The 144179-nt window shown below is 31.8% G+C and overlaps 5 protein-coding genes and 2 long non-coding RNA genes across 7 annotated transcripts; 6 read left to right on the top strand and 1 right to left on the bottom strand.

Annotated features, from left to right (window-relative positions):
* Positions 1-6810: 6810 nt before the first annotated feature.
* On the top strand, positions 6811-10628 carry LOC145970649 (uncharacterized). Its single transcript, XM_083097520.1, has 4 exons — positions 6811-8664; positions 8718-9156; positions 9238-9369; positions 10066-10628. Exons 1-4 carry the CDS (start codon positions 6811-6813, stop codon positions 10626-10628), a joined length of 2988 nt encoding a protein of 995 aa, XP_082953646.1.
* A 6901-nt stretch (positions 10629-17529) lies between these two features.
* Positions 17530-32591, top strand: LOC145970586 (aminopeptidase N-like). Its single transcript, XM_083097469.1, has 13 exons — positions 17530-17668; positions 17800-18289; positions 19375-19827; positions 21678-21858; positions 23609-23747; positions 24616-24697; positions 25102-25364; positions 25747-26027; positions 27711-27901; positions 28105-28443; positions 28528-28597; positions 29592-29702; positions 32322-32591. Exons 2-13 carry the CDS (start codon positions 17823-17825, stop codon positions 32460-32462), a joined length of 2718 nt encoding a protein of 905 aa, XP_082953595.1. The 5' UTR covers positions 17530-17668; positions 17800-17822; the 3' UTR covers positions 32463-32591.
* A 9850-nt stretch (positions 32592-42441) lies between these two features.
* Positions 42442-43442, bottom strand: LOC145970650 (uncharacterized). The gene is made up of 2 exons (XM_083097522.1): positions 43435-43442; positions 42442-43336 (listed from the first exon to the last, which is right to left on the bottom strand). Exons 1-2 carry the CDS (start codon positions 43440-43442, stop codon positions 42442-42444), a joined length of 903 nt encoding a protein of 300 aa, XP_082953648.1.
* A 5966-nt stretch (positions 43443-49408) lies between these two features.
* LOC145970651 (uncharacterized) lies at positions 49409-52771 on the top strand. The gene is made up of 3 exons (XM_083097523.1): positions 49409-49537; positions 51967-52162; positions 52557-52771. Exons 1-3 carry the CDS (start codon positions 49424-49426, stop codon positions 52769-52771), a joined length of 525 nt encoding a protein of 174 aa, XP_082953649.1. The 5' UTR covers positions 49409-49423.
* Positions 52772-60892: 8121 nt separating this feature from the next.
* On the top strand, positions 60893-61600 carry LOC145970007 (uncharacterized). The gene is made up of 3 exons (XR_014438291.1): positions 60893-61200; positions 61285-61354; positions 61528-61600. It is a non-coding gene; the product is annotated as an uncharacterized LOC145970007 (long non-coding RNA).
* An 8626-nt stretch (positions 61601-70226) lies between these two features.
* LOC145969880 (aminopeptidase N-like) lies at positions 70227-85938 on the top strand. Its single transcript, XM_083096178.1, has 13 exons — positions 70227-70310; positions 70442-70925; positions 71611-72063; positions 74859-75039; positions 76768-76906; positions 77771-77852; positions 78303-78574; positions 79894-80174; positions 80977-81167; positions 81371-81709; positions 81794-81863; positions 82842-82952; positions 85628-85938. The coding sequence occupies exons 2-13, from the start codon at positions 70465-70467 to the stop codon at positions 85766-85768; spliced, it is 2721 nt and encodes a 906-aa protein (XP_082952304.1). The 5' UTR covers positions 70227-70310; positions 70442-70464; the 3' UTR covers positions 85769-85938.
* Positions 85939-86704: 766 nt separating this feature from the next.
* LOC145969932 (uncharacterized) lies at positions 86705-87869 on the top strand. The gene is made up of 3 exons (XR_014438267.1): positions 86705-86878; positions 87555-87693; positions 87785-87869. It is a non-coding gene; the product is annotated as an uncharacterized LOC145969932 (long non-coding RNA).
* The last annotated feature ends 56310 nt before the right edge of the window (positions 87870-144179 follow it).

Genomic DNA, 144179 nt, shown 5'->3' on the forward strand with positions numbered 1-144179 from the left:
AAACTTGGTTTTGATTTCATTTACCGTGCGATATAAAGTTAATGTGAAATGTGTTATATAATATAATTATAATATATCTATGTTTAATAGAATATCCATCAAGATGTCTCTTTTTTAAAAAATAGGTCTATTAAAGCATAAATATGTGGAAATTCTAAACAATCTGAAATCCCCTGAAGAAAACCTTATAAAGGTAAAAAAATACGCCAAATACATAAAAAAAATCAATAAATCTAAAAGAGTGATAAAAATAAAATATTTAAAAACCGATATGAGATCAATACTATTAGCCAAGTACAAACAACAAGCAACGGTTAAAACCTTCGGAAAATTGCTCACAGTTATGACCTTAATAAGATATGTCAAAATCAAAGTAGTCGGTAATGAATCCTAAACGGTAGTTTTACCGTCTTCTTTTTCGAATTTCTCCGCTCCTAGTCGTTTCCGCAAAAAATCCTTTATGATGTGAATGTGTTCTGTTATAGTCTTCAAATGTTGGAAGTTTCATCAAATTCGGAGGTAGGGGCTATTCGGAAGTCTTACCTCGTTTTCGAGATAGATTAGATTTTACCCCCAAGAGGTTTTTGAAAATTGTTATGCGATAAATTAATCTCTCACACGTATACACACACATATACACATATCACACGTATGCACACACATGTACATAAATGGTTTTGTTTCTTAAAACATTTTTGCACACTAAAGCGAATAATCATGCGCGGTATGAACGCAGCTTGAGGGACAAAATCGCTTTGAATGTGTGCGTGCGAAGATACGTTCATGAGTCTGAACCTTATTATGAAGGAAAATGAAAAATGTCACAATTCTGACATGCGATTATCATTTCTCGGGATTGACTGCACCGAATTTATTCAAACTGGTCACAATCGAAAGCTTGTATTCACATTATATAAGAAAAATGCCGTTAGATTTTTAATTACGGCTTTAGTTTCTGAAATATTTCAATCGAAAGTTTATGTGACGTCATTTAATGTTAAATTCCGGATAAGCTACTTGGTAGCGCAGCGTCGAGAACAGTGACTCTCAATGCTCGGATCCAATTTTTTATCAGTTTTTTATGTACTTGGCGTCGCGACGCTACCGCGTCGCTTGATAGACGGAAGTCTTATTTCGTCACGGTCACAATCGTGCTGAAAAGTTATGTAACATTTCCGTTTAACGGAAATTAAATTAACGTTTAATTTAAATTTACTTGGAGTTAATGATATTTATCGCTTCTAATTAGATTTTTTTGCTGGTATAATTTTATTAATAATTCTGATTAATATTCATCTTTACTTCCCCAATACTGATTTTGATCTTGACATGTGTTGTCAACATCATGTCCCTGAGTAATATGCAAAATAAAATGCGTTTTAATTTCTTAGGGTTTTAATTATATTGGGTACGATTTTAATTATCCTGCAATGATATTCGATTCGTTTGTATTATAAGAATACTGCATGATTACAGATTTTCTTATCGCTCTACAAATCTGACATTAAATTGTACTATTAATCATGCAAATGAGAGAAAGTTATATTTTAATACGTAGATTAATATATTTTGTTGATATTATAAAAACAAGCTGAATTCTGAATCATTAATATAGTAACTCAATAACTATAAAATTACATTTAAATATTTATTTACTTATTTTAACATCTCTTAAGTTTTTTATTGTATTAATAATGTATATCAATATATGTATATTAGTATTGCATTAATTATTACTTGCTAATACACATAAATTAATATATGTATATTAATGTGTAATATATATGTGATTTAATAGTGGATAATATTACAGTATAGATTATAATTTTAGTATAATGTAAAATAATTACGAATGTTGTATGTAATAAAATATTATATGTGTAATTAATATTATAAAATACTGTACATATAATTAATATTTAAATATATTTGTATATAAATATTAACAAATTAGTGCGTTATATTAACATATGTTATTAATATTTTAAATCCTATAAAAAGTATTCTTTACCTAGATAGCACAAGGATATCCATTGTACATCCAGTGAACATTCGCTTGTGGACATTTGGACATACAAATAAAGTCCAAGTAAGGTCCGCCGGACATTCTATGGATGTTCATAAGATGTACGTTTGTCACAACTTTGTACGTATACAGAATGTCCGCTATATACCTAATTTTGGACTTATTACAGACTGATTTTGGATATAATTTTTAGTTATAAATTTTAATTAGAAAAACAACAACTAATTAGGTAATTTTTTAAATCTATTTATTTATTTTTTGCGTTACAAAATATTTATCGCAAAAGAATATTTAACAAATTATTTAAAACAAAATATACATTATTTTAATTATAAGCTTTTTAGTATATAAACTTTTGGTATATAAACTTTTTAATGTATAAACTATATTATATTATATTATATTTACCTATATTATATTATCTTAATCATATTTCATTTAGTCTGTACGATTATTCTGTTCTCTCTGCAATTTTTTTTCACTTGCGTCATATCTTTCTTTAGTTCTTCGTAGCCATTTTTGTGTAGACTCTTCCAAATCTTTTCTAGTAAAGGACGCATTGTATGCTTCTCCTGCAGCTGAAACATAAAAATATATGTCGAGCAATAATAAAAATGTTTTTAAATCAATAAGTTTTAGAGATTTTCGCCTTATTATTGCGTTTTGAATTGTGCACCATTTCATAAACATTGTGTTTATTAAAATGACTTGCAAGCTTTCTAATATACGTATATTCTACACAATATCAGAGAGATTATCAGATTTGATGAAGTAAACTATATAATCTTTATAAAACGTCAATAAATAAAATAAATAATTTGATGAAGTAAACTATATAATCTTTATAAAACGTCAATAAATAAAGAAGCAAACTCAATATCTAGAAAAATGGAACAAGAAGAAAACTTTTAATTTTTAAATTATTTAGACATTATTTATTACTTACCCATTAACATTTTCGCTAATTTCAATTCATGAAATTTTTTTTCTGCTTCTTCCCAAACCAACTGTATTTTTTACCCAGGTTATTACTTAAAAGTTGGTTCAAATTTCGTTTTACTAATTCATACGAGTTTTTACCACCAATACGCGATGCTTGTACTATCTGCAATATATTTATGTTAACTTTTATATTATCTTATAATTTTAATTCTTAATTATATATAAGAGTTTTAGGTAAAATGTATACGTGTGTGTGCACGCGTGTGCGTATACATGTGCGTATGTATGTGTATGTGTGTGTGATTTATTTTGAATACTATTTTAATTTTTTAAGTACCTAAAAGATTACAGTATTCAATATAAAGCAATAGATTACCGATATTTCAAAATTAGCTTGATTTTGTAAATATTGTTCTACTTCTTCTAGTTGTTCTTCCGTTTCTAATTGGAGCGTGAAAGAAGAAAATATTGATTCTTGTCTTTGAATGCCGTTAGCTTGATTTAATCCTGTATTTTACAAGTCTCGTATGTCTTCGCATGTTTTACCATAATTGCGCCTTGAAATAATTCTGTTGGCGAATTATTTTTTTAAAATATATTTCTGAAAAAACAATCATTATAAATAATTTTATATAACACATATACACGATGAGCTAAAGATAAAATGTATACCATTTTTACTTTGCATTTCAACGTGTGCTGGACAAACTTTACAAGTACATTTTGTTGAATCAATTAATTGAAAATTATTATTTTCTTTTCCTCGATCAACAAAATTATCTTTGAAATAATCCTTCTGTGTAGCACGCAGCTGTTTGCCTGTAATTTTCCATAGTTTTGTAAAATAATTAGTAGAAAATATTGTGAATTTGTGTGTGCGTGTGCGTGCGTACGTGTGTGTGTGTGTGTGTGTGTGTGTGTGTGTGTGTGTGTGTGTGTGTGTGTGTGTGTGTGTGTGTGTGTGACAACATTATTTAAACATAATATCGCATCACTTTAATTGTAGTTAACAATTTGTTAATAATTGAATACCTGTTATACAATAGGGTTTTCTCATAATCAGAGACGGACTATTTTGAAAAGCATCTTCAGGATAGGATTCTGTCGTATTATTTCTTGTGTCAGGCGTTACCGCAACTTCTTTACCATCGATTTTATTATTTTTTCTTAACTTGTAATTGTCTATATAAACATTTAAATATTTAAATTATAGAAATTAAAATAACAGAACGTAAAACATTTGTTTGGAAATAACGAAAAATGCTTGGAAAAAAAGCATGTATGTATAGAGTATTTAGTATCTTTTAATATTATAATATCGTAATAGTGCAACGCATGTGGAATGGCAATCATTTAAACTTTTATCTTTTGTACATATATCACTTTGTAATTAACTATTAATTGTTAATAATTGAACATACCATATATATGATTAGGCTTTTTCATAATTAGAAACGGACTATTTTGAGAAGACTCTTCAGGATAGGATTCTGTAAACGTGTTATTTCCTGCGTCATCTGTCACCTCTTCATCATCAATTTCATTATTTTTCCTTGGCTTGTAATTGTCTATATAAACATTTAAATATTTAAATTAGAACGTTAAATATTTGTTTGGAAATAACAAAAAATGGAAAAAGAGGATATATATGTGTTACGGCATAATATAAGCGTCGTGCACGACTGCGATATATATACATATAAGAACAAAAAACAAAAATAAAACGAATTTTGCGACCCGAATGATCCCCAGGCGTCGTCGCGATCCGAGTCATCAGCTCGAGACGTCATCGCGACTCAGAATCACTTCGAGACGTCGTCGCGAAGAAAGCGAATAAAATATAATAAAATATAATAATACGAATCTAGCGACCCGAGTGATTCCCAGGCGTCGTCGCGATCCGAGTCATCAGCTCGAGACGTCATCGCGACTCAGAATCACTTCCAGATGTCGTCGAGGAGAAAGTGAAGACAATAGTAACCAATAAATTAAAACGAGGCTTTCGCGTAAGAGATCGTCCTTCGACGCCACAATGCCGAAGGACTTGTAACGTCATAAAATTCAGCGAAAGAACCAGCGGAAGGGTTCACGAGTGGTCAACACATGTCGTTGCGCTAGCAACGCGCGAGTGTGGCCCTTTGACCTGAGTACATTGTAGTCTCGACAGCGGAGAGGAACGGTTGCGTTTAGTCTTGAACTGTGACGAGTCATATCAAAAAATCATTTAATTATTAATATCACGCAATCTTTGTTCTACGAATTTGTACGAAAGTGTAAATTATAATTATTTGAATAAACTGAATTATAAACGAAACTACAGAGTGAACACGAGAGTGTTGACGCTGACTGAACATTTGGTGCCTCCTGTGAGGTCTCACATCAAAAGGAGACGAGGACGATCAATTCCACACGCACGCTGATCCATTGCTCGTGGGAGAAGCAATCATAACCAGTGAGACCGATCTTGAAACAACAGACTACATCCACAACAGACGGTGTAAGTCGTTCATCCTTTCTAAATCCTATATCATAATCGCCTAACAATGTCGGAAAGAGTCAAACTTTTAGTGCAAAAGCGAACCTCCCTAAAATCTCAAATCACACATGTAGGCAATCTTCTCGACAAAGGTGAGGTAGATAAAGCCGTCTTAAAATTGCGAATCGCCCGTGTAACGGATTTATATCATGCATTCGAGGAACATAACGACGAGCTCGCGGTATTAGATCCGAGAGAAGGACATCAAAATGAATTCGTTAATATTCAAGAACGTTTTTATTCGCTCGCTAGTAAGGCAGAGAACATCTTAAACACGACGAATAACTCGAACGCAGGCTCTGGCCCTTCAAATAACGAGCCGCGAAGCGATAACGCAGGGACTGCCGCATCCGTGAATAAACGAAGGATAAAATTGCCCGAGGCGCCGCTGCCTACATTCGATGGCAAGTACGAAAACTGGTTGTCATTCAAAAAGGCATTCCATAGCATGATAGGGTCTCAAACCGATCTGTCGGACATAGACAAATTACATTACTTAAAATCCGCATTAATCGATGAAGCGGCTAATAAAATACGAATTTTCACAATCGATGGTATAAATTATTTAAAGGCATGGGAACTATTGGAGCGATCATACGAGGTAAAGCGCGTCTTAGTATCGCGACATCTTGCCTTAATCTTAAACACGCCCGCGTTAGACAAAGAAACTACGAGCGGTTTATCGAAGCTTGCCGATGATACGCAGCAACATCTCGCGTCACTGAACGCCCTAGGAGTTTCCGGCGGATCGGAAATGATCGTTCATCTTTTAGAAAGCAAATTACCAAAGGCCACATTAGAGAGATGGGAGGCGAGTCTGGAGAGAGACGAATTCCCAAAACTCGAGCAAATGTATGAGTTTTTATACAAGAGCGCGGTGTGCGCGTCGAGACGCGAGAGAGCGAAGACGGCAGATTCAGAAAAGGGTAAATGCGAGCCCCCGGTTAAGAAGAAGCGCGTTTCAAATCAAATTTTCTTAACAAGCACGCCGCGTAATTGCATGGTATGCAAGAGCAAACGACATCCGCTCTTTTTATGCGACATATTTAAACAATTATCCATACCTAAGCGCATTGAGACCGTAAAGAACGCGAAACTTTGTTATAATTGTTTGCGATCTCATCGAGATAGTCCTTGCAAATACTCGAATTGCACGACTTGCCAAAAACGACATAACACCCTCTTACATCTTGACAAATTCTCGAGCAGCGGTAAAGCAAACACATCGGACGCATCGAAGTCCGCGATCACTACTTCCGATTGACTAACCGCCTGCTCCGGGGGGAGAACGATAAGCCTCGCGGCGATGTCACTCCCATCTTCACCGCAATTATTAATGAGTGCCGTAGTACACATTCGAGACTGTAAAAATAATCTTATCAAGGCCCGTGCATTATTAGATACGTGCGCTACTGCAAATTTTATTGCCGAACCAATCGTGAAACGTATAGGCTCACGCGTGATCGCGCACTCTTTGCCTATCAGCGCGATTAACACCATGAATACCGAATCGAAGGGCTTAGTAAAAATCACGATACAATCAAGGATTGACGGTTTCTGTAAAGAATTGACCTGTTTAACGATACCGGTTATTACAGATCTAGTTCCTTCGGAAATTTTCCCACGAGAGTCGATCGAAATACCTTCGAATATCCGCCTAGCAGATTCGGATTTTCATCTACCACGTTCGGTCGATTTGTTAATAGGGGCCGGTGCGACACTGTCATTATTCTCCATCGGTCAAATAAATTTGTCCCGTGAAGGTCACGATTTATATTTGCAAAAAACGCGTCTGGGCTGGATAGTTGTCGGCGGCGCACCAGCGCAAAACGTAACAAAATCGGCATGCTACTTAACAACATTAGAAAGTCAAATAAACAAATTTTGGACGATTGAAGAAATCGCGACACAGAGACCGCAATCAAAGGAGGAAGTCGAATGCGAAACATATTTTGCGAATACCGTGAGTCGTGATAACAGCGGACGTTATACCGTTCGTTTACCGTTTCGTGAAGCTAAGCCGCAACTCGGCGAATCGAGAAGTATCGCACTCAAGCGACTATTATCTTTAGAACGCAAACTCGATGCGAATGCAACTCTTAAAACCGAATACACGCGAGTTATAGAAGAATATTTAAATTTAGGTCACATGTCTGTAGTCGAAAATCCCAACGATGACGGGTTTTATATGCCACACCATGCGGTAATAAAAGAATCGAGTAACACCACTAAGGTACGAGTGGTTTTCGACGCGTCCGCGAAGACAAACAATGGTATTTCGTTAAACGATATCTTAATGATAGGACCTACGATACAAGACAAATTGTTTTCACATCTCGTTCGCTTCCGTTCATATAAGTTTGTCATTACTGCAGACATAGAAAAAATGTATCGCCAAGTGCTGTTGCACAAAAACGATCGGCGATATCAACAGATTCTCTGGCGTAGGAACGGCAGATTAGAGACGTTTCAGTTAAATACGCTGACATTCGGCGTTTCTTCTTCGCCATTTCTCGCTATTCGCACCATACACCAACTCGCGAATGACGAACGCCAAACCCATCCTAAGGCGGCTAAACTCCTCGAATCGCATCTTTACGTAGACGACTTACTGTCCGGTGCCGAAACCATCGAGGAGGCTCGCGCGATTAGAGACGAAGTAATTGATTTATTAGCGCGGGGCGGTTTCACTATTCGACAATGGACATCAAACGATAAGAGAGTCATCAATGACTTAACAGAAAGCGAATTACACGCAAATTTTACAGTAAATATAGATCACTCTCTAAAGACGTTAGGTTTAACGTGGAACGCACATGCGGATAAAATATGTTATTCAATTCATCCAACAAGGATTATGGAACGATTAACAAAACGAAATATATTATCTGAAATTGCAAAGATTTTCGATCCTCTGGGATTGATGGGCCCGGTTGTTTTATTCGCAAAGAAATTAATGCAAGATGTGTGGCGATGCGGAGTGCAATGGGACGAATCCGTTCCACAAAGCATATACACCGAATGGTCTGAATTCGCTCGACAATTAGAATTATTGACTCGGGTCTCTTTCGATCGCCGATTATTAATAGATAACTATCAAAATGTTCAAATCCATGGATTTTGCGACGCTAGCAACACCGGTTACGGTGCATGTCTATACGTACGCTCGAGTGGGAAATGTCTCTCATCACTACTAAATTATTATGTGCCAAGTCCCGAGTCGCGCCATTGAAAACCATCACCATACTGCGGCTCGAACTTTGCGGCGCATTATTATTGGCGCGATTATGCCGCGAAGTAAACGATGCATGGGACATTAAACCCAACAAAATAATCCTCTGGTGCGATTCGAATATCGTCTTGCACTGGTTAAAAACATCATCGCATCTCCTTAAAACTTACGTGGCGAACCGAGTCGCGGAGGTGCAAGAACTCACTGGCGCGTACGAATGGCGACACGTTAAGTCGGAAGACAACCCAGCCGATGCAATATCGAGAGGTCAATTACCTCACGCGTTCATACGAAACCGAACATGGTTTACCGGACCATCACGGCTAAGTAATGATGAAGGCGAGTGGCCCAGCGAGAGCGTACGAATAGACAAAGTGCCCGAAATGAAGACAAACACCTGTTTGTCAGCGATGGTGTCCCGTAATTTCGAGATGTTTGAAAAATATTCTTCACATTCCAAATTGCGTAGAATTGTCGCGTATTGCCTTCGATTTCGTCCAGGTAACAAACACATCGGAGCGTTATGCGCGGGAGAAATCAACGAAGCCGAAATGCGAATTTTGAAAATTATACAGACCGCGCAATTCTCCGACGAAATCGAACGACTCAAAACTAAGCGTACGGAAATCAAGGGTAAATTTATTAATTTAGACCCATTTTTAGACCAAAACGGTTTGATTCGAGTAGGAGGGCGTTTACAGAAATCTAATCTAACATTTTCTCAAAAACATCCGGTATTACTTCCCAGCCGACACCGCGTAACCGACCAAATTATTCGCGAGATCCACGAGACCCATCATCACACGGGAATTCAAACAACACTATTCATACTTCGACAAAGATTTTGGATACTTGACGGACGGAATCAAGTACGAAGAGTGATACGGACGTGTACGCGCTGTTTTCGTTTTGATGCCAACCCGGTAGAATACAAGATGGGCAATCTCCCCTCAGTTCGCGTACGCGAAGCAACACCTTTCGCGAATACTGGCGTTGATTTTTGCGGTCCTTCCTACATCAAGGAGAAAAAATATCGCAATAAAACGCGAATTAAAGTATACATATGTGTCTTCGTATGCATGTCAATTAAGACCATACATCTGGAAGTCGTGAGTGATTTGTCATCTGACGGTTTTATCGCGGCGTTACGACGCTTCGTGGAGTCGAGGATTGCCGACACATATCTACTCAGATAATGGGACCAATTTCATAGGTGCAAATAATCAATTGAAAGAACTATACGCTCTATTTAATTCGGATTCGCACAAGATAAATAATGGAGGTTCGCCAGCGAACATCGCATTATTTGGCACTTCATACCACCAATAGCACCACACTTCGGTGGGCTTTGGGAATCTACGGTAAAGTTATTTAAGCATCATTTCCGACGCGTAGTTGGCGATTCCTTGTTTACCTTCGAAGAATTAAACACATTCACAATAGAGATCGAAGGTATTCTAAATTCCAGACCTATCACATCCCTTTCAACCGATCCGAACGACATGTTAGCATTGACGCCTGCGCATTATCTGATTGGCAAGCCACTAATGTCCTTTCCGGAGGGCGACATATTGTGTGTTTTAGCTAGTCGATTATCTACCTGGCAGCACATTACAAAGGTACGACAGGATTTCTGGGCTCGATGGAACCTTGAATATCTGAACGAGCTTCAAAAACGCAATAAATGGACCAAGGATGGACCAGAGCTACACGTTGGAACTGTCGTACTTCTAAAGGACAAAAACCTACCGTGTTCGCAATGGGCACTCGGTAAAATCACCAAACTGCTGCCAGGCGAAGATGGAATCACACGAACTGCGATCATCAAAACCACGACCGGGGAATTAAAAAGAACAACCAAACTCCTCTGTCCCCTACCGATCGAACAATAATCATACAAATGTAAACGCGAATACGAAACAAATTGCGCTGCTAAACGAAGCATGCGAACGACTTCGTCAGTCAAACATAACATAATCCGAACATAAATTAATCGTTACCCTCTCAACGGGGGGAGTATGTTACGGCATAATATAAGCGTCGTGCACGACTGCGATATATATACATATAAGAACAAAAAACAAAAATAAAACGAATTTCGCGACCCGAGTGATCCCCAGGCGTCGTCGCGATCCGAGTCATCAGCTCGAGACGTCATCGCGACTCAGAATCACTTCGAGACGTCGTCGCGAAGAAAGCGAATAAAATATAATAAAATATAATAATACGAATCTAGCGACCCGAGTGATTCCCAGGCGTCGTCGCGATCCAAGTCATCAGCTCGAGACGTCATCGCGACTCAGAATCACTTCCAGATGTCGTCGAGGAGAAAGTGAAGACAATAGTAACCAATAAATTAAAACGAGGCTTTCGCGTAAGAGATCGTCCTTCGACGCTACAATGCCGAAGGACTCGTAACGTCATAAAATTCAGCGAAAGAACCAGCGGAAGGGTTCACGAGTGGTCAACACATGTCGTTGCGGTAGCAACGCACGAGTGTGGCCCTTTGACCTGAGTACATTGTAGTCTCGACAGTGGAGAGGAACGGTTGCGTTTAGTCTTGAACTGTGACGAGTCATATCAAAAAATCATTTAATTATTAATATCACGCAATCTTTGTTCTACGAATTTGTACGAAAGTGTAAATTATAATTATTTGAATAAACTGAATTATAAACGAAACTACAGAGTGAACACGAGAGTGTTGACGCTGACTGAACAATATGTATACATGATATCACATTATTACAAGTATGCGCGCACAAAATCCTCGAAAAATTAGAATAAACTTCTTTAATAATTTCATGACTATTAAATCAATAATTTGCGAAAATTTAAATATACAAATTTTCTTATTAAAAAGTAAATGTTTTTTATAAAATTATTAATATTTAATAAATTATTATTAATTATATTAATTATTAGTATTTAATAATATTTAAATAAATCTTTCAAAGGAGGAGGCGTTGGCAGCAATCTATAACTGTATTCATCATCTTCTGAAGAAGAAAGTTGTCTTTTTTTAATTATCCTGTTTTTTTGTTCACCAGCTGACATTTCAGAATTTAAATCAGACGTACTTTCGGCTTTTCTACATTTTTCTCTCGCCGCTTATGTAATTCTCTAAAAAGAATAAATATTCAATTTATATAAATATATAACAACTGAATTGCTTCATAAATACTCGATTTTTATTAATTAAAAAGTCCTGAATAACAAGTTCATAAAATATATAATTTCAAGTACCATAAGTGCTATTTCGGAAAATGGTCACTTCATATAAAGGCCAATCCATATCTGGCTCTTTATTTTTACGAATTGCTTGTATTACTTTATCACGTTGAAAAGGTGGCCAAAAACAATGTTTACTACGAATCCACCAAGATAGTACGGCTTCAACTGAATTCTCGTCAGTAAACTTGACCACAGTCCACGATGGCATTTTTACTAGAAAATTTAACAGCCAGAGCAGCATACAAATTGAATAAAAAAGAAAAAGAAAGAGAAAGAGAGAGGAAGGGTAGAGATAGAGAAAAGAGAAATAGAAAGTACTGCACGCAATTGTAAATTAATTCGTATGTAAAAGGGGAAACACAACATACTGATTTTTATATTTTAATTTTAAACATTTATATGCAATTTGCTCTAAGTTCCAAATCTGTAAGTTTCCAAGATTATCGACTAAATAAATGCCTAACTTAGATGATAAACAGGGTTCAGAATAAAAATCATTGAGTGATTTATGTTTATGTCCAATTACAAAAATATCTTTATCATTTGAAATAAAATTCTTAATAATTATAATAGCTCCATCAGTTAAAGAACAGCAATTATCAGGTTCATCCGTTTTTAAAGAATAGTTTTGATATAACTTTATTAAATTGTTTGCATGTCTGAAAATCCAAATGTGAATTTAAATTATTAATGAGTGGACCGTTAAAATGCGGATTGTGAAGTTTATTATTAATTATTTTTAATTTTTTACTATCATTAGCACACAAATTTTGCTCACGTATTCGACAAACAATTTGTTCCAATATTTTATCATTTTTACGAATCATTTTTAAAATTGACTGCAAATAATTTTCAAATGGAAAAGCGCTAAATTCCTGCAAAGTTCCAAATTTTATTACATCATCATAAAGATGCAATAAGTGGTGAATATTACTCGATAAATTTTCTTTGCCATATAAAATGATGAAGGTTTTTACAAAATATTCTAATAATGACTTAGCATAATCTGAATAACAGCTTATATGTTTAGAATTTGAAAAAATTGTAACAGCTACGTGTAAAGTTAAAAAATTAATATATTTATTATAATTGAGAATAGATTTCAAAACAACAGGTCCCGTATATAACAAAAATGTTCTGAATTCAGTTGCTTTCCACCTTTTACATTCAAATAATGAGCGTGTTTTCCGGTTAATTTCGTATGGTATATTAACCTTTTGAATTTCTAACATTTTCGATATTTCACACATTTCATTAAATGATAGTTTAGATCGGGGTGTTCCAAAGCACCATAAGTTAACAATTAATTTCCTGACAATTCCCAGATAAAGCAAATGCATTGAATCTGACGGAAAATCTTCAACCATATCTATTGTAGGAATTGATTCTAAGATAGATGTACCCGTATAATGGTCTCTTTGTAATTTTAGTCTAAAATCATTATTTGTTCTTAAAAGAAAATTATTTAAATATGGATAACATACTCGATTATGAATATATTCTCCTTTTACTGTACATTTTGAACATGAGTAATAACCGGAATGACCCTTAGTAAATGTAATAAAAGATTTAGCAGGTACATCGCATATGAAAGCATTAATTTTAAATGGATAAGTATGATCATTAATTGTTATACCGTGAGTTGTCAAAATAATTGCTTCGTCTGTGAAATCTTTCAAAAAAACATTTGCATCTGCAGGTTTTTCATTTCCGTAATAAATTCCAACAATATTAACTTCATTATAATTTTCAACTAAATTACATAGAATAGGATATACTTGATTACTTGAACTTTTAAATAAAGGGAGACCATCAATATTAATATTAACTTTGACACATTGCAAATGTTTAACAGAATACCGCGACAAGAGTTGCTTGATACAATTACTTAAACCGAAATGATAATACTGCCCTGGTCTTACATTTTGTACATTTACTTTTCTGGGAGTTTTTAACAAGCTACGAGCATCTAAAGGTAATGCCGGATATTTAGGTTTTATACGTTTCAATAATTCATTTAATGCAACATGAGAAATACGATTTCTAAGAACCCATTCTTGAAGCCACGAAACAAAACTAGACGAATCATCGATGAGATTATCAGATCTAGGAGAATTAACAATATTAATTATATTAACAATATTAATAATATTCATTGATATCAAAATTGCTATCATTTATATTCTCATTTTCTAAAACATCGTTACTTTCTTCAGAATAATTAGAATTATTAATAGAATTTATAGACTTAATAGAATTAATAAAATTAATAGAATTATTAATAGAATTTATTTGCTCAAGATTGTCCAAATCGTCATTCAATTGATAATTATTACTATAGATATTCTGTTTTAATAAGAAATTATTTGATACATAATTTGTACTATTGGATAATGAAATATTATTACTTGAAGTAGAGGATGCACTTCCAAATGAAGCTGAATTACAAATAATATTCTGCGTAATGCTAATTGTTGACTCTAATTGTCATCTCTTTAGCTCGTCGATAATATCGTCGTTTTATTTTTGGCATTTTTTAAAATTATTAATTATTATATATATTCTTACCTTTATTATTAATCTCTGCTGTCTTTTTCACAACTTCTATTTAATGATATGTTCACAACTTTTTCACAACTTCTATTTAATGATAGTGTAATGTTTCAAGCTGTGAAAAAAAGAATCTTAATAATTTTTTAATTAAATATTGATTATTACATTATTATTGTTTAACAAATGTTAAACTTAACAGTTTATATATGTATAACTCGAAGATAAAGTGTCATAGTTTCTTAATTTTACACAAATATTATAAAAAAGAATACAAAATACATCTAATAATTTTGTCAAGAAATGTAATTAAAAAAATCTTTATAAAAATAATCTTTATCTTAATTATTAAGCAAAGTTTATAAATGCTATAAAAATATTGATTGTTTAATTTAATTTAATAAATTAATTTAAAAAATTAATTTAATAAATTAATAAATAATTAATTTAATTAAATTAAGCATCTAACGCAAAACATATGTTACATTATTAAAGTTTGTTTCGCTTCAATAAAGAACCTAGTAAACACAGATATAATGTTGTATGAACATACGTTACATGCATATTCATTACAATTTCCTGAATATAATATTGAATATAACATTAGTAAAATATGTTTTACGTTGGAATTTATATTGTAGTTAATATGATGTAGCATATATATCATATTAACTACAATATAACGTAAAACATATGTGTTACATTATTAATGTTATATCTAATATTATAATATACATTATATAATATACATTATTAATGTTTATCTAATATTATATTTAAGAAATTGTAATGAATATGCATGTAACGTATATTCATACAACATTATACCTGTGTTTACTAGATTCTTTATTGAAGCGAAACAAACTTTAATAATGTAACATATATTTTACGTTAAAATTTATTGCAGTTAATATGATATAGTATATCAGTTAATATGATATAGCATATATCATATTAACTACAATATAAATTCTAACGCAAAACATATGTTATATTATTAATGTTATATCTAATATTATATTTAGGAAATTGTAATAAATATGCATGTAACATATGTTCATACAACATATTATATTTATGTTTACTGACATGAGTTCTCAGTTTTATTGAAGCAAAAGAAAAATTATTGAGCAAACACTTATAAACTTGGAATGTAATGTTTCAAAGCTGTGGAAAAAAGATTATATATAATAATCTACTTTATATATAATTTTTACCTATATATTATTAATTTTGCTCATTAATTCAGAATAACTTAGCAATACTTGCGCAGATAATCACACCTACTGAAAAATAATTAGAAAAGATAAATATCCATGCTTATTGAGAATTTCATATTTGAGGTGAATAACTAATTTCTTAATAATTTGCCTTCTTAATAACCTAACCTTGTAACAACGTGTATTCAATTGTAATTTGATGTGATTGTGATTTGATGAAAATGTTAACAACAGAACGAATAAGAGTGTTAATAAGAAGTTTTTACATATATTAATAAGGATATACTTACATTTTCTTGTTGAATCAATCAAAACTCTTCGAAATAATAAATAAGTTCTTTCTTACGGCGACGAACACTTTAGACTTTTAAGACGCACGCACATAGCACATATATTAATAACAGGAAAACAAAAGAATTCGTAGAGACACGTGTACAGTCGACTGTTCCGACTTTCGACTCTCGTGCCGTGCGTTTGCTTTTTGTCAAACTTTAGCGCCAAATACACGATAAAGACGACGCAATGCACATGCGCGCATTAACAGACAGAATTTATCATTTTGATCAAAATGTGTACATTAATAAATAATTAAAATAATTAATATAAATATAATTAAACACGAAACATAACATATAATATAAACATAACATAAAATATAATAATAAAATGATTTTATTATTATATTTTATTATTGTTAAACGATGAATAATAAATAAAATTTGTATTATATTTTTTAATTAATTATTAAAAATTAAAGTATTATTAGGAAAATTGCTCCACTAATATTAAATATATAATAAACATATCATAAATATTAAATAAAAAAATCATAAAAATAAGAGATCCAAATGCGAACATAAATTGTACATTCAAAAAATGTTACTTAACAGGATATCCATTTTAATGGACATTTAATGGACGTCCATGAACATAAAATGGACATTTAACAAATATCCAAAAATGGATATTTGTTAAATGTCCATTTTATGTTCATGGACGTGCGGATATAAATTGGACTTAAACTGGACATCCTTGGAATGTCCAGTGCTATACGAATGTGTTTTATTAATGTACTACTAATGTTTTTAATTTAATAATAAATTATATGGCATAATTCTTGGAGCACGCTATCTCTATAATATTTTTATTCCACAGTATAAAAAAATCTTTCTCAATTTTAATTTAAAAATATGCTTCGTTATAAGAATGACACGATTATCGACTTAATCGATTTGACGGATTTCCTGTTGTTTTATTCATATATCCATATAAATTTGAAAGAGTGAACAAGAACCTAAAAAATAATAGTTATTCATTATATTCTCTTATATACAATACTGTAATATTATACTCTATCGTTAATAAGTTACATTTTTTCATTAACTTGCTCAAAAATTAACTTATCGATACACTCTCGTAATAATGTAGTATATAAAATTTCATTTGAATGTATATTGTAAATTATAAAAATTCTCAAATTTTTGGTAAAGAAATAAACTACTTTTAAATAGTATAAAAGAATTCAAATACATATATTTACAGATATTTTTGCATTCTACGTAACGGTAGCCTCTTTTGCTTTAGACCAACGCGAAATAGACGGTTCTGTCATCTTACGGCGCTCGATCGATAGCACGAATTTGGAGTGGGAAAAACGGCACCGTGCTTTGCTATTACATATCGTTTCTCGATCGAAACGTCTGTTAACGACTTCAGAAGTTGTGTGTTTACATATGACATACACATTTATTGTATATCGCCAAGTGTTGTTAGTCTTTGGAAGTTTCTCGAAATAATAAGAAATCATAAGTGCGCATATATATTTTTCATGTTACAATGATAGTGGATAAAACATTAATTTATTGCAGCTAATTATTGTAACGAAACATACACTTGCATGGCATTTGTGGTATATCTCATTATACAGAGTAAGTCATTCAAAATTAAGTTTATTTTTATATATTTGTCTTTATTCCTTCTTTTCCACTAAATCATGGTAGAGACAGTGCTGTGTTTAATTTGTCTGTTTGTACTTTCTAACAAAAATATAGTTTTACAGATATCTAAGATAAAAGTAGTATCATGTTTCTTAAACTATTGTTAAGTAGCAGTTTAACAATCATCGTCGCGGCGGCTCTTTTAACCGACGATCAGATAATTAAAATATCTCAAGAAGAGTTAAACAGGCACTCGAATAGTATATTACCGCAACAATATGATATCATCTTTACACATATCGAAAAAAATATTCTTGTCAGCAACTGCAGTATACATATAGACATTATAAATTCAACATCAAGCATATTATTGTATTTACACGTAAAAAATATTTGTCTAACTGTGTTTTATTATCCACATTATTCTATGAATAATATTGAAAAACCGATCATTTATCCATCGGTAAAATCTATGTATGACATTGAGAAAAACATTGTCAAATATGTATTCGCTAAAGATCTATTGATGGGATATTACATCATAAAATTAGTTTATAATATAACTGAAGATACAGGCCTAAAGAACTTTTATAAAAGAGATGAGCGACAGTGGTAAGTATAACTGTTAAAATGTTAAATATATAGTAATGTTTATGAACAAGCTCTGGTGCAGCATGTTATATCTATTTAAAAAGTATTTTCTAAGAAAAACACATTTATACATAGACATGTACGTACATATCTGAAATGTTTCCATTCTTAATTATATGTTTCTTAACATCTTTTAGTAAAAATTTTGCAATTTAATATTATCATTATTATTAAAATGAATGTAAGCTGCAAATAAAAATTAATTTAATTAAAGTAGTCAGCTATAATACATGTCTTACACAGCATTTTATTGTCAACATTCGAACGAAAAAAAAAATATTCCGGTAGAGTTTCTGAATTGTTTTCAAAATATAAGTATGATTTTGAAGGATTTATATTTTTATAAAACTTGCTTATATGAAATTTGAAATTTTGAACAAACACTTAAGTTTTACACTGTTTATTTTGACAATAACAAACATTAGGAAATTCGTTTCTAATATTGAAAAAACTTATAATTCAGAAGGAAAACATTTCCAGATATATGTTTATATGAATTCTTTTTATCTTTATGATCCATAAAAGTCATTATCAAAATTTAATCAGATCATGAACACTCACAACTTTCATAAAAACACTCTGCATATAATATATAAAATTAAATATACAAGCTATACTTATGCTGTTTCATGTATTTAAACGTGCATCTACACATACCCATACTATTTAGAAACAATACTAATTTCGCTAATAACTAAGACATATATACATATGTGTTTCATTTAATAAACTAAAATAAGCAGTTTCTTTAACTTGTATAAAATTATGTACGGAATCGTTGCTAATATATCAATTAAAATCAATTTAAAAAAGTTATTATTCTAATACTGTTTTATATTGAAATTTATTTTAATTTTATTAAATTTTCATGCTAAATATTAATTATAAATATTTATTTTGTACCTGTATATTCTAAAATAAACATTTTATGAATCTCGCACAACTAAAATATATGCAACTTTTATACAATTTCATTGAAACCACTTTTGCATAAAGTTTTTGAGGTGTTTTTTATTATTGTTAATTCATATTTCTAAATGTGATAGGTTGGCAACGTATGTTGATATTGGGATCCAACACATGGTTCCGTCTTTGCCCGAATCTTTAAGAACCATCATGCTCTATGAGAAGCCCATCTATGATATTATTGTAGAACATTATCAAAACTATACAGTTTTATCAAATGTACCGATACAAAAAATAGAAACGAATGATAAACACATGACGAAGACACATTTTAATACGCTTGTAAAGCCTATTTATTTTTTATTAATGAATAACCGAATTAATTTATCTCTTATGCCTGGTACAAATGAAAGTGTCAGAGTTAATATGTGGTGTAGAATGCACTGCGAATTTGCACACGAATTTGCTGAAAATATAACATCGTACTTGTTCGATAAATGGAAACGTTTGAATGAAACTTGGCAAATAAATCATGTTGCACTTCCGGATTTTCAAAACGAAAGCATCATAAATCTGGGCCTTATTCTTTACAGGTAACTATATAATTATAAAAAATTAATATATTTCGAAGATGAAAAAAAGGATAACAATTCTTGGTAACTAAAATTATTTACATATCTTTTCTCTATTTTTAAAATATTACTTGAATATATTTTAAAAAATAAGTAAAATTGTATGAAGCAATGAGACGAGAAACATATCTAATCGTTTATTATTAGTCCAGTTTATTATTTGTCCAGAAAGTTATTGCGATTTTTGTTGTTTAACATTTGGCGCTTTTTTTACGTTGTCTTTCTTTTGTATCTATGTTATATCAATTTAAAAGCGCACACTTCGCTCTACATTTTAATAAAAATAACTGTATTTTGATATTGGTTTGCGTTTTATTTAAACTATGAAATTAAGAATAAAAAAATAGCAAATTCCAGCGATTCTTTTACATGAATTCAAAATGAGTCGTAAAGCAGTTGAAGGCTCGCAATATTAACGATGCATTTGGTCTAGGAACCGCTAATGAATGTACAATGCAATGGTGGTTTCCGCAAATTTCAGTGGAGATGAGAGCCTTGAAGTTGAAAAGTTCTGGACGACTGCGATTATTGACAACGACCACTTGAAGGTGTTCGTTGAAACAGAGTCACGCACATCGATTCGAGAACTAAAACTTGGCGTAAACAAGTCAGCTGTTACTGATTACCTGGAACTAATTGGAAAAACAAAAAAGCTCGACAAATGGATGCCGCATCAATTGAGCGAAAATCAAAAGAATCGTCACTTTGAAGTGTGTTCTGCATTGATTTTGCGCAAACAAAATAATCCGTTTCTCGATCGCATTGTAACGTGCGATCAAAAATGGAACTTGTACGATAATCGTCGACGTTTTGCACGATGGTTAGACCATGATGGAGCGCCAAAACACTCTCCTAAATCAAAATTGTATTAAAAGAAGATTATAGTGACTATTTGGTAGTCGTCAGCCGAGATAATCCACTACAGCTTTTTAAATTCGGACGGAATTATCACGGCAGAGAGGTACTGTCAAGAAATTGGCAAAATGCATCAGGAACTGATACGTTTGCGTTCGGTGTTGGTCAACAGAAAAGTTCCAATTGTCCTACACGACAATGCTCGACTACACGCCGCACAACCGACGCTGCATTAATCAATTGAGCTATGAAGCTCCATGAAACTCTGTCTCACCCATCATATTCGCCGGTCTTCTCACCAACAGACTATCACTTCTTTAAACATTTCGACAATTTCTTGCAGGGAAAAATCTTTAACAATAAAACTACTGTCAAAAACGCCTTCGAAGAGTTTGTCGCTTCTAGAAATCTGAATTTTATGCTACAGGAATAAATAAATATTGTTTCTCGTTGGCAAAAATATTTAAATTTCAATAGTTCTCTTTTCAATTAATAAAATTCACTTGCTAAAATATGCGTACTTGAACTTGAAGGTTAAAAACCATAATAACTTTCTGGACAACCTATATCTTCAATGTACATCAACTTATATGAAGAATAATATTAAAATATATATATTTTATAATCTTAAAATTGAAAATTACAAATTAAAATATAAAATTGTAAATTAAATAATTATATTAAGGTATAAGAATAGGTATAAGTATTATATTAAGGTTTTCACTTTTATCGATCAAAATTTAAAAAAGTTGTATATATATATATATATATATATATATAGTGCGGTACTCGCTTCCAATATATTGCATTACTTCGTAATGAGCATTAATAAAAATATATAATTAATATGTTAATTTAATAGAATCATTTAATTATAAATTTGGAAATACAATATTTTTTATGTGTTATTATACAACAGAAATAAACATTATATAAAACATTTTTTTTATTTTCAGAGAAGCAGATATTATCTACAATGACAATGTAGATTGTTTTGCGACTAAAATCAAAATTGCCCGTTTCATGGCCCATAAAATAATACAGGAATGTTCTTATTATGAAAATCCACTTTGGCCGTTATCCTCTTTATTTAATGAGGCTATTGTCGCATTTCTTGGATTATATGTCACTAATCAGGTTATTTTAAGCATTCTTTAGCGCAAAACTTGCTCACTAGCAAACAATATGATGGATATATATGTATATATATATATATATATATATACACAATATGATGGATATATATATATATATATATATATATATGTATGTATATATATATGATAAATATTTACTTTTACACAGCCATCCCCAAATAACTCGATCTTGGCATATATTGTCAACGTCACTGCCCTGAATAACATCCAAAAAATTTTAGGCGTCGCTCGTTGTTTATTAAAAAGTTAAAAGTTAAAAGTTAAACAATAGAAGTTTTATAAGGTTCACAGAATTTTTGGACACTATGTACAATAATAAATCTTTCATATTGAAAGTTATAAAGGAATAAACATATTGAAAAACTTTTTAATAAACAACGAGCCTAAAACCTTTCGGATGTTACTCACAAGTAAACCTACAGAAGTGTCACTCACCGATTTGAATGAAACTTTGCACATTTGTAGAACTATAAAAAAATATTTGATACGTATTTTTTTTTAATCGGCCAAGGTTCGCTCAGAAGGGTTGAAACTATCCTTTAAATGTAAAGGGTGAATTTTATGCACCAGGTGGAATAAGTTAAATGTTTCAAGAAATTAAATACTTATAGCGGGTTTTTGTGATCAGCGATGTCGAAAACCTTGAGAAACACCAAAATTCAAATTTAACATTTTTTTACAATATTTCCTTACCCTACAGGGCCGAACAGAACACTTTTTTTATGTACCTGGAGGCCATATTGGATCGGCCATTTTGATTTCCACATTTTTAACATCAGATTCAGTTTCAGCGACCCAAAAACCCGCTATAAGTATTTAATTTCTTGAAACATTCAACTTATTCCACCTGATGCATAAAATCCACCCTTTACAGGGTGGTTTCAACCCTTCAGAGCGAACCTTGGCCGATAAAAAAAATACGTATCAAATATTTTTCATAGTTCTACAAATGTGTAAAGTTTCATTCAAATCGGTGTGAGTGACACTTCCGTAGGTTTACTTGTCGAGGGGTTGTTTCTACCCTTAAAATCGCTTCTCCGCAGATAAAAAAAAATACGTGTCTATTATTTTGCATAGTTTTACAAGTGTACAAAGTTTCATTAGAATCCGCGAGTGACAGTTGGGTACCTTTACTTGTCAGTGCAGTGACCTTGACAATATATGTCAAGGTCAAGTCATTTGGAGCTGTGTAAAGTTAAATATTTACCATTATAGAGTGTAATTTTTTTTATAAATCAGAATATTAAGCGAAGATTCTATTTACAAAGAAAAGTGAGTTTTTAAAAAATGCTAATTTTCAAGTAAATCTCCAACATACATAGATAATACAATTTAAAATATTTTTACATTTTTATGTTTCTTTTATTTTGTGTGTGTCAAAGTCACTATGTTACTTGTCCGACTTTAAATTATTATATAAAAAAAAAGAAAAATTATCATTTAAATTCCACATAATATATGTATACATATAGAAATTGTGTAATAAGATAATTTTGCTATATAATATATTTTAATAATTCTAAAAATATTAATTTTAAAGTTATATGTCGAGTAATCATTTTTGTTATTAATATATTATATTTTTAAATTATTTATTCTATATTTTAAGAGTATAAGAGTATAACAGATTTTTTTACATACACGTAGAAAGTAACAGCCCTAATGCATATTGCTATTGTGTGTTAAATCTAATATTAATTAAGTAAATACATTTAAACTATTTTCTATAGGCTCTTCCAAGTACCCGGATGATGGACTTGTTTGTGGTACAAATTCAACAAGAATCCCTTCATCTCGATACTGAGTATAATACATCACTTTATAATACATCATTCAACATTTCTTTTGAACATTACCGTTATATTAAAGGTATGATAATATAAATAAAAATTGATTATGAGTAAATTTTTGAAAATAAATGCTTAAAAAACAAATAGAATAACTGATAAAAATTTTAATTTTATATATAATCTCTTCATTATACACATGCACACATATATACATACATAATGAAGCTGTAGTATATAAAATTATATATAAAATATATTATATATACAGAATATTTCTTTTTAAGTGATACAGTCGATTATCTCGCGAACCGATGATTTTATTGAAAAATTTTTCGAACGAAAGTTGCATAACTTGAAGGGGTACACATGATGAAAATATGGACTTGACCTTGTCAAAGTCAGGTCAAGGTCATTAGTACTTTTTAGCATGAAAATCTCTATTTTTGTATTACATATTCTTGTAGATTACCTCGAGAGGTTTTCAAAACGCTATAATAATATATTTTTTCATTGAGTACTTTTCAAGTTATATCTTAATTTTACATAAGCTATAAAATATTTAGTAAAATATTCATTCTTCGATTATTTTACCTTAATACTTTTATGTACTAAATAATGAGACGAATCAATTGGTGTAAAGAAAAAACGTAGTGGTTTTTAAGAAAAAATATGTAATTTTCAATTGCAAATTAATGTGTTTAATATCAGTTTGCTTAAGAAAAGTATTAAAGTTGTCAAACTTTAACTTGTTATATCTTCTAAACCAATGTCGCCTCTCATTTACTTTTTTGCGCGGAATTACTCAGGACAACTTCCTCTATAACATATTCAAATGATGATAAAATCGGTGATGTGTAACGTTTTATGCACTTTTACCATAATTATGAATTATTATTTACTATAACTAATATCTTATTCATATTCTGATGTAAATTATATAATTATAGTATCCAGTGTATTGCGTACGTTACAACTCATGATTACTGAAGAGATATTTTGGCAGAGTATCCGTATATATGTAAAGGACAAGTAAGTAATACACTATACTACTATAATTACTATTTTTATTTAAATTAAATTAATTTTATTTTTATTTAAACTTATATCGTTTCTTCCATACTTTATTATCTTTATTATTACCATTTACAATTCTTTTTACCTTCAATGTCATTAAATATTCAAGATATATTTTCAAATTACATATACACTTATCTTTTAAAAGTAATTAAGTTTGGCCATTCCTCTTAAATTATAATTTAAACTGTAGCATCAAATATATATTAACAATTTTATATTGTAATAATTATATATATATAAATATACATATATATAAATATATATATATATATATATATATATATATATATATATATTTGCTTATAATACCTTTCGTTAACACATCAATAAATTTTGCATAAATTTTATAACTTTAGCAAGCCAACTTTTAACTATTTTGATGAAATTATGAAGAACCTGTCGTCCATTCAAATGTCTAGAGGCAATTTACTTCGTATAAGTCAGCTAATTAATTCTTTAACAAAACAAAAATATTGTCCTGTAGTGAAAATAGTACGAGATTATAATTATTCTTTCGGAGGGATGAAATTAACGATTTACGATACAAATTTAAATAAGACGTATGATTACGTATCTAAGAAGTGGAGTACCTTTGTGATATGTAATATAAAACAAACTGGTAAGTTTGCAATAAATTTATTACATTTTATAGTGTTTATCATACATACACATTGGAGAGAAAGATTTACATTATTAAAAATATTATTCATTATATTATGTATTATATACAGTACATTTATTATACATTACATATACATACATACATACGTACAATTATTAGAAATATTCAATTTTCATGCAAAATGATTTTATACCTAATATAATATATAATTTGAATGTCCATTTATGTTCACTTTATGATACATTTTTGATCTCTGTTAATGTACAAAAGTATAAGTACAAAAGTATAAACAGATACTTGTACTGATAAACCCTTTGAAAGAATTATATATATATATATATATATATATATATATATATACAATTTATTTATTTTACAGAATATTGTCGAGTCAATTACGATATCGAGACTTGGCGAAGAATTGCAAGTTATGTAAATTCTAAAGATTATAGGAGAATACATGTTTTGAGTCGTGCCCAAATTATCGACGACGCTTTCCACTTAATGATAACAAACCAACTTAATTCCACTGTATTCTGGAATATTACGAAATATCTATCACGAGAAACAGACTACGTGGCATGGTATCCTATGTTCAAAGTTTTAGAATATCTGTCCAATATCTTTCTATTTCAGGAACCAATATATTTTAATATCAAGGTAATAACACATATTATAAACAATGTCAATAGTGATGTCTTAAACATACTAAAAACATGTTATTGCACATATTATTAGGAGTACAAATTAGTTCGGTCCGTTTTCAAAAGATGGCTCTGGCTGTTATGGATGTTTCATAGTGACAGCTGATTTCGGTGGTTTCAGAGAGGTTAGACATCTGTCAATAATATTCAGTTTATATCGCTTTGAGTTTCATACAAAAACCCTGTTTTTTACTGTGTTGAATATGTCAAATTTTGTGTTAACTAAGCAGCATTTGTGGGAGGTTTTAGTTTTCTGCTTTAATTGGAAGAAAAGTGCAGCTGAAGCGCATCGAATGCTTGTAGAAGTTTATGGTGACAATGCTCCAACTGATAAATCATGTAGGGAATGGTTTCGACGTTTCAAGAATGGTGATTTCAGCGTTGAAGACAAGCCTCGCTCTGGTCAGCCAAAAAAATTCGAAGACAAAGAATTGGAGGCACAACCTGGCGATTCCATTACGGGCGATCGGTATAGGCTACAATTGATTCGTTTGAGCCGTGCATTACGAGAAAAACGGCCGGAATACGAGCAAAGACATGACAAAGTTATTCTTCTGCATGATAACGCTCGGCCTCATGTCGCAAAAGTCGTAAAAAATTATTTGGAAACGCTCAAGTGGGATATTTTACCGCACCCGCCGTATTCGCCGGACATTGCTCCTTCTGATTACTGGTTGTTCCGACGGATGCAGCACGATTTGGCAGGTCACCGGTTCACTTCTTTCGCAGAAATCGAAAATTGGCTTCTAACTTGGATCGCCTCAAAAGATGAGACATTTTTTCGAGATGGAATTCGAAAATTGCCTGAGAGGTGGGAAAAAGTAGTAGCCAGCGATGGACAATACTTTGATTAATTTGTTCATTCGTTTGTTCTGAAATAAATGCATTTTTGACCACAAAAAAACGGACCGAACTAATTTGTACTCCCAATAATATTGTGTGCATTTATAACAATAATTATTAAGTGCTTTCCAAAAAGACACATACAATAAAATACATGTAGCTAGAAAAAATTTAATATACATATTTTGGATGAAAGATAAGTATATTTGTAAATTAATATTCGAGTAGTGTATGTACTAATAGTATAAGAAATTGGAGAGGAAAAGGGAGAAAAATTTGAAAATTGTTATCATTTTTAATCACAGCATGATATTTATAATGACGATTTAAATATCATTAATTTTGAGATAGAAAGTTAGTAGGAAACATATATATTAATTATCTATGTGTTTAATACTCAAACAGTTAATAAGTTATTAAATTATGTTATAGATATAATGTCTACATTTATGTCTACATGTCTACAATATATGCATGTATGCACTTCTGTATGTTTATTTTGTGATATGAACATGTGTTAAGCATGTGTGAATGTGCACGCAAGAAAAATTCAAATTTGCGTATAAATACGTATATATAAGTATAGCTATATAATAGATATCTTTATAAAAAGAATTCAGAGTTGTTTACAAAGACAGAATGTTCTTAATATATAAACTTTCTTAATATATAAAATACAATTGCGCAAGATATCTTTCTATATAGTAAAATATAATGCAAGAATCGAAAAATATAAAATTTATATCAAGTAACAATATAAATACATATAAATATATATATATATTTATATATTTAGGAGAAAATGCTAAACTTACTATACAATTTGCTTGATAAACTTGAATACGATGAAGTTTCTAATGAACACGATCTTACAAAGAGTTTAAGAATGGAGGCTGCGAAATGGGCATGTAATCTTGATGGTCGCAGATGCATAAGAGCAGCCCAGCATAATTTAAATCGACATCTCGCAGATCCCGAAAAGAACACGTAATTTTTCTTATATATTCTCGGTTATTTTAATTTAATTGTTTTGTAGATACATGTGCAATGTTTATTACATTATTTGCTCAAAATTTAAATTTATTAGATTATGTTATAAAATTATAATTTCTTAAATTATTTGATCAAAATGTAAGATTAATATGTGCAAAACTTTTAAATTAGAATTTGTTTTTTGTTAAATCTCGTAGGCTTTTGCCATGGTGGAAAGAATGGACATACTGTCAAGGTTTAAAAGTATTGTACTATTCTCTTAGCAATGAAGATTCTCCTTGGTGGGGAGTATATCGTCTGGGAAAAGAAAAATTTAAAACTAAATTTTTAAAATATCTGTCTTGCCCTGAAGATTCACAATTTATCAAAGACTATTTAAATCTAATAGAATTTAATAGTGCAACATCGATTAAGTTTTTAAAAGATTTTTCCGATCACGATTATATTAACTATTTTCTTTTTACTATCGCGAGGCACGCGAGGAATCCTGTAGTACTCGACTTCATATTAGAAAACCTTGAGAATATAAAACCTAAGTAATACAATTTTCACTATAAATATATATCTATCATTCAACAATTTATGTGTGTATCAATACATTTATTGTTTTACTGTTACAGACAAGTCAGCGTGCATGCAACATTTGCTGTAATTATTAATCATGTGTATTCTACGAATCAACTCAAAGAGGTAAAAATTGCATGTGCTTATATACAGGGTGTCCCATTTAAGTTGATAATGCGAAATATCTCAAAAACGAAGCGTTGAAGAAAGAAATGTTTTAAACAAAAGTTAATTGACTTCAAGGGGGCCATAAGATGGTGTCATTGGTTTGACCTTGAAAAATCGTTTGAAGGTCACGTGAAGGTCACATTCAATTTTTTAAACAGAACCCTCTATTTTTTATTACTTACTCTTGTAGCTCATCTCGAGAGCTTTCCAAAACACTGTAATAAAGTATTTCTTTATTGAGTACTTTTTGAGTTATAAGGCTTGAAATCATTTCTTAATTTTACATAAACCGTAAAATATCTTGTAAAATATTCATTTTTCGATTATTTTACCTTAATACTTTTATGTACAAAATAATGAGAGGAATCAATTGATGTAAAGAAAACACATAGTTGTTTCAAAGAAAAAATATGTCATTTGTAATTAACAATTACATATTTTTTCTTAAAAATAACTATGTGTTTTCTTTACACCTATTGATTCCTCTCATTATTTTGTATATAAAAGTATTAAAGTAACATAATCGAAAAATGAATATTTTACTAGATATTTTATGGTTTATGTAAAATTAAGAAATTATTTCAAGCCTCATAACTCGAAAAGTACTCAATGAAGAAATACTTTATTAAAGTGTTTTGGAAAGCTCTCGAGATAAGCTATAAGAATACATAATAAAAAATAGGGGGTTCCATTTAAAAAATTAAAGGTAACCTTCATGTGACATTTTTGCTTATTACTTAATAATTATTGCGAATTTTGTAAAATGGTAGAGGACTTTTCTTCTTAGTTTGATCCAATCTATCATCACTTTTCGTTTGGTCCCTCACAAATCGGACACCCTGTATATATATATATATATATATATATATATATATATATATATAATGAATAATGCGACATCAATTTATCATTAAATATTGTTGTTCAATATCATCAAAATAATCTGTTTTAGATAAACGACTTCCTAACAGATTTATTTATTACTTTATTACAAGATGAAATAGGTTTCTATAAGCAGATAACATGGTTATCACATATGGAAGGAAAAGATGTGGAAGTAAAGGTACATTTTATGAATACCATTATACTAATATATATTTCGTTTTTAATCGTTAATATTTTTTGTTTTCATACAGAATATATTAATTTAGTCACAGTATCTCAAAGCGACAAGCAAAAATTAATGTTATGTAATTTCTTCTATAAAATAACTATATTCTTATTTCTAATTTTCAAAAATATACTGTTTTTAAAATACTTCTAAAAACAAAAAAAATAGAGAATATTTTTTGTACCCTAAAAATTGGGCTATTTTCAAACCACCGAAACTCGTCGAAAAATCATCGTAGATAAAAAATTAGAAAAGCAAGCTTGAAAGTTTTGAAGCTTGAAGTTTCAACTTTAATGCGCAGTTGGTGGTTTTTAAAATTTTTTTTATGTACCTTATTTTGCGTTTTAAAAAAGAACACACTGTTTAATTCCTTAAAATTATGTATTTTTAACACGCAACTTAACTCTTGATTTAAAAGGGGCCGTGGAGCTGGGACAATTGTGTCAGAAATAAAGTAAAATACTCTTTGCTAATAAACTCTGTTACGATACTTTATTGGAAAACGAAGCGACCCGACACTCGCGTGATTACAGTGTAATGACGAGTGCACGAGGATAAAGAGATGCGCATACCGGGGAAGATCGACAAAAGAAAAAAGTCTTTAACTGAGAATCTATTAGATGTCGCCGCGGGATTCGCCACATAAGACGATATAACATAAAAAAAAAAGTTTCTCGAGAAATTCACCTCAAGTTCTATAAATTACATTTTCCCTGCGAAAAGCTTTTTTAACAACTTTCCTCCGACTTTTCTTGACCGAGTAATATAAATAATAAGTACGATTTTGAAAATAAACCAGCATTTTTCAGATATGATGTTGATACTCGGCGAAAAATGGTCGTAGACAAAAAATAAAGAAAGCATTATGAAGCTTGAAATTTCATCTTTAACGCGCTATCGTTAGCTTTTTTAATTTTTTATCTTCCTTGTTCTATGCTTTAAAAGAAGACATTGTTTTGTTTATTAAAATTATGTATTTTTGACACTCTGCAGTTCTATAAAAAATACTGGTTTATTTTCAACATTGTATTACTCGGTCAAAAAAATCGTAGGAAAATTTAAAGAAAAGCGTTTCAGGCAAAATGTTGTAGTTTATGAAATTTTAGTTGAATTTTTCGAGAAAAATTTTTTTATCAAGTTTCGATGTGTTAAAAATATATAATTTTAAGGAACTAAACAATGTGTTCTTTTTTAAAGCGCAGGATAAGAAAGGATAAGAAAAAAATTTTTAAAATCACCAACTGTACGTTAAAGTTGAAGCTTCAAGCTTCAAAATACATTTTCTATTTTTTGTCTACGATAATTTTTCGACGAATTTCAGCGGTTTAAAAATAGCTCAATTTTTAGGGTACAAAAAGTGTTCCCTATTTTTTTTAGTAGTGTATTATAATTTTTAGTGAATAAGAGAGTGAGAAAGAACATGGGAGCAAGCGGAAGCAAAAGAGAAAGAGAATTTCTTTGCTTGGAAATTTTAGTTATCTTAATAAAAATGGATTTGTATAAAATTTAAAAAGAAATTTATAGCTTTGAGATGTTAAATAGCTCTTAGTTAAATAAATTTTAATATTTTTTTAATATGATTGAGAGAGTTATTAGGTAATGTGATTAGCATACTCTAATATTACATGAGTCATTTGTTAAACTAAAACTGTAATAATGATAGATTAACACAACAATTAATACAAAAAATGGCCTGCTAGATATAACAATTATAATATTATAATATAATGATATTTTCTCTGTGATAGCCATAGCTCTTATAAATTTCTAATTTTATATTTAAAATCGCTAATTCTGAATTCTGTGAATTTTTATTTGTCAAAAGTTACTTACAAAATATTACTTATAAACATTCTTTGCAGACATAAGGATTGTTAAGTAAAATATGGTGCAACACTATGCACATAATGTAATAGAACGTAGTATAATAGGAGTATGATTTCATTTTCGTTTCAGCAACTTCGTCTCGATATTTTTTCATCTACGCTTTTTTATAGGGATTAGGGATTATTTATTTTAATAAAAATCTTAAGTTCAGATTTAGTTCGTTATTTAGTATCGCATCGAGGAAAGAAATGTATTCCATATACAACGATTTATTTTGAAAGAAAAATTAATTTTCTCTGAAACTGAGACACTATCATCCGCATTTCGCTTTCTCTTACTAGTTTGAAAAATTTAAATTTATATTTCACATTTAGAGCTTTACTAATTTCTTAAAATTTATATCACTTTATTCAATAGCCGACAAATTTTTTACAAAGATACGAAACCTGCATAGAAAACGACATATATTGATTTAAAATGTTTACAAACTTATAAACCCGTCTTTTCTTCGGGGTAACTAAAATTTTGATTCTGAGAAGAGAATGTAATTTTCATAATTTATAATTATTATTATTTATTCCAATTATATTTAAGATTATTATTATAAATAAAATATTCAAGATATATATATATATATATATATATATATATATATATATATACGAGATAATATTTAATATAATATTTATTGATAATTGATAGTTGCTATTCACTAATAATTAATATCGATATAATCTGTTTTAGACAAGCCGATTGAGTAGAATTAACGAATCTGTCGAAAGAAGTAAGCAATTGATTTTAGATATTCAAAGCAAGATACAAATACGCTTTTTAGAAATCAAAAGTCAACAGGATTACTTTCAGAATTTTGTAAAATATCATTAATACCCGTATAATGAAAGTAACAATTATGACGCGAATACATCTATATATCTTTCTTATAAATAGCTTTTTATAATGTTTATAGTTATCGATTTATTATTTATGCTTATGTGCATTAATAATATATAATTAAATGCATTTACAAGGATTTATTTTATCCTGCAATTCATATTTGCACTAATGTTTTTATATCCTTATTAACATGAAGTAATGCAAAGTGTAAATTATATTTATAATTATAAAATATAAATAATTATAATTAAATTATGTTATATTATAATTAAATAAAATATAAATTATATTCATAATTATAATATATAAATAATTATAATTAAATTATGTTATATTATAATTAAATTATGTTGTATTATATGAATAATTCTAATTATATTAAATGAGAAAGTATCTGCAATATATTTAACAATATATTATTAATGTACTAAAAATGTATTATCTAATTTAAATTGTATTCTGATTTATTTATTAAATTGTATTTGATTTGTTCTATATTTGTAACTTTATTTGTTAATATTTATTAATTTTATTATCTTGAATCAAATTTTTATTATAAGTATAATATAAGTATAATAATACATATTAATATTTAAATAACATCTAAAATTAAACATTTATAAAACATGTTATAATTCTTTAATATATATATATATATATATATATATATTTATATATATATATATAGATATATATATACAGGGTGAGTCAAAAGTATTTTTTAAAAATTTGTGAGCGTGTTCCTGGATAAAAAGGAAGAACAAATGTTCATATGAGCATATGGTCGCAAATGCTTTGTTGTCGAGATAATGGACATAAATCAGCAGTATCAAATAATGCTTTATTTGAACGTTTACAATTTTGTTATTGTTGTTTATAAGAGATAAAAAAAGCAAAAAAAAACAAAAAGAAACAAAAAAAACAAAAAAAAACAAACAACAATTGATTCCTCTCATTATTTTGTACATAAAAGTATTAAGGTAAGATAATCGAAAAATGAATATTTTACTAGATATTTTATGGTTTCAAGCCTTCAAGAAATGATTTCAAGCCTCATAACTCGGAAAGTACTTAATGAAAACTAACTTAATTATAGTGTTTTGGAAAGCTCTCGAGATAAGCTACAAGAATATGCAAAAGCATATAGGGTGTCCCATTTAAAAAGTTGGAGGTGACCTTCACATAACCTTGACAACGCTATTCGAGGTCATAATAATGTTGCTGTGTAATGCGTCACATAAAACCCTATAACTTTTGTAAGAAACATTTTTTTAAAAATGCGTATTTTTCGAAATATTAAGGGGTTTCCACACTTTTGGCAAACCCTGTATAACTCACATGGCACAATTTTCTTATACATCTACATGTCTATTTCTCTATACTTCTTCTTACATATATTTAAGGAAATGTAACATATATACATTCGCGCGGATTCGTGTGAATATTTACACACGCACGCGTGCATGTACGCGCTCACTAATGCAAACAAATTAATTTGCGCCTACTACATGAGCAAATAGCGATATTTTTGAATAAAAATGAAATTATAATCATGAATCATTTTTCTTTCTATAATTTATAACAATATTCTAGATATTATCAAATTTAATTCACTTGATGTCATATAAAAGTCACTGCTTTTTGTTAGATTGATATATTGATATATAGATTAATATGTATATTCATGAATCGCTGCATACTATCCGATTTCAATCCGAGTTCAATTTTTGGATGTTCGTTTAAAAAACGGCGTTAATTATAAATTATTATTTAATAAATTTCTCTTTTCTAATGCATCATAGAAATAATTCACGTTTTAATTTATTTTTCATTAAGGAATATTGTGCTTCTTTAGTTCTGTTTGATTTAAATTTAATTCCATGTCTTATATTGCTGATATTTTATATTTATTCTTTTTTTTCTTTTAACTGAAAAGAAATTTATTTTCAGCTGTTTCTTTCTTTCTCTTTTTATTTATATTTTTGTCATGTGTTATGTTTAGATTCTATATAAAATATTATTTCACATGCACCATTAAATTGTTTTTATGTAAATTTCACACAAACGAGTAGATGATTCTCTCTCAGCGTATATCCACGTTCTATGAAAAGAAACATAGATATATATTGTAAAACTAATTATTCGTTTGAATAGCATGAAATTATAATATAGTGAAATAATTATCATTGTTACATTTCATCAAAGCAGGACCGCAAAAATCTATATAATCGTAGAAAAAATATATTCGAGCTATGATTTATATTCTCTCCGCATATTATAACGTTATAACTATAAAAAATGGATTGTGTTTTGATGATTATATCATGAAATATGTAGAGATATTCCAGTTAATAAATTTTCGCCTAAACATGCTATTTATATAACTTGTGTAACGTAATAATTTTTATGAAGAAATTTAAATGAATAGTATGCTTGAATGCAAACTATATAAAATCGTAATTGGAATTTCGTCCATATTGGATAATTTTGAAAGGCATTATTCACGAGTTATATTATTTATTATTTTTATTATATACTCTGCGTACGAATTTAGAAGTCCAAGAAATACGAATAGATTAGGATATTGTGTGAAATGGAATCAGGTATGATACGATGTACGTACATAAGGGGAACAAAACTCATCAGTATATTAAAATTTATTTCCAGCCTTTCTCGGCGCTAGTAGAAATCTTTAGTTTTTTGCTTTGGTCCACCTACTGGACTTCCAAGAATAAATCCATGATTTTGTGAAGGCCAGTGTGACTCTAGCAGAAACTATTTTCGACCCTTATCTCCCGCGGTATCGGCGACACGCAATAAATGTCAATGAAAAAAAAAAATTGCCTGCACGGCAGAGATCAATTAGGAAAGTATAGAACGTTATGTACTTGAATAACATTTGACGAAATCGATACGTATCTTCTTTTGCTTCGTCGTGATATTTGTAAACTTCAGCTTCTTCCTTTTGCGGCGAAAACTAAAAAAACTAATCTGTCTGCTAAAAATAACGATGGAATAAAGATGCTTTAAACGCGCGTGGTGAAAAATGCAAAAATGGAGGACGGAAGAAACAACTCTTTTGTAAGAACACTCTTTATATTATTTATTAAATTCGAAAGATAAGCTCTGAAGAATTTGATGATCGTATATAAAATATATTTAATAGTCTTTTCCAAAAGATCTTATATTGATGAATGAAAGATATTTTCTAAGCAAAATCTTATTAATTTCTTCCTGTTTTCGAATTCTGTCTGTCCGAATATTGGAGTGAAGACAAATACTGCAGAGCAAATTAGTAATGTAATTGATTCTAATAAATGTCATTATTACGAACAATTATGTTTAAGATACTTTTGATATTTTGTATGTATAAATCAGCGTTTCTTTATATATGTAAAGAGCCTTATAGGCATAAACGTGTCGCAAATGTTTCCCCCCGCAGTGTATGTGCGATCCATAGGCTGCGGAGACATGAAAGTGAGAGTCCGGTATTACTCTTCGACTGTTCGAATGCTGAAAGATCAATAAGCGGGTTTAAAATGTGTCGATACATATGTGTAATTATTTGATTGTATAATATATGAATATAATATAGTTGAAAGCAAAATTGATTTAATTTCCATCGATTGTTATCGACTGTATCGAGATTTGCTGTCGTAATTTTTTAAACTTTGTTTTGATTTCATTTACCGTGCGATATAAAGTTAATGTGAAATGTGTGATATAATATAATTATAATATATCTATGTTTAAGAGAATATCCATCAGGGTTTCTCTTTTGTAAAAAATAGGTCTATTAAAGCATAAATATGTGGAAATTCTAAACAATCTGAAATAAAACTTGAAATATATTCGTTCATGTGAAGTATTCATATTTTTATATTATAATATTATATTATAAATTGAAAAGATATTATAAGAAAGATCTTACATACAGAGACATTAAAATATTACAAGCCATTCTTGAAAGTACACATTATACCTATGAGAAATACAGAAAATTACATTTATTATATGTTTATAAACGTCTATAAATATCTAATAGCCATCTTTCCAACCTATCATTTCTCACTGTATAGCAAAAATTGTTTTAAGTAAAAGGTATTTCATTTAAAAGAAAAAAAAAGGAATATACAGATATTAGTCTGACTTTGAGGTGTAAGTGCCAAAATCATATAAAGATCAATCTAGATTTTTTAAATGGAACCACTCTATTTTTTTTTTATATAAATCGATTCGTCACAAATATTTGGCATAAAAAGTTATAAAGATACGATGGCTAAAAATTGAAGTTTAAAAAATATTATATATTTTACTTTCACATAATTTTATGTAAATTGTGAAATACCGTAAAATATTTATTCTTCCATTTTATTTTACTTTAATACTTTTATGTATAAAATAATAAAAGAAATAATAAAAGAATCAATTAGTAAATAAAATATCTGTTTTTTAAAAAAATATTTAAAAAAAATTTTGAGTTATTTTTAAAATAAATATGAATTTGCAACAAGCAAAGTATATATATGCATATACAGGGTGGCCCACGTAAAGGGTTAGGTTAACAAATTTATATCTCGGAAACGAAACAATTTGGAGAAAAATGTTTCAGACCAAAGTTGTATGGTTTCAAGGGGGACATAAGATGGTGCTATTAGTTTGAGTGTGAAGATCTTGAAGAGTCACCTGAAGGTCACGTGAAGATCACCTCCAACTTTTTAAATGAGATACCCTATATGCTTTTGCATATTCTTGTAGCTCATCTGGAGAGCTTTTCAAAACACTATAATTAAGTTAGTTTTCATTAAGTACTTTCCGAGTTATGAGGCTTGAAATCATTTCTTAATTTTACATAAACTGTAAAATATCTAGTAAAATATTCATTTTTCGATTATCTTACCTTAATACTTTTATGTACAAAATAATGAGAGGAATCAATTGGTGTAAAGGAAAAACATAGCTGTTTTTAAGAAAAAATATGGAATTGTCAATTGCTAATTTTTAATTTTATTCGTATTTTTCGCTAAAAATACTTTCGAAATTTATTTTTACTTTATGGGATTTATCTTATCTAAATACTGCTGTTTCTATACAATATATTGAATAAAGAAATTATTAATTTTTAAATTATTAATTTTTAAATTACTAATTATTAATGTTTAATAATTTAATAATATCTTTTGCATTAAATTTAAATGTGCAATTTTACAGTTTCGTAAAATTTTTGAGTCTGCAATGCATTTACACATGCATTCTTCAATAAAAATTCCATAAAATTATGTTTTTTATCTTATTGTTAGTATATGCTTAGGCATCATTATTTTATTTAAAATTTAATTACAACAAAGATTTTCTCTTTACTTTGCTTAAATCGTTTCTTTAAGTGCACAATATTTTAGCTCTTTAAAATAAGACAATATATACAGGGTGGACCATTTTAACCTTTAATGGAGAATATCTCGAAAACCAAGCCCGGGAGAGAAAAATGTTTCAGACTAAAGTTATTTGGTTTCGAGGGGGCCATAAGATGATATCATTGGTTTGACCTTGAAGAGTTATTTGAAGGTCACATGAAGGTCACCTTTAATTTCTTAAATGGAACCTACTATTTGTCATTACATATTCTTGTAGCTTATCTCGAGAGCTTTCCAAAACACTATAATTAAGTACCTTTTCGTTAAGTACTTCTTGAGTTATGAGGCTTGAAATAATTTCTTAATTTTACATAACTAGAACACTACAGGCGCGCGCTACGCGCGCGCCTTTTATTTCTTACATGATTAACATAATTTATTAATTTGATATTATATCTAAATAAAAAATGAGAATATTATAAATATAAATTTATAATAATCTATTATAATTATTTATATTATAAATATTATTAAATATATACATATGTATAATATAAATAATTATTTATTAATTTTAAATGTATAATGGGCACTATAAAAAATAATCGTATATTTAATCGTATATTTCTTTATATACATAATTTTTAACATCTCTATTTTTTCTTTGATTACCAAGGTAAACTTTTAATGCTTGCCAAGAACGAACTCGTGAAAAAGCAACATAAAGTTGTCCGTGATTAAAAACATCTTTGCGAAGATCTAATCCAATTCTATCAAACGTCTGCCCTTGTGATTTATTAATTGTCATAGCAAAAGCTAATTTTATTGGAAATTGTCTTCTAGAAAAAGTAAAAGGATATAAATTTTCACAATATAATGTTATACGATTCAAAAATACAATATCTCCTGCTTTGTCACCTGTTAAAATTTTACACTTTAATAAATGATCTGCAAGTTCTATAATCATTAATCTAGTACCATTACAAAGACCTTCATTGATACTTAAATTTCTAATTAACATAATGATACAATGTGATCTTAAACGCAATTCATGAGGAGGAAGAGATGATGGAGACAAACTATTTAATATTCCGGTAACAAAGCTTCACCTATATCACCATTATCATTATTTACAGCACTATCTACGCTTGCGTAAATTCGTTCATTAGCTATATCTAATAATTCTACAACTTTTTTATTGATTTCGTCTACATCAATATTTCTTGCAGAAAGTATCGCATTTAGACATTTTAACAAATTCCTTTTTTCGTATTAAATCACCATATATGTCTTCCACAATATTAGCATCAATAGGTGCTATACAACATTCAGGAATTTGTATATTATCATTGGAATCATTTAATATACCATCTCCAATATCTAGTAAAAATTTTGTAAATTCAATTTCTTCTGGAAAAACTCGCATGTTTTGCGTTAAAGAGAATTTTACAAAATGTCTCCAAACAGAACTAAATTTAATAGAAAGATTTACAATTTCATTTCGAGTAGCATGTATGTTAATAGGTTAAAGTTGTCTAAAATCACCACCTAATAAAATTATTTTTCCACCAAAAGGAAAATCATTATTCATAATATCACGCAATGTTCGATCCATAATTTCTAAAGCATATCGTGGTGCCATTGGAGCTTCATCCCAAATAAAAATATCAGTTTCTTTTAAATATTGAGCTTCTTTTGAACTGAATTTTAATAGCTGATGATGAATCAGCAAGTAATGGAACCGGTAATCCAAATAACTTATGAACTGTTTTTCCCATAGGTAGTAATGTTGCTGCAATACCCGTAAAAGTCATTGTACACATGTGTTTGTTTCTAATTCTAGCTAAATGATAAATAGTTGTGTATATAAATGTTTTACCTGATCCACCCGGGCCATCAATATAAAAACAATTATTATGATTGTTATTATTCTCTAATTTATTTAATAATATATCGATTATCTCTTTTTGCTTGTTATTTAATTGTTTGTATTGTTTATTACCTATTTCCATAGCTTCTTCAAGTGTCATATAATCTTCCTCTACAACATCTTCTATTAACTGTTGCATTTGAGGAAAATCAGCAAAACTTTTACCTTCACTATGAAGCATATTATTAATTTGTGCATATGCTTTATTTTGTCCTTGTAACATACCAAAATGTCGAACATAATCTTTAGACATTGCTACTTTAAAATTTTCCCACAACTCTTCAGGATGTAATGGCTGACAATGTACGAGTAATATACGTACAAATAATCTACGAAGTTGACGCGGCATCATCCATTCAACAGCTTCATTCATAGCTCGCTTCCATTCATCATCATCTTCAATCAAACCTAAAGCTAAACATGCTGCTGAAAATGATTGATAAAATTCACCATTTACAGTTCTTAAATCATTAAAACTTGTAGCTCCCCTTACTGTGAGTAGTAATAATCGTAAGTGAAATAATTCTGTTTGTGTTGGATTAACGGAATATATTCGTCCTATACAATTATAATGATTTTTACGTTTAACCCAACAAGATATATTTCTACCATTAATTTTTTCTTTTTTAAATGTATAATATTGTGGAATTTCTATATATAAATACTGTTTTGCTTCTTCATCACGTAAGTTTAATGCAAAATAATCTATTAACATAGTAACTTGGTTTAAAGCAGAAATCATTACTTCGTCAATGTTTTCATTTTCAATTATAATATTTTGTTTATTAGGGAGATGGACTGGCAATCGCATTATTGCATGACTTTTATCTTGTAATTTCTTACCAAGAATACGCCAACTGGCCTCTACAGGTCCAACATAACGAGCTTCAATATAATTGTGTATCTCATCATGATCAATAGTTACATTTTCTGTTATTGGTTCAATAGTTATAGCAGCAACATCATGTCCTTTATAAATATATTTGTATAGATATTTAACTGATTTTATACTTGAAACCACTTCAACATTTATACGACAATTAAATATAATTGATAAAATAGGACAATGTGGAACAACATGACGATTATCAACTATATATCCTCCAGGACGTTCAAAATTTTTATTATTATTTCGTCGACGATAAAGAGGATAAGCCTCTTTATCCATTTTATTTTGTTCTAAAAATGGTTTCGGATAATGTTTTGAACATCGTCCATCTATTAAACACCAATTACCACAAGGTCCATGAATCATATGTCTCATGACTATATCATGTAAAATACGATTCTCGCATGGATCCGGAATTTCAGCAGAAATATATTTATCAACGTAAAAGCAACAATGGCAAAAACAACATGCAGGGTAAAGATCCAGAGCGAAGTATCAGAAGTCTTTGAGACAACTAGGGGGGTGAGACAAGGTGACGGACTGGCATGCCTCCTGTTTAACCTGGCCTTAGAAAAGGCGGTAAGAGACTCAGGAGCCCACAGGGAGAACACAATCCTTTACAGGTCAAGTCAGCTCCTAGCATTTGCAGATGATATAGATATTATAGCGAGATCGATCGACGAACTTAAACAAGTATTCTGCAAAATTGAGAATGCCGCTAGAAATATGGGCCTCGAAATAAATGAGGAAAAGACAAAAATGCTCATTTCAACGACCTCCAGGACAAAAGCAATCAGAATGAACACAGTAACAATAGGAAAATATAATTTTGAGGTAGTCAACGCCTTCAAATATCTTGGCACGATCATAGACAACGAGAATAATATCAGCTCAGAAATAAATCAGAGAATTATAACGGCATCCAGATGTTCCCATGGACTCAACGCTCATCTAAGAAGCCCACTCATCAGCAGAAAAACCAAAATCCAAATCTACAGAACGCTGATCAAACCAGTTCTCACTTATGCATGCGAGACATGGACATTGAGCAAAAAGAATGAAAACATCCTTAGTACATTTGAAAGAAAAATACTTCAACGAATCTTTGGAGGAATCAATATAAATGGAATGTGGAGGAGAAGATTCAATGACGAACTGTATGAATTATATAATTCCCCCGACATCATATCCCACATAAGGATCCAGAGACTCAAGTGGGCCGGACACGTGCAAAGAGCAGCCGGAGACTACCCCCCGAGACAGATCATGCACGGTAGGATGTATGGGGTTAGACGGCGGGGCAAACCGAGACTGAGATGGTTGGACGATGTTGATCGCGACGCGGCCACAATCGGGGCTAAGAATTGGAAGACCGAGTCTTTGAACAGGAAAACTTGGAGGCATAAGCTGGAGCAGGCACTGGCCCACAAAGGGCTGTCTCGCCAATGATGATGATGATGATATTTATCAACAATTTGTGGAGTTGTTATTTTAAAATTATACTTTAAAATAATCAACATATGAATATGTGGTAAACCACGTTTTTGAAATTCAATAACGTACACAAATGCTGCTACTTCACCAAAAAATTTTTGCTTAACGATTAAATCAATTAAATAATCTTTCTTAATATTAAAAACTCGAGCACAAATATCAGGTCTATCAGCAGCTTGTTGACCTGACAAAAAATTTTCTTCGATTTCTCGCCAATTTGGATTACAAGTCATAGTAATAAAAAGATCTGGTTTACCAAATTTACTAACAATTGCCATTGCATCTTGATAATTTTGTAACATATTACGCGGTGATCCAATAAACGTGGAAGGAAGTAACCATTTTTCCAATGCGTCCATTTAAATTATTTGCCGTAGTTTGTAAATAATCTCTTAAACCTTGATATGTTTCAGTACGTAATTCTTTTTGATGATTTTTGCAATAATCAATTCTATCTTTTTCCATTTTTACGTAACTGTCTACAAGCCATTGCTGAAATAGGCGACGACCTAATAAAAAAACATTAAATTCATCACGAATAGCCATACGATATTTAATATACTGTCCTCTAGTTATTTGTTTATCACTATTTAATTTTGTCAAATAACGGTGCCATCCTTGAGTGCCATATGGATAAAATAATGGATATATCCATGGTTCAACATTTGGGTCCATAATACTAACTTTTTGAAGAATTTTAGTATTTCTATTACGTATTGTAACGTATGATTCTGGAATTTCTCCTTCAGCAGTTGTATAAAAAACTGCAGCAATTTCATTAGTTCTTTGAGCATTATATCGACGTCGATCCATACCTGGTTTTAAAGTAAATAATAATTGTAACTCCGGTAAAAATTTACCAGATTCTATTTCTAAACGCTTTTGATTTTCTAATTCTTCACCCATCATTTGATAAGATTGAGCAAATACATTAATTTCCCGCATTATACGTTCAAGGTTTTGTACAATTTCCAAATCTAAATGTGATTTTTGATTAAGTCGATGATTAATCGCCTCATTAAAATCTACAATAAAAAGTTGGCCATAAGTAGGACTTTCATTCTGTTCAGCATATAATGTTGTATTAATTTGATAATAAATTTGTCCTTGTACCTTGAAACAATATGGACCAGGTCGTCTATCTTGAAAATTAATTAAATTAGCGTTAAATGATGCAAACGAAAATGAACTGTTATAACTACGAATATGTTGAAAAAAATTATTAGATTTTATATGAGTTCCATCGAATAAGGAATGAAGAAATTGAGGAAGTTTAGGCAATGATTGCAAATGTACAGCACCATGATTACAACAATCATGAAATGAATTTCCTTTATTAGATATTCTTTCAGATGCAAAATGTTTTGCATTGCAATGAACACATGACACATCCATAGATCCAATATAATATTCAACGACATTATTAATTGACATTATATTATCAATATTTAGGTAAGGTTGATTTTTCTGCCGTGATAACGAGATTGACGTTTTACAGAAGTATGACGTACTGATTTAATATTTTTAAAATTTTGTCCAATTATTTCTTTATCTAATTCTATTATTACATGATTGTTATGTGATGTACCAGCAACACAAATAGTGTGATTTTTGTAATCAACTGATTTTGATATTATAATTTATTTTCTTTCATAATTTGATTACGACGATATTGATTTTTTGCTTTCCTTTCGGAACATCGTTGTTGAAATTCCTCTTCTTCTTCTAAAGTGCGATGTATTTTACGTTTTGGCATTTTACAAAATGAAAATATATCAATAAATATATTAATTAATAAATATATATGCTAATACAAATATATATACAGGGTGCGCCAAAAGTCTGGATACACCTAAATATCTCACAAACGGTGTATTTTAGAAAAAAATGTTTCAGGCAAAAGTTGTATGGTTTCAAGGGGGACATAAGGTGGTACCATTGGTTTGACCTTGAAGAGTCATTTGAAGGTCACGTGAGGGTCACTTCAATTTTTTTAAATGGAACACCCTATATATTTTTGCACACTCTTGTAGCTTATCTCGAGAGCTTTCCAAAACACTATCATTAAGTACCATTTCGTTAAGTACTTTTTAAGTTATGAGGCTTGAAATAATTTCTTAATTTTACATAAACCGTAAAATATCTTGTAAAATATTCATTTTTCGATTATCTTACCTTAATACTTTTATGTAGAAAATAATGAGAGGAATCAATTGGTGTAAAGAAAACACATAGTTGTTTTTAAGAAAAAATATGGAATTGTTAATTGCAAATTACATATTTTTTCTTCAAAACAACTATGTGTTTTCTTTACACCAATTGATTCCTCTCATTATTTTGTACGTAAAAGTATTAAGGTAAGATAATCGAAAAATAAATATTTTACAAGATATTTTACGGTTTATGTAAAATTAAGAAATTATTTCAAGCCTCATAACTCAAAAAGTACTTAACAAAAAGGTACTTAATTATAGTGTTTTGGAAAGCTCTCGAGATAAGCTACAAGAATTTGCAAAAATATATAGGGTGTTCCATTTAAAAAAATTGAAGTGACCTTCACGTGACCTTCAAATGACTCTTCAATGTCAAACCAATGATACCGTCTTATGGCCCCCTCGAAACCAAACAACTTTTGCCTGAAACATTTTTTTCTAAAATGCACCGTTTGTGAGATATTTAGGTGTATCCAGACTTTTGGCGCACCCTGTATATATATATATATATATATATATATATACACACACATACGCGCGTGCGTATAATTTTCGGAATGTATATATACTAATATTTAAAATATATACTATTAAAATAAACAAACAAAAAAAATATTACTTTCTAGATTGAGTATCAACTTATAAAATTTAATATTTTTATAATACTTTAACCCTTTCGCTCCTAACGCCGGCTATAGCCGGCATCCACGAAGTAGTTCGCGGAGACGAACGCCGGTTATAGCCGACATCCACGATGTGACCCGCAGAGACGAGCGCCAGCTATAGAGCCGGCTATAGAGCCGGCGGCATTCGCGAACTAGTTTGTGAATAGTAGCACTTTTTGTAATCGTCGCGCAAATTATTTGACGGAAAAAATAAATCATATGATTCGAATCAGTTTCCTCGAAAACTCACGAACCGGAGTTTTTCTCGAGAACCGGAGTTTTCTCGAAAACACACTGTATTTATTCGTCTTCCATTTTTTGAATCAGTTTTGAGTATCATACAGCAATAGTCAGTTAACGAGAATATTAGAAACTTTAAAATAAAAAAGGTCGAATACGTCAAATTATTGTTATATATATATGTTAATTTATATTACATAATATATATTAATTATGTTTTACTTAAAACAATTATTGTTTATGTAGAAATTATTAATATCTTGTTTTAAAGAAAAGTCCCATTTCTTCCAAAAGCATGTTAAAGCGGCGTTGTTCAGGTAAGTCGTAAACCCGAACGCCAAAGACTGTCCACGCGCAATGTATACACTTTTGGCGCGGGGACTCGTTTAATGGCGGCACTACGGCAGAGCGAACCGCCGTAGTGAAAGGGTTAAGAATAAAAATATATACCGAACACGCACAGATTAATATTTATATGTTACTTGAAATATATATATATTTACCTAAATAAATATTAATCATCATCATCATCATCATCATCATCATCATCATCATCGATTTTTATTTTACTCATCATCATCGATTTTTATTTTACTTATCGATATTTAATTTAATCATCGATTTTTATGTTACGCATCATCATTGAGTTTTATTTTAATTATTAATTTTTATTTTACTCATCGATTTTTATCTTATCATCATCATCATCATCGATTTATATTTTACTCATCATCATCATCGTTTTATATTTTACTCATCATCATCATCATCATCATCATCGATTTTTATTTTCTTAACGATATTTAATTTAATCATCGATTTTTATATTACGCATCATAATTGAGTTTTATTTTAATTATCAATTTTTATTTTACTAATCGATTTTTATCTTATCATCATCATCATCATCGATTTATATTTTACTCATCATCATCATCATCATCATCATCATCATCATCGATTTTTATTTTACTCATCATCATCGATTTTTATTTTACTTATCGATATTTAATTTAATCATCGATTTTTATATTACGCATCATCATTGAGTTTTATTTTAATTATTAATTTTTATTTTACTCATCGATTTTTATCTTATCATCATCATCATCATCGATTTATATTTTACTCATCATCATCATCGTTTTATATTTTACTCATCATCATCATCATCATCATCATCGATTTTTATTTTACTTAACGATATATAATTTAATCATCGATTTTTATATTACGCATCATAATTGAGTTTTATTTTAAGTATCAATTTTTATTTTACTCATCGATTTTTATCTTATCATCATCATCATCATCGATTTATATTTTACTCATCATCATCATCATCATCATCATCATCATCATCATCATCATCATCATCATCGAATTCTATTTTACTCATCATCATCGATTTTTATTTTACTTAACGATATTTAATTTAATCATCGATTTTAATATTACGCATCATCATTGAGTTTTATTTTAATTATCAATTTTTATTTTACTCATCGATTTATATTTTACTCATCATCATAATCGTCCTCGTCCTCGTCCTCGTCCTCGTCTTCCTCCTCCTCCTCCTCCTCCTCCTCCTCCTCTATTTCTTTTAATGAAGTTTCTCATATCTAGAGGTTCCTTGTGTAAGATATCATTATTTTAATCTTATTATATTTATACATATGTTATACATTTCTTTCATTTACTCTCAGTGATAAGAGAATATAAATCTTAATATAATAAGTTAATTTTTTACAATTTTATAATTAATTTTTCATTATAGGAATTTAGAAGATTAATAGCCTAAATTCTAACAACGGAAAATGCAAATTGCATGGGCTGCTTGCTCAGAGTACGTTACATCATTTACAAATGATAAGACTATCTTGAATATAATAGTATTTTTACAATAGTCTAAAAAAGAAATTAATTCTTCTAAAAACATCAAGCATTCGTCACAAAATGGTAAAACATTTGACTGTTTGCACACTTTTTTGGTAGCTTTTATATATATGTTTTAATATACATATATATATATATATATATATATATATATACATACACTTCCGTATATACATATTCCTATAGGTATTAATTATAATATCACAAAATGTAAAAATAAAAAATAAGTTTGCATTATTTACTTTCAAAGAAATGATAAATTAAATTTATAAATTTTTTGGGTCTTATACTTTTTGACGCGAGTGTATTAATTTTAGCTTAATTTTAAATAACTAATAAGATATTATAAATTAATTTAATAATTAAGAAGTTATAAATTTTTATTGCTTGCAACTTGTATTACACCAATGATTTTAACGTGGTCACCTTTATTAATATCAAGTTCGAAGTATTTCTCATTGTTAAAATTCATAATGTGTACCATAGAGTCTAGAGAAGTCTATGATGTGTATTAAGTCAATTTGTAAGTGCCGTCTGTAATTGTTCCACAGCCAGTAGTTTTATTTAATTTCTTGTTATATGACTCAAGAAAGTTTGTTTTTACATATCCTTTTACAACTGAAAAATAGAACAAAATTTGATAACTAAAATATATTTTTAAAAAATAAGAATATTATATATATATATATATATATATATATATATATATATATATAATATTATTGTGTAATTTTAAATTATTTTAAATTTGAATTAATAATTATTTTTTATATTAATTTATCTAAACATCAAGAACTTAAGTTTTCAATTATTTAATAGCTTTTTTAAATTATTCTTTTTCAATAAATTTCAATTATTTAAAATTTAAAAAGCTAAATAATTAAAATTTATTGTATAAATTAAAAAATTTTTTGGGTAATTGATAGTTTGGATGCTTCAAATAATTGTCTTTAGAAAAAAATTTGTTATATATTTTATTTACTTCAAGTTCTAATAATATATTGTAAAAGGACAAGAAAAATTCATATCTATTCATATCTAAGGAATATACTGTATGTTAAACAAGATATAATAATATAGAACTGATTATAAAGAAATATAATATGAGAAAAGGAAAAAATTTAATATTTTTTACATATTGTGTAAAAATAACTCTTAAATCTTCTCTAATTATATAATACTTTAAATTTAGGAGTCTTGTTATTTACGTTTCTATACATATATTTACATTGCATAGTATAGTATATGTAAATTCATAATCTAAAGAATATATTATATTTATTAATATATAATAAGTAAAAGAATGTAATTATTAATAGTATAAATAGAAAAATAAAGTATAAAAGGTGGAATATGTAAATTGAAAGCATTGTATGCATAATATTGTATTTACAATATATATCTCAAATTGTTTTTTTAGACAAATATTGCTCTTGTTATCTCAATTTTATATTTTTTAAATTTCAACATTTATACTAATAATTAAAATATTTACATATTTACATAATTTATATCATATATTATATTGTGTTTTATATCATCTATATCATTATTCTATGTAACGTTTTGTATTCACTTTTTATTTCCATTTTATTTAAAAATGAAACTAATTAGTATTATATTATTATTACTTTAAATCGTATATATTAATTAATTCTAACTTAATTTTTATCTTTTTTTTAAAAATTAATACAGAATTTTTATAAAATGATTCTATATTTAAAAAAGTTTATATTCTTATTACAATAAATTATTATAATCAATTTATTGTAAAGTTCTATAATTTAAAAAAAAATTTATATTCAATTATGAATTATTAATTGATACGTTCCATATATATTTAAAGAAAACAGTTGCTGTTCTGTAATAGAAAAAGATTAGTTACTATGTAATATAGACAAATTTGTTACTATGCAATGTAAACATCTCTAAAGAAACATAAATAGCCAATCATTTCTGAACGCTTGAAGTGTATAGTACATAGTTAGAGAAGAATTTAATATTAATTTTACACAATATATAAAATATTTATTTTTTCTCTTTTCTCATTATTCTTCTTTTAAACTCTTCAATAATACTATACCCTATATAATATACAATATATTCTTTAGATATATATATATATATATATATATATATATATATATATATATACGTATGTATGTATGTATAATTATTTATTTAATTATTAAATTATTAATTAAATTATATTATAGTGAAATTATTGGATATGTAGATGCCATAGAGTCCCTAAGACGATTAGGTACAAAAATGCAGCATAAATTTTTTAAATTTTATCTAAATAATGGTAATGGCAAACGAGTCCAAATAGTAGCATGGAATGATGACGTCGAAATAATAGAACCTCATATAATGGTGAATTATGTGAGTATTTTAATTATTAATTAAATTATTATTATATTTGTATTCTCTCTATTTTAAAAAGTACATGTTATATCGATAATTACAAATCTCAAAGTGATTGTTGCCTCTGTTCCACTATATTGATTAGATATCTCGTTCATATACATTGGACTTGCTTCACTTATGCCACTTGCAAATGTCAAATTGTTATACGAATTTTGACAGTTTGTCCAATTAAAACAGTTTGTGTTAAAGATAAATTAAAGAAGATGACGAATTCTAAATCTCGAAATTCGACTTCAACACATACAGGTTTTCAACACTTTTTTTATTAAGGATTTTAATCAAACTGTCAAAATTTGCATGACAGTTTGATAGCTACAAGCGGCACGAATGAAGCAAATTACAACGTACACGAATAAAATATCCAATCAGTACCGCGGAAAAGATGCAACAATCACTTCAAAATTTGTGACTATTGGTATAACATGTACTTTTTAGAAAAGAAAATACATTAAAAATTAAAAAATTATATATAACAAAAATAAATAAAATAAACATAATATCTGTATAAAATATAAGTATATAATTTGATATATATATATATATATATACATATTCGTTTATATACATATTTAATATACATTTCGTTTTAAACACTATTTTATTAATATTCATCTTATTAAAAAAAATTATTTATACTTCTGCTCTTTAATACAAATAACTTTTGTAATCAATTATTATGTCTATGAACAAAGTTTGATTCAAAGCATCTTTTATAAGCATCAATTATATATTACTTTCTTTTATTATATGTCCTCAGTTTATTTCAGAGTTTATTTCAAAAGTTTTTCAAAATACTGTAAATAAAATAAATAAATTAATATACAGGATGTCCCAGACCACACGTACACCACTTTTATTTCGGAAACAGAGCGTTTTAGAGAAAAATGTTTCAGACAAAAGTTGTATGGTTTTGAGGGATACATAAGATGGTGTCATTGGTTTGACCTTAAATTTTCATTTGAAGGTCATGTGAAGGTCACGTCGATTTTTTTAAATGGAACACGTAACTGTTCGTTGCAAATTCATATTTTTTATTTAAGATAAGTGTGTGTGTTTTCTTTACATTAATTGATTGTTCTCATTATTCTGCACATAAAAGTATTAAGATGAGATTATCGAGAAATGAATATTTTACGAGATATTATGTATTTTATGTCAAAATACTACAACTTTCAAGTCTCATAACTCGAAAAATACTTAATGAAAAATACTTTATTATAAGTGTTTTGGAAAGCTTTTGAGGTAAGCTACAAGAATATGTAATAAAAATTAGGTGTTCCATTTAAAAAAAATCGACATGACCTTCAAATGAAAATTTAAGGTCAAATCAATGACAGCATCTTATGTATCCCTCGAAACCATACAACTTTTGTCTGAAACATTTTTCTCTAAAACGCTCTATTTCCGAGATAAAAGGGGTGTACGAATGGTCTGGGACACCCTATATATATACATATATATATATATATATATATATATATATTTATTTATTTATTTATATTATATATCAAGCGACGCGGTAGCGTCGCGACGCCAAGTACATAAAAAAACTGAAAAAGAACTGGATCCGAGCATTGAGAGTCACTGTCCTCGACGCGGAGCTACCAAGTAGCTTATCCGGAATTTTTCGTCAAATAAACTTTCGATTAAAATATTTCAGAAACGAAAAATTGTAGTATTTTGATATGTGTAACTGCTAGTTGCAAATTTTTATTTGTATCTTAAAGGCAATAAGTGTTTAATTATACTAATTGACCCATCTCATTACTCTGTGCATAAAAGTATTAGGGTAAGACTATCAAAAAAGGAATATTTTACGCAAAATTTGTATTTTATATCAAAACACTACAATTTTCAAGTCTTATAACTCAATAAATACTTAGTAAAAAATATTTTATCATAATATTTTGTTGCGTTATATAATATTTTATCACGCGGAGCTGAGAAGATCGCGTTCTCATTGTTTTCACAGATGTATAATAAACAAAATAGACGGGGGAGATAACGGTATGAGGCTGAATAGCTCAGTGGTAAGAGCAGTCGCCCGGCAAGCGAAAGACTCGGGTTTGATTCCCGATTCAGCGACTTTGCCCCATTATTTTGCTCGTCTACATCTCTTCAGGGGGGTAAAGAAGGGTTTATAGAATTCTCAAAAATGAGAATCTATAATTTGGTAAAGGCACCAAGTAAAATATACGTATTGATATGCCTTGTGCATGTATTAATTGTTGCGAACAATTAATCTTAAGTAATTTTACGCACTATCATCCGCGTCGACTCTTATTCGCTCATTCCTAAATTTTCGTATGGTTAAATCCAAAAAGAGTCTAATTTTTTAATTTTAATTCATTTAATTTTAAAATATACATTTTATTATAAAACAGATTATTCATTTGGACGGAGTCCAGGCCCGACCACCAAAAATGCCCCAATTTAACAATGGGAACGTAAATTATGAATTATTAATAAAATCAAATACAACCATTTCCAATCTGGGAAAATATGATCCAATGGATCATTTAAATATGAGACCTGAACCGGTCGAACTATATGAAGTCTTAAATACTTCAAATCGTATTAGTGAGTATATTCTTTACATCTTATATATAATTTTTTATCCTTTACAATGTATTATTAGAACTTGAAATAAATAAAATATAAAACAAATTATTCCCTAAGGATAATTATTTAAAGCATCCAAACTATCAATTACTCAAAAATTTTTAAACTTATGCAATAAACTTTAATAATTTAGCTTTTCAAACTTTAAATAATTAAAATTTATTAAAGATAAATTAAAAAAGCTATTAATAATTAAAAACTTAAGTTCTTGATGTTTAGATAAACTAATATAAAAAATAATTATTAATTAAAATTTAAAATAATTTAAAATTACATAATATATTTTTATGTATAAATATTCTTATTTTTTAAAAATATATTTTAGTTATCAAATTTTGTTCTACTTTTTCAGTCGTAAAAGGATATATAAAAACAAATTTCCAAGAGTCATATAATAACAAGCTAAACAAAATTACTGGATGTGGAGCTATTACATATGGCATTTACAAATTAGAAGTACATATTATGAATTTTTCTAATGAAAACTATTTTGATTTTGATATCAACAAAGGTGACCACGTTCAAATCACTGGCATAATACAAGCTACAAGTAATAAAAATTTATAACTTCTTAATTATTAAATTAATTTATAATATCTTATTAGTTATTTAAAATTATTAAGCTAAAATTAATATACACTCGCGTCAAGAAGTTTAAGACCCAAAAAATTTATAAATTTAATTTATCATTTCTTTGAAAGTAAATAATGCAAACTTATTTTTTATTTTTACATTTTGTGATATTATAATTAATATCTATAGAACTATATATAAGGGAGTGTATATATATATATATTAAAACATATATACAGAGGCTATCAAAAAAGTGTAAAAGCAGCCAAATATCTTGATAATAAAGCATTTTAGAGAAAAATATTTAGACAAAAGTTAGAAGGCTTAAAAAGATACATTGAGTAATAATATGAGTTTGATCATAGGTAGCGTTGTCAAGATCAAGACTATGAGCTCCTACTCCCAGAACGCAGAAACGCTTGCCGCGCGGGAAAAAGTGACGCGTAGTCAATAAACGCTAGGACAACACGTTGATTGGCTATCACGTCGCTTTATGCCGCGCGGCAAACGTTTCCGCGTCCTGGGGGCAGAAGCTCAAAGTAACATTGAATTTTTAAATAAAACTCCCTATTTATTATTACATATTCTTATAATGCTTCTTGAGATCATTTTATCGCATCATGATTTTATGCAATTTTATTAGTTGTTTCGAAGTTATCGAATTTATTTTTAAGATATCAATTGTTTACACTTTTGGTAGATCTTGAATATACACACACAGACACAGGCACGTACACACACGCGCGCGCGCGCACACATACACACACTTTATATATAATATATTAAATATTAAATATATTTTTTAACACTAATAATTTTGTAATTATACCAGCATATTTAATTGTCAATGATTTAAACGATATTAAAAGAATTGATGGATATATGCCGTTATTAAGCCTTCTTAAAGGTACAAATATTTAAAAAAAAAGAAAACTAGAAACATCAAATCAGGTAAATTTATTATAATATTAAAAAAAAATTTACTTTTAGTTTATAATGAAACTTATACTTGTTCTTATCAAGTTATATATATATATATATATATGTGTGTGTGTGTGTGTGTGTGTGTGTGCGTGTGTGTACATATATATACACACACAATATATATATATATATATACCGTACATATATATATAACTATACAGAGTGTCCGCTAACTAACAAACCAAGGAGCTTAAGGATTCTTTGATTAATTTGAAGACGATTTTTCCTCAGCGAAAATGTGAAGACATCAATAATTTTCGAATCATAAGTGATTCAAAAAAGGGGATTTTCGCAGACTAAATCTTTTAAAGTTAAAAGATTAACAGAATTACATTTTTTAGTTAATTTCAAATAGAGTTTATTTTAATAAAATTTTAATTTAAGACTTCGTTATAAAGATATATAATAATAAAAATTGGAAGTTTGTTAAAAATGATGACATTCCTCGATATTTTCGCTAAGGAAAAATCGTTTTCAAATTGACCAAAGAATCCATCCTTGAATATTGGTTAGTTAGTTATCAGACACTCTGTATACGTATATATATATATATATATATATATATATATATATATATTTAAATATACAGGAAGTGCACAAGAATATATGCACAGGAAGTGCACAAGAATCTAATCAGCATTCTGGATCAACGGACGTAAAAACTGGAACTGTCAGATGCGATGTCGACAAAAAGATATTGGGTTGAAAATTTGTGTTCAGTTTTTGGTTCAGTATATTTTTTGCGTATATAAATATAAAATATTCCCGTATAATTATATATGCTTCTTACATTATTTATATTATTGGCATTATATATGATATTTTATTATGGCGGATAAAAGATTAATTTAACATTTAATTACAGCTTAATATTATAAAAAGCATTATTCCACTAATTCTTTTATAAGGAAAATTATAGATACTCTGTTTCTTTTCGATAAGAAATTATCTCTTAATGATTTATTATAAGTTATTATTCAAAAAAATGTTTACGAGTCCTTTTGTAGATATTAATCTTATACTTACTAACATTATGAAAACTCTATGATTAATCATTATCTTTGTTAACATCGTACATATTTAAATTTAAATTTTTTAATTATTATGATTAATTACGTAAAGACATATATATATTTATAATTATTATGTGATACACACACACATACACACACACACACATATATATTACAAAATTATTTTTAATGTCCATTATTATTTGAAACATTAATTTTTTAATTACGTTTTGAATACATTTCTTTTGGCTCAAAGTTTCTTACAAAATTGATAATTATATATAAGAAACTTTCACTACCTGATTTTAACAATCAATACAAAATGGCAGCAAACAACATGTATACATATATGTACATATATATGTTATATATGTATATATATATATATATATATATATATATATATATATATATATATATCTAAAAAAATCTCTTTTTTTTAAATAACTTTAAAGCATAATTATGTAATATTTACTGTGTAATATGATACATTTTTTGATACACTTTGAAAAAACATTATTATTGGTAATATAATAAGTAGTAATATCAATCATTATTATTGACATCACATATTTCCTTTGAATCGATTAAAATATTTGAAAATATTAAATATATTATGGAGTATGTACGTCAAAATTACATATTTTTTGTCACAAAATTCTTCAATCTATGATTCATTGAGATTTATATTTTATAAGTATTCTATTTTATAAGTCTTCATAATAAGATTCGTAATACTGATAGCGAATAACTAATAATGAAAAACTCACAAGAGATACGCAAGATGTAAGTATCCACTTCATTATTAATGATAAATGAAATTTATGAAAAATTTTTCGTAAAAATATGTAATTCTCTAATACAATATCTAATAATAAATTATTACTTTTCAATGATTAATCTTCGATATTTTAATTTTTAAATACGATCAAAACAATTAATTTGAATTTATATGCGTATATAATATTGCTTATTTAATTAAATAAACTTATATTTTGGCAATAGATAAATATTCAAATTTTATTTTAAACATTGTTATTTTATCTCGTTATTCCGTGCAATAAATTTATATTCACAATCTAAATGGTAACAATTCATGCATATACTTTTATATTTCATATAGTTATTAGATTAAGTATGTAGTATAATTAAATTACACGTGCATGTGATATATAAAAATTATTCATAAACATATAAGAATTTTCCTATTATAAACTCAGAATAAAATAAGATAGGAATAAAGTAATTTTTCTAACTCGAGGATAATAAAATTTAATAAAATTCAAACGTATACACAAAATTGGTGTATTAAATGCACATATCAGTCAAAGACATTGAATGAGTAATTGAATGAAATGTGCCATTGATGTGACAACATGCATTGTTTGTAAATCATTGCTGCCATATTTCCGTTTAATGACGAAGTTGAAGCGGTAACGCACGAAGAGCAAAATTCGAGTATTTTTGACGATTCGTAAGTTTCCATTGATATTTGCATGTCAATCGCTAACACTATGAAGCATGCACCACAATGATTACGAAAGGACCAATCAGTGCAATCAGTGCACGATAAAACGGCAACAATACATTCGAGATATTTCGAGAATCAGCGTAACACGCCTTTTTTATAGATGGAACCGTAAAATATCTTGTAAAATATTCATTTTTCGATTATCTTACCTTAATACTTTTACGTACAAAATAATGAGAGGAATCAATTGGTGTAAAGAAAACACATAGTTGTTTTTAAGAGAAAATATGGAATTGTTAATTGCAAATTACATATTTTTTCTTCAAAACAACTATGTGTTTTCTTTACACCAGTTGATTCCTCTCATTATTTTGTACGTAAAAGTATTCCGGTAAGATAATCGAAAAATGAATATTTTACAAGATATTTTACGGTTTATGTAAAATTAAGAAATTATTTCAAGCCTCATAACTCAAAAAGTACTTAACGAAAAGGTACTTAATTATAGTGTTTTGGAAAGCTCTCGAGATAAGCTACAAGAATATGCAATGACAAATAGTAGGTTCCATTTAAGAAATTGAAGATGACCTTCATGTGACCTTCAAATAACTCTCCAAGGTCAAACCAATGATATCATCTTATGGCTCCCTCGAAACCAAACAACTTTTGTCTGAAACATTTTTCTCTCCCGGGCTTGGTTTTCGAGTTATTCTCCATTAAAAGTTAAAATGGTCCACCCTGTATATACTATATGTATACAGGGTTTACCAAAAGTGTGGAAACCCCTTAATATTTCGAAAAATACGCATTTAAAAAAAAAATGTTTCATACAAAAGTTATAGGGTTTTATGTGGCGCATTACACAGCAACATTATTATGATCTCGAATAGGGTTGTCAAGGTTATGTGAAGGTCACCTCTTTTTAAATGGGATACCCTATATGCTTTTGCATATTCTTGTAGCTTATCTCGAGAGCTTTCCAAAACACTATAATTAAGTTAGTTTTCATTAAGTTCTTTCCGAGTTATGAGGCTTGAAATCATTTCTTAATTTTACATAAACCATAAAATATCTAGTAAAATATTCATTTTTTGATTATCTTACCTTAATACTTTTATGTACAAAATAATGAGAGGAATCAATTGGTGTAAAAAAAAAACATAGTTGTTTTAAAAGAAAAATATGTAATTGATAATCGCAAATTACATATTTTTTCTTAAAAACAACTATGTTTTTTCTTTACACCAATTGATTCCTCTCATTATTTTGTACATAAAAGTATTAAAGTAAGATAATCGAAAAATGAATATTTTACTAGATATTTTATGGTTTATGTAAAATTAAGAAATTATTTCAAGCCTCATAACTCGAAAAGTACTCAATGGAGAAATACTTTATTATAGTGTTTTGAAAAGCTCTCAAGTTAAGCTGCAAGATAATGTAATAAAAAATATAGGCTTCCATTTCAAAAATTGGAGCTGACCTTCACTAAACCTTGACAACGTTATTCGAGGTCATAATAATATTGCTGTGTAATGCGCCACATAAAACCCTATAACTTTTGTATGAAACATTTTTTTTTAAAATGCGTATTTTTCGAAATATTAAGGGGTTTCCACACTTTTGGTAAACCCTGTATATGGGACGAATATAAGAACTTATTTTATGATTAATAAATCATTTGATAATTTAATCGAATATTTTTATCTGTGTTAATACGTACAAAAATATAAACAGATTCTATAACTATTGATAGACCCTTTGAAAGAATTATATATATAATCGATACAATTTATTTATTTATTTTTGGTAGGTTATTATCGAGTCAATTATGATATCGAGAACTGGCGAAGAATTGCAAGTTATCTAAATTCTGAAAATTATACAAAAATACATGTTCTTAATCGTGCCCAAATTATCGATGACGCTTTCCACTTAGTGATAGTAGACCAACTTAATACCACTGTATTCTGGAATATTATGAAATATCTATCACGAGAAACAGACTACATCGCATGGTATTCTATGTTCAAAGCCTTAGAATATCTGTCCAATGTCTTCTTATTTTCGGAAACAAATTTTGAAAACATCAAGATAAATATTATAAATCGTCAATAATGATGTTAAATATACTAAAACTCTTTAAACGTACTATAAAAATGTTTTACTTATTATATATATTAATAAAATTTACATATATTAATAATTTGTGTGCTTTTATAACAATAATTATCACATGCTTTCCAAAAAGATACAATAAAATACATGTAGATAAAATTATATTTTTTAAATATATTCTAGATGAAAAATAAATATCTACTTATAAATTAATATTCAAATACAGAACTAATTATATAAAGTATATATGAACTAATTGTAAAAAGTTGGAGGGAAAAAGAGAAAAATTTAAAAATTGCTACCATTTTTAATCACAGCCCGATGTTCATAACGGCTAAGATAATTTAAATATCATTAATTTTGAGATAGAAAATTAGTAGGAAACATATATTAGTTATTTATGTGTGTAATACACAAACAGTTAAAAAGTTATTAAATTATTATATATATTATATTATACATTATAATGTTTACATATAGGATATATGCACTTCTGTATGTTTATATGTATGTTATATGATATGGATATGTATAAACAGCATGTGTGAATGTGTACGAAGAATACAAATCTGTGTGTAAATTCATGTATAAGTATAGCTGCATAACAGACATCTTTAGAAAAAGGAATTGAGAGCTATTTAGCAAGACAGAACGTTCTAATTATACAGGATGTTCCTAAACTCGCGATAAATATTTTAATGATAAATTCTTTGTAACATTTTAAGACGAAAAGTATAATACGAAAATGTCGTCGAGGCTACACTAGTTTTCAAATGGGGAAAGTTTAAAGATCACGAATGACAGAGCTAGAGTTTCGGGCGCTCAGGGGTGGCAAAATGGCTAAAGATGCTTCCATGAATTGAATACTTTCGACACTGGTGAAATTATTGTGAAAATATTCAAGAATTTCATAGCCTTGACATAGAATTTCATAGCCTCACATTTTTTATAGCCTCGACATTTTCGTATTAGACATTTCGTTTTAAAATGTTACAAAGAATTTGTCATTAAAATATTTCGCGAATTATCGCGAATTTAGGCACACCCTATATCAAATAATGTAAAATACAGTTGTTATATACAGTTATATATATATATATATATATATATATATATATATATATATATATACAGGGTGTCCTAGACCACCCGTACACCCCTTTTCTTTCAAAAACTAAGCATTTTCAAGAAAAACGTTTTCGACAAAAATTGTATGGTTTTGAGGGGAACATAAGATGGTGTCATTGGTTTGACCTTGGATGGCATCGTTAAGGTGAGGTCAAGGACACCTTTAATTTCTTAAATGGAACCACCTATTTTTTATTGCATATTCTTATAGCTTATGTCGAGAGCTTTCCAAAACACTATAATAAAGTATTTTTTCATCAAGTACTTTTCGAGTTATAAGGCTTGAAATAATTTCTTAATTTTACATAAACCATAAAATATCTAGTAAAATATTCATTTTTCGATTATCTTACCTTAATACTTTTATGTACAAAATAATGAGAGGAATCAATTGGTGTAAAGAAAACACAAAATTGTTTCGAAAAAAAAAAATGTAATTTGCAATTAACAATTACATTTTTTTTTCGAAACAATAATGTGTTTTCTTTACACCAATCGATTCCTCTCATTATTTTGTACATAAAAGTATTAAGGTAAGATAATCGAAAAATGAATATTTTACTAGATATTTTATGGTTTATGTAAAATTAAGAAATTATTTCAAGCCTTATAACTCGAAAAGTACTTCATGAAAAAATACTTTATTATAGTGTTTTGGAAAGCTCTCGACATAAGCTATAAGAATATGCAATAAAAAATAGGTGGTTCCATTTAAGAAATTAAAGGTGTCCTTGACCTCACCTTAACGATGCCATCCAAGGTCAAACCAATGACACCATCTTATGTTCCCCTCAAAACCATACAATTTTTGTCGAAAACGTTTTTCTCTAAAATGCTTAGTTTTTTAAAGAAGAGGGGTGTACGGGTGGTCTAGGACACCCTGTATATATATAAATTTTAAATTTTTCGGTTTTTGCGTTATATTTTTGCTGTATAAAAAAATATTTTGTGTGCTTTTATCGATATATATATATATATATATATATACACACACACATATATATACTTTTAGGTAATAATAGGGAACTTATTATACGAGTCACTTCGAGACAAACTTGGATACGATGAAGTTTCTAATGAAGACGATTTTAAAAAGAGTTTAAGAATGGAAGCTGCAAAATGAACATGTTCTCTTGATGAACCCAAATGCAAAGAAACAGCCGGCCACATTTTAAGACGACATCTCGCAAATTCCAAAGAACATACGTAATTTTTCTCACATATTCGGTCATTTTAGTTTAGTTTAATTGCCTTGTAGATATATGTGCAATGTTTAATAAATTTATTAAATATAAGAAAAATATAAGATTAATATGTGCAACACTTTTATAATTTATTATACAAAAATTTATTTCTTGTCAAATTTTCCGTAGACTCTTGCCATGGTGGAAAGAATGGACATACTGTCAAGGTTTAAAAACATTGTCCTATTCTCTTAGCGATGAAGATTCTCCTTGCTGGGGAGTATATCGTCTGGGAAAAGAAAAATTTAAAACAAAATTTTTAAAATATCTGGCTTGCTCTGAGGATCCACATTTTATCAAAGACTATTTAAATTTAATAGAAAATAATAGTGCAACATCGATTAAGTTTTTAAAAGATTTTTCCGATCACGATTATATTAACTATTTTCTTTTTATTCGCGAAGCACGCGAGGAATCCTGTAGTACTCGACTTCATATTAGAAAAACTTGAGAATATAAGACCAGGTAATACAGCTTTCTGCGTAAATATATATCTATCATTCAATAGTTTATGTATATATCAATAAATTTATTATTTTACTGTTATAGGCAAGTCAGCAAATATGCAGCATTTACTGTTATTATTAATCATATGTATTTTACGAAACAAGTCGAAAAGGTAAGAATTGCATGTATATATATGTAAAATAATTATATATATAATAATAATATAATATAATAACATAATTATATATATGTAAAATAAATAATCATGATGCGACATAAATTTATTATTTAGTATTGTTGTTGAATATCAAAATAATCTGTTTTTGATAAATGATTTCCTAACAGATAAACTTACTAATGCAACGAAAGTTGAATTAAATGAACATAAGAAGATATGGATTGCATATACGGAAGAGAGAGATGTGAAAGTAACGGTAAACTTCATGAATAGCATTATACTAATATACAGGGTTTAGCAAAAGTGTGGAAACCCCTTAATATTTCGAAAAATACGCATTTAAAAAAAAAATGTTTCATACAAAAGTTATAGGGTTTTATGTGGCGCATTACACAGCAACATTATTATGACCTCGAATAGCGTTGTCAAGGTTATGTGAAGGTCACCTCCAACTTTTTAAATGGGACACCCTATATGCTTTTACACATTCTTGTAGCTTATCTCGAGAGCTTTCCAAAACACTATAATTAAGTTAGTTTTCATTAAGTACTTTCCGAGTTATGAGGCTTGAAATCATTTCTTAATTTTACATAAACCATAAAATATCTTGTAAAATATTCATTTTTCGATTATCTTACCTTAATACTTTTATGTACAAAATAATGAGAGGAATCAATTGGTGTAAAGAAAAAACAACTGTATGTTTTCTTTACACCAATTGATTACTCTCATTATTTTGTACATAAAAGTATTAAGGTAAGATAATCGAAAAATGAATATTTTACAAGATATTTTATGGTTTATGTAAAATTAAGAAATTATTTCAAGCCTCATAACTCGAAAAGTACTCAATGGAGAAATACTTTATTATAGTGTTTTGAAAAGCTCTCAAGTTAAGCTGCAAGATAAAGTAATAAAAAATATAGGCTTCCATTTAAAAAATTGGAGCTGACCTTCACTAAACCTTGACAACGTTATTCGAGGTCATAATAATATTGCTGTGTAATGCGCCACATAAAACCCTATAACTTTTGTATGAAACATTTTTTTTTTAAATGCGTATTTTTCGAAATATTAAGGGGTTTCCACACTTTTGCTAAACCCTGTATATTCGCTTATTAGACGTTGATTTTTTGTTTTCATACAGAATATATTAATATCACAGTATCTCAAAGATGCGACAAGCAAAAATTAATGTCATCTAATTTCTTTTATAAAATAATCATATTTTTATTTCTAATTTACGAAAATATACTGTTTTCAAATTATTGAAATTTTTAGTGAATGAGAGAGTGAGAAAGAGCGAACGAGCAAGCGAAAGGCAAAAGAGAAAGAGGATTTTTTTACTTGGAAATTTTAGTAATCTTAATAAAAACCGATTTATATAAATTTTAAAATGAGGATTTATAAGCTTTGAGATATTTAAATACCTCTTAGTTAAATAAATTTAAATTTTTTCAATATATGATTGAGAGGATTATTGCGTAATGTGTGATTAGCATACTTCAATATTATATGATGAGTTATCTGTTTATTAAACTAAAAATTTAATAACGATAGATTATTATAATATAATGATATTTTCTCTGTGATAGAGCAATAGCTCTTATAGATTTCTAATTTTATTTTTAAAATCGCTAATTCTAAATTCTGTAAACTTTTATTTGTCAAGGGTTAAAATATTATTTATAAACATTCGTTGCAGACAAAAGAATTAAGTAAAATAGTGTAACATTATGCACATTATATAATAGAACACATAGTACAATAGAATAATGATTTTATTTTCATTTCAGCAACTTTATCTCGATATTTCTTCGCCTACGCTTTATTACAGCGATCAGGAATGACTTATTTCAAGAAAAATCTTGAATTGAGATTTATTTAGTTATTTAGTATCGCATCGAGAAAAGAATGTATTGCATGTACAACGATTTAATTTGAAAGAAAGATTAATTTTCTCTGAAACTGAGGCACTACCACATTCGCATCTGGCTCTCTCTTACTAGTTCGAAAAATTTAAATTTAAATTTCACACTTAGTGCTTTATTAATTTCTTCAAATTTATGTTACTTTATTCGCTTGCTGACAAATTTTTTTATGAAGATGCAAAATCATTATATATTTGATTTAAAATATTTACAAACTTATAAATCGTTTTCTTTAGGGTAACTAAAATTTTAATTCGGAGAAAAAAAAGTTATAATTTTCATAATCTATAATTATTACTTATTCCAATTATATTTAAGATTATTATTATAAATAAAATGTTTATGTTATTATATTCAAATAAAATGTTTAGTATATACAGGATGTTACCTAGTAATCGCCTAATTCCTCGTGTGTAAGTAGAGCGAATTAAACTAAGTAGGAAAATTCTATTGTTTTGCGATTTTCGTAATAATTAATAAGATATTAATTTAAAAAAATCAGCCAATTCGCGACCATCATGTTTTGGAGAGCGCCCTGTCCACCACTTCGTCGTGTCCCTAGTATCAAGTTACAGTGAGACAGCTTTTCTCGCCGCGCGCTCCTACTACCCGATTTTTTTAAATTAATATCGAAATTGTACATAGTTGTTTACAAAATAGTATAAGACTTACTTTAATTCAGTTTAGCGAGATCTACTTATGGTTTTTCTTTTGGCAGATGTTAGGACGGACATCCTGTATATATATATATATATATATATATATATATATATATATATATATACATATACACACATATGAGATATAATTTAATATAATATTTATTAATAATTGATTAGTTGCTATTCACCAATAATTAATATTGATATAATTTGTTTTAGACAAGGGAATTTAGATAAGTGAATAGAATTAGCGAAGAGTACAGAAGTATGAAGCAATATGTTTCAAATATTCAAAGCAAACACGTCTTTTCAAAATCAAAAGTCAAAAGAATTACTTTCAAAATTTTGTAAGGTATCGAATATTCATTTAATAAAAGTAGTTTAATAAAAGTAACAATTGTGACGGGAATATATTTATATATCTTTCTTATAAATAGCTTTTTATAAGGTTTATAGTTATGGATTTATTATTTATGCTTATGTGCGTTAATAATATATAATTCAATGCACGTGCACTTACAAAGATATTTTTTGGCCTGCGTTAACCGGTATTTCCATTTCTTTATTAACATGAAATAATACAAAGTGTTAATTATGTTCATAATTATAAATAATTATAATTAAATTATGTTATATTATATGAATAATTCTAATTATATAAATGGGAAAGTATCTGCAATATTTGACATTATATTATTAATGCACCATCTGAAAATGTATTATCTAATTTAAACTGTATTCTGATTTATTTTTTAAGTTGTGTTTGATTTGTTCGATATTTGTAACTTTATTTGTTAATATTTATTAATTTTATTATCTTGAATCAAATTCTTAATATATAATAATGCATATTAATGTTTAAATAACATCTAAAATTAAAAATTTATAAAACATATTATTACAATTCTTTAATATTTGTATATTTATAATAACAATTTTATATGTATATAATAAATTGTTGTTATAAATTTAATGTATGTATTTTTGTATGTATTATTAATATTTTAAATATATATTATTAATTGTTTAAAACTCATGATCTTTGTAAATTCTATATAATCTTTGATTTACTCTCTAAATTTCTTAGAGTGAAATCTAACTCCAAACGAGTATCAGCCCCTGGGGAAGATATGGTTCCCGGTTCCGCTAGGGGTTGATTATAGGATAACATGAAGAATGTTTTCCACTGGGTCCTTTAGGACCCCGTCGGGCAGGGGTTTTAGTGGGTTGGCCCTCCGCAGGAGGAGGGAGAGCCCCACACTACCCCCGAGGCTGGCTCGGGGGGTATGCATAAGGCTGGTCCTCTCCCCTTACTGGGAGGTGACCGGGATTCTGCATTTCCCCTGCCCTCCGTACGGTAAACAAAAAAAAAAAACTCCAAACGAGTAAATATTCACTCCAAGTGATAGTGAAAATACTGCCACTCGTAATTAGTGAACATTCACTTTTCACAAAAGTGAACTGTTTAACTCTGAATGTAAAGTGAATGTGTCACTCGGTTCGAAGTGAATAATTCACTCAATCAGAGTGGAGTCATCACTTTCGTCAAGTTATTTTTCACTCAATGACGAGTGAACAGATTCACTTTTAGGATGTCAGATTCTAATCCGTCTTTCACTAATAATAAGATAACACGTTACGTATATGACGTGAAGCTTCGATTAGTTGAAATGAGAAGCAATCATTGCTTTTTACTTGAATTAATCGAAGCTGAACATCGCACACAGCATGTTATCTCATTGTCGGTGTAAAAGCCGATGAACCTCCTTTTTTCTTGTCACAGCTATATAAATATATTTAACGTTACACACAAAAAAATATGTTTACACTCGTTCAAAATATGTTAAAATAAAAAGATATATCCCTAAGAAGTTACTTTAATATGTCTTGTATACCAAGTACACGTGCAACGAGTTGGTAACGTCGCGAGACAATGATACGACAGTGTTGCTAATGGCGGACTCATGCGCGTTTCATATGCGCATTACTCACTCTTCATGAGTAAAAATTTTCACTCTATATAGAGTGAATATAGAGTCAATTTACGGATGTCCGTTTAAAAAACGGCGTTAATTATAAATTTATTTAATAAGTTTCTCTTTTCTAAAGCATCATAAAATATAAATAATTCACGACATTTAAATTATTTGTCATCAAGGAATATTATATGTTTGTTTAGTTCTCTTCAGTCTAAGTTTAATTCTACGTCATATATCGTATAGTAGTGTCATTTATATATGGCAGTATTGTACCTAGATCAACAAAATTAAACATAACAAGTGGTGACATGACGACTTAAGTAACAGATTGTTAGCACATACTGTTGTAAAAAGTTCTGGGAAATCATGTAGAGTAATACGTGTAAACAATTATGCAATATAATATTAAGTATCTATTTAGAAGAAAGAAATTGATTGTGCGTAATAACTTTGCGATCAATTATTTTAGATTTTATGTTTTATGAAAGATAGGTAAGAGTAAAATATTGGTTTTATATGTATGACCATATCTTTTATTCGTTTGAACAGCATGACATTATAATATAATCAAGTAATTATCGTTGTCACATTTTCATCAAAATAGGACCGCAAAAATCTATATAATCATAAATAAAATATATGTTCGAACTATGATTTATATTCTCTCTATATTCTAACGTTATAATTATAGCTGCAAAAAATTGGATTTTTTGTTTTGATGATTGCATTATATCGTGAAATATATATGCAGAGATATTCTAGTTAATTAATTTTTACGTAAATGTGTTATTTAAATAACTTTTGTAAAGTAATCATTTTTACAATGAAATTTAAATGAAGAGAATGCAAATTATAAAATTATAATTAGAATTTCATTTATATTGAACAATTTTGAATGGTATTATTCACGAGTATTTTTTATTATTATATTTTTTTTATTATTCTTATTATATTTTGTAATATTTATATTACATTTTCTCATCATTTTTATTATACATATCCTGTGTACGCATTTAAAAATCCAAGAAACCCGAATAAAGGGTGTCAAACGGAATCAGGCATAATCAATACATATACACAAGGAACAAAACTCATCGATATGTTAAAATTTATCTCGTGCCCATCTCCGCGCTAGCAGAAACCTTCGGTCCACCTACTAGACTTCCAAGGACGAATCCATGATCTTGTGAAAGCTATATAAGCTCTGAAGAATTTGATGATCGTATATAAAACATATTTAATAATTTTTTCAAGAGATCTTATATTGATGAATAAAAGATACCTTCTAAGCAAAATTATCTGATTAAGTTCTTCCTATTTTCGAATTCTCTCTGTTCGAATATTGGAGTGAAGAGAAAAAATGCAGAGTAAATTAGTAAAATGTAATTGGTTCTAATGAATGTCATTATTTAAGCACGAGCAATTGTGCTTAAAATATTTTTGATATTTTATATATATAAATCAGCTAAAAAGCGTTTCTTCATATAAAGACCCCCCTATGGGAGTAAACGCGTCGCATGTTTGCTCGCGCAAATGTATGTGCGATCTATAAGCTGCGAAGACATGAAAGTAAGAATCCAGTATTACTCTATCCATGTTCCACTAAACTTGATCCAGTCTTTGTCCCATGTTCTGGCACCTATAACTTCGCATACCTTTGCATCATTTCACCTTCTCCTTTATCGAAGTCCACCTACGCAGCGGACATAAGCTGTCATAAGAGTTATCTCCATTCAGCACAAATAACGTGACATATTTCTTAATTAGGTCAAGTTCGTTCCGGAGATAATATAATAGACGGAAGTCTTATTTCGTCACGGTTACAATCGTGCTGAAAAGTTATGTAACATTTCCGTTTAACATTTAAATTTACTTGGAGTTAATGATATTTATCGCTTCTAATTAGATCTTTTGCTAGTATAATTTTATTAATAATTCTGATAATTATTCATCTTTACTTCCCCAATACTGATTTTGATCTTGACATGTGTAGTCAACATCATGTCCCTGAGTAATATGCAAATATAAAATGCGTTTTAATTTCTTAGGGTTTTAATTATACTGGGTAGGATTTTAATTGTCTTGCAATAATACTCGATGCGTTTGTATTATAAGAATACTTCATGCATGATTACTGTTCGCGAGCGAATCCGACAGTGCGTTGATAGGACCGGAAGGTCGTAAAGCGAAAAAAGTGCGCCTCGTTCACACAAAAGACTGACGTTTATTGGAGTCAAAATTAAAAGACAAGTGTTTAGTGCAGTGATTTCGATTAGCGAAACAACGGTGTAACAAAGTGAGCGCGGTTTCGCGAGCGGTATCGCGAGCGGTGTAGAGACACAAGAGCGAGAAAAATGCGTTGTCCAAAGTCGTAAGCGGTCGTGTAATGCGGTTAATCAGCGGTTTGATACAGAGATTGCGAAAGTCCAAGAGAATAAGCGGTCGTTATAAGCGGTTTTACTATGCGGAGCGGTTTTAACTAAGCGGTTTGACAAAAAGTGCGAGACTTCGGCTTGCTCGCGTGCGGTGCCCGTTATAAGGCGAGCGGAATTTTGGGCCCGTTGCGACGTGGCCCAATAAATTTAATTGTTTAGCGGTGACCTCATGGCGCCGCGCGTAATTGGCCGCCGATGAGGTCTGACGTCGGCTTTTTCGCGGTTGCCATGCGCGCAGTCTTTTTAGAACAGCTGATTGGCAATCAGCTGTTCGTGACGTATGGGCGCGCATGCCCGTACGTTACGCTGATTTTGTCGACGGTTGATATTATTATTGTCAATGTTTATGACACGCGTTTCTTATGACCAAAAAAAGTTAGAGATAACTCGAACGATCGAGTTTTTCTGGTGAATAGAGATCTCGAGAAGTTTCTCGACGCCCGTTAATTTTGAATTCTCGAGTTGTAGAACATTTTGAAATATTCTAAGAAATTTAATTCGGGATGAATTTTATGATTTTCGAACAATTACAGATTTTCTTATCGCTCTGCAAATCTGACATTAAATTGTACAATTAATTATGCAAATGGGAGAAAGTTATATTTTAATACGTAGATTAATATATTTTATTGATATTATAAAAACAAGCTGAATTCTGAATCATTAGTATAGTAACTCAATAACTATAAAATTACATTTTAATATTTATTTAATTATTTTAACATCTCTTAAGTTTTTTATTGTATTAATAATGTATAACAATATATGTATATTAGTATTGCATTATTACTTGCTAATACACATAAATTAATATATGTATATTAATGTGTAATATATATGTGATTTAATAGTGGATAATATTACAGTATACATTATAATTTTAATATAATGTAAAATAATTACGAATGTTGTATGTAATAAAATATTATATGTGTAATTAATATTATAACATACTGTACATAAAATTAATATTTAAATATATTTGTATATAAATATTAACAAATTAGTGCGTTATATTAACATATGTTATTAATATTTTAAATCCTATAAAAAGTATTCTTTACGAATGTGTTTTATTAATGTACTACTAATGTTTTTAATTTAATAATAAATTATATGGAATAATTCTTGGAGCACGCAATCTCTATAATATTTTTATTCCACAGTATAAAAAAATCTTTCTCAATTTTAATTTAAAAATCTGCTTCGTTATAAGAATGACACGATTATTGATTTGATCGATTTGAGAGATTTCCCGTTGTTTTATTCATATATCCACCATATAAATTTGAAAGAGTGAACAAAAACCTAAAAAATAATAGTTATTCATTTATATTCTCTTATGTACAATACTGTAATATTATACTCTATCGTTAATAAGTTACATTTTTTCATTAACTTGCTCAAAAATAACTTACCGATACACTCTCGTAATAATATAGTATATAAAATTTCATTTGAATGTATATTGTAAATTATAAAAATTCTCAAATTTTTGGTAAAGAAATAAACTACTTTTAAATAGTATAAAAGAATTCAAATACATATATTTACAGATATTTTTGCATTCTACGTAACGGTAGCCTCTTTTGCTTCAGACCAACGCGAAATAGACGGTTCTGTCATCTTACGGCGCTCGATCGATAGCACGAATTTGGAGTGGGAAAAACGGCACCGTGCTTTGCTATTACATATCGTTTCTCGATCGAAACGTCTGTTAACGACCTCAGAAGTTGTGTGTTTACATATGACATACACATTTATTGTAATATCGCCAAGTGTTGTTAGTCTTTGGAAGTTTCTCGAAATAATAAGAAATCATAAGTGCGCATATATATTTTTCATGTTACAATGATAGTGGATAAAACATTAATTTATTGCAGCTAATTATTATAACGAAACATACACTTGCATAGCATTTGTGGTATATCTCATTATACAGAGTAAGTCATTCAAAATTAAGTTTATTTTTATATATTTGTCTTAATTCCTTCTTTTCCACTAAATCATGGTAGAGACAGTGCTGTGTTTAATTTGTCTGTTTGTACTTTCTAACAAAAATATGTTTTTACAGATATCTAAGATAAAAATAGTATCATGTTTCTAAAACTATTGTTAAGTAGCAGTTTAACAATCATCGTCGCGGCGGCTTTTTTAACCGATGATCAGATAATTAAAATATCTCAAGAAGAGTTAAACAGGCACTCGAATTATATATTACCGCAACAATATGATATCATCTTTACATATATCGAAAAAAATATTCTTGTCAGCAACTGCAGTATACGTATAGAGATTATAAATTCAACATCAAGCATATTATTGTATTTACACGTAAAAAATATTAGTCTAACTATGTTTTATTATCCACATTATTCTATGAATGAAAATCCGATCATTTATCCATCGGAAAAATCTATGTATGACATTGAGAAAAACATTGTCAAATATATATTCGCTAATGATCTATTGCCGGGGTATTACATCATAAAATTAGTTTATAATATAACTGAAGATACAGGCCTAAAAAACTTTTATAAAAGAGATGAGCGACAGCGGTAAGTAACTGTTAAAATGTTAAATATATAGTTATTTCACGATGTTTATGAACAAGCCCTGGTGCAGCATTCATTTCTATTTAAAAAGTATTTTCTAAGAAAAACACATTTATACATAGACATGTACGTATCTGAAATGTTTCCATTCTTAATTATATGTTTCTTAACATCTTTTAGTAAAAATTTTGCAATTTAATATTATCATTATTATTAAAATGAATGTAAGCTGCAAATAAAAATTAATTTAATTAAAGTAGTCAGCTATTTCATGTATTTAAACGTGCATCTACACATACCCGTACTATTTAGAAACAATACTAATTTCGCTAATAACTAAGACATATATACATATGTGTTTCATTTAATAAACTAAAATAAGCAGTTTCTTTAACTTGTATAAAATTATGTACGGAATCGTTGCTAATATATCAATTAAAATCAATTTAAAAAAGTTATTATTCTAATACTGTTTTATATTGAAATTTATTTTAATTTTATTAAATTTTCATGCTAAATATTAATTATAAATATTTATTTTGTACCTGTATATTCTAAAATAAACATTTTATGAATCTCGCACAACTAAAATATATGCAACTTTTATACAATTTCATTGAAACCACTTTTGCATAAGGTTTTTGCGGTGTCTTTTATTATTGTTAATTCATATTTCTAAATGTAATAGGTTGGCAACGTATGTTGATATTGGGATCCAACACATGGTTCCGTCTTTGCCCGAATCTTTAAGAACCACTATGCCCAATGATAGGCCCATCTATGATATTATTGTAGAACATTATCAAAACTGTACAGTTTTATCAAATGTACCGATACAAAAAATAGAAACGAATGATAAACACATGACGAAGACACATTTTAATACGCTTGTAAAGCCTATTTATCTTTTATTTCTGACTAACCGAATTAATTTATCTCTTATGCCTGGTACAAATGAAAGTGTCAGAGTTAATATGTGGTGTAGAATGCACTGCGAATTTGCACACGAATTTGCTGAAAATATAACATCGTACTTGTTCGATAAATGGAAACGTTTGAATAAAACTTGGCAAATAAATCATGTTGCACTTCCGGATTTTCAAAACGAAAGCATCATAAATCTGGGCCTTATTCTTTACAGGTAACTATATAATTATAAAAAATTAATATATTTCGAAGATGAAAAAAAGGATAACACAATTCTTGGTAACTAAAATTATTTACATATCTTTTCTCTATTTTTAAAATATTACTTGAATATATTTTAAAAAGTAAGTAAAATTGTATGAAGAGACGAGAAACATATCTAATCGATTATTATTAGTCCAGTTTATTATATGTCCAGAAAGTTATTGCGATTTTTGTTTAAAATTTGGCGCTTTTTTTACGTTGTCTTTCTTTTGTATCTATGTTATATCAATTTAAAAGCGCACACTTCGCTCTACATTTTAATAAAAATAACTTTATTTTGATATTGGTTTGCGTTTTATTTAAACTATGAAATTAAGAATGAAAAAATAGCAAATTCCAGCGATTCTTTTATATGAATTCAAAATGAATCGTAAAGCAGCTAAAGGCTCGCAATATTAACGATGCATTTGGTCTAAGAACCGCTAATGAACGTACAATGCAATGGTGGTTTCCGCAAATTTCAGTGGAGATGGGAGCCTTGAAGTTGAAAAGTTCTGGACGACTGCGATTATTGACGACGACCACTTGAAGGTGTTCGTTGAAACAGTCACGCACATCGATTCGAGAACTAAAACTTGGCGTAAGCAAGTCAGCTGTTTCTGATTACCTGGAACTAATTGGAAAAACAAAAAAGCTCGACAAATGGATGCCGCATCAATTGAGCGAAAATCAAAAGAATCGTCACTTTGAAGTGTGTTCTGCATTGATTTTGCGCAAACAAAATAATCCGTTTCTCGATTGCATTGTAACGTGCGATGAAAAATGGATCTTGTACGATAATCGTCGACGTTTTGCACAATGGTTAGACCATGATGGAGCGCCAAAACACTCTCCTAAACCAAAATTGTATTAAAAGAAGATTATAGTGACTATTTGGTAGTCGTTAGCCGAGATAATCCACTACAGCTTTTTAAATTCGGACGGAATTATCACGGCAGAGAGGTACTGTCAAGAAATTGGCAAAATGCATCAGGAACTGTCACGTTTGCGTTCGGTGTTGGTCAACAGAAAAGTTCCAATTGTTCTACACGACAATGTTCGACTACACGCCGCACAACCGACGCTGCATTAATCAATTGAGCTATGAAGCTCCATGAAACTCTGTCTCACCCATCATATTCGCCGGTCTTCTCACCAACTGACTATCACTTCTTTAAACATTTCGACAATTTCTTGCAGGGGAAAACCTTTAACAATAAAGCTACTGTCAAAAACGCCTTCGAAGAGTTTGTCGCTTCTAGAAATCTGAATTTTATGCTACAGGAATAAATAAATATTGTTTCTCGTTGGCAAAAATATTTAAATTTCAATAGTTCTCTTTTCAATTAATAAAATTCACTTGCTAAAATATGCGTATTTGAACTTGAATGTTAAAAACCATAATAACTTTCTGGACAACCTATATCTTCAATGTACATCAACTTATATGAAGAATAATATTAAAATATATATATTTTATAATCTTAAAATTGAAAATTACAAATTAAAATATAATATTGTAAATTAAATAATTATATTAAGTTATAAGAATAGGTATAATTATTATATTAAGGTTTTCACTTTTATCAATCAAAATTTAAAGAAGTTATATATATATATATATATATATATATATATATATATATATATATATATACAGGGTGTTTCATTTTAATACGACCAGTCGAATATCTCGAAAACCAAGCCCGGAAGAGAAAAATATTTCAGACAAAAGTTGTTTGGTTTCGAGGGGGCCATAAGATGGTGACAATGATTTGACCTTGAACAGTCATTTGAAGGTCACATAAAGGTCACCTTAAATTTTTTAAATGGAATACCCTATATATTTTTGCACATTCTTGTAGCTGACATCGAGAGCTTTCCAAAACACTATAATTAAGTACCTTTCCGTTAAGTACTTTTTGAGTTATGAGGCTTGAAATAATTTCTTAATTCTACATAAACCGTAAAATATCTAGTAAAATATTCATTTTTCGATTATCTTACCTTAATACTTTTACGTACAAAATAATGAGAGGAATCAATTGGTGTAAAGAAAACACATAGTTGTTTTGAAGAAGAAATATGTAATTTGCAATTAACAATTCCATATTTTTTCTTAAAAACAACTATGTGTTTTTTTTACACCAATTGATTCCTCTCATTATTTTGTACATAAAAGTATTAAGGTAAGATAATCGAAAAGTGAATATTTTACAAGATATTTTACGGTTTATGTAAAATTAAGAAATTATTTCAACCCTCATAACTCAAAAAGTACTTAACGAAAAGGTACTTAATGATAGTGTTTTGGAAAGCTCTCGAGATAAGCTACAAGAGTGTGCAAAAATATATAGGGTGTTCCATTTAAAAAAATTGAAGTGACCTTCACGTGACCTTCAAATGACTCTTCAAGGTCAAACCAATGATACCATCTTATGGCCCCCTCGAAACCAAACAACTTTTGTCTGAAATATTTTTCTCTCCCGGGCTTGATTTTCGAGATATTCGACTGGTCGGATTAAAATGAAACACCCTGTATATATATATATATATATATATATATATATACATATAGTGCGGTACTCGCTTTCAATATATTGCATTACTTCGTAATGAGCATTTATAAATAAAACATTAATAATAATATATAATTAATATATTAATTTAATAGAATCATTTAATTATTTTGGAAATACAATATTTTTTATGTGTTATTATACAACAGAAATAAACATTATATAAAACATTTTTTTTTATTTTCAGAGAAGCAGATATTATCTACAATGACAATGTAGATTGTTTTGCGACTAAAATCAAAATTGCCCGTTTCATGGCCCATAAAATAATACAGGAATGTTCTTATTATGAAAATCCACTTTGGCCGTTATCCTCTTTATTTAATGAGGCTATTGTCGCATTTCTTGGATTATATGTCACTAATCAGGTTATTTTAAGCATTCTTTAGCGCAAAACTTGCTCACTAGCAAACAATATGATGGATATATATGTATATATATATATATATATATATATATATATATATATATATATATGTATGTATATATATATATGGTAAATATTTACTTTTACACAGCCATCCCCAAATAACTCGACCTTGGCATATATTGTCAACGTCACTGCCCTGAATAACATCCAAAAAATTTTAGGCGTCGCTCGTTGTTTATTAAAAAGTTAAAAGTTAAAAGTTAAACAAAAGAAGTTTTATAAGGTTCACAGAATTTTTGGACGCTATGTACAATAATAAATCTTTCATATTGAAAGTTATAAAGGAATAAACATATTGAAAATCTTTTTAATAAACAACGAGCCTAAAACCTTTCGGATGTTACTCACAAGTAAACCTACAGAAGTGTCACTCACCGATTTGAATAAAACTTTGCACATTTGTAGAACTATAAAAAAATATTTGATACGTATTTTTTTTAATCGGCCAAGGTTCGCTCAGAAGGGTTGAAACTATCCTTTAAATGTAAAGAGTGAATTTTATGCACCAGGTGGAATAAGTTAAATGTTTCAAGAAATTAAATACTTATACCGGGTTTTTGTGATCAGCGATGTCGAAAACCTTGAGAAACATCAAAATTCAAATTTAACATTTTTTTAGAATATTTCCTTACCCTACAGGGCCGAACAGAACACTTTTTTTATGTACCTGGAGGCCATATTGGATCGGCCATTTTGATTTCCACATTTTTAACATCAGATTCAGTTTCAGCGACCCAAAAACCCGCTATAAGTATTTAATTTCTTGAAACATTCAACTTATTCCACCTGATGCATAAAATCCACCTTTTACAGGGTGGTTTCAACCCTTCAGAGCGAACCTTGGCCGATAATAAAAATACATATCAAATATTTTTCATAGTTCTACAAATGTGTAAAGTTTCATTCAAATCGGTGTGAGTGACACTTCCGTAGGTTTACTTGTCGAGGGGTTGTTTCTGCCCTTAAAATCGCTTCTCCGCAGATAAAAAAAAATACGTGTCTATTATTTTGCATAGTTTTACAAGTGTACAAAGTTTCATTAAAATCCGCGAGTGACAGTTGGGTACCTTTACTTGTCAGTGCAGTGACCTTGACAATATATGTCAAGGTCAAGTCATTTGGAGCTGTGTAAAGTTAAATATTTACCATTATAGAGTGTAATTTTTTTTATAAATCAGAATATTAAGCGAAGATTCTATTTACAAAGAAAAGTGAGTTTTTAAAAAATGCTAATTTTCAAGTAAATCTCCAACATACATAGATAATACAATTTAAAATATTTTTATATTTTTATGTTTCTTTTATTTTGTGTGTGTCAAAGTCACTATGTTACTTGTCCGACTTTAAATTATTATATAAAAAAAAAGAAAAATTATAATTTAAATTCCACATAATATATGTATACATATAGAAATTGTGTAATAAGATAATTTTGCTGTATAATATATTTTAATAATTCTAAAAATATTAATTTTAAAGTTATATGTCGAGTAATCATTTTTGTTATTAATATATTATATTTTTAAATTATTTATTCTATATTTTAAGAGTATAAGAGTATAACAGATTTTTTTTACATACACGTAGAAAGTAACAGCCCTAATGCATATTGCTATTGTGTGTTAAATCTAATATTAAGTAAATACATTTAAACTATTTTCTATAGGCTCTCCCAAGTACCCGGATGATGGACTTGTTTGTGGTACAAATTCAACAAGAATCCCTTCATTTCGATACTGAGTATAATACATCACTTTATAGTACATCATTCAACATTTCTTTTGAACATTACCGTTATATTAAAGGTATGATAATATAAATAAAAATTGATTATGAGTAAATTTTTGAAAATAACTGCTTAAAAAACAAATAGAATAACTGATAAGAATTTTAATTTTATATATAATCTCTTCATTATACACATGCACACATATATACATACATAATGAAGCTGTAGTATATAAAATTATATATAAAATATATTATATATACAGAATGTTTCTTTTTAAGTGATACAGTCGATTATCTCGCGAACCGATGATTTTATTGAAAAATTTTTCGAACGAAAGTTGCATAACTTGAAGGGGTACACATGATGAAAATATGGACTTGACCTTGTCAAAGTCAGGTCAAGGTCATTAATACTTTTTACATGAAAATCTCTATTTTTTTATTACATATTCTTGTAGATTACCTCGAGAGCTTTTCAAAACGCTATAATAAAGTATTTTTTCATTGAGTACTTTTCAAGTTATATCTTAATATTACATAAGCTATAAAATATTTAGTAAAATATTCATTCTTCGATTATTTTACCTTAATACTTTTATGTACTAAATAATGAGACGAATCAATTGGTGTAAAGAAAAAACGTAGTGGTTTTTAAGAAAAAATATGTATTTGTCAATTGCAAATTAATATGTTTAATATCAGTTTGCTTAGGAAAAGTAAAATTGTCAAACTTTGACTTGTTATATCCTTTAAACCAATGTCGTTTCTCATTTACTTTTTTGCGCGGAATTACTCAGGACAACTTCTTCTATAACATATTCAAATGATGATAATATCGGTGATTTGTAACGTTTTATGCACTTTTACCATAATTATGAATTATTATTTACTATAACTATTATCTTATTCATATTCTGATGTAAATTATATAATTATAGTATCCAGTGTATTGCGTACATTACAATTCATGATTACTGAAGAGATATTTTGGCAGAATATCCGTATATATGTAAAGGACAAGTAAGTAATACACTATACTACTATAATTACTATTTTTATTTAAATTAAATTAATTTTATTTTTATTTAAACTTACATCGTTTCTTTCATACTTTATTATCTTTATTATTATTACCATTTACAATTCTTTTTACCTTCAATGTCATTAAATATTCAAGATATATTTTCAATTTACATATACATTTATCTTTTAAAAGTAATCAAGTTTGGCCATTCCTTTTAAATTATAATTTAAACTGTAGCATCAAATTTATATAAAAACTATAAATCATATGATTAATTATGTAATTAATTATATATTTAATTAAATTAAACATAAAATATAATTAACAATTTTATATTGTGATAATTTTATATATATATATATATATATATATATATATATATATATATATATTTGCTTATAATGCCTTTCGTTAACACAACAATAAATTTTGCATAAATTTTATAGCTTTAGCAAGCCAACTTTTAACTATCTTTTTGAAAGTATGAAGAACCTTTCGTCCATTCAAATGTCTACAGTCAATTTACTTCATATAAGGCAGCTACTTAATTCATTAACAGAACGAAAATATTGTCCTGTAATGAAAATAGTACGAGATTATAAATATTTTATCAGACCGACAAAAATAACGATATACGATACAAATTTAAATAAGAGGTTGGATGATTACATATTTAAGAAGTGGCGTACCTTTGTGACATTTAATATAAAACAAACTGGTAAGTTTGCAATAAATTTATTACATTTTATAGTGTTTATCATACATACACATTGGAGAGAAAGATTTACATTATTAAAAATATTATTCATTATATTATGTATTATATACAGTACATTTATTATACATTGTATATACATTATATATACATACATACATTATATATACATACATACGTACAATTATTAGAAATATTCAATTTTCATGCAAAATGATTTTATACCTAATATAATATACAATTTGCATTTTCATTTATGTTCACTTTGTGGTACATTTTTGATCTCTGTTAATGTACAAAAGTATAAGTACAAAAGTATAAACAGATACTTGTACTGATAAACCCTTTGAAAGAATTTTATATATATATATATATATATATATATATATATATATATATATATATACAGGGTGTCCCAGTTTAAAAGTTCCACCCTTATAACTTTTCAGGATCAACGTTTGAAGGAAAACGACTCGGATAAAAGTTGTAGGGAATAAAGGGGGCTATCTAATAGTGATCTTGGATTCGACATTAAAGGTCATTTTCAATGTCATTTGAAGGTCAACTTTTGTTTTTTAAATGGCACCCCCTATTTTTTATTACATATTCTTGTAGCTGACCTCGAGAGCTTTCCAAAACACTATAATAAAGTATTTCTTCATTGAGTACTTTTTGAGTTATGAAGCTTGAAATAATTTCTTAATTTTATATAAACCATAAAATATCTAATAAAATATTCATTTTTCGATTATCTTACCTTAATACTTTTATGTACAAAATAATAAGAGTAATCCATTGGTGTAAAGAAAACATACAGTTGTTTTTAAGAAAAAAATATGGAATTGTTAATTGCAAATTACATATTTTTTCTTAAAAACAACTATGTTTTTTCTTTATACCAATTGATTGCTCTCATTATTTTGTACATAAAAGAATTAAGATAAAATAATCGAAAAATGAATATTTTACTAGATATTTTATGGTTTATATAAAATTAAGAAATTATTTCAAGCCTCATAACTCGAAAAGTACTGAATGAAGAAATACTTTATTATAGTGTTTTGGAAAGCTCTCGAGATAAGCTACAAGAATAAGTAATAAAAAATAGGGGTTCCCATTTAAAAAACGGAAGTTGACCTTCAAATGTCCTTGAAAATGACCTTTAATGTCGAATCCAAGGTCACTATTAGATAGCCCCCTTTGTTCCCTACAACTTTTATTGGAGTCGTTTTCTTTCAAACGTTGATCCTGAAAAGTTATGAGGGTGGAACTTTTAAAATGGGACACCCTGTATATATATACAGAATTTATTTATTTTACAGTATATGAACGAATCAATTACGATATCGAGAATTGGCGAAGAATTGCAAGTTGTCTAAATTCTGAAAATTATACAAAAATACATGTTCTTAATCGCGCCCTAATTATCGATGACGCTTTCCACTTAATGATAACAAACCAACTTAATTCCACTGTATTCTGGAATATTACGAAATATCTATCACGAGAAACAGACTACGTGGCATGGTATCCTATGTTCAAAGCTTTAGAATATCTGTCCAATATCTTTCTATTTCAGGAACCAATATATTTTAATATCAAGGTAATAACACATATTATAAACAATGTCAATAGTTATGTCTTAAACATACTAAAAACATGTTACTTATTGCACATATTAATAGTGTGTGCATTTATAACAATAATTAAGTGCTTTTCAAAAAGATACATATAATAAAATATATGTAGCTAGAAAAAATTTGATTATGTATTTTAAATATACATATTTTGGATGAAAGATAAGTATATTTGTAAATTAATATTGGAGTATTGTATGTACTAATATTATAAGAAATTGGAGATAAAAAGGGAGAAAAATTTGAAAATTGTTATCATTTTTAATCACAGCGTGATATTTATAATGACGATTTAAATATCATTAATTTTGAGATAGAAAGTTAATAGGAAACATATATATTAATTATCTATGTGTTTAATACTCAAACAGTTAATAAGTTATTAAATTATATTATAGATATAATGTCTACATTTATGTTTACATGTCTACAATATATGCATGTATGCACTTCCGTATGTTTATTTTATGATATAAACATGTGTTAAGCATGTGTGAACGTGCACGCAAGAAAAATTCAAATTTGAGTATATATACGTATATATAAGTATAGCTATATAATAGATATCTTTATAAAAAGAATTCAGAGCTGTTTACAAAGACAGAATGTTCTTAATATATAAACCTTCTTAATATGTAAAATACAATTGCGCAAGATATCTATCTATATAATAAAATATAATGCAAGAATCTAAAAATATAAAATTTATATCAAATAACAGTATAAATACATATAAATAAATATATATATATATATTTATATATTTAGGAGAAAATGCGAAACTTACTATACAATTTGCTTGATAAACTTGAATACGATGAAGTTTCTAATGAACACGATCTTACAAAGAGTTTAAGAATGGAGGCTGCGAAATGGGCATGTAATCTTGATGGTCGCATATGCATAAGAGCAGCCCAGCATAATTTAATTCGACATCTCGCAGATCCCGAAAAGAACACGTAATTTTTCTTATATATTCTCGGTTATTTTAATTTAATTGTTTTGTAGATACATGTGCAATGTTTATTACATTATTTGCTCAAAATTTAAATTTATTAGATTATGTTATAAAATTATAATTTCTTAAATTATTTGATCAAAATGTAAGATTAATATGTGCAAAAATTTTAAATTAGAATTTGTTTTTTGTTAAATCTCGTAGGCTTTTGCCATGGTGGAAAGAATGGACATACTGTCAAGGTTTAAAAGCATCGTACTATTCTCTTAGCAATGAAGATTCTCCTTGGTGGGGAGTATATCGTCTGGGAAAAGAAAAATTTAAAACTAAATTTTTAAAATATCTGTCTTGCCCTGAGGATTCACAATTTATCAAAGACTATTTAAATCTAATAGAATTTAATAGTGCAACATCGATTAAGTTTTTAAAAGATTCTTCCGATCACGATTATATTAACTATTTTCTTTTTACTATCGCGAGGCACGCGAGGAATCCTGTAGTACTCGACTTCATATTAGAAAAACTTGAGAATATAAAACCTAAGTAATACAATTTTCACTATAAATATATATCTATCATTCAACAATTTATGTGTGTATCAATACATTTATTGTTTTACTGTTACAGACAAGTCAGCGTGCATGCAACATTTGCTGTAATTATTAATCATGTGTATTCTACGAATCAACTCAAAGAGGTAAAAATTGCATGTGCTTATATACAGGGTGTCCCATTTAAGTTGATAATGCGAAATATCTCAAAAACGAAGCGTTGAAGAAAGAAATGTTTTAAACAAAAGTTAATTGACTTCAAGGGGGCCATAAGATGGTGTCATTGGTTTGACCTTGAAAAGTCGTTTGAAGGTCACGTGAAGGTCACATTCAATTTTTTAAACAGAACCCCCTTTTTTTTATTACTTACTCTTGTAGCTTATCTCGAGAGCTTTCCAAAACACTGCAATAAAGTATTTCTTTATTGAGTACTTTTTGAGTTATAAGGCTTGAAATCATTTCTTAATTTTACATAAACCGTAAAATATCTTGTAAAATATTCATTTTTCGATTATTTTACCTTAATACTTTTATGTACAAAATAATGAGAGGAATCAATTGATGTAAAGAAAACACATAGTTGTTTCAAAGAAAAAATATGTCATTTGTAATTAACAATTACATATTTTTTCTTAAAAATAACTGTGTTTTCATTACACCTATTGATTCCTCTCATTATTTTGTATATAAAAGTATTAAAGTAACATAATCGAAAAATGAATATTTTACTAGATATTTTATGGTTTATGTAAAATTAAGAAATTATTTCAAGCCTCATAACTCGAAAAGTACTCAATGAAGAAATACTTTATTAAAGTGTTTTGGAAAGCTCTCGAGATAAGCTATAAGAATACATAATAAAAAATAGGGGGTTCCATTTAAAAAATTAAAGGTAACCTTCATGTGACATTTTTGCTTATTACTTAATAATTATTGCGAATTTTGTAAAATGATAGAGGACTTTTCTTCTTAGTTTGATCCAATCTATCATCACTTTTCGTTTGGTCCCTCACAAATCGGACACCCTGTATATATATATATATATATATATATATAATGAATAATGCGACATCAATTTATCATTAAATATTGTTGTTCAATATCATCAAAATAATCTGTTTTAGATAAACGACTTCCTAACAGATTTATTTATTACTTTATTACGAGATGAAATAGGTTTCTATAAGCAGATAACATGGTTATCACATATGGAAGGAAAAGATGTGGAAGTAAAGGTACATTTTATGAATACCATTATACTAATATATATTTCGTTTTTAATCGTTAATATTTTTTGTTTTCATACAGAATATAATTTAGTCACAGTATCTCAAAGCGACAAGCAAAAATTAATGTTATGTAATTTCTTCTATAAAATAACTATATTTTTATTTCTAATTTCCAAAAATGTACTGTTTTTAAAATACTTCTAAACACAAAAAAAATAGAGAATATTTTTTGTACCCTAAAAATTGGGCTATTTTCAAACCACCGAAATTCGTCGAAAAATCATCGTAGATAAAAAATTAGAAAAGCAAGCTTGAAAGATTTGAAGCTTGAAGTTTCAACTTTAATGCGCAGTTGGTGGTTTTTAAAATTTTTTTTATGTACCTTATTTTGCGTTTTAAAAAAGAACACACTGTTTAATTCCTTAAAATTATGTATTTTTAACACGCAACTTAACTCTTGATTTAAAAGGGGCCGTGGAACTGGGACAATTGTGTCAGAAATAAAGTAAAATACTCTTTGCTAATAAACTCTGTTACGATACTTTATTGGAAAACGAAACGACCCGACACTCGCGTGATTACAGTGTAATGACGAGTGCACGAGGATAAAGAGATGCGCATACCGGGGAAGATCGACAAAAGAAAAAAGTCTTTAACTGAGAATCTATTAGATGTCGCCACGGGATTCGCCACATAAGACGATATAACATAAAAAAAAAGTTTCTCGAGAAATTCACCTCAAGTTCTATAAATTACATTTTCCCTGCGAAAAGCTTTTTTAAAAACTTTCCTCCGACTTTTCTTGACCGAGTAATATAAATAATAAGTACGATTTTGAAAATAAACCAGCATTTTTCAGATATGATGTTGATACTCGGCGAAAAATGGTCATAGACAAAAAATAAAGAAAGCATTATGAAGCTTGAAATTTCATCTTTAACGCGCTATCGTTAGCTTTTTTAATTTTTTTTCTTCCTTGTTCTATGCTTTAAAAGAAGACATTGTTTTGTTTATTAAAATTATGTATTTTTGACACTCTGCAGTTCTATAAAAAAATTTTTCTCAAAAAATTTTTTCATTATATCTAAAAAATACTGGTTTATTTTTAACATTGTATTACTCGGTCAAAAAAATCGTAGGAAAATTTAAAGAAAAGCGTTTCGGGCAAAATGTTGTAGTTTATGAAATTTTAGTTGAATTTTTCGAGAAAAATTTTTTTATCAAGTTTCGATGTGTTAAAAATTTAATTATGTAAAATTTAATGTGTTAAATATAATTTTAAGGAACTAAACAATGTGTTCTTTTTTAAAGCGCAGGATAAGAAAGGATAAGAAAAAATTTTTTAAAATCACCAACTGTACGTTAAAGTTGAAGCTTCAAGCTTCAAAATACATTTTCTATTTTTTGTCTACGATAATTTTTCGACGAATTTCAGCGGTTTAAAAATAGCTCAATTTTTAGGGTACAAATAGTGTTCCCTATTTTTTTTAGTAGTGTATTATAATTTTTAGTGAATAAGAGAGTGAGAAAGAACATGGGAGCAAGCGGAAGCAAAAGAGAAAGAGAATTTCTTTGCTTGGAAATTTTAGTTATCTTAATAAAAATGGATTTGTATAAATTTTAAAAAGAGAATTTATAGCTTTGAGATGTTAAATAGCTCTTAGTTAAATAAATTTAAATATTTTTTCAATATGATTGAGAGAATTATTAGGTAATGTGATTAGCATACTCTAATATTACATGAGTCATTTGTTAAACTAAAACTGTGATAATGATAGGTTAACAGAACAATTAATACAAAAAATGGCCTGCTAGATATAACAATTATAATATGATATTTTCTCTGTGATAGCCATAGCTCTTATATATTTCTAATTTTATATTTAAAATTGCTAATTCTAAATTCTGTGAATTTTTATTTGTCAAAAGTTACTTACAAAATATTACTTATAAACATTCTTTGCAGTCATAAGAATTGTTAAGTAAAATATGGTGCAACTCTATGCACATAATGTAATAGAACATAGTATAATAGGAGTAGGATTTCATTTTCGTTTCAGCAACTTCGTCTCGATATTTTTTCATCTACGCTTTTTTATAGGGATTAGGGATTATTTATTTTAATAAAAATCTTAAGTTCAGATTTACCTCGTTATTTAGTATCGCATCGAGGAAAGAAATGTATTCCATATACAACGATTTATTTTGAAAGAAAAATTAATTTTCTTTGGAACTGAGGCACTATCATCCGCATTTCGCTTTCTCTTACTAGTTTGAAAAATTTAAATTTATATTTCACATTTAGAGCTTTACTAATTTTTTAAAATTCATATCACTTTATTCAATACCTGACAAATTTTTTACAAAGATGCGAAACCTGCATAGAAATCGACATATATTGATTTAAAATGTTTACAAACTTATAAACCCGTTTTTTCTTCGGGGTAACTAAAATTTTGATTCTGAGAAGAGAATGTAATTTTCAGAATTTATAATTATTATTATTTATTCCAATTATATTTAAGATTATTATTATAAATAAAATATTCAAGATATATATATATATATATATATATATATATATATATATATATATATACGAGATAATATTTAATATAATATTTATTGATAATTGATAGTTGCTATTCACTAATAATTAATATCGATATAATCTGTTTTAGACAAGCTATTTGAGTAGAATTAACGAATCTGTCAAAAGAATGAAGCAATTGATTTTAAATATTCAAAGCAAGATACAAATACGCTTTTTCGAAATCAAAAGTCAACAGGATTACTTTCAGAATTTTATGAAATATCATTAATACCCGTATAATGAAAGTAACAATTATGACGCGAATACATCTATATATCTTTCTTATAAATAGCTTTTTATAATGTTTATAGTTATCGATTTATTATTTATGCTTATGTGCATTAATAATATATAATTAAATGCACTTACAAGGATTTATTTTATCCTACAATTCATATTTGCACTAATGTTTTTATATCCTTATTAACATGAAGTAATGCAAAGTGTAAATTATATTTATAATTATAATATATAAATAATTATAATTAAATTATGTTATATTATAATTAAATTAAATATTTTTTCTTAAAAACAACTATGTTTTTTCTTTACACCAATTGATTCCTTTCATTATTTTGTACATAAAAGTATTAAGATAAGGTAATCGAAAAATGAATATTTTCCTAGATATTTTATGGTTTATGTAAAATTAAGAAATGATTTCAAGTTTCATAACTCGGAAAATATTTAATGAAAACTAACTTAATTATACTCTCTAAATTTTTCCGAGTGAAAACTTGACTCTTTGTTCGAGTGAATGCACTATCAACTCTTAACAGAGTGACTTTACACTTCTTTTCACTCGAGACAAGTGAAATCTGTGACTTGAACTCTACGAGTGAAAATATCCTTAATTATTCTCTCGAAGTGTTGGAGTGAATTTTGGCACTCTGGCTCCGAGTAGCTCGAATCGAGTAAAAATCTACTTGAACGGAGTGACTCAGTCGAATAGCCGCGCAAGAGACGTGACGTGTTATACTACGTGAGTCATCATCACGTTCTGAAAAAAAAACAGGACGATATTTATGGAAGTACATAGGCAGAATATTGTTCGTAAAATTTATAACAATTTTTTTCTTTCATATGAAGTTTACTTTATAACAATCGTGGGCGAGTAGTTACATTACATTCAGTACGTGCGCAGACGCGAGTTTGACTACGTAGGTTATGACGCCATATACTGTACTTGCCATGTTGATAGCTGCTTTGTTGGAGGGAGAAGCCGAGCGCTCATATTTGTTTGTCTGCTTGAAGATTTCAAAGAATTGTGGATATTATATAGTGAATGCTGGGTTTTGTGAATATCGTGCTGTTGTGAAAAAAAAACATGTTTCCTGAAGTAAGTATAACCTCACCACATGGCATTTCTATCTGTTATTTTAGAGCGTTATTAATTTGCTAAAAAAATGTTCAGAGAAACGTTTATACTTAACCTCATCTTTGATAGAACGAAATTAAGATTTATTGCTTAAAAGATGCTTATTTAGAAGAAAAATCGTAAAAGGTTATATTTCATGTAGTTTGTGTTTGAAGAATTATCAAGATCTGTTATCTCTTTGTTGCATCATATAGGCTTTAGAGTAAATTTTGACTTTTTTTAAAGAAAAGATAAAATATGAAGACATTCTGTTTTTATTCTTCGTTCGAATCACTTAGTTCGTTTCAGATATGGGCATTATTTGATAAAAGTTAGTTAGCATTTGATAAAAGTTAGTTGTCATAATGGGAACAAATCTAAATAATATATTTATTAAAATATAAATTATTTAGGAAAAAAGTCAACTAATTATCTTTAAATAAACTTTTATTTGAATAACCAAAAAAATAATTTTTAATTAATTTTAGGAAAAAATATTTTTTAAGCAATTTTTAATAGCAACTTATATATTCTTTTATATATAATAAAAACGTTAGTAACATTAAATACATAATGAGCTACAGTTTACAATAAATATATAAACAGCATGTATAATGACAGTTCTAGATGAAATTAACAATTTATTTTCCTCTTCTAGCCCCTCTTCTGAACTTCTATAACTTTTTTGAATCCATTGTCTACAATGGACTCAATACCCCCAAGAGCTGCTGCGATAGTTTAAATTCTATTTTTAGTGTAGTAGAAATTCAGCCAGAATCAGCAGAAACCATGTTTGAGTAAGTTTCCATAATTGCTTCAATTATTCATGTATCTAATTTTCCATTTTAAGAAAATACTAAATCACCTCTTCTTACTTTGTCTTTTCAGCTCTGATTCAGAATTGGAGTCTACAGATTAGACTTGATATGATTCCAATGTTGAAGCTTTGTATTCATTTACTTTTTAATATGCCTAATGCAAAGTATTTACAAGCATGTGTGCGTTAAATAGTTTTCACTTTTTGTTGTGCATGCATTAATTTTAAGATTTACTTTTTTGTGTCTTTTTTTATTTTTTAATTTGACCGTATATCACCCATTCTTTTTGTTGATGTAGTTATGGTTCCTATAGTTTACCTAATAATAATTCAGTATTTGGCAGTCAGAATTAAGTTTATTTTTTCTACTTTTGATACTATTATCTAATAAGGCTGAATTTGTGAATTGAAAATTAATAAAGCTGAAAGTCAAGTGGAGGCTGTAATCTATAGCTAGCCCTGCCCTTTCTCTCAGTAAGTAAAAATTTTTGTTTAAAGCCATGTCATTTATTTTATGTATAAATTTGATTACATTAAAATTTCTTTATAATGCTTTTTTACTCTCTTTATAATGCTCTTCTACTATTTTTTTTTATTCAATGATTATAGTTTTATGATTTGTGCAGCATTTCTCATTATTTCCTTTTTACAGTTTAAATTATACCTGCTAATTTTTTAGTAACTTTCACAAGCTTATTTGCTTCGCTCTAGTGAATTACCGTAAGAAATCACTCGATGCTATACACTCGAACGAGAGTAAAACTTCACTCTAAGAACGAGCGAACAGCAAAATCAGACACCTGAAGAAGGGACTCTGATCGGAGTGCAAGTTCACTCAAATACACGAGTCATATTTCGCTCGAACGCACGAGCGATCTAATCACTCAAGATACTGAGTCAATATTCACTCGATAAGATATGTTCGATTTTCACTCTTTGCTCAAGTGAATTTTCACTAGAGTGATATTTCATTCGGAAAAATTTAGAAAGTAGTGTTTTGGAAAGCTCTTGAGATGAGCTACAATAATATGCAAAAGCATATAGGGTATCTCATTTAAAAAGTTGGAGGTGATCTTCACGTGACCTTCAGGTGACTCTTCAAGGTCAAACTAATAGCACCATCTTATGTCCCCCTTGAAACCATACAACTTTTGTCTGAAACATTTTTCTCTAAATTGCTTCGTTTCCGAGATATAAATTTGTAACACTTTACGTGGGCCACCCTGTATATACAGGGTAGACCATTTTAATCAATACACGCGAATATCTCAGAACATTGCATTAAATCGAAAAATGTTTCAGATATAAGTTGTATGGCTTGAAGGGGGACATAAGATGGCACCATTGGTTTGACCTTGGGTGGCGTTGTCAAAGTCAGAGCAAGGTCACTTTGAATTTTTTAAATGAAACTCCCTATTTTTTATTACATATTCTTGTAGCTCATCTCGAGAGCTTTCCAAAACACTATAATTAAGTTAGTTTTCATTAAAGACTTTCCGAGTTATAAGGCTTGAAATTATTTCTTAATTTTACATAAACCGTAAAATATCTTGTAAAATAGTCTTTTTTCGATTATCTTACCTGGATACTTTTATATGTAAAATAACGAGAGGAATCAATTGGTGTAAAGAAAACACATAATTGTTTCGAAAAAAAAATGTAATTTGCAATTAACAATTACATTTTTTTTCTTAAAAATAACTATGTTTTCTTTACACCAATTGATTCCTCTCGTAAAATATCTTGTAAAATAGTCTTTTTTCGATTATCTTACCTGGATACTTTTATATGTAAAATAACGAGAGGAATCAATTGGTGTAAAGAAAACACATAATTGTTTCGAAAAAAAAATGTAATTTGCAATTAACAATTACATTTTTTTTCTTAAAAATAACTATGTTTTCTTTACACCAATTGATTCCTCTCATTATTTTGTACATAAAAGTATTAAGGTAAATTAATCGAAAAAAGAATATTTTACAAGATATTTTACGGTTTATGTAAAATTAAGAAATGATTTCAAGCCTCATAACTCGGAAAGTACTTAATGAAAACTAACTTAATTATAGTGTTTTGGAAAGCTCTCGAGATAAACTACAAGAATATGTAATAAAAAATAGGGAGTCCCATTTAAAAAATCCAAAGTGACCTTGCTCTGACCTTGACAACGCCACCCAAGGTCAAACCAATGGTACCCTCTTATGTCCCCCTTCAAGCCATACAACTTACATCTGAAACATTTTTCGATTTAATGCATTGTTTCTGAGATATTCGCGTATATTGATTAAAATGGTCTACCCTGTATATATATATATATATATATATATATATATATATATATATATATAATATTTAACATAATTTAAAATTTATATTTATTTAGATAATTATATAAGAATTAGATTTTCATTATATTTTTATAAAAATTTCTATACATATATAAAAATCTCTATCAGAATTCTTCTATTAACCAATAAAAAATTATTAACTGCACGTTATAATTTTCTGAGATACTACTAATTATAATTATAAATGCTACTAATTATTTTATATGTAGCTATGTTAATTTGCATATATTATATTTACAAATCAACACAGCAAGTAACTTCGTGATTGCGTCTTCTATCGGTTAGCGCTAAATTATCTTTTGTTTTAAATTCAAAAAGTAATAAATTTATAATAAAAATTTATAATAATATGCAACATTTAATAATAATATTAAAAAATAACTTATTATATAAATATTTAACATTTTCGAATATATATATATATATATATATATATATATATATATATATATATAAATAATATATAAATATTTGTAATATAAATTAAATAATAGTAACATTTTTTCAAAATGCATATATTTATGATATACTGAAATAATATTTATAATCATTTCCATTTTTATCAAACAATAACTTGATTAATAAAAAATGTTAATAATAAGTAATTGTATTTATTTTATTATTTATTTTATTATTAATTTTATTTCATTTCATTTTATTATTAATAATTTTATAAATTTTATTAAGTTTTAATATTTTATAGCTTATTTATTTAGCTTATTTATTTATTTATTTACTTATTACTTAATTTTATATGAATGAATTAAAATGTAATATCATCAAATATGTGAAATGTGTTTCCGTTCATATGTGCACACACATACATACGGGTAAAAGCAAAAGAAAAAAAAATAATGTGTCAAAAGTGAAGGTTTCTTTCTTTAAGTCAATAATTTGTATTTTTAATTGTATTTATATATTATATTTTTTTAATCTAAAAAACGCATTTTTATGATACTTTTTTATACATTTAATATTAATTAAAATATATAATTATTTACTAATTTCTAATTAAACGAAAATATTAGATATTTTAATAAAAAAGCGCATATGTGTAAATATTGGTTTAAAAATATGTTTAAAACTGTAAGTTCTACAGTTGATAGCACTGTTGTACTATCATGGACAACTTAAGAGAACAGTATGAGATGGCGCTTAACATGTAAGAAATCACAGGTGATCCATGGATCACGCAATGAATCTTCTTTATCGATCGTTACTTAGCTTATTTCTGTTATAAATTATTTAACATATCTTGTAAAAAAAACTTTAAAATTTAAATTATATAAACATTATATACATTATACAATTATATATATTATAGACATTACGGTTATATTATGAATTAAATTATATATATATATATATATATATATATATGTATAATAACAAGTTTATTAATTTTTTTGAATTATAAAAATAATATCTCGTGAGATTTTTATAAAAAATAATCTTATGACATAACAGACAGAACAATTATTTCATATATATATATGTTAATACACATGTGCTTGCTATTTTGATATTCTAATTATTAATTAATATTCAAAGAATTCATATATATATACGAATTCTTTGAATATTAATTAATAATTAGAATATTCAAAATAGCAAACACATGGTATTAACATATTGAAAAAAACAAGCACATAATCTTCATCGCACTATCATAATTCTATGTATAATTTGTTTACCACAATATTGAAGAATTCTTATAGCTTTACATTTTAAACAAAATGAATTTAATTCTCTATGATTTCATCCAAAGGACCAATATATTCTTTTGTGTATACAAAAGTTTTTTTTGGCCATCCTTAGCGACACACATTTTTTTTAAGCATTTTTTCATCAGTGACGTTTTACTTTCACCTTATTTCGGTATAATGGAAAGAAAAACACAATAACCAAAAAACACACATAATAAAGTTTACATCTTGCAAGCTGTAATACCAGGTAATATATTGAAAAAATTTAAATAGCTGTTGGCCAAAAACATTTGGACAATACAAGAAAAGGGATATAATCCGTTTAGAAGAGTAATTCTTTAAATATGTCAGCTTGTGTGTAAAACACAAAATAACCGATAAATTTATGGACTAAAAAGGAAGCATATAAAATAAAATTATAAAATTTTTTTCCTTTCCTTTATCTCTTTTGGGAAAAGAAACCGCCCTGTATTTTTTGCCATATCATCGTTGTATCACATTCGTAATAAGTAAAAGCAATCAGTGAAAGCGGAGAGAATTCGTATCAGTCTGATTAATCAAAAGCGCGATTTCTCTTCGCTCGCGAACGCCTAGAGATAAGGGGATCTATAAAATCAACAGCAGGATGCGCATCTACTCTGCTTACGATCCCTTTTTACATAAGCAATTTGCTTCCGCGCATGCCAATATCCTGCGCCGAGTAGGGCACATATTCTTTAGAAAGTGTGTTTATCGCATCTACAAGATCACATCGCACGATTGTACGTGAAACCTCTCATTACGCTAACAATGTTGCTGAAAATAGTCGTATTACTTTAATAATTGCATAGTATGGATCTACAGCGTTGAATGGTGTTTCCGGGTACCCGCATTCGACACTATATGGCGATTACGCATAGAAAAAATCGCTGGCATGGTGATCAAATTGTACGTGCAATAATTGGTACCATTAGATTCCGACTTTCTTTCAAGTACATCTTCGATTGCATTTCCGGGTCATAAAACATAATCAATATTTCCATCTCATCAGATATGTGTATATATATATGGTATAGGAAATATTTAGCGATCGGAAAAATCAATTTTAACTGACAAGTCATTTCTTATCTGCGCTGCAATAAATTCTTTCTTTGTTAAATTATTTACTCAGATAATTAAAATAATTTTAATATAATAATAAAATAATTATTAAAATAATTTTAATATAAGAATTATAATTTTATTAATATTAAAATAATTTTAATATAAGAATAAAATAAATCTTTTTAATCATTTTTGTAATAAACATAAAGTAAAGTCAAAATAATCAATTAATTAATTAATCGGGATAAATAATAACTGACAGTTTAACATAGATAATTTATATCGGATTATTTCTTTCCCTTTTCTTGAATGTAATAAAATTTCTTTTATTTTTTTTGTGAAATGTAGATAAATTCGCTCATTTATCTCTCTCGCTATCTACGAAATATCTACGCTATCTACGAATAAATAATAACTGACAGTTTGGTATAGATAATTTATATCCTGTATTATTTCTTTCTCTTTTCTTGAATGTAATAAAATTTCTTTTATTTTTTTTTAAGTGTAGATAAATTCGCTCATTTATCTCTCGCTATCTACGAAATATTTGTGCATGATAAATACGTTAACGTATCTGTCTAATCCCAAGGAAGGGATTAGATAGATACGTTACATAGAAAGGGATGTTTTTTTTCAATTTTTCCTTTCCGGAAAATATCTTTCTCTATCTCCTTATTACGTTCTGAAACACCCCGAAGAAAGCGATTTTAAGATTCCCTTGTGCGACCACATTCTCACGGTCGGCCAGAACCGCGCTCAATCTTTCTCGGTTCGTATTCGACTCATTTACGATCCGAATTACACAGACCTGTGAATATCAACATCGTATTAAATAGTTTCACAAGGGACGATTACCCATCAATTATGATTGACTTTTTCAGCTGCTAATTCTTTTTTAAAGAGAGAGAAAGAGAGTGAGAGAACGCGTGCTCCAATTTCGCGGATGATTTACAATTTACATGCGACTGCTTTTCTCACGAACGCGAGAAGACTTCCGGCGGAAAACGCAGCGATACTTAACGATGGCATTCACTTTGATACGCGTTGCGCGATGCATCGTCGTGCATGAAGTATTCGCGTACAACGCAGCGCACAAAAGAGAGCATCGTACAATTAAAGTCTCTCCTGATTTTTCTTCGGTGTATTAGTATGAAAATATTAGAAAGAAATACATATGTACATCATGCAGATGGTCAAACTGATTGATCCGGACGAGCATGTCTGCATATCGCGATCGACCCTCAAGCGATCACTCTCACAGGATACGTTATTTCCTGCTGATTCGTATTCCCTGTTTCTGGTATATGGACAGTCGGCCGAGCAACTGAAAAACTGCCTGCGTTTGTCGAGCCATCGTCAAGCTGCGTGGGCTCTTTCTCTTGCTCTCTTTCTTTCCTTCTGTGCCTTCTGCCTCCCTTTTTATACGGCTTCTATTAAAAAAGCTCGTATATATAAAACTGACGATCTTTTGTGAGAGGTATACATACAGTGTGCAACGAGGGTGTCGAGTGCGCGCGGGCAAAGGACGGCGCGAGTGCGGAAGAGGAGAGGACGATACACACACGCGGTAGATGCAATGTGCAGCGTAGGCGCCTGTTACACAACCGGAAGCGAGACTACAGGGCGGAATAAGAAAGTTTGTGTGGACTAGCTCTCGGGTATACGGGACCGCACTTCGATTACATCCGTCTCTGTCTCTCTTTCTCCTTCCCTCGCGTCCCCCACTTCTCTTTCCTCTTGATTACGTAACGCGAAATTGATACTCGATGTCTCCTGACGAATGCATTATATGCAGCGTTATATAGCTTGTTGGTTTTTAGGGGAAGGGAGATGAATTTATACGTATTGTTCAGTTGTTCAATTGTTAAATAAGTATTTTTGTATAAAATATATTTATATAACGCGTGATCGATTGAATTTTAATAAAGCATGTAAATATATTTCACGTATATATATCCGCTACATACTAAAAAAATCTGCTTATATAATTACTACAATTATACGGCTAGTTTGAGTAATATTATTTCTTTGTATATATAGGTATATATACGGCAATATTTAATCGCGTATAATATGGCAATATTTAATCGCGTATGATGTGACATTTAATGTATATGCCGATGCGAATTTTTCTTAACAGGCGCCTTCTAATGCTACTCTTTCGCAGAAATGTCCTATAAGCCAGACATACCGGAACAGTTACATTCGACGCGACCTTCGAAATAGCATGTGAATCGTAATTGACTACAATAGTGTCTAGATATTTTCTACTTTCCTCTTGATGACAAATGCAATTCCTACATTTATTTCAGGATGTATGATATATTAAATCTTGAATTAAAAAGAATTTTTTAGAACCTTATTTTTATTATATCAATACTACTTTTTTATCATATCAAACCGATCATATTAATCGATGTAAAATAGAGTATGAGAATTATAAATTATCATTGTGTTATATATTTATAATGCAATGTTTTTATTTTTTGTACATTTTTTCTGATATATATTTTTAAATTCATTTTTATATTATGTACATTTTTATATATTATATTCTTCATATTCGGATATAATCTCGCATCGCAAGAGCAAGTTATCACAATCGATCGAGTGATTAATATTTAATTTCTGATGCATTTAATATTTCAATATTTGTTTATATTATAAAATTTTATAACGTATCTTATAATTTATTTTGCAATTAAAAAATTATTTAAGTGTTTTTATTATTTTTTTAAAATATATCTATTTTTCTATTTTTTTCTATTTTTCTATTTTCCATTTTTTCTATTTTGATATTTTTACATTTTTTATTTTATATATTTTTATATTTTCCTATATTTCTATTTTTTTTTAAAAACATGTATATCGCATTTTTTTCGTAGAGGGGAAAAGAGGTGATATAAATAATCTTTCAATTTTGAAATAAATTCTTTAAATCATATATATATATATATATATATATATATATATATATATATATATATTATATTGCGAAATTATATAACTCTCCCAACAGGTACACCTTGACGTGGTGGACGGGTTTAGTACCTGAATGGCTCTTTTAGGTTTATCCTAAAGGTTTATCCTGAAGGGGGAAGCTAAGTAAACGCTGTATTATCACTTCAAGTATTGTGCGTGTGAGTCAATGAATCCTAATGACCCTGACAATCTGGGAGAAGAAAGAGGCCTAGGAGAGATATCGGGCGCCATTAGAGTATCGGAGCAATTATAAGTCATTTATTATTAATTAATTATTTGTTAATTACAAATACGTAATTTATTTTGTTTATTTAAACAAGCGAAAATTAAAAAGAAAAGGATTTTATAAAAAAAGCAACCTAAAGAAATTTAGAGAGAGAGGAGAAATTGAATTTTATAAATTCTATTAAATATCTATTTATTATTAAATGTATCGAATATAAAATTCAAGGAATAGAATAATAATTATTTAAAATGTTAATTCTTTTAGACGCTGCTATAATTTGAATTTTCTATTTGTATGTTATAGATCATCGTGGATTCACTAATTCGCCAATTTTAACTCCTCTGTTGCGCATCGATCGGTGAGTGACAAACTTTTATTTTATGGTAAAAAATGTCCAATACATATAAATATACTTTAATTTTTTTTTTAATTTTTATTTATTCAGAAATTCGGATACTATATTTTGTATTTGGCGTATTTTATCTTGTCTTTTAGGAAAGTTTTATCATTAATATATATTATCTAGATTTTTTATTATCCAATAGTGGAATCCAATATTGGATTAAACAATTATTTTTTATTTAAAACGTTTTTTATCGATGATATAATATTATGTTTCTTAAAAATATAAAATATCAGCTTTTGAAATTTTATAACATTTTATTTTAAATCATTATACAAAGAGATACGTTAAAAAGCCAATCGTCTCTCTTTGTGAGTATAAAATAGATACAATGTACATGTGCAGAGAAACTTGTCCATTATGTGGTTTCTCGGGATAATATCATTCAGTCCTGCAATTACATAGTACGACATTTAATCCCGGTACGACGTGGCATTTCGTGCGTCCGCCACAGTGAATTTTTCCTCGAGAGAAACACTTTCGAACGTGTTTCTTTCCCCGTCACGTAACAGATGCAGCAAAATTGGCCGCCGACTTCACGGCCAATATTTTGCCCGCTAGATCTAATACCGTCGATAGCGAACTGTCGGAAGAAAGCATAAGGTAGGACGAGTGTCGGATAATGGGATCTGTGAAAGAAAGGTGCACATCTTTCAAGAGACAGGTAAAAGTGGACGAGAGCGATTTAAGTTATTTATTTTGGCACTCGCTAACGATTCTATTCTCTCTGGATTCGTGCGTCGATAAATTTTAGGACGAAGGGTTGGTCATAAAGAGCTTGCAATCTCTCTCTCCCCGGTTTCCTCGTGTTTTTACAAATAGTACGATGGGATGAAAACGCGTGTCAATTTTCTCGAAGGTTTCCCGAGCGGAACGTCATGATCGCTATCTGAATGGAGATGGACGATGGATGCGCGAGAATCCAAAATGAGCGGTACATTGTTGTTTCCGAGGACCTCCCTCATCAGGACCGCGCGCGATTAGTATCGAAAGCGGGTTGACGTTGCGGTAGGACACAAAATTTACTTGGCTCTTGATATAAGTAACGACCTTAGCAAGAGCGGACGAGCAAACCTCCTAAATGCGCTCCATCTCACATTAAAAAGGAGCGCCTGCGTGTTGTCGGCGTCGTCCTTGCCGCGAAAGAACACTGATTTGGCTGTTGGATTCTTTTTCTAGATTCGATTCTGTTATGCCTTTTGTCGGCTTCGTTTTTTCAAGTCTACGCCGCGCTGTGAATTATTGAGTCGCCGGAATTTTTCACGGAGGCGACCACATGACCTTCGATTTACGTAATCAAACAGGAGATGCACAGGTGAATATTGCGAATAAAATTATCGATTGTAACGTTTTTCGTTCGATTTATTTCGACAATGAGAAATCCAAATAATTTCTCTTGTAAATATATATTAATTATTACATAGAAGTAGCATGGAAATCGTTAAAATAGAAAAATTATAATTAAAAAAATTAGAGCATAAATTTTATAGCGGAATTATTCAATTTATAAATATCGAAGTGATCGTTAAACAAACAAGCGCAGAAGGAGCGGACGAATTGGCGCCGTTAATGAATGACCATCGATGCCTCTCGCTAATCGGGAATGTCTAGACGCGGCGATACGCACGATTAGAGATGGCCATGTATTTGCGCCACCGGTCGATCAATGGACTTCGTGTTTGCCACATGTAATCGATGCTTTCTGAACCTCGCGCTCTCATGCTCTCCCCTTGTGTGGACCACCAGTAACATACGGGTCGGTTCATCGAGTTCAACTCGTCTTCGACGAACGTGCGTCGATCCTCGCACGCGGTCCGCGTCCGTCGATGATAAATTACGAATCTTCATTGTAAAGCATCGCACTCGTCGATCAGGTAAATTAATCGGATGAATAAATCGCGACTTATTTCGAGAAGCCGCTCGCGGACGTCTTCATTTGATCTGATAGAACCCGAGATCGGTGCGCGATATGTGAAATGAGGATCGAGAATGCGTTGCATTGGATCGCCGATTATTTTGTTACCGCGATTTCTATAACTACGACGCGGGCAAATTAATAAGGGATATTAAACGCTATGATTACCATACAATATCACGATACGTTAGTATCTTGATGATTAACGCATCGCGCTCGAGCATCGGTGCGTCATGAAAAGTCGAGGTGCTTAGGATACTAAAGGATTCCTCGGTTTATCCGCATATTTTCAAGGGTCAGTGAGCTCGCTCGCGGCGCGACGCAGTTTATCGCGTATCTACCTGCGGTTTAGACAGCGGAAACATAGACCGAGTAAAAATGATACGAGCCGCGAATGAGAATAGAGGCGAGAATTGCAGGAGAGGGAAAGATATCCAGGGGCGAGAGATCCGTGCAACAATTAGCATCATCTTTTATCAGTCGATTCCGTGATAGAATTGCAACCTTACGAGGCAGCAGATGCGAAGCCAAGCGAGCAGCAACCTTTGAATCTTCTTCGTCGTCCTCGCTCTTCGAGGATTCGAAAGGAGATTCCTACGTGGTGCCGTCACGGGTTTTATACATTCCTGCATTCGGACGCTGTAGGAGGCTTCCTTAAAATCGAAAGTGATACAGGAGACTCATCGGTTGTCCGAGACAAAATAAATGATTGCGTTTATATCACATCTCATTCTAAATAAAGAGAGGAAATAAGGCATTAGAAATATGAATAATATCAAAGATAAAGCGCTATAATCTCGCATTTTCGGAGAAAAGCAATTACGAAATTTGAAGATATAATAATACGATATGAAATTTTATTTCGAAAATATTTAAATATAGATTGCACATAAGATAGCATGAAATCGTTGTAGATAAAAATAACTTGACATATATATCATAATAAATCCATATCAAACATGGATCTCCACTTAATAATCGCGATATCTGTTTTGACGGTTAAATATCGTGATGGATGAAACTGAGGAGGATAAATTTTTTTCAAGTTATACGCGAGTCTATTTCCTTGAGAATGCATATTCGGAAATTAGGATGTTTATTACGATGTTTTTATGCGTAAAAAATGTCATATGCGAATCGAACGAGAATATTGATATGTCAAACTGACAAACGCAGTGTGCACGCATGAAATCCGGTTTTAGCGACGCGCGTGTAATTATTACGAATTAACATAAGTCTCATGCATATTTGGACGAGACGCATAAGATGATGTTTTAATATTGATCAACATCCTTCAACATCAGCTATCTCGCAACTTCTCATGAGCGCCGATTGAGACGCTTGGATTAATGTAATCGACTCGTAGCACTTTACAATATTACACTGTCATTATTTCTTGCATCTTATTAATTCGTTACATTTAATCTCGCGAAAAATATGAATCTATTTCATCATTCGAATCGTGAATGCTTTATTTATATAAAAATTGTTATTTGTATAAAAGTTTTTATATACAAAAAAATCGTTTTCTAAAAATTTTGTATTATCGGCGTTTCTATTTTCACTGTTAAGAATTATTTAAATAAAATTAACAAACGCAATAAACATAAGCAGCAAATATTTTCTGGTACCAAACAATTCGATTAAAGAAGCTTTTTCGAAAACTCTTGACTTGGATAACATATATAAATTATACCTTCAATGAAAATAGAGCATAATCGATTAGACAATGCGACGCATCGCAAAGGACTAAAGTTTCACAGCGTCAAGGTATTTTCAAGACGATTGCTTTTTGGAGCAGGAAGTGACGAGGAGCACACAGCTGGCGAAATTTCAGGCACCTGGTGAAGGAAGAGTAGTCTTTCTCGAGTGGTCTGGCCGCGATCTGGAAAAAGCGGTTTGTGTAAGGAGACGGCGGGGGAAGAAGTTGAAAAAAATCGGTAATCCCCCCTCGAATCCGGGAGTAGGGGGGTGATGCGTGAATCGGCGGGGAAAGCAGAGGAAGGGGATATAGGGGTTGTCGGGAATAGGATCAGAGAAAGGTGCTTTCCAAATGGCTCGCGATTAACACTGGTATGCGGAAGGGTTGAGGGTACCTCCGAATCTCTTTTTTTTCTTTTTCATCTCGGTTTTTTAATTCTCCACTACGGTGCGAGGGCGGTTACGATGGTCCCGTTAGGGTCAGCTCGTCGGCAAGCTGCCCCTTAAACGGCGGTGGTGTGCTTACGGCGTTCCGTTTTTTTCTTTCTCCCGCTTCTTCACAACCCTCGTTTAACTGTGGTCCGTGTAATCTACGCGCAGCTTCCGCGTTTCGGAAACGGGGATCGTTTCCAAGGACTCGATCGTTCTCACAGTCGTCTTCGGTGACGAAAGAACCGCTTCTTTTAGACAAAGAGATTCGGTATAGAAATATATTTATGTATACCTCATAGTTATCAACATTTTAAATTTTAGATAGATGTGCGAAATTTTTTAAAAGTATACTTTTTATCATTATGCATTTTATTTTTAAGTCTTTTTTACAAAATTTAAATTACACTGTAAATATTTGTTTGAAATTAATGATAATGAATTTGCTAATATTTAATTTCTTAATAGATTAAGAAATTCTTAATGTTTTCCTATTTATTAATATATATCAACAAAAAACTCTGTATCTCTATTATTAGAAAATCTATTATTTTTAATTTATTGTTATATACTTACTCATAATATATGAATAATTTGAAAATGATTTAAATGCATAATGAAAAAGTTTTTTTCAACGAGTTCTTAGCATCAATTATATCGCAATTGATACATTTCAGTCAAAGATTAATCACTTGTAACACGATATTAACGTCAAGTAAGATGTTAATAAAGAGGAACAAAAAAAAAACGCAAAAAATAATGTACGAGAAATTAGTTATTCGATGATACTCGTATTTCAATGATGTATTATGTTTCTATTACTGTCTAGTCATCGTTTGAAAACTGAATATAAAGTTTACATTAAAGCGTTAATTATGCAAATATGTATATATATTTCCAATGATTCTAATTAACGTTTTCGAGTTATACAAACTTATGCTCATACTTAAAAGAAACTTTAGTTTCAACAACAATCTCGATTAAAGTTTTGTGGAGATCTTAGATTAAGAAAAAACATGATTACATTTGGACGTTTTTTGGATTTTATGATGCATCATAATCTATCGTCGATCACGTATTTAGTATCTCATTGTTTAAACAATATAAATAACGTCATTATTACATTTATCAATATATTTACAGAATTAGAAAAATAAGTTGTGATATATCGTTAAATTTTTATAGAAAAAACTAGATGTGAAACAACTAGAACTGTCTGCTATGTTTTATAATGATGATAATGTTTGTGTATAACGTTAATGAAGGTACAGGCACCATAACTGCTCACTCTGGACAGGAAAGGAACACCTAACGCGCTATTCAAAGAAACACAAAAGTTTTAAGGATCGTTAAAATGTAAGTCTACTGTAAAATCATCATAATGTGGATAAGTTTGACTACCATCATAGTCAAGCATATTGTCCATGGATATTTCTGTTTGTGCATATGACGATCGATCTTCTTCTCGTCTTGATAAATTAATCTCCTGGTGTGAACGAATTTTAAAGGATCTGACAGCCCAACTTTTTTGTAAAAGAGAAAGTACAACATTATTCAACTAAAAAAGTTATTGTAAATCTATGCGATTAATTTTATCGAAAGAGATTAAAATTTATTTATATAAATCATTTGTTTGGACAAGCGTATAGCCATTTTATGAATCTTATTGAAATTATTTTAATGATCAATTTATAGTTATTTTGAGTAAAATTCTTAATGTTTCATAAGAGATTACAGCATTTGCTATATAAATGTATATATGAGTCATGATTAATGCTCTATATTAAAATTAAAAAATTTATAAAAGATTAATTGATATGTTTGACTTCTTATATATCTATTTCTTCATGTATATCTTTATTTACCATAGTCATAAATAACTATGGCAATTATGGCAATAAATAAATTAGAACAAAATGTCTATTGTACAAATAGTTCATTTATCTGTGCAAAATTTTCTTTGAGAAAAAAGAAGGATGCATCGCACAAAGATGTACAAGGCCATGGACCGTAATTTAGCAAGACATTTGCAAATTTTGTTGGCTTTCTCTTTAGAATATTTATGCTTTTACGACTCTTCTTGCTATTATTCGAGGTCATGAGAACGTTACCAAATTTTTTTCTTTATGGGATTTTATAGAATCATGAAAAAACCAAGCTTACCTAATGCTCAAAAGTAGATCATATATTATGTGACAAAACGAGAGCAAACTAGGTAAAATATATGTACCTAGCGTATAGAATTGCAGTATGGCCGTGAACGTGAATTATATAGAAACACAGCATGACCATAAATGATAAAAGACAATTTGGAGGATATAGATTTATTTAAGGTCAAGGCATACTATAGCTAATTGATTTCGTAAATCACTCTCGTACATTGAGAATTGTCTATGGATAAAGACAATTTGGAGGATATAGATTTATTTAAGGTCAAGGCATGCTATAGCTAATTGATTTCGTAAATCACTCTCGTACATTGAGAATTGTCTATGGATACGAATGATAACTTTTAACTTAGTATACGCATTAAGACAAACTTGCTGTTTAAGATCACAAAAGCAATTTACATAAACACACAATCATACAGCGTTATATAGAAAGATCCATTAATAAACTGCAAATATATCTAAGCGAAGTAATCGTTTCTTATTGTGATTGAGAAAAAACCTTATTATCCTGCGATCGTAGTTTCTCTGCAAGAAATATTGCAAGTGACCTCGACTTTGGTTGCAACAATCATGCATTACTGTACTCTGTACGGTGATTATGACTAATTTTATACTAGTATAGTGAAGATATCTGCTAGTAAATAATATTGTAAAATTAATTACAGGCAATTGCAATTCCATGTCCGCGAGAGACTTCCTTCTTATCACTCTGTTGTTCAATATTTATCAGGATGCAATATTGTTTAACGCGACAAAATACATCATCTCCAAACTTTTGCAACTTCAATTTTAAAAGCGGAAATTCTTTAGTCAAATTTAAAATCAGATTATCAGTCGCGAATCGGATAGTTTTCGTTTTCAATTATATAAACGATTAAAAATAAAAAATTGTAAACTTTGTAAACTTTGTAAAATTGTAAAAAATTGCAAACTAAATTTCTAGAATAGAAATTATATAATTTCTAATTATATAATTATATAATTATATAATTTTATATAAAATTTCCATTAAATTCAAGTACATTTAAACAAACTTTAATGTTAAATGTTAAAAGATCGCAATGAAAGAAAAAGAGAGTCCTACGAGAGTTTGCTATTCGAATCAAGATCAAAGGTTCTGTACACATCAAATACTTCTTTAGCAAATGCGACACATGATGAACGTTTCAACATGTTTCGCGAATATCAGAAAAGCTCGATCTCACGTTGTAAGCTCTCGCACGACATTGTTGCAGAGAAAAGCAACAGAGACAGGCAAAAAAGGCAACCGGTCAAAAGTGGTACGGATAAATTTCTATATTGTGACATATTGATCTGATGCAGACGAAACTGCATCTCTCGTATCTTGGAATACCTTAGATTGCCTACGTCTACATGCGGGAGAGAATCGAAGGGAAAGAGAGCCAGCGATGGATAGTGATGGTGGGGGCAACGGCAGAAGGGGAAGAGCAGGCAACCCGAGAAGAGAATCCAGTAACCTAGTGCCGAGTCGCCTGGAGGTCTGCAAAAACAAAAGAGATGTGCGTGCCACGTGCCCCATGCGCCGCCGATCCCCTCGATATCTTGCGATTAGCGCCGGTGCGGTGCTCGCAGCGACAGCTTCTCGTAGCTGATGCGGCCTCGAAGAGAGGGTTGAACCGCGACACGAGAACCTCAATAGTCGTCGTTGCAATTAAAAGAACGATGAAGCAATGAATTGCAAGAACGCCATCGGTCGAGACGTCATCTTGGAGCTCATAATTTTCTATTAAAGGTTAAGGCTAATCGCGGCCTCTCTCTCCCTCTCTCTGTCTAGCCGCAACTGATGATTACGAGTAAATCAAAGTCTGTAAATACGCTTCTGACCTATGAAAATATCTTGGTTTCTATAGATAGACGGCATGCCTGATGCATCTCGAAAAAGATTCCGGTATACTTATTGCGTGGAAAGAGCAAGGATATCTGATACAACTCTGCTTGCTCGCATGATTGCTGTGTATTGTTACATCATCTTGTGCAAATCGTGTAAAAATGAAAGGACCATTTTATTGGATGCAATATATATATATTAGAAAGATGAAAAAAATCTTCTCCCTCTTTTTCTGAAAGAATCTCAAAGGAACAGTAGGACAAAGGAATGAGGGCAGAAAAACCATTGGATTTAGAAATGACTCAATCATATAGAAAGTCGTTCACGGATTGAAATACTTATATTACGTTATCCTTGAAGGCCAATATAAAGAAAGCGAAAGTGAAGAAGGTGACAGGACAAAAAAGGACAACTATCGCTCAACAATGGTTTTATTATATATGTTTTTTTATTTTTTTTTTGCACTCGCCATTTTTATTATACAAAAAAAGAAAAAACAAACTGCTACGATTTGTCTACGACTCGCACGGGAGCGGAAGGAAAAATTAATTTAAAAGAAACAGCTTTCGGAATTAGAAAGTCGGAGTTATAACACTCTGGATCTTAGTCGGGGTAACGTTCAGACGGGTACGGCGACAATCGCGGCGATTCACGATTATTAATAGAAACCTATTGACGCGCTTTTCCGAACGTGACCTCAAGTAACGAACTCTTATCGGTCTACAGATCGTTGCGTTTCAATAGAAAAAGATCATGAGAATCACGATGAGGAGACAGAGAGAGAGATATGATATAGAGATGAGCTCGATGTCGTACGCGCGAGCTTCTCCTGATCATCGAAGCGTCGATTTCTCGAGGAATAAAGGGTACAAAAATATATATTTATTTGTATTATATATATATATCTCTTATATATCTCTTTCTTCGCTTCTCCTTCAGTCCCGCTTGTCTCTCGCACACTCGTATTTGTACTAAAAAAAAAAAAAAAGAAACGCCATTCTTCTTCGTGCACGCTTGCCTCTTTAGTCGCTAAAAAAAAAAGACGTATCTTCGACCGCTTTCTCCCGCTCGTGATTTTCGCTTTTTATGCTCCCTATCTTCATTGCGGAATTCGGTGGAACGATTAAGAGCCGCGAGAAAAAGAGTCCCCGAACACTTAACAATGGAAAACAAGAGAATAATATTAATAATAATAATAGAATAATAAAAGGATAATATTAATAATAATAATAATAATAATAATAATAATAATAATAATAATAATAATACAATAATAATGATAAAAATAATAAGATTGGTAAAAGAAATGATAATAGTAATTAGAGTAAAATAATTAAGAAGTAAGGAATAAAGACAGAACGAACGTTTACCTATGTGCTACTCGATCATGTGGTAATTAAGAAAAATACGGTAACTCGTACACATATACGTAGGTGAACAACACGCGCTCCAACTCGAAGCGGAGCACGGTTAACATTTCGGTCCGTGTATGCATGTGTGTATGTATGTATGTATGCATGTGTGTGTGTGTGTGTGTGTGTGTGTGTGTGTGTGTTTGTGTGCGACAGCGAGTTGCAATGAGCTCGCGCACCAAGCGAGTCGATGTATGTGAGGAATGCAAAGTACGCGGTCGTCGTGGTTCGAAACGCGCGTTCGGATCGCTCTTTACAACACAGCCGATGGAAAGAAGTTATGTGTAACAATGCGCGACCGATGTACATGTGCGGCGATCGCTTCCTGATAATACTCACGGAGAGATACGTCGCACGAGCGCGAACGTTTCATCGTGGATGTTAATTCACTCGTGTTAATCGTCGTCTATTTCCCGTGGAAACAGCTGTCTCCGGAAATCGCTTGCGAGATTGATATCTCTCGGTCTCTCGGGAAAAAAGAGTTGCCATTTTCAAGTTCAATAAATGTCCATGAAAGACGATTTTTCACTTCTATTGATGAAGAAATATATTAAATTATATGAGAAGTATATATCCATTTGTCCTGTTACAAAATTTACGCATATGATTTGATATATTCAATATCCAATGTCCATTTAATTTGATGAAAATGGCAATGTTTCGCTTGTCTCAGAGTTTCTTAATTTTTATATATTACGTACATTATATCTCGATTATAAGTAAATTGAGTCCAGTACATTCGAGAAAAAAATCAATGAATCACGAAATTCTCGTGATTTAAATAATAAATATTACCGATTATGCCTAAATTAAATCGCTAAGGTAATAGATATTTAAAAAACTAAATTCTGAAATTTATTTATTTTTTTTTTATAATTTATCGAAATTATTTTCCGTTCTTTTTTCTTCATTCTTGGTGTGATATAAGTAACTACATTGAGTGTATAATCAAGACTGATCTCGTTGATAATACATAATTTAACGTCTCGCGTCTAAATTTATCCGCGTTAGCTGCATAATTCTCGGCAGTTTATATAACAGGAATACTAAAGAGCCACGCCAAAGATAGAAACGGGGTATTTTCAAACGATCGGCTCTACACTGTTTCTTCAATCCTCGATAGTATCGTTGATACTTGAAGTAACAGAGAGGAGATACTGTAACGGTGGTCATATTAGTCGTGACAGCAGTGATAGTGTAGCGATAACGGTAATGGCGTGATATTCTTGCAAATGTCTCGATCGGTGGCGGATAATACAAACGGCCTAATAATGGATAGTTAATAGTGGAGCGAGAGCGGCGACATAATAATGATAAAATAGCATTGAACGAAGGGTCTGTTCCTTCAACGATAATCGAGTCTGAAACGTTGCTCTCCTCCACCGATAATGTCTTAATGCACGACATAAAAATAAAAAAAAAAGGAAAAAAAAAGAAAAGCATCTCATCGCGTTACCGTGCGCGAAACGAAGACGATTCCTTCCGGATGTCTGTGTTTCGCTCTCAAGAGTCACGTATACCCGCGAGAGACCGTGAGCGAGACGAAGGAAGAGAAGAAGCGACTAGGTGGCGAACTTCCATGGCAGTGCAAAATTTCTGGTCCCTGGTCTTATCATTCTCGAGGAGGAGGCTCCATCGTCTTCGCGTGATTGATCATCGAAGCGAGAAACAAATGAAGCTACTCAATGGCAGTGATGTCGTTGCTAGTCGGTTCCTGAAACAAGCAAATAAAAAAATGTTAATTCATAAACCCACGCATTTAAATTTTATATAAAGCACACATATCTCTCGTAAATAAAAATGCCTTCAGCTATTCGAGATTATGCAATGCAATCCATTTATCATATCTCATATTTATGCATGTTTGTAGTAACTGAATAAAGCAACGGAGTGTCTATTTTCAGATTTTTATCATTCACAATGTATTAAGTCGATGCTAATGCACCGATTATCCTAGGCAGATTACGATGTACCAGTATCTTGTCTACGTCATAGACAAATAGCAGAGACTCGAAATGTGACAGAAGTGGCGCAGAGAGCGCGACGTAAACGCAAAAGACAGAGTGGGTGCGCGGAAGGGGAGGGCAAAGGGGGGAGAAACGAGCAACGGGATATCCTGATCTCAGCGAAGGCCGTCTGGTGTGCATTCTAAGCGGGCAAAAACTGCATAGGAAACCACGCCCTGACAGACCGATCGCGTATCCCTCAGGGTTGCATCGGCGACGTCTAACATCACGAGAATCACGAGAATCGCGCGTCCATTCATTCGCGCGTGTCTGCGCGCCTTGTATAGATTCGTATTCGAGAGCACGTGCTCGAACGGAGGTGAAGCGTGTGTAACAGCACGCGATTTAGCTGGCTGGCGATAAGTGGACTGAAGTGCGAGAACGCATATCGTATACGCATACGTGTGTTGTACGTAAAACAGACACGCGTACACGAAGACGGACGAGTGATCCGCGCTGGCTACCTATATCCTGCCTACTTGAGGCCGACCACCTTCCCACCATCGGCCTACCTGTCTACGCCCGAGTGTAGGTTCGCTAGGTGGATATAGGCGCGCTTTATCGTTAATCGATATAATATATCTTCCGGCTAATAGTTATATACAGCGAGAATAACGCGCGCGCCGAAGGAACGGCCTTCGTGACGATTTCACCGAGGTCACTTTACTCGCTCGTTGCTTTTTTTGCCGCGCATTGCTACAGAGGAGCGAAAGAGAATTCGAATAACGGAGAGGAAGAGAGCGCCGAGAACTGTCATGAGTAATCTCGATGTCGTGGCTGTTGTTTGACAGATCCGGGAAACTTCGTAATTTCGCATGCTAGCGCGACATCGCGCAATTTCGATCAATAATTCATACTATTAGCATTTCGGATAATTTACAAATTTTTAAAAAAGGATGAATTTCCTGAAGAGACGATGAAGCGTTTGCATGTGAATGAAAGAGCAAAATATATGCCGATATATGGACTTTTGAAATGTTTGAAGAAAGGATTACGTAGATGCTAACGAAACTAATGAAGCGCTTTAGCTCTCGAGAAACTTAATTAATTAATTTTGTCTAAAATAAATTGTTTTTTAAATTATATATTATGTGAAGTAAAAGGGAGCGCGTAAGATTCTCTCGACAAGTTGCTTGTATTCTTGCTGAAAGTCTCGGAAAAATAGCTCGAGACTTTGACCGAGTCACCGTCTACTTCCGACTTGAAGGAGAACATCAGTCGTCTAAAGTAGACACGTCGCAGCAACGTCGAGGCTAGAAACGGTTATTCGAGAGCGAAGGGTTTCACTTACGCTTTCCAACTCGGTTGTTACTGGGCCAAGTTCAATCGAAAATGTGTCATGAAACGTCAGTTTACTCAAGAGAAAGCACTTTCAAAGCGGCGTCGGCGGCAAGACCTAGGCCAAGATGAGTTAACGCGGAGAAAGAGAAAATATAGGGGAAGCACAGGTATACGAGATCATTCTTTCTCCCTTCTACGAGTATAATATACCAACACGCGCGCGCGTGCGAGGGAGGGTCCAAGGCGGGGGCAAGAGAGGGACGGAACGAATGACCAAGCTTGAGTCTGTCGGAAAAATAAAACTAGGCAGACCAGAGTGGAGTCTGGAGAACGGAGACCAGTCCGTTAGACCGCCTACCGTACTCTCTCTTTCTCCCTTTGCGCTCTTTCCTTCCGGGTGAGAGCGAGAGATAGACCATGGTAGATACACGACGCGCTCGTGTATATCCGTGTGCCTGAGGGAAAGAAAGCAAGAAAGAAAAAAAGAAAGGAAGGAAGAGAAAGAGAGAAAGAGAACTTAACCTAAGGCACCAGAGGAGTCCGTGGCTCCGGGCATGGTGCTGCAGTTTGCCCCTGAACTTGGTTCTCAGACTTGCCTGCTCGACGTTGACCCACTTTCTTCATGGCTCTACCTCTACCCGTTGTGCACCCACCGATACCAGCTAACGCTCCACACTGATTTTCTCACATCGCAGCCTAGACTCGTCGATTGTATTTTACTGCTCTAGATACACGATATATTGATCGAACATCATAAGCCAATCTACATCTACATCTCCGTATATTTTCTAGAAAGCAATGAATAACTCGTGGTCGATGATTCTCTCGAGAATACCTCGCAATAATATCTTTAGTTATTCTTGATCGTTTCTCCTACAAAGTTCTCCCAATCGGGAAGGATCGCGAGACGAATCGATCGCAGCGCGATTGGCGCGTGGGAGGCTGTTATCCGTTTATCTCGGCGCGTTATCCTTGCGCAATTGTGATAAATGCGACACGCAGGACACGGATGTGAGACGCACGTCATCGTATATCGCGGGGCCGCCAAGACTCGGCCGTGTCAGACTCGTCGGATTAGACGAGTTGGCAATGCGCAAGAGTAATACCGAGATAATCATTAGTTTATATAACGAGTCATTTCCCGCGACCACGTGATTTTCTCGTCAAGGCGATCCGCTCTCCATCACCAACACCGACGGCACTTGTACCACCATAGGCTACGGGTATGCTACCACGCACACGAGCACAATTGCTTAGGGGACCTCTATACATTCCGCCTTGGCTAGAATGCCCACACGGGGGATATCGTGATTGGCCCATTTTCATCCACGAGCTGTAGCTATTGACCATAGATATACAAGTATGTCAATTATCGCACCAAGGATCGCTGTAATCGTTGAGGAAGTACACAATGACTGCTCATTTTCGTAACATTAGCGCCCTTGCTCATTTATAATAATATGTCATCGGTAATTTTGTAGATATTGACTATGGTGAAGTATCTTTCTCAATACTTATCATGAATGTTAAAATTGTATGAATATTGGAGCAAATTTTTAATGAGAAGAAAAGAAAAATTTAATTTAACAATGCAATAAAATCAAAGATTTTAAGTTACACGAAGCAAAATCACCCATTACACACACGATGTAAATCATATTCGATTTTCCAAAAAAAGAAAAAAAAAGAAAAATTCAATTATTCGCCGATTCACGGATGTTAAACGGCGCAAAATGGCACTCGCAACTTTGTGAAAGTCCATATGTGCTGCTAAAAATAGAGATATATATATACGCAGTTTAACTTGTCCACGATCGTATTATATTTTGCAGTCTCATATAAGATAATAAATGTATGATTACGTCAGACAGATTTCTGAAAGCGAACTAGCTTATATTTATCTTTAACACGCGTTTGTCGTTTATTTATAATAAAAAATAAATATGTTTATCCTTCTCTCTTAAATAGAATCAGTATATTATTATTAAAAAGCAGTGAATAGTTGTTAATGATCTTAATTATAATTATAATATGTAAATCAGCAAAATCTCAATTGCAACAGTAATCAATTAACAATAGTAGTTGTTTCCAACAGTAACATTTTAATATCTTATAATATTATACGTGTACAGATGAAATATAAAAATTTATAGCAATATATTTTATTAAAGAAATATCTGAATTTTTGCATTTGTTGCAAGAGTAAAAATATAAATGATAAAATAATTTAAAATAGTTAAGAGTAGAATAATGTAATATTTATCTATATTTTGAATTTGAGTGCTACTTATATGTTCTATTCCAGATATGTGGCAGTTTTGTCAAAAAATAATAAAATCAATAGAAAAAACTAAAAATTACATCTTGCTAATATGTATGATTATTACAGATGTTTCAATGAAATCTTATAGTGAAACTCATTGATCCCCGAAATCATACATATGCTTTAATCAATTGCATTTGCACCGATTCAGTTTAAGAGAATTCAGGTCAAAAATTTTAATCAAGCAACCTCTTGATTGCCACAATATTTTCGTAAATAAAATGGCTATAATTGAGGCATTAATGATGGCACGTGTTAGATAAGTTTCAGCGGCGACTCTTCGCCGTTTATCTCCGAGGGTTTAAGGCCGATTCCGCGGACTTCGTAGGTGTTGCGAGAGACCGATGCATTCCATAGAGCGCCGGTAATGGAACGCTAAAGAAGCTGCTGCTCGAGACCCGTGCGCCGCGAGAACAAGCTAAAGAGAGAAAGAGAGAGACAGAGAGAGAAGCGAAGAAAGAGACGGAGGCGGGAGACGGAGATGACGATAAAGACGGTGCGCGAGTGTATGAAGGAAGGAGACAAGAAAAAAAAAGAGAAAGAGAGATAGAGATAGACAGGGAGAGAGAAGAAGTCGAGGCAAAGGTGGTCTTACCGCCGTAAATGCCACTGGTTGGCATTATGCCGCTTGCCTGGTCAGACCTTCGATGCACATCGAACACATCCTAAGATGCCGCCCGATGATGACTGCTTGGTATAAACGTGATATCGTTCTTTCATAGAGACGCGCTATCGCGCGCCGAGGATAGCTCTCGGACGCTTCGAGGGAATTTCGTGTTGCACGAGCCACGACGATGACCCTGGCCCATTTACCCTTAGGCTAAAGCCCGAGTCGCATCGCTCCGGCAGATGCGGACGATATTGGCCTTTCGGAAAAAATTTTTTTTTGCGCTCGCTCGAGAAAGGTCGGCGGTTATCGAACGGGAAGATTCCTTTATCGCGTGAATAGCGAACTTCCAGCCCAACGAGAATGGCCGGGAAGGTTTTGCCGCGAATGTACGCCTGGAGATCGATGTCAATGACAAGCTTGGGCTGAGATAAATCCGACATCACGTTGGTATAATATAATTTTCCTCAATCTCTGTCGATCGTCGATCGTTGGCGACATCGGTTCGGTTGTGATAGCGCAAGATTGAGTATCGTGCGCGAGACACGAGGCGGCATTCGTCAGGTGCGCGGAGGGAACGGGGAAGAGACGGAGGATTTTTCGAGAAGGATCGATCAGACGTGGCGAACTGCGAAGAAAGCTGAGGAGAATCCGTGGAATGTCGAATTAAATCTCGGCCCCGATCCGGCGCGGTTCACCGAGCGTGATCTTGGATAGGACACCCTGCGTGTATGTGTGCATGTGTGATCGCGTGTTATTCTAGCCAACTTATATACGACTATAAACGGCCACGCGGCTGTACTCCTGGCTCCCATAGGAATAGACGAGTTCGTAGAGCAGTAGATATGAGGTGAACGAACCTCCGAATCTCCTGGACACGAGGAAAAAAAAGAACGAGAATCACCGAAAAAAGAAGCGACCACAGACTGAAAGAAAGAGAGAGAGAGAGAGAGAGAGAGAGAGAGAGAGAGAGAGAGAACGGAGTAGGAAATGAGAGGGGAGGGAGGGAAGAGATGAAGAAGGAGGAGGAGGTGGAGGAGAAGGATGATCATGGATACTTGCTATAGAGAGAGATAGGTTGGAAACGGGCGAGACGAGAGCAGCCAACTCGTTGTAATACCACGCGATCTCCTCTCTCGAGTGCGTCATAGAAACGCATCTTTATATATTATCCGCGCGTTGTGTATAGCCCGATGGATGTTGTACTAAACCAATACAACATTGCGCACTCGTTCGAGAATATCGTGTCTTAACGATCCCATTCGGACGTTAATTGTAATCGAATCAGCTTATTCTATTATTGCGGCGGTTTAAGCTACAATATCGGCCATCGAGTGTCGATCGCTCCTGACAATGACGTTTTTCATGATTATATATATATATATATATATATATATATATATTCATGAACTGGACTGGACATCGTCGGACTGGACATCGACCACGTGTCAGACATGTGCGATGACGGTTATCGGATTATCCCGAGGAATTGCTCCGATATGGTTCGGAGCGAATCGCTAGTTAATTGTTTATCATGCGAGGGGAATTAATGTTTAGATGGTTGTAACCGAACATCATACATTATATAAGATGAAGAATACCATGCAACGTTCGTAGCAATGAAAAATCACATATAAATATGCAGTCTGTAGGAAATATGAAAAATAACTTTTTCATGCTTGAATGTTGCATTATTACGGTAAAATCAACGAATCGAACGACACAGCTATGAAGTGCCTATGCGATAGATGGAGAATTAGTCGACCTTTCGAGAGGAAATATGAGGGACACGCGATGAATATTGGGAAAGGGCGGAAGAGCGAGAGGCCCGCTCCAACTGGCCGTTCACCAAATAAAGTCCGCCTTAGTTTTTCGAGGAGAGCTCGCGCGTACGTGGGTCGGGAGCGTCGCATCACGTTCGTGTGTCCGACCACGTTCGCCAAATTCAAATACCCGACAGCGCGATTGTTATTCGTGACGCGTCGCCCGCGCACATGTATTGTCCGCCTGCCAAAATCCGCGGGGCTCGTCCGCCTGGGTTCGATAGCATCGCGGCACCTCGTTTCTAAAATCACGATCGATGCGTCACGATCGCGGAACGAAGGGTTTCGATTCGGTACGCCTATTACAGCCGAGAGGGGGGCGAGGGGGAGGAGGGGGAGCGGAGAAAGGGAACGGCGCGAAGGGGAAGGGAGAGAAAGAGACGACGGTGCGCGACACGGGAAGAGAAACCGCGCGTTCGAGTAAGAGAGAAATGAAAGAATGTGCGAGAGTAAGAGAGAGACGATTGGCATGCAGGTCGCGCGGTATGTTGTCCTAGGTCACGCGTGATCTCTCTCTCTCTCTCTCTCTCTCTCTCTCTCCCTCTCTCTCCGTCTCCCACCTCCCCCTGTCATTCTATCCCCTTCCATTTTTCCTCTCTTTCTCTCGTCTCGGTATTTCTATGCGGCAGCGGCAATAGCAACACGGCGGCATTTGTACATCCTATCTTCGCAACTTCTATTTGCCTATTATTCTAGTAATAAGATCGTACCGTGAGGTACGACGCGGCGGATAAACGGAAGCGGTTCGAAATTACAACCGGCGACGGCGCCTCCGTTGCACGTCGCATTAAGTAAGGGAATGGAGTTGCCTCTCTCTCCCTCTTGAGACGCGCGCGATGCTATTGTGTGTATACAAGTTCTACGAGAATAACGCCGATTGTCTCAAGTTCGCGCGCGTTTAAAGCGTTCGTGCCAATACCCTGTCTCGCTGTGAGATCTGACAGTAAGACGCGAGCTCTTCTTCTTTATTGAAATAGCGTATTATCTGCTGCGCGTACACGTATATAATGGTCAAATGTACTTCTTCATTGTTCTTCATACATTGTATCGATTAATGCTAAAATTATAAATTGTCACAGTTAATCGGAGACAGAGGGAAAACTGCTCTATAAACGTATTAATGCTCCTCTAAAAATAATTTTTTTTAGAAACGCGACGCGATTCGCCTTCCTACAAATATTCGTCGAGTAATCACGGCAAATTGCCGCACTTCTCTCGCGTACACCTCGCGCGAGAGCTAACGAACGGTTTGGGATGCACCCGGAAGAGATTCGTGTGCGCGGGCCGCACGACCGTGCAAAAGAAAACTCGGAGGAATTCTCCCAGCTCCTCCGTTTGAATCGGGAGCTTACGGGAGATAAGTCATTTTTATTACCCACGAAAATTGACGGCGACCGCCCCCCCGGAAATTCCGCGGAGGGAACGGGGGAGGGGGAGGGGGAGGAATCGAATCGACCGCCGCCCGCGAACGAGAACTGACGAAATCGCGGGTCGCTTCCGCGAAATCTAGGGGGATTCCTCGAAATCATCCTCGTCGGAGGAGGAAGAGGCACGCTGGCTGATCGAGCGGACTTGACTGAGCGAACGAACGGGCGAAGGAACGATCGCTTATTCCTGACGAGGAGGGCACGATCGGCGGCGCGGGCGCGCGAGCGGGACGGTGAATGCCCAAAACTCAGATGGTGTCAATGAACTCGACCATGTGAGGAGTCGGCCGGGGCCTCCTCCTCGGCTATACTCGCTATATCGGGGTCTTGTCTTTCCCATGGGACCGAGACTAATTTCGTGACTTTGCGAAAGCGTCGCGGCGCGCGCGCGAGAGCCGATAATGTCGAGCGCGGATTTCTGGAGCGATTTTTCCGGAAGGTGGAGGAGAGGTCTCTATTTGCGTTCTATGATTATATTTGGCGAACGTTGCGCCTACGCACCGGATATTCGCGACGCGCGATATTACCTGATTAGATATCTCGCGAGTAATTATTAAACACGTCGGAGAAAAAGAGGAAGAAAGGAAGAGAGATATAAACTCCTAGCAAAGACCGCCTCATCCCAGAAATTTATTTTATACACCAAATTCGTTTAATAAAATAAATCGCATGGCTATTATTAAATACGTCGAGCAAAAACAGGTGGAAATTTTAACAAATTTATTATATATAACTTATTAGGGTAAATTTATATGTTTTTTATCAAATACGTCTCTTGTTGTACAAATAGTGTTATCGAATTGATCTCAATCTAAAGAAAATATCATTAAGCGATCGCAATCAGTAAAGTGTGATGTTATAGCTCGTTTAATTGCATGCTAGAACATATTCGGGGACGTGTCGGACGTAATGACGAGGTGAATGGTCTAGACTGACTCTCAGAGGGGCACCTGCTCGTAACCGCGACAGAAAAACCGAGTAGAGAGGAATACGAGTACACATATATCTAGGAGATTACCGCCTCGTATTCTAACGTCAAACTACATGTCTGTCAAAATTAGATAACCGTGGGATTCTATCATGGACCTTGTATCTATTCGATCTTGGTAGGATCGTGATAACCAGTGAGTTCTAAGCATGGTGTTAAGTATCGATAGAATGACGTGACGTAACTTTAAAGACGGTACCGTCTCTCGTCTCGTTCTCCATAGCGTTCCTTTTATCGTCTCCTTCCTCTTTTTGGATCGGTTATACGCGGGTCAGCGAATCTTCGAAGAGGTCTTCCTTCATTCTTTTACAATCTCGGCGCAACCACGGTTACGTTGAAGGTAGCAAGAGGAGAAGGTGAATCGGAGAAGGAGCGAGATGAAGACGAGGTGGGAGAGGGTTGACCGCCGAAAGAGAATCTCGCAAGTAGTCGCGGCCTGATCGCGAGCTTCAGCAAATCACTGCCATGGGTTACGTAACTATGACGATCACGTGCGAGAACGATGAGCTGGATCGTAATAATTGACGATAATGAATTTCAAATAATGATAGGCTACGACGGAAAGAAACCGATCGGCTAAAAATTATTTCGCGCTACAATTTATTTGCTAAATTAATTTTCTACAAGATTAAAAACTTACCCTGTATGTAGGCAGATTCGGCATTTTCATTGACATTCCACGTTTGTAAGAAATGTCCGATGTCGTCCTTTGCGAATGTGAATGCTCCATATCAGTCTCCTCAGGTTTGAGGATGAGACCTCCTCTTTTCCTCTTACTTCTTCCATCATCGAATAAGAATGTTTGCTTCGGAGTCCCGGAAGCTTCGATAATTTAGTACTGTCCGGTCGGATCGAGACCCTTGATAGCAATCATGTCGCGACCTTGAGATATCTCTTGAATATATCCGTTACTTCCTCGTTTTTTTCTCCGATCTTCCTCCACTCTCTCAGTATTGACCGGTCGGATCGAGCCCAGCCATGATAATCAATTGTAAATCAATGAAACACCTTCAGAGATACGGAAATATGAAAGCGGTCTCAGGAAACGCAGTTACGTAGTTGGCACTTCAGTATAGACCGGTGGGGTCCAATCCTCCTGCTGCCATGTCGACGATAATAATCTTCAGCAACACCGAAAGCGGAAGTATGTAGTTGCTCGATAGCGGAGAAAAACGTCTTCAATAAAGACCAGTGGGGTCCAACTGCCGAGCCATATCTTCTTCCTCGGCTCCCTCGGAAAGCTACCGGAGCGTTGCAGGCACTTCTGACACTTAAAGCGGCGACTCCTGAAATATGGAGAGAGCTCGTTGAATTATCGGAAATCTTGAAAACAATTTCACCGAGCAAATTGCTAGTACGCGAACGGCGCAGTCGTCGATGTTCCACGAGATGGGACCGGTGATAACCAAGTGATAACAAATCGATCGGAAAACAAATCGATTAGTGTCGCGAGGAATTCCGCGCGATGAAAGGGCCGACAATCGATGAAGTGGACACTATCGGAAAAACTAAAGGGACCGGCTGCTGTGTGCGTGACCGTGCCCCACAGAGCTCTGACAGCTCCACGGCGAGTGGCCTCGCTTAAGTCTCGGCTGGCCCCCACCTGTCCGACCAGGGGCAACGCCGATTGGCCGTTGCTGCCGGCTACAGCGGCAATTGGCACTCTGATCGAGCTTTTGGAAAATTTTCCCTGATACATCGCTTGGTTCAAGCCCAACCCCCGGATTCGCACAAGGTTTCATATGGGGAGAGAAGTAGGATTCATCGGATCAAGGAGGAGGGGAAGACCTCTCGAAAGAAAGGAGGGTATATGGACCTAGAAGAATCTTTCTGAGACTGAATAATAGCCAATGGTCGACTATGATCATTAGTTGAACATAAAGTTAGAATACTTGAGGATCCAGGCCAATTGTGTATAATGTCTGAATGAAAGGAGACAAATTTCTTCAAATTCCGAACAAACGGGACATATGTTATACAGTCAACCGGTCCGACTATGGAGCAAGTTCGGAATCTTTTAGGAGAGTTGCGTGTGATTTATAACATTGACACGATGTTTGTTCGTTTTAAATTATTGCACTTTCGCAACTAAAAAATGGAGCTCAATGCTATTCAAAAATATGTTATATTACATAATATTTTACGTTATAAAACGTAAAAATTTGCAAATATGTTGTGTACATCAAAGCTGTTCCATTATTGAAGGCGTTGGCGGAACTGCTATCTCCATCGTCCTCTAACACTATTTCTAGCGTAGTGTTAGGTAGTGGGATAGATTCATTGACCTCACGCGAAATCGATCGAGGAGTTATCATTTTAGAAACCATGTGTGCGAGCTGCGGCATACCATGAACTTCACGATTTCTCATGCAATTTGTACATTTTACGTATAATATTATGTATATCTGTTTTCAATTTTTTTCGCTTAAAGATAATTTTATTAACTAATAAATTTTTTGCCGCATAAAAATTTAATATATTTCTTCGTCAAAAAAAAAATTTTATTTTTGAAAAAGAGAGAAATATATATCTTTTGTACATATCAATTATTGAATGTCTTTACATGCAAAGCACACGGCAAAATTTGTATTTGAAATTAATAAATTGTAATTTATGACAATTAGAACAATTATACGGAATTGTTAATGTCACTATTGTTGGCAATGCTTAAAATTTCTGAATGGTTTCATAAATAGATTTATATTATGAATCGTGGCACAGAATAGCAACGATAAATCATTTCTCTAACATAGGAACATTACGCTATTCTGTATTAATCTTAAGACTCTTTGCGATAAAAAAATTTACATATTAACTCATATATATTATTTTCGTTATCGTCTTTATTATTGTGTGTTGTGTTTAGACTTGTAAAACACTTTAAAAATATTAGAAATTTGCGAATCGAGATTTAAGTGAAATCTAAGAAAATAATAGTAGAAATCAGAAAAATCCTTCAAGTTTATGCTGTAGCACGTGCTTTCTACAATAAGAATGGTAAACAAGATTCAAGCCTTAAAGTTATAGATCTATTAATAGTACGAAAATAAAAGATGATAAAGCTATTAAATTAAAAAAATGATAAAGCTAGATGATTAAACTATATATATAACGTTATAACATAAAAAAATCGATAATGAAAATTATTTATTTAAGTAGAATTCTAGTTTTTTGCAGACAATTCAAACGCATGATTATATAAAATATAAAATAAATTTCACTCTTATTAATTGACAACGGACTATCATGGATTGGCTCGATTTGAAGTAGAAAAAATTCCAAAATCGAATAGATATCTCGTCATGCTTGCGCAGTATCTATTGACTTTTTTCGTTCTTCAATGAAATCAACCGGTTTCTCGAAACAACCTATAAGTTTCCTAGTAAGCTTCAAGTATAATAAATCAAACGATGTTAATCAGTTGAATGTTTACTCGAATTTATAAGCAATCACTAATTAATGCTGCATCGGGATCAATATCTCGCGCGACGAATAAAGATCATATATGTATATTCATAAAATAGTATTCTTATTTTTTATTTCATATCTGCAATTTTTGTGCTCTTTTTACTTTACACAAATAATGTTTCTATAAAATGATAATGTGACAAAAAATCGTTGCGGTTTATGGAGAAACCGACTACGATTACAGGTGCATTTATTGCATAATGAAATTATTTTTAAGCAGATTAAGAGCGCAATCTTACAGAAATTATTTTCCTTAAGCCCCATTGATTTAACAGCTGCAATGTGTCCCCTCGTTTGTGCCGGAGATAGTGTCCGGTAGGCTGGATCATTGTTCGTCGTTTGCCATTATATTCTAATGATGTGAATTTGATTTCGATAAGTTAAAAGAGCTTAATAATAGCAATACTATATGGAAATATCCAATTTAACGAAGTATTGTTCAAACAAAAACCTGATGGGCAAAACTTGATGGCTGAATTTGTAGATGTCCATGCAAAGAAAAACATGATTATGATATTTATGAAATTAATAATTAAATTTTATTACATTAATATGTGGACGCTAATTCTATTATATAGTTACTAAAATATTGTCTTCACAAATTTCTACAGTGCCCAGGAATAATATAATGTAATATTGGAATTGCTTATTTAATATGTCGTTGACATATAAAGTAAGCAATTCCAATATTACACTGAATTAATTAAATAATTGCAATTAAGAAATATAAGTATTAAGAATAATTAACGTTACACTGTTTAAAAGATCAAAATTGTATCCCGAAATATTTATCAACGGGAATTTTTCGCGAAAACACGAAAGCTCAACGCTGTATTTTGCAAGTTTAAATGATTAAAATTCCGTTTTCCACTGATATTACTTTTTCTACTCATGTTTACTTTAATCTTAATGAGATCTAAAGTGATGAAAAAATTCATTCGCATTGATTCAATCGACCGGTTTCCCGACACGATGCTTGCGCAAAATCATTCGCTCGTTGACGTGCGCGTGCACGCTGTATTAGAACGAATGGGACGACTTTAGAATGAGAGATCGCGCGTCTGATCTGCCGATATAAATTAAAGCACGGGTCCTGACCGTGTAGATACGCCGGCGCGGTGCTTGTGCAGATTGTAGTTTGTCGTCCGTCGTCGCTCGCGGCAACGACTTCGTGTTACTGGGATAAAAGGTGAATGACTCGTTGCTACTTGATGTTCATCCCACCAGCAGCATCCCGCTCTTGGTTTGGAGGGGTAGCGCGTCCTTCTGCTAAGCCAGAACGCGCGATAGAGGCGAGTCGCACGAGGGAGAAGGAGATGGAGAGGCGACATCGCGAGAAAGAGGCAGATAAAAGGAGATCGAGAAAGGAAGAGAGTAAGAGAGCGATACAGCGATCATAAATTACTTGATCATCCTTAAGGTTCGATTTGCCGGCCGCGTGCGCCTCTTGGTTGCATCGCGACGTCATTAAGTCCACTTTCGAGAGGAAATGTAGATCTCCAGAAGCGTTTGTATATTTCCTTCATTGGTCTCTCGCAATGGCCGTATGTGAAGCGCGGTCGAATATTAATTTACGTTACGTTGGGTCATTAATAAATGAGGAGCTTAAGAACATGTTCTTTCGTACCGTCAATACGATGTTTCGATAAATTGTCGATTTTCATCGCCTCGAAATTTTGTGTGAAAATCATTCCAGACACAAGTATATACGATAATGTCTACAACTGTAGATTTCAAATTAAATTTTACGTTAAGTTTCACATTGAATTTATAAACATAAATATAAACAAGTTGTACGAAAAAATAATCTCCCCTTTATATCGTTATACATGCGTCTCGTATAACACCGTGAATTTTAGCAAGTGCAAAGTTACCTATTAATAATCAGATATGCAATTAAGTGTAATTATATAATACTATATATTGTGCGTATATGGGTACAAATATCAAAAGATAATTAAGATTCTATAGCATATAATAAGGGTTTAATGATAGTCAATCGCGGACATAATTCACAATTGAAAAAAGTAATGTTAATATATTGTTTGTAATCTTGGTACATCAATCAATCTTTTGATTTCTTGATATAAATTTTTTTCCGAGATTTTACTTGAATAGCATCATGTACAGAAGCATTTTATAACTAATTATTGTTCATTGAATTTATAATAAGGATGATGTGGTCGATTTTACCAATGATTTAGACTTTTTTTCATCTGCCTTGGGCTTCTGTATGTCATAACGATTATGCTAGATGCGATCTTACCTACGTATCTTACCTATCGATGTTTACGCAATAAGAGACTTTGAAATGCTATCCTGATGTAGATCTTCTTTTCTAACCACGCGACATCCATGAATTTAATGTATTAAATTTAATCGATTTACACTCTATTGGAGAAGGAGCCTCATTGATTTAACTGAAAATATTTCTTTTAAAATTGTCGTTTAAGTAAAATATAACTTATTTGACCTTTTGCGTACAATAACCACAAACGTTTGAAATATTTTTCCTTTTCTATTCACACATTGATTCTTTTCTATGTCCTATCAGCGTTTAATTAACTGTTATTGAGTCGCCATAGCTATAATGTTTCGGATTGTCGACTTTTTTCAAGGTCTAAGACTCGAAAGAACTGCTTTGAATTCTTTTGAATTTTTTGGAATAAAGCTTTGTCACTATTTACACACGAAAAAAACTATAAATAGTTTTTCAACTTTTGCTAAATTCAACGAAAATTCGATCATAGTATACTTTATAACTAGTATACTTTACTTTTTCACTAATCTTGTGTTCGCGTATGTATATTGAATAAAACGTTTTGATTTCAGCTCGTTAAAGCTTATAATTATGATAATTAATATTAATAATTATGACAATTTAACTCTGTAATAAATATAAGAGTATGTTTCCAAATGCAATGAAAATAGAAGAATAATTAATTCAATTAGTTTAAATAATTTATTGCCTATTTTCATTAACATTGCTTAATTATTCACTCATTATCTCTTCATCGGTTAACGTAAAATTCAAATTGATAGATCTCGATAAAATTGGTAATTAAAATTTGAAGTTTACCATTTACGAGAGAATGATTTGAAAGTAAGATGCGATGTGTTTGTAGTACCTGGTATTTTTTCTAAAAGAAAACCAGTCCCTTATAAGAAAATAATCAGAAAGTGCGGTGTCTTCACAGGATCGACGCAGCCATCACAGCCATCTCGTAATTAAAAACCGGCATGTTAATCGCGCCAGCGCTATGAGTCTAAGGTCGTTGAAGGACTTGGAAGTCCAGACGCGCGTAATATCATCGTTATGTTAAACCATGCTTTGAATTACTTCATTGGTGGTTAGGCAAAGTGAAAGATACCATAAGAGGAAGATGAAAGAAACAGGGCAAATAATCGGAGATAAGGGACGTTAAGAAATGAAAGAAGATAGATAGAGTGAAAGGAAACGAGGTAGAGGAGATGACGCGAAGAGGGTGACGTTGGAAAGGTGCGAAGGCGAGGGAGGACTGGAAGAACTAAGAATATAGAGGGAGAAGGTAGGGAATATGTAAAGAGTGAAGAGGGGGAGAGAGGAGCCAGAAAAGATGAAGAACGAACCGGAGTACAAGCGAGCAATTGAGAAGACTAGAGATGGAGAGCGAGAAAAAGAAGAAGAGAGAGAGAGAGGGAGAAAAGAGACGTTCGCTCGAGTTGTCGAGGCGATTGTGCCGATGTGCGTGGCAAAGTTTCGCGTTGAGCTCTCCCTGACCTAACCACTCTGTCTCTCCTGCCTCGAGTCTCCTGCCTTCACTGTTTGACACGGTCTGACTAGTCGATTATTCCCTAAAGATCATCTCGTACAATGGTATGACATTTTAACATTACATTTTAACATCACATTGTATCACGAATGTATCATGGCAGGCGGAAGTTAGAAGTTTATTTCGGTCAAATTCGCCGAAAGCAAACGATCTGGGTGGGACTCTGAGAAAGTATTCTTACAAGAAACCTGTACTAGAAGGACTCTTTACGCTGACGCTCAAAAGATCCGCTTCTTCTGTATTTTGTACGTGCGAAATCGCGCGTAATCCTCCGTTGGAGACGTCGCGAGACATGTCCTATGGCAGTTGCGTGTTTACGTATCGCATGGTTCGCATTACCAGGCGACGCGCCTTCTCGTCGCTCTGCTCCGCTTCATTCCCGCCTCGGTTAAAACTCCCGCGAGAGAACTCGCAGCCGCTCTCAGCGCGACGCAATGCGCAGCCTCTAGGTCGGGCGTTCACCCTGTTGTCCCGAGACGAGCGACTAAGATTCGCGTTCGCGAATGCTGAATCTTGATCGCGAATTTCGTTCTCTGATAACGTACGCAGTTTACTTTTGAGAGGGAATTCTTAGTCAGTTTTATGTAAATTCGTCCGGTTTCAAGTAGAATTAAAACAGAAGCCTGATGAAAAGAAAGTAAATCATTAATATCGCATTATTAGAACCTTTCAATTTTATTTAAGTGTTTCTATAAAAAAATAAATATGTTTGCAATCACGATCTCTCTCTCTTCTTCTTCTTCTTCTTCTTGTTTATTACATAATTTTATTTTATATTTGAAGTACAACTATACTTATTATTAATTAATTGCGGAAATATGTGTTTCATATCTTACAGGCAATAATTAATAAAACCTTATGCAAAATTGTATTACTTGCTAAAAATAAAGAAAGTTGCCGATACATTTTAAAACATGTTTTTGACAACAAAATATATTGGTACCTACCAAGTTCAATGAAACTAACAATATCAGAAATGTCAGGCAAATACCTTGTATATTCTACAATATTTTACAATCAAGTGTACCAAAGAAAACTGGAATCCGTAACGAACTCCTATCAAAAGGCGATTCTATAAATTTAATGTTTTATAGTGCGATTCTAGTTTATATACTCATTTCCAACGTTTCTCATGCAAATTTCGAATCAACTCACAATCGTTCTTAAGCACAAATCAAAGTATAAAACAAATTACCATCTTCATTGATTAAAAAAAGAGCTATATTATACAGATTAATCTTATTCAAAATCTTTCTGCCAAGCACGTACCAAAATCACGATGCTCAGTCGATGATAACTGACAGCTATTCCATTCGGATTGATTGATAATAATGAATCCTTTTATCTCAGAGGTAGAAAAAAATCGCCATACATATATGGCTGCAGAATTCTCTCCCTCTGCTTTTCCCCTACCATTTTCTTGCGAATCGATTCCAGCTGGATCACTGACCTGACAGTACGCCACGCCGTTCCTCCTTCGTACGGGCGTACGAATTATCGCGGACCTGCGTACTTCCAGGAGGGAAAGAAGCTAACATCGTACATGGCACGCGAGAAAGTACCTTACCTGGTCTAAAGCGGGTGGTGTCCACCCGGCAGCACAAAGAGGCAATCTCGTCAATTCGAGGTGTTATCCGAGCACCTTGAACGACGGTGAATAAGTGACGATAAGTAGGTAGATGGGTAGGTAGGTAGGCAGAATAGATAGGTTGGTCGACTCGCTCGTTAGACTAGAGAGGTACGTTGACCCTCTCGGCGTGTTCAACGAGAGATAGGAGAGGAACACTAGCGAGGAAGAGAAAAAGAAAGAGAAAGAGAGATGAAGAGCGGAAGGAAAACTGAGAGAGAAAAGGGAGAACGAGAGAAGGTACGATACTCGGATAGAGATAAAAGAAACGGAAGAGATGTTCGTTAGTAAGATGTCGAATTCGCATACATACATAAAAAAAAGTCTTTTCATCAGTTCTCAAATTGCTCAGGTACAAAAAATCGACAGATCATTAACTTCCATCTCTGAATGAATTGAGTCATTGTGAGATTAGGATGTTTGACCTATCTATCGAAGAACACGTTATGAGAGTCACAAATTGTTGAGGTATTATACACGAGTTAAATCGTTTCTTATGTATATCTTTTTTAATAAAAATGGAGAGAAATTTTGTCAAGAATCTCATTATTGATTTGCAGTGCGATTCTGAATATTTAATACACCAGAAGATTTAATATACATATGGATTGTAATTTTCAAATGCGAATAGATTTAATATATCGTATATATATATATATATATATATTTAGAACAAATACATAACGCACACGTAAATATCATATAAATTAAGATAGCAAAAAATGGATTAAGTTTTAGCAAAAGATAATTTGTACTGTCGAAACTTAAAACAGCCTACAGGGATTCTGATACTTTCGTAGACGAATCAATCAACATATATTTTTTTTCAAGATGTGACTAAGTATGGTTATTCATAGATTCTGAATCATCGTATATAAGCTTACGAAAGTAATTGGTCATTAAACGAAAGTAATTCGACCGATTAATCATAAGTAGAAATCCCGCGAGAGAAATCGCGCTTCTAAGAATTTCTTGCAGCTATAAAGATGCTTGACGTGTAAAAATATTGATTTGCATTAATAATATTAATATTACTAAAAATAACATTATTTTTCTTGCTTATGTACAATATTTAATAATGCTGAAGAATACAGTTATTAATTATCACAATAATATCCGTAAAAGAAACTGTCTAAAAACTACTTTTACTCCAAGAAATAGCAGCAATATTAGATACATAATTACATACTGTATTCAAAGATTTTATATTTTCTCTCATTAAAAAAAAAGTTACTTTCTACTATAAGTTTCCTAAAGTTGTGAAAGAGAAGATATAAAATAGACTCTCGCAAATAAACTACGTCTAATGACATTCACGAAAGGAGAAACTCATGTTATCGCGCGTCATGATAAAAGAAACTCGGACCATATCCGCTGGGGCCATTTTTAACACCTTTAGTACACTCTCACGGTTCTCTCTTACTTTCTCCGTGTAGAAAAAAAAGGACTAGAGAGAGAACCTTCCTCGTCGGAGAAAGTGAAATCAGTCACTTGCACGTCTGTACGCGTGCTCATCTTGTTAGTTGCTCTTACCTGTCGCGTAAATCAGCGGAACGATCGCCCAATGTTATTAGTAAAATAATGCGTTAATTAAATTACGAGACTTGATAGAGGGATGAAAGGGATAAAGAAGATAAACCGAGGAATCACTCTCGTATCTTGTGTACATGCTATATGTACAACTATATTTCAAAAGTATATATTTTTTTTTATTATTATTTTTGTAGGAGCAAAAATATTAATATCAATATTTTTTAAAATTAATTATAAATATTAATTATGAAAATTAATTTAAAAATTTATAGATATAAATTATAGATATAAATCTTATTCTTTAAATAAACATAGAATAATTATTTAATAATTTAATGCTATTCTCTCGCAAATTTATCAAAAGAAATAACCATGAAAAAAATCAATAAAAATGCATTTAAAAATGCATTTCTTGTCATGCATTATCGATCAGCAAGTCTGAAATCTTTCAATTTTATATATTTATCTTCTCAATATTTTAAATTCTTTATGATTCTTTAAAAAAAAATCATAATACATAAAAATTTAATATTATATGCATTTATATTTCTTAAACAGTCCAAGTCCAACAGTGTATGCTTTCACTATTATGTTTAGTCGCGTGTATAGAAGCACGTGGCTCGCTTTCACGCATGTATTGGTGCACACGTTCGTCTCTAACGCGTGATCGACACGCGAGTCGAATCTCGATCGAGGAGTACGCGTGCGGTATAGGATACGCAAGCGTGCATGGCATCGGCAAAAGAGGGTCACCACGTACTTTGCAATCCGCGGCAATAAAGATGTTGATTATGCGAGAGTGAAAGAAACGAAAGTTTATGGCTCGACCTAGGGAACGCAAGGAAACAGAAATAGCTAGGCTCGTGAAATAGTACATGAAGCGACGAGCAGAAGTTCCCAGACAAAGTTGCTTTTTTAAGTTTGCCTTGCAAGCGAAAAATTAATTATAAGACAAAATTTGAATAATTAAGGACGAAAAAGTGCAACGAAAGAAGAAGATGGTATTTCACTGTCATTTGAAACAAGGGAATATATACACAGGTTGAGAAGTCTTCTTGCGTATTCTTCTGCCCAGGAACTTGTTCTTTACATTTTCCTCAGGCGTATGTTGACTTTTATGATTAAATGTACGCGTTACTTCAGAAAGGAGTAAACTAGCACAGTGTCAAGGTATTTCGCTTAAGATCGATGGGAGATCGGCTAAAGGTTATAAAGAGAAAAAGAGAAGGAAAAAAAGGTAGCTCTCTTTCTAACTGTCAGAACAATTACTTCGCATGATGCGCCGCCTGACTTTCACAAGGCTTTCTTTCTCAACGATCGTCTCGCAATTTTTTCGCAGATAACGCGTGTAAATACACTCAATACTTGCGGCCATATACATATGTATCGTATCGGAAGAGAAACGCAACGCGATTGTCGTGACATTTACAATTTCCTGTGGGCAAATGAAAGTTGCGCACCATTTCTCCGATGTATCTTCATTCTCCCTCTCTCTTCACGAGATACCTTAAGAGAAATTAACTAAAATTAAATTTCTTTCTAAACTGAAACCTTTCTATCATTCAACGCGAAATATCTTTGAACTAAAACCTCAAGATGCCATTAAATTAAATTTCACTAAAAATGAAACAAATAATAGGTCTTTTTTAATTAAAAAGAGAAACTACTAACATTTCCATTCTCTATTTTTTTTTTAAATAAGTTAATTACAAATTATTCGATGAATTTGTAGATAAAATAGAATACAAGGTGTCGTTGCTATTTACGTTGCATACAATATATCGAATGTCACTCGGTGAGATCATCTCGACATCAGGGACGTTTGTCTTCACTTCCTTCCTGTCGCAAGCGAAGAATAGGTCTGAATTCATCGACGACGAATTTATACTTGAACCGCGGAAAGAATTGTATTGGCCGGTTGCGCAACATCTGCTTACGTTGTGCAACCGCGCGTGGGCGAGAATGTGCGTGTGTATGTGTGTGTGTGAGAGCGTAAGTGTGAGATACTTCCTCGTTCCTAAAGTCAGCCGGCTTCCACCGTCCACGAACCACGCGATGAACGAGCGATCGCGTTGCCATCGTCGCGAGCAATGAATTCGATGAATGCAGGTGCATCGGGTGCACGTGCATGTTGGGCCGATTTATCAGCAGAATTTCAGCCAAAGAAGAGAGGGAGAGAGCTCCATTGTTTCGTTGCAACCCCAAGAGACGAGAACCTCCAAGAAGGGAGAAACGGTCCTCGAACTCTCGTTAAACCCGCCCGAACCGCGGAACCGAAATGATATTCAACCGAAGGTTTCGACAGGTCGCGCAAGTGTCGTTAACCTCCCGCGCAGTTCATTCGGAAGCGGCGAAATAATTGTCCGCTCTAGGAATAGCAAGCGTCGTCCGGGACGCCCACTCCCTAAGGACTATATTAACGCGGTTAGCGTGTCCCGTAGGTTGCGAATTGGGCGTTGCTCTCTGTTTCCTTGTCGTTTCGAACAAACGTGTGGAATGCCACGTGGGTTCTCGCGTCTCGAGAACGTTACGATCGTCAAAAAACTTTTCCATTGATTCTCGGCGAACAGAGTTTTCGTGCTCCGCGAGTGAGAAAATGGAAAGGGAAGAGGGATTTCGGTAGGATGAGGAGAACGATGAGGTGAAGGGCGAAGGAAAAGGGCACGCGAGACCGTACTCTTTAAATTCGAAGATCCACGTGGATGGCCCGGCAGTAGTGTTGCAATCTTGGAGCAGACCTCTTTCCGTTCTCGCCTTCCTTTTTCCTCTCTACACATCTCGCTCTTTGTAGCGCCGAAGATGCTTTTGTGTACTTCCCACGGAAAAAAAGACAGTAGGATACAAAGAATGCTCGCCCTTTGACGTCAACGTCAAGTTTCGCGCACTGAGACGACTGTTAAGGCGTAATTATTTAGATTGCACGATATAATTTCTTCATTTACTGTAACTATTAATTTTCTTCTAAAAATATATGGGATATTTTATTTTTTTCAGACTTACTGTGTATGTGGATAGCCTTTTAACTAGACATATATTCTCTTTTGAGAGACCAGAAATATTAGATGCGACATTAAAAAATACTAAACATTTTTTTCTACGTTAAATTAAGCTATGCAGTTTGATTAGATTTAAATAGAAGTCAAATTTGTAATTTAATTTTCGATATATTAAAAATAAAATAAAATTTAATATTAAAAATAAAAATAAAATATCTTTAAATATAAGGGAAAGAAATTTAATCTAAATTTAAAAAATAGATAATTGGCAAGATAATAAGCAACTTTTAAATATCCTATATAAATCGATCGTGTCGATTATCGTCTGTTTGGAGATTTATGGTAGTTATGTATATGTGATCAAACTGAAAGAAGAAATATGAAAATAAATATGAAAAATTCGTATCGTTTGTTTGTATATTTAATATAAAAAATGTGAAATATATACATTTCGAACGCACTGTGCGTGTGTAACATCGACGCTAGTAAAATCACGCGAAGCGAGCTCAGCTGTTCGCAGTAACGTGTGCTAACTTACTGATCTCAGGATCCGTAGCTGCTGAGACTAATAGCTCTATTAAAGGTTGCAAAGCAAACACATTGAACTTCTCGGCCTAGTTTCTTAGATACAGAAACGGTACAGATAAAAAGAGGAACTGTCAGAACCGCGTACAATATTAATACATATCCACAACGAATGTTTTAACGGGAAATGTCATAATAGTTATAATATTAACATATTGCATCTTGATGAGAAATGATAATTTGAATGGTAACGGTAATGAAATTACCGGTAAGACTGATTTATTATTATTTTTACGTATGTGAAAGTCTTCATATACTTCGTTATTTTATGTGAAAACATGTTCTCTCTTTCTCTGTCTTTCTCATAATATTAAATAATTTAAAAAAATAAAATACAATTATATATGTAAATGCATAAGGTGCATATATTCAATCTGTCAAACGCGACGCATTTTGCAAACGTACTTATACACGTGCTCATTGCAATTTCTTACAGAATGATCTATAACGGATAAATTGGGATATTCGAAAGACTATCCTCGTCAACCTTAGAATTATGTCTCGAGAAGAAAGTACCGAAAGGCGTGCTAGAAAGTCCGCGGGCGAGACCTAGATTCGCTGATGAGTAATACCGAGGCAACGGTATATTGTCGAAAATCCCGTACGCTCGATTATCCGATCATCTCTTGCGAGATCGTCCGTTCGACGAGTACCTCGATTACAGACTCCGGTCAGTTTCGACGAGCCATCCTCGCGTCGTACGCAAGGATGTATCTCCGGCATGCAAGTAGGTTTACAACCGGATGTTCTCCGTCCACGATAGCGAGTAGAACGATCGACGACAACGAAGACAGGTAGCCGGATTTATTTTTTTTCGTGCAGTCGAGCGGTTCTCTTCGTACGCGGCCACGGCTAACTGTATTTTGACTTTGTGGCCTGAATTGTGGTAACACGGTAACTGGCTCCAGTGCGCGACACCCCGGAGTAACGGGCCATATCTCGAAGGCACGGTTCAGGTCTTTACGCATGTAGGTACCTACATAAAAGGCGCTCTCACGTATATACGTCACACGGCATATACGGCTTTTATACGGCTGATGGGCGTATGTGTGCACCGCCAAACAGTCGCGGTATAAGCAACATGCGTGTGCAGATGCGCAACGCGAGGAGGACGAGGGACGGGAAAGGAAGAGGGAAAAAGAGAAATGAAGGAAAAAGGAGCGAGAAGGAGAGAGAGGTTAAAAGAGAAAGAGAGAGAGAGAGAGAGAGTTGTTGGTGGCGGTTCATCGTATGCGTCCGGTGTACGTCCGTTCGTTCGCGTTGCAAACGTGAATGTAGGTACAGTTAGGTAGAAGGTGCCCACGGGGGCTCGAGTCTGTAGGTCGGAGGCGCGGGACGCGCAGTCCCGAGCGTGTGTATCCTTCGCATCCGGGGGATCGCCTTCGAGACGACAGCAGGACCTTGGGCCTTAACCCACTCTTACTTGGAAAGGGACTAGCGACTGCATCGCGGCCTCTCCTCTTCCGCGTTCGCCGCGCGTCCAACGCGCGACGACGTGCATGCACGTTCCACGGCAGTGTGCTGCATATGAGAGCCGTGTTTTCATCGAATGTGTTCTAACAGAGTTGTTAAGTCGTACGCATGAAACATGCGTGCCGTACATAACATATCGACTCGAGTCAGCTTCCGGTATAAACCACTTAAACCACGATGATTGGCCCATATTCCGCGCGTATAAACCGTGTGAAGATGTTTGATTAGTTATTTTAAAAAAATATCTACAGGTACAATCGTAAGAGATATCTTCTGTTTCTTAAAAAATGATTTCTTCTATAAAATTCCTTTACGAATAATGTAGTATATTTGTCGCATTAACTCAGTCATCTCTTGCGCATCTCTTGCACGTCGACGAAAGATTGACGTACCTATGCTCACGTAGGACGTTTCGCTTTGACTCGTGAACAACGATTACGAACCGTACGCTCCAAGCGCTCCGGACGCAGATGGAAACGAGACGTTGGACGTCTCGATGAGGTCTAACCGGTGGATTCTGTCGTGCGCGTAATTATCCGATGGGGCATCCCGCTCGCATATGCGTGTGCCAGAAAATTATCGCCTGGGAATTACGCGCATCAGCTAATCCGAAAATGCCGGCCGACGAGGAAACGAGTTTTCAAGACGGACCGGAGCGTGTCAGAAAGATTTACGACGCACGCAGAACGTTGATAACTTTGTAATGCGTACGTGTAAGAAGACGGATGATTTGTAGTCGCTTTATGCGAAAGGCGCGATAAATAGTGAATTATGCGAAGACTCGAAAGATTAAAAGTAAGTCTCCGTAAATCATGACTTTTCAATGCAGAAGCGACGCGAGAGAGCCCGATTCTCTCTCTAAAGTGATTTCCTTTCCATAATTTTTTTTTATCGCTCGATCATCGATACGCAACGATTTTCTTCGCGACAGAAGTGCACACCTACGAGAAGCGTGCCAGTTGCAGGCACTCGCGTGCCATGGCACGCGACACATGACTCCGGATCCTGATGATTCTCCTGGCAGAAACAGGAGAATCGTGAAGCGATCCGGGAAAAGGGAGAAAGAAAGAAACTCCCTTGTACTCCTGAAGCGAAAGGTATCCCCTTTCGCCGGTCCGTCATTCACCCCTTTCTTTCTCAGGTCCGTCTTCTTTCTAGCGTGGAAAGGAGCGCAGCTGGTCCCGCGCGTTTTGTTATTTCCCGAACCCTTTTTACGAAATTTCGGGCTTCTTGGCCGCAGCCTGTACAGCGGCGAGGCCTCCTTCCGGGTGCCTCGTATCTCACATTGCATCTAACGTCGGACTGGTTTTCCGGTAAAAAAAATGGGAGTAGGAGGAGACGGGTAAAAGTGATGGGAAAAAAAGATGCGAATAGAGAGGGAGGAGGAGGGAGAGATTCTTCTCGGGCAGAGAGTCCGCTCCGGCTCCTTTTGTGTCCATATGCCGCGCCATCCACGCCTATCTGACCCGCTGATGACGATCGAGTCGACTCGAGCCGAGGACGGTACGCATCTCCGCCGGAGCGAATCGATCCGCTTCCTGGTAACCGTCGAATTTGATCCATGAGACCGACGACTGGAATCGAATCCGGAAGTAATTCACGACACCCACGCGATGCAACGTGGATCGCTACGCGCGCGTCGACTATTCTATCGCGCACAAAGATTCTCGATTGTACACCTCATGATAAAGTAATTACAAGTAATATTCGATCAATGGATAACACATCGAGATTCACGTAGCGCTATTTTATCTAATACATTTACTAATTAAATATGTATGCACGAATGAAAATTGAAACGGATATAAAACTGGAATATATATTTTCCGATGAGAGCTTCTGATATCGATAAAATATGAAATGCCTGATTTTTTGTTGGTCGCTTTTAGAAATTTATTGTATTTATAAATGCTTAAATTACACTGAATAGATATATTATAATAAAATTATAATATAAAATAAAATTATAATATTATAAATATTATAGATATATTCAAAAATATATAGTATATATTAGAAAATAATCTCTAAACATATTTCAACTAATAATTTAATTTAACCATTTACAATACCGTTATTTTACATTTTAAAGCGAAACTAAATATATGTAACTAAATATATGTAAATATATGTAACTAAATAAAAAAATTGTTTTCCTTTTTTCAATATACGATATCAATGGTAAAGCTATATTTCGATGCCAGTAAATCTGTGTGTTTTTCGAATTTTCCACCACAAAACCCTTTTGCTACCCGCAGCGAGTGAGGCCCACAAACAGCAAGCGCGGTGAAAGAAGAACGTTTAACTCCACGGAGTACGGTTCTATGCTGACCAAAATGCAGATGCGTGTTGTCAAAGTACAGTGAGAACGAGAGACCGGCCATTCAAGCGGTCAGCTTGCCTGCGGCGAAAAATGTCTTTTTAATTGGCAATTAGACGCGTCGTATGTCCTCTCCCAGCTGTCATTCGGCCGCGGGCGAATCGCGCGAGCCGGGGAGGCTACGCTCGAGTACCCCGTGAATGGGCTGAAAGGACGGCGAACTAAAAACCCCCTAAAAGTCCTGCCAGTGTCCGAGCATTCTTTGATAATCCTCTGGACACGAGTGGCCGGCGTACATTCTCCATTGAGTGGCCACGCGAAGTGACCCGTGGCGGCGCGAAGCCAGGAGCGACAAAGAGAAGAAAAAGGGCACGCGCGTGGATGACAGAAAAATGGGACGTTGAAGGATGAAACTTCCCGGCTTTATAAATTTTTCATCCCTTAATTTGACGGATGGCCGTGCGCGCGCCAGAAGGATTCGTCCGTGATCGTGACACGAGGCGTGCACGTGCCTCTTATTATGGATAGGATAAGATCATCTCCATTAAATATTCATGATGTTCTAAGCGTATTCAAAAAAAATTATATATTGAAATGTTACTATATTAAAATAGCCAAAATAATTAAGATTAATTTTTTCTTTTTGAAATATCAAAAAATTATGTACGATAAATTCGCGTTTTTTCTTTTGAGCTGTTGACGAACGCGATGACAGTCAGTGACAGTCGATGAAGAAAGAGGACACGACTAGTCCCGAAAAAAATATCTCTATTGCACGTGTGTAGATACGCAGCCGAAGAAATATCGTCGGACAACAAACAATAGGAGACTGTTGCTGGAAATGATAACAGAATCGCTGTAGCATATCACGAACCTTGAATTGCCATGGACACACCTCGTGCCGTTAAGCCGGCCACTTGGCAATGGAACTCAAATGCTTGGCATGACTTAAGAAACACTTTTACAAGCGTAAAATAGATGGCCGGATTATATTCCTTATTGTCATCGTACGAGATTTTTAACATATATATATATATACTCGATTATGCGTCAAAATTTTTACAAAGATACAATACATAATAAGTTATTAAAAAATTAGTTAATAAAATAAGTATTTTTCTTCATAATACATGATTTCCATTTTAGCAATATTTTATATATATTTATGGATTATATATTATTAAATAATACTAGTAGAAAATTTAAATAATTAAATCAATCTTAAATAAACAAATTACGAAATTATAGAATTAATTAACTAAATAATATTATAACAATTTTTTAATCGTATAAAAAAGATATGAATAAAGATTTGTATCGCACATAAATAAAAGATATGAATAAAGATTTGTATCGCACATAAATAAAAGATATGAATAAAGATTTGTATCGCACATAAATAAAAGATTTAAGAGAATGCAGGACGATAACTGGACTGCAAAATGGATGTATTATATCTTTGATGTACCATCAAGAAAACAGGAATTTCTGTCGCAGCTCTCATAAAGCTACAATACCATTTGCATAGTGACTTGTACTTGATCCGATATCAAAGTTTACCGTTGCAATATCTAATAGCATATAGTGGTATAAATTCCAGCTTGTGTTTGCGTTACAATATCGGTGTATTATTGAAAATTCCGATATTTATGATAATAATGTACGTGTCGATACCGTACGATGATGATGGTATATATGTACAATTTTGTATCGTTATCATTATAATCACAACATAAGTGGAGATGCCACGCGGTGCGTCTATCTTTTTCTATCCTTCGCCTCTCCCTTACTATCGCAACGCTACTTTCTTCCTTCTGCGTTGCGTCGATTCATTCCGACTGCCGATGATGTTTCGAGAACAGTTATGTGGGAGTCTGGGTCACGAGGCGTGGCTTCTATGGGGACACCATCCACTGTCCCATAGAACCACAGTCCCATTGGCCAAGAAACGCTTACGAGGCACGGCCGGAATAATTATGTAACCTGCGCTTCGCGCGCCACGAACGTCCGTGACGACACGAAGACTACCAAGGGTTGGAGAAAGAAGAAGAAGAAAAAGAAGAAGAAAGAGGAGGAAAAGGAGAAGAAAAAAGAGAAGCCTGCCGGTTTTGATGACCCTTGCAATGGAGGAAAGCAGCAGCAGGAGCGCGAGCGTGATGCAAATTTATTTACTTTTCTCTTGGCATGAACACGCACTCTCTTCTCTATAAATAGAACTACATTTATAGCAACAAAAATTCAATTTTCTTTAATAATCATTCATTCATATTATTCATTATTTTAGTGCAATTTTAATACACTAAAAGGACAAAATTGGAAGGGTGTTGAAATCGAAAGAAGAGACTTTGAACATATGATAATTGAAATGCAGTGAGGATGAAAATAATTTTGTCAATTCAAAATTGAGCAAAAATTTTTCTTATAAAAATATATAAAGATTTTTAAGAATCTCCAATTTCATGAATTTTCTGCTAATATAGAGGAAACGTTGCTTCTAATTATCCATTAATGTCTCTTACAAAGATTACATTCCATTCGTGTCGAGGCTACAATAAATTGTGTATAAGAAGTTGGACAGGATATTATATTCCAATCTTACGTCATACGGGAAATTGATTTCATCTTTTCACGGTGAGAGGCTCGAGGATTTGAAGGTTCTTCCGTAATCGAGTAAAATATCTTCTGCTCAAATATTACTGTTGATTATCCATACTAATTTCTACATCCAATATCGTCACTGAATAATTAAATAAAATTATAAGTACTTTTCCTCTTGCAAACACGTGATAATGTCATAACTATTTATTTTAAATTTAATATTTGACTTCAATAGTGATCATAAATAATATAATACTAACCTCTTAAAAATGTTTACGACAATTGTATGTCTTGTAAGTTGAAAAAAATTACTATGCAAAGTGTACAATACAATTTTTTACGATTTGAAAATTCCTAATCTATCTTATATCTATCTAATCTATCTTGATCGTTCCGAACAATAATCATAATGTATTGTTATACATTATTCAATATATTTCTCAATATTCTATAGGCATGTTATTACATTATATTAAAAGATATACTTGAAAATATGTTTATACTCTAAGAAAGAATCGTACAACAAAAGAGAGACACAAAGAAGAATCGTGCTATTCATTTGTATGACTAGTACGGTACTAGCTGAGGCGCTATAAAGGTTAATTGAATTCATCGAGCTATAGCGATAATATCACCCTATTATTTAGCTAAATATTTACATTTCGAGGTAATAATTCGCGGTCAGTCACAGAGTGACATAACAGAGTGACATTTTTCTTTTCGCAAACGTAAGCATACGCGTACTGTTCATTTCGCATGTATAATTTTCGAGTGGTCGAGCCTAATGCCCCAGTAACGGGACGATGTTTCATTCTTGATGTCACGAATTTGCAATTCAAATAATTAGCGAGTCCAGCGAAAAGCGACCGATATCAACGAGACCGTGGCGGGATAATTTACGTTCTCGCTCGAGGCGTGGAAGGGCGCGAAATCGGACGTCGAGAGGCGTCGAGCACTCGCTCCGTCGTTCTCATCGCTCGAACGTGCAATAGTATAGTGACTTTTCGACCTAAATACTTTAACGACCGTTATCATATCGACGTCACGAAAGCCTTGACCGTAACCGCCAGTCGCGAATATCCATTTGTCTTCCTCGAAATATCGGCGACCTTACGGGAAATTCGAGATACGATTTTATACACTTTTTTTCTGGCATAATTTTTCGCAAAATGTCTCTTCTTTATTTTCGTACCCGACTCTTTTATAGTACACGGAATAATTTTACTTGTGGGAGTGATTAAGTTAAACGGTGTAATAGTATGCAAAGATAAATTAGTGCGCGTAATCTTTGAAAAATAAATTCCCAGCAAACACCAAATAACAGTTATATAACTGTTATAATTTCCCACTCAACAATATAACAGTTACATGTTGTAACTAACAATTATATAAATGTTACTTGGTGTTTGCTGGGTTGTACATATGATATTGAATCAGTAGCTTGTAAAAAATTCTGCTACATACGTGATTTATATTTTATTTAAAAATGTTCTGATGAAGAATAACACTGTTCAATTTGTTTCTATTTAAATTAAAATGAAGGAATAATTAAAAGGCGATCATTGTAATATAGCAATAAATTCATCGCAAGCAACGCAAATAAATAAAAATCGGAGAATTTTTCTTCCACTCTTAATTTCATAAAAAAGAAAAGGCTAAGGACCGTAGCGTAGGATGTTATTACGTAATTAAATTTAGAACATAGATCTGAGATGGATACTTTATATATTCATTAATAATTAATAATAAAAAAAGAAGAACGTTGTCCGTCGAAAAAGTAATACAATGCAAAAAATGTCGACAGACGTACGTTTCGATCCAATGCGGATCTTTTTCAATGTCTTAACAACGGGTAACATGATCAAAACGCGAACGTTACAAAGGCGCGCGCAGTACAAAATAATCAAGAGGTCAAACAATCAAATTAAAACAGTCGACAGTCTAATGTAGCGCAGAGATAATAAAAGGATAATAACGGTGGAAAAAACAAAACAACGCTTGTACAAAATGATAAAATAAAGATAAATAAAAAATTATATATATATTTATTTTATTTATCTTAAAGAATATATAAAGTATCCGTCTCAGATCTATGTTCTGAATTTAATTACGTAATAACATCCTACGCTACGGTCCTTAGCCTTTTCTTTTTTATCAAATTTGATTGTTATCTTACGGACAGTTATTCTCTTTTGTTTTTAAATTTATCAATCACAAAGGAAAGAGAGAGAAAGAGAAAGATTCATCACTAACCTGTTTTGATAGGCTATTTTATTGCCCTCCAGACAAACTGATCAATAAAGAGAGAGAGAAGATTTGCCATTACCTTCTTGATAGGCCGCTTTATTGCACTCCAGAACAATCATTCGTACGATAAAGCTCGATCGCGCGCAATAATTGATATAATATATACTACACTGTAATTTACTTACGACACTTTCGACACTTGGGGCATAAGATTGGTCCGTACGGTCTTACACTATGCATATGCAGCTTTGCAATTTTATGTGCGATAGCCCTAAGTGTCGAAAGTGTCGTAAGTAAATTACAGTGTAGTATATACCATATCAATTATTTAATTATATAATATATTATATGTATGCACTTCGTATTCGTAATCGGTGCGCGTGTGTCACGTGTGGTTTTTTTACTTTACTTTAAAAAAATTGGGGCAAATCGTCGTATGTTAACTTAATCTTATTTTACACGGGCATGTGTCAAAAAAAAACTTTACGTAGAAACGTTTGCGACATCCGATCGATGAATCATCCCGTTTGTTTCACGGTTATTATTTACCTGTCGTAAATACATAAATCACGATAAGTTTATGCCGCAATAAGTATCACGAGTGCCGAAAGTGAATGATTATCGTGTAGTGAATGAGCATCGTATTGATGAATGCTGGATGTTTGAAGGACTCTCGGTCGCGATTTGCTGATTGATTTGCAGCCATTCGAATGTGCGTCCAAAACAATCCAATCGAGAGACAAACGACGGCTAATCATCCGACTAGTGAGTAAATTTCGTTATTATATTTGCATGCGATTTGATGTCGTAGAAATTATTATGCTCAAAGACAGTAACTAATCTTTTTTCTTCTTTATCGAAAGTTTCCCAATTTTTAAATGCGCGAAAGTATAAATACTTTAAGCTTGCATTTTCTCATAAGATTTTTCAAAGATAAATTAGTTTTAAGAGCTAAATATTTAAACAAAAATTTATAATTTAGCTTAATTTTAGAGTTTCGAGACGTTTTGATTAAAGTATCTCTTGGTTTTAAAATTCGTCCTTTAGTTTCGGACTAATTTTGCTAAAGAAACATTAATTTTTGGCGCATTATGAATAGAAAAAAATTTTCATATTTCGATAAGCGTGATATTTAAATATTGATTCGTGCAGTTTATGTTCACTGTCGCGAACGAGATAATAGAAGCAATGATTGCTCGAAACTCGCCGCATGTTTTAACGACGTCGTTAACCTTGCACGTTTTACTGCTGTAGATGCGTTACATTCTACAAGTGTGCATTCTGAAAAGAGGCGCTTAACCAGAGTCAGTTGACCGCTCTTACACAATCGAGTTTAAAAAATCCCGTATTAAGCGCAGGTTTTATACACGTGCCATTCAAAGGGCTCGGCGAATCGAATGTCTCGTGATGTAATTTTATCACGTATCTGATATGATAAAAAAGGAGTTATTTTTTTGGAAGGATAATAAATATATTCGACTTGACGAATTATCTGTGTATGTGCAAGCGCGAGAGTAACATCGGAAATTAATTCCATCGAGATAAGAATTGGAACCCAGGGATGGAGGTATAAGTGTATCGCACATATGTATATTGACGTGACACAGAGGACATTGGCTCATTTGGCTAAAGCGTATAGTCCTACGGAAATCGCAAAGATTCTACCGAAACCGGTTCTGATTGTGTAGCTATTTTCGGCGGTTCGCAAACACATAAAAGTCTTTTACGAGGACCGATGCTCGGGCTCGTTTTCGACGTGCGTAAAAGGTACTCGATGTGCGTGTGTGGTACATGCGTATCTATAGACTTCTTTACTCTGGTACATCGAAAAATGTGCCGCGATTTCCATAAATTATTGCTACAAAAATTATTAAATATCGTATATCAGAGACTTGTTGTGTATCGAGTCGAGCAACTGAAATTTTTTTACGCACGCGATAATCGCTACCGGAATAAAAAGCTGCTAAGTAACCGAAAATTTATGATTATTCGCTTATTAGTATACAGAAGACGACGCCAATACATTATTCATAGAATTATATGATTCAGAAAACGTGATTATGTCGCGATGTTTTAATTGAAAACGATCGTTTCCCTCGTTATAATTTATGTTAAAATCTCCAAATGGGGCAAATAATATATTGATTATACTGAAGGATGAAATATATAAAGTGAGCTAAATTTGTATGAAATATTTCATGTGGTCTTTATTTTATTTTACAAGTATATATACCTAAACTTTGACTTGCGCATTAATCTTGTTTTCTATTTTTCATATAAAACTATGATTATTATCTATGATCAATAATTCGATTCGCATCAAATAATTTTATTTATTGTATCACATATGCATTAGTATCTTTTGAATTAAGATGAGTGAAACGCGGTACGTTTCGGGAAAGCATCGAAGAAATTGTCGATGCTCTTGTATTAATCTTGCTCTCTATTCTTTATCTAAAACTAAGATTATCTTTTATCTTTTATCAACAATTCGATTCGCATCAAATAATTTTATTCGCCGTATCATACGCATTAATATCTCCTGATTAAGATGAGTAAAATGCGGTACGTTTCGGGAAAGCATCGAAGAAATTGTCGAGGCTCTTGGATTAATCTTGCTCTCTATTCTTCATCTAAAGCTACGATTATCTTTTATCAACAATTCGATTCACATCAAATAATTTTATTCGTCGTATCATACGCATTAATATCTCCTGAATTAAGATGAGTGAAATGCGGTACATTTCGGGGAAGCATTGAAGAAATTGTCGATGCTCTTGGATTAATCTTGCTCTCTATTCTTGATCTAGAGGTACGATTATCTTTTATCTCTTATCAACAATTCGATTCGCTCTCTATTCTTGATCTAGAGGTACGATTATCTTTTATCTTTTATCAACAATTCGATTCGCATGAAATAATTTTATCCGCCGTATCATACGCATTAATATCTCCTGAATTAAAACGTGTGAAACGCGATACGCTTCGGGAAAGCATCGAAGAAGTTGTCGATGCTCCTGTATTAATCTTGATCTCTATTCTTCATCTAAAGCTACGATTATCTTTTATCTTTATCCTTTATCAACAATTCGATTCACATCAAATAATTTTATTCGCCGTATCATACGCATTAATATCTCCTGATTAAGATGAGTAAAATGCGGTACGTTTCGGGAAAGCATCGAAGAAATTATCGATGCTCCTGTATTAATCTTACTCTCTATTCTTCATCTAAAGCTACGATTATCTTTTATCTTTTATCAACAACTCGATTCGCATCAAATAATTGTATTCATCGTATCATACGCATTAATATCTCCTGAATTAAGAAACGTGTGAAACGCGATACGCTTCGGGAAAGCATCGAAGAAGTTGTCGATGCCCTCGGTCCGGAAGGGCAGTCGCGACGCGAATGTTGCACGCGCCCGATGCCGTAACACGAGACACTCGTAATCGAATACGCGAACAAGCGGGATAGAACGTACGATGGCATACGTAAAAAAAAAAAGAGACGCTTAAAAGGAAAAAAAAACAGAAAGAGAGAGAGACGAGCTGTCGAATGGAACGTTTACGGGGCCGCTCTCGACCGACCGTTCGACCGGACGGTACCGCGTTGCACGAAAGGGACCGCGAGGGGTCAGAGCACAGGATGCATCGATTTTTTGCGAAGTGTACGCTCCTTTCTCCCTCCTCTTTTTCTCTTCCTCCCCCGTTCCATCCCTGTGTTTTTTGTCCTTTCCGACCGAAAATGCATAACGGTGCGCCACGTACGAACGTGGACCCCGGGGGACGTGTGTTGCATCGGGCCCCGATATTCACCGCACACGCTTTTGCATCCGCGCTCCGCATTTCGACGAAAATATATTCGGCGCGAGAAAGATAGAAAGAGAGAGAGAGAGGAGGAGGAGGACTCGAGGCTTGTGATGTCTTTAACTCCTGGAACGAAAGAAAACGAGATAAGCAGAGGGTACCATCGTCCGTCGAGAATTCACAATTTAGATTCCGCGCGAGAGCGATATGGGGGAGAGGGAGGGGGAGGCGAAAGGCAATATCGGGAGTATCGCGTTAGAACACGCGTTCTTGCACGGGGATGGAGAAACGTGATGCGAAAGCAGAGATTTTTTCCGTGCATCTCATTAGGACACTCCGGTCAGGACCCAACCGCTTATCGGGATGGATATATTTTACGATCGGGAAGTGGAGGACTTCCTGTTGGCGGGTGCCTAATTGGACGCCTCGCTTCCTGGTACGATTCAACCGAGCCATCGATTTCCTTCGAACGAGTTAGGTCAGATTAGGCGTCTACGTTCGAGGATTTCGTTGCTAAATTTTGAGGCGAAATAAATTTTTATATATACCATGTAAAGATATATTTAATTAACACAAGAATCTTGATTTTATTCATCAAATTCCGCAATATATTCGCAAAGAATATGATTGGCCACATTCTTGAAAGCTTCAAGCCTAAGCTCTACATCTTTTGCAAAGCAAAAATTGAGAAAAGCCGACTCTTTTCTCTCTATCTTTTTAGGACAAAAATAAAGAAAAATATCTTTCTTTTCTCACTTTTTTTCCCATTTTCCCATATCAATTCTCTCGCCGGGATTCTCGTCAGTGAAGAGCAATAAAACAACTCTTGTCGTGTCGCTCTTTGTTTCGCTTCCCTTTCTCGACCTTCCCTCTCGTCTTCCTTCATCCGACACACCGATGAGGAAGTTTAGCACTGGCTCGACGTGGCCTGCGTTCACTGCGCATCCGTGAAAGTGAAACGGAGAAAATCAGGTTTCGAAGACGAGCCTTCGAACCTCCCTCTGAAGATGGAGACAATGATGAGAATAGAGATATTGTTTTTCTCTGTAAATGTTTGCCGATAACTTTATCGTGTTTATCAAAGGTATCAGATAAAAATCGTTGCGATATAAATCGATTGCATATTTAATCTATTATATTACTTACAATAAGAGAGAGAGAGAGAGAGAGAGAGAGAGAGATTTTCTTTTCTTTCTATATACTATAAAATATTATTAGGCAAATCTGCATTTTTTTAGGAGAAATTTATAGTATTATTTCCTCCCAGGTATATTACTGAAGAACAATTTTACTAATTTAATTATCTTACTAATAATT

The sequence above is a fragment of the Camponotus vicinus genome, unplaced genomic scaffold, assembly GCF_025532165.1.
Source record: "Camponotus vicinus isolate PSW18456_S1 unplaced genomic scaffold, iyCamVici1.0 SCAF_4, whole genome shotgun sequence".
In the NCBI taxonomy this organism is placed as follows: domain Eukaryota; kingdom Metazoa; phylum Arthropoda; class Insecta; order Hymenoptera; family Formicidae; genus Camponotus; species Camponotus vicinus.

What these genes read in the sequence shown, in the direction of transcription:
- LOC145970651 (XM_083097523.1), top strand. Translation starts at nt 49,424, where the DNA reads ATGCAGCATAAATTTTTTAAATTTTATCTAAATAATGGTAATGGCAAA. An exon ending in CTCATATAATGGTGAATTAT is followed by an intron (nt 49,538 to 51,966) that starts GTGAGTATTTTA and finishes ATTATAAAACAG; the next exon opens with ATTATTCATTTGGACGGAGT. An exon ending in AAATACTTCAAATCGTATTA is followed by an intron (nt 52,163 to 52,556) that starts GTGAGTATATTC and finishes CTACTTTTTCAG; the next exon opens with TCGTAAAAGGATATATAAAA.
- LOC145970586 (XM_083097469.1), top strand. Translation starts at nt 17,823, where the DNA reads ATGTTTCTTAAACTATTGTTAAGTAGCAGTTTAACAATCATCGTCGCG. An exon ending in CTGGGCCTTATTCTTTACAG is followed by an intron (nt 19,828 to 21,677) that starts GTAACTATATAA and finishes TTTTATTTTCAG; the next exon opens with AGAAGCAGATATTATCTACA. An exon ending in ATGTAATATAAAACAAACTG is followed by an intron (nt 25,365 to 25,746) that starts GTAAGTTTGCAA and finishes TTTATTTTACAG; the next exon opens with AATATTGTCGAGTCAATTAC.
- LOC145969880 (XM_083096178.1), top strand. Translation starts at nt 70,465, where the DNA reads ATGTTTCTAAAACTATTGTTAAGTAGCAGTTTAACAATCATCGTCGCG. An exon ending in ATTTAATATAAAACAAACTG is followed by an intron (nt 78,575 to 79,893) that starts GTAAGTTTGCAA and finishes TTTATTTTACAG; the next exon opens with TATATGAACGAATCAATTAC. An exon ending in CTACGAATCAACTCAAAGAG is followed by an intron (nt 81,864 to 82,841) that starts GTAAAAATTGCA and finishes AATCTGTTTTAG; the next exon opens with ATAAACGACTTCCTAACAGA.
- LOC145970649 (XM_083097520.1), top strand. Translation starts at nt 6,811, where the DNA reads ATGTCACTCCCATCTTCACCGCAATTATTAATGAGTGCCGTAGTACAC. An exon ending in TTTGTCAGCGATGGTGTCCC is followed by an intron (nt 9,157 to 9,237) that starts GTAATTTCGAGA and finishes GATTTCGTCCAG; the next exon opens with GTAACAAACACATCGGAGCG. An exon ending in TAAGCGTACGGAAATCAAGG is followed by an intron (nt 9,370 to 10,065) that starts GTAAATTTATTA and finishes TACCACCAATAG; the next exon opens with CACCACACTTCGGTGGGCTT.